This window comes from Coffea arabica, chromosome 1c (genome assembly GCF_036785885.1).
Source record: "Coffea arabica cultivar ET-39 chromosome 1c, Coffea Arabica ET-39 HiFi, whole genome shotgun sequence".
In the NCBI taxonomy this organism is placed as follows: Eukaryota; Viridiplantae; Streptophyta; class Magnoliopsida; order Gentianales; family Rubiaceae; genus Coffea; species Coffea arabica.
Window position 1 is genome coordinate 3214569 of NC_092310.1, and position 144179 is coordinate 3358747.

A 144179-nucleotide genomic window follows, 5' to 3' on the forward strand; every position below is an offset into this window, starting at 1 on the left:
TGATGCTGCTTACCCAAAAATCACTTTGTACTACAATTTATATTATGAATAAGATATGTGATGTTGCAAGTGAAGTAACATTTTATTACTATTACGTACTTAAATAGTGGCATCATCACTCATAGATACTCGAATCCACCTATATAAATATAGGAAAAATGCCTATTATATTGACTTGCCAAAATATTTGTTTGAATAATTACAACATTGAGGAGATAATTGCATTAAAAGATCCAGAGGTTCTAAACAATTAAACATAAATCAATCTTGAAATGCAGATTGTTATCCAGATCCGAACATAAATAGACATTTGCAAATTTGTTAGGTTCTTTCAATAACAAATTAAAGTAAACTCCTCCGACAAACAACCTTTTATTTTCTCCTTTGTACATTACAACAAACAGAAGAACAACCCCCATACTCAATAACCATCAAGGCAAACCAAACAATAGCACACCACATACTTTTGAGTTGATTTATTCAACATTTCTTGTATATGCTAACTCAAGTGTTCAAGATTCGTTTGAATCTTACTACTAAGAATTGATCGTGTATTATCATTGTGTTTTTTTTGGAAGACGTTTGTATAACTCTTCTGTTAGTACGCTTCCGTGTCACTAAGCAAGAATGTCTATGTCATTAGTAACGCACGCGTCTAAAACTCGTCTCTCTTCCTTCTCTCTATGACACTTCTAATCAAAATCTTCTTTATCTCTCCCATGGGAGAGAGATCAAATCTAGTCTTTTCCCTTGAGAGGAAGTACTCTTTATAGTTTTTAATTTGTCTTATTTAAATAAATTCTCTCCTAAGATTTCCTAATGGGAGATTCTTCTCTCCTAAGATCTCCTAGTGAGAGTTTCTTTTTTTTTTTTTTTTTTTTTAGATTGTTCTAGTGAGAGTTTTATTCTCTTGTGAGAGGTTTTTAGGTTTTATCTTTGTGAAATTTGAGATTTTGTAAATTTAGAATCTAGTTTCTTAGATCTAAAATTTCTCCATTATTGTCAGTAGGCATGCACTGATGTATTGGGTTAGAGTGATTCATTCGGATAGAAGATATATAAGAGCATTAATGTTATCTTTATTTCTGTTGTTTATTTAGATCTATTATATCTATTAATTTCATATCTATATGTATTGGTGTCATATTTGTTTGATGTATTTTTTGTTATTAGTGCAGATTTGTTTAAATAAAATGATCTTTTCTATAAAAAAAAAAAAAGCAAGAATGTCCACATACAGTCAAGCCCACATACAGTGAAGGAAGTCTTTTCTCTTCCTTCTTTCTATAACTTTTCTAATCAAAATCTTCTTTATCTCTCCCATGGAAGAGAGACCAAATCTAGTCTTTTTCCATGGGGGGAAGTACACTTTATAGTTTTTAATTTGTCTTATTTAAATAAATTCTCTCCTAAAATTTCCTAATGAGAGACTCTTCTTTTCTAAGATCTCTTAGTGGGAGTTTCTTTTTTTTTTTAGATTGTTCTAGTGAGAGTTTTATTCTCTTCTGGATTTTTTTCTTGTGAGAGTTTTTTAGGTTTTATCTTTGTGAAATTTGAGATTTTGTAAATCTAAAATCTAGTTTCTCAGATCTGCAATTTCTCCATTATTGTCAAATCTTAATTTCTTTTTGGATTTGAACTAGTTTTAATCAAATCTGATTGTCAGCAGGCATGCACTGATGTATTGGGTTAGAGTGATTCATTCGGATGGAAGATATATAGGAGCATTAATGTTATTTTTATTTCTATTATTTTTTTAGATATGTTATATCTATTAATTTCAGATTTATATGTATCAGTGTCATGTTTGTTTGATGTATTTTTTGTCATTAGTGTAGATTTATTTGAATGAAATGATCTTTTCTATATATATAAAAAAAAAAGCAAGAATGTCCATATACAGTCAAGCCCCATTCCAATGCTAAACCCCAATTTCACATATGTGTTTGGATTGAGAGATTTGACTAAGGATTTAAAATCCTCTCAAATCCCTCTAGTTGTTTATATTATTTAGGAGATACTTGAATTTATAATTTACAAATTGTTCTATTATTTAAAATATATTTTAATAGTTGGTGTATTAAAAATTCAAATGCCTATCAAGTAATCTAAATAATTAGAACGATTTAGATGAATTTCAAATCCTTTGTTAAAATTTTCAAACCAAATGAAACTTGTTGAATTCAAAACGTTATTTCTTGCACCTCCGGACACTCCTCCACGATTGAGAAGCATATCAACTTACAACTTTTACACATCAAATATCACAGGTCATTTCTCGCACGATTTATCAAATAAACGGAAATAGGAACGCCAATGCTGGAAGGATTAAGGAAGATCATACCTGAGATGTAATGCATTCTACCAATGAGAAAAATAGGACAGTCATTTGCAACATTTAGGATTTAAAGATAGAGTTAGCAATAAACCTAGCAGCAAAAGATCAAGAGGTACCATGCGTTGAACAAATTGATCATAAAGTACAGAATCCATATTCGGATTACAAACTTCTGAATAATTTTTATCCTATAAATCACTTTATATTTTCTCCATTGAACATTACAACCAATTCAACCCCGCACTAAATGCCATCAAGGCAAACCAGACAATATCACACTAATACGAACCTTTTCTCCTTCCTTATTCACTTTTTGGTCCTTGAAAGTCTGACACGATGTGGTTCATTAAGCCAACATTGCTATAGGCTCGTTAAAAGAAGAGACTTTGATCCTTTTCTGAGTCTCATCCTCCAGTGTTGTTAAAGATTGATACTCAACTTTTCCAGCTAACATTTTGTTTAATCCCAAATAAAGACACACACCAAAAACTATAACACCAATTAAGTACCAGCAAAACTGAATGTTCACTAATGATTTAGCCCTTTCAAGGGCTTCATCATCTTGGCAACTGACAATACTGTGCCCATCTACCGAGTTTATAAAGCAGCCTTTGGGAATATACTCTGGTGTGTAAAGCATGATTCCCATGACCATCATCCAAACTCCTTGAAACAAGATGCTCAGAGACCTTGCGAAGTTATTCAAGAAACTCTTTGGATAACCTATGCCTAAAAGGGTAGTGAAAAATGAGACAAGTATGACAATTTGGTGAAACCAGTGGTATTGGCCTTCCACACCCATGTGATCGGTAGAGTGGAAATGGAAGAGGAGAAATTGTTGGGCAAAAGCAATGGCTCCTAGCATTAGAGTTAGGCCATATTGAGCTGGGGGCTGAATTTTGTCAAGAATGAAGGAGAAAAGTGCATAGATAAAGAGAGACAGGGCTATGTTTGTGTGCTCAAAGTTGCGAAGATGGTGCGATGGGATGGTGCCATCAGGATCCAGTGGTTGGTGCCTGGCAGGACCAACGAAGAGTTCCATAAATATATAGGCAACGCAGCCTCCCATCAGGAAGAAAAGCTCTACGTACCTGATTTTTGAAGTTGGAAACCATGGCAAAGATATGTAGGATTTTGGATGGAGAAAGTGAAGCCTCATATGGTTAACCAAATGCCAAAGCCCGATCAGAAAGAAGCCAATTCCAGGGATCACATGCCCCACCAAACTGCCCATAGCTAGTGCCTTGTCTTGTGTTTTTCTTGCTTAATTGCTCCCTTGGTTTGTATGTTTTGTTTTAGGAAATGCGGTGGAAGGAGGTGAATGGAAACCAGATTTCAATGTATTCAAAGTGTGCTTATTGTACTACATTAGGAGCCTATATATAGGGTAAAATACAAAGAGTAAATCTTATATACACTGACAGTGTATACATTATCACCGTTGGATCAATAACATATGTGTAAAAGTTGAATTTCAAATTCAAATTTTGCACATTTATCATTCATCTAACGCTGACGGTATATACACTGTCAGTGTAGGAAAGATTAATTCAATTACAAAATGAAAATAAGAAAAATAAGCAATACAAGGAACCTCTTGCTAATTGAGACAATCAACTCAAATTTACAAAATCAAATCAAATCAAGTATTTATAATTTGTACGTAAGGTTTTTTTATTTTATTGTCCAACGGCACAAGATAAGTGGTCTAGTATCACTCCTTCCAGTAAAGAGCATTTCTTTTTCATGCTTATCTTGTGCCTACACACAATGAAAAAGGGAAAAAAAAGAAAAGAAAAGAAAAGAAAAGGTATATATAAGCAGATATTTTATGGTAAAAAATCTGATCATTTGTTGGTTTCTTGTTTTAATGTTGTCCAATTAGTTTAGCGTAGGGGTTGACAGAATAAAAGACAAGTTGAAACTATGAAACGGAACAAAACTATACACAAACATCAATGAATGAGGAAGAACAACAAATAGTTCAATTACTCTACTAGCTAATGGTAAGAAAGCTAGATATTTTAAATAGTTTTTTTAGCTAATTGGAGTATTATCAGTCTGAGAATTTAATTACGAAAGGGAATAATCTAGTTCAAGGAATAAGCAAATTCAGTGATCAAACGAAACGTTGTTGTTGGGCTCTTTGTTGATGTATTAAGTTCAAGACACGTTTGAAACCTTTTAGGATTTGCTAATTTTTCTCGAAATATTGTCTTAGCCAAAATGCCCAAGTGGATTTCTTAATAGTTACCGACTTTCCATTTTTTAAGTATATATAATTTGTTTTGGTTGGTATGAATGCAAAATCAAGTTATCCATCATACTCAAACAAATAACTATCACCCTTAAGTAGGATGACGTATGAGATGTCTTTCAATATTCGGAATTAGAAATTAGAAATGTTGTTTAAGAGTTTTGGCTCAGCCACTGTGAATGAAGTATCCTTGACAAAATTGAATATTGAGTAGCAAAGTAATTAAGACTACTAAGGATGGTTGAAGGGTGAATTCAAACTTTCATTGCAAAAGTTTATGCTAATTTTCAGTTTACATCTTGAAAATCTATTTGAAACTTTTTGCACCGTAAATTATTTCACTTTGGAACAAAAACTACACACAAAAGCTAATGAGATGACACGTTTGATTTGCTAACTCCATTTCTCATTGACCAATGTAAAAGTGAGTAAAAGTTTAGGATGAAAAGTCGAACAAATTAAAGTTCTTTGTGCGAAATGTTCAAAATTTAAATTTCAGGTACAAAATGAGAGTTAGTGACAGGGTCGAGTTTGTGCAATAATAAATACTTACTCAAATAAAATACAGATTTTTGTATATAATCGTGAGCAGGGTCGAATCTATAGGGATTGGAAAAAATTCGTTTCTTATAGAGTTTAGAGTATGGGGAATTTTTATAAAAATGGAAACAATTAAACAACTCAAATAAAATAAATAAATAAAAATTAAATGACAAGTTATTAAAATTAGAACAATAATGGATAGACTCTGGCCGAGAAATAACTTCGGAAATGATTCACTCAATTTATCATTAATGCAATAATAATTTCACTTATTAACTGATAAATAAGTTATAATTGCCAAACAATTGATAACAATCAACTTCTCCTTACTGTATTGATGGTTAACGTATGACCATTAATCACTTCCCTAATCAAAAAATAACCCTAAGTACAACGTTACAATTCAATTTCTTAATTACCTTAAGAATTAGAGAAGCCCTATTCTAACCAAATAACACGCTACAAGGGTTATCTTAAATTAGCATATATGTCTGCCTAACACAAACTCGATCATGCCAATTACCACCAATTTAAAGCAATTAAATAATTACGAATTTAATTATTCTAATTGATTTTAGATTATTAAATTGCATTAAATATCGAGCGCTCTTGATATTCAAATAAAACAATAACCATAAAAAATTAAATCAAAGAACATACGAATATCAGTAAAATAATAGAAATAAATATAATCAATTCGATTTCACAATTTTAGATAAACCAAATCCTCTATTGTTTTTAACTAGAATGAGAAGCTTAGTTCATCTTTATTGAAGAAATCGCGGGCAAAATAGTTGAATTGATCACCAAGGCCATTCTTCGATTATTAGATGACTGAAGAGTAGGAGGAAAAACGAAGGAAACGTTGTTCTCGTTTCTTCCTACCAGAAAAACCAATAGTCCCCCCGTTAATCTGGCTTTTCACCCAAGAAAAGAATGACTGTTGCTTCGTTTCCTATCTCTACTGAAACTACTACAACTTATCCAACCAAAGTTCAAATCCCAATAAGCCAACATGTCATTTTTCAAAAAGTCCTACAAAATAGCCTAGACCAGTATTCAACAAAAGTAGGAGGCTATCCATTCGGTGGAGTATCCGACTTTCACTTCTTCAATTTAAAACGAGAGATCACGCGCCAAATCCCAATTTTTCAGACGTGCAAAGTTTAAGTTTTGACATGCTTACGTCAAACAGCATAAAAGTCTAGTGAAAATCACGTCCTTTTTTGCTCCAAATCCCTGTGACCAATGCCAATTACGAAAAATAAGTAGAGTTTACCAATTAACATAATATTTGGTAAAATAAAAGAGGGAAACAATAATAAAATTAATAACAAAATGTAACCTATCAGTTAGTGCAAAATTTCTGGGTGCAAACTAGAATTAATGTTTAATAGCAACTTTCTTGTTTACAAATATGCATGTCAATTTTTTTTTTGGTAGTTAGCAGTTGAACATCAATAATTCTCCTTAGATTCATGAGTATATGCATATCACAACGAATAATTACATCCAATCCAACCCCTTTTATGGCAATTTTGTCTTCCGGGTTTTGCTCAGTTATTTGTTTAAAACGTTTGGGCAATCTATTTTTAGAACAACTATCATGTCTTGATATGTTATCTGAAAACAATACAGTGCACACTTTTTTTTGAGCATTTGTCTGTCTTAATTCCTTTTTAATTTTTTTTGGGGACAGATTGCCCATCTTATTTCATCACTAATTTTAGTTACACATGCACAACCCACTTCAGCCAAATGTTCGAATTTGTACGTTTGTCTTGGTTTTGTTTGTGGTTGAGTTGCTACAAAATTAAATCTTAACCAACCCAGAGCAGCTCATAAATAAATTTGACTAAGATGGCTTCGATAATTCACTCTCTTAATTAAGTAATCACAAGCGAGTGCTCCCGATTTTCATTTTGGTTTAGAAATCGTTTTTGTTAATAATTGATTTAGTGGGATATTCAGCTTAATTAGTGTTTAGGAGAAGTTTTTCCTCTTTTGCCAAGAAGAATGTGTATTGCTTTGAAATGTATTTTCCACTTTGTTTCTTTCTTAAAAGTAATATTTCCCACTTGTCTTAGCAAAATTAAGACCATAGATGTCCAATTCTTGTAAATCACATTTGACATCAGGAACTTACGTATCATGAATGTTAAGAAACATAAGTTTTTCAGGATCATCTTGTCAGAATCATGTTCTACAATTTTCCCTTCTAATATTCTCAACTACGCCCTCTTAAAATTATCCATTACATGATCAATTGTCCAACATTTTTTTTTAAAGTTTTTGAGGCTGTATCCCATGGTTATTTTTGAACCATACTAACACCAAAATATTACAGCATGCACATAACATGGGTTTTTGTTTTTCCGGATGTGAATTTACAACAGAAATTGTGATTGATACATACACCATATATAGAAAGAAACATAATACTCCAGTGTTCCCAATAAACTTAGGCTTTGCAAGTTTAGGATGTAGTCGAGCTTACTGTATTTCTTGGTTGTTGTTATCGAGTGCAAGTATTCACTAAGAAGTGGCAAGTTGATGTGGAATTTATTCTTGATTGCTAGTTTTAGAAAAGAGAGAATTGTAGTTTTGGTTTCAAATATTTGGGACGTGACTTCTTCTAGTTGTAAAAGTTTGGAAGAAAGCAAATGTAGCTCTAAATGTTACAATTTCTAAATACATTTAGTACTACTGACTGACAGAGTGAGGAGGGATGAGTTGGCTGATTTGAAAAAAAAAAAATGTAAGTCTCCCACTTACACTAAAAAAAAAAAGTCTTATTGACTAATTTTTATCAATTGCTATTGGACTTCAGTCACATACTATTATGTACCAACAATTAATTTTCTAAAAACTTGAAAAAATAATTGTGGTCATAATTTTTTAGTAAAAGAGGACTAGTTATTTGCACGATGATCACGTGACTAATTATTCTCATTTAGCCAAGAAATACAAAAAATTTTTGACAAAAAAAATTGAGATTAAAGATTAATTACTCATGTGACCAACATATGTTTAATTAGTCATCTTCTATTACAGTTTATGGCTAGCAATATTTTATTAAAATTTTAAATTCTTTTAACGATTATTTTCTGGTACGTGATCGGTAGTAATTGGTAAAAATCAGTCATTAGGACCCAATGTGCATAGAAAGTGAAATATTTGACACTATATTTGTATTCATCCAAACTTTAGACATTAAAAGCGCTCATATTCCAAATATTTGGAACCAAAACTACAATTCACTCTTTTAGATAATATACCAAGTCAATCTAGGACTAATCAAAGAGATGGCTGCCCTCTAGATCTCATAACTTTTCTGGATATCTTTACGTGGGTTTGATGGGGACACTTTGATGGTCTTAGACAAAATTTCCTGAATTTTCAGGTGATTTTTCAATTCTTGGTTGATTAAAGATATGCAATACCTAGCTGCTGATCACTAAATAGTATTGAGAATGGCATGGGACAGGTTGATTTCATAAATTATATTTTCACTATATAAATGTAGGCAAGATCTTCTCACCAACGTATATGTATTCGTATTATGTAGTGCTCAAAAGTGATTTTTTTTCATAACTACGTAATTTTCTCATTACCCTTTTAGAATTTAAAGTGCAATTGGTGAATTTTGTGGTCATTTACATGCTTTTTGAAGTATAAAATTTTAGTAGCAAATGATTTAAGAAGTAAATTTTCCTCGATATTGAGGTCTCATTGGGAGACTTATTAAATGGTTATTGTGCTATTAAGAAAAAAAAATCTCATGATTGCACGTGGTGTTAATTAAAATTTTTTATTTGACAGATATTTCTGAGTTTTTGTTTTGTGATGCCAATCTTTATCATTTGGTCTAACGAATTATAACAATTTCATAGTCCAACTTCTTTTTATTTTGGTAGAAATAAGAGGATTTTAAAAATATTTACACGTATTTGTTAACTGCAGTTTTTTTTTCCTTGGGCTGAACTCCTAATAATTCTACAAAACTCAAGGAACATAAAACAATAGATGATTAATTACACTCAAATTTCTGTGCTCAATCTAAATCTTTTCTGACCATCAATATTTACTTTGTTGAAAAGGCAAGAAAGGCCAAAACTGTTTCAATGATTAGGAAATTGCCATTTGGTCCTGTACTTCAATTAATATAGTTCCTCATCTCTTACAAATTTACAATTAACCAACTTGATCCCTTATCTCGACAAAATATCGCTAATGTAGGACTTTTAACGATGAACTAGAAAGTTATATTGATCAAGTCATGTGCACTACACGTGCACCATTAAAATACAAGGGAAAATCATGAAAATAGTGTGACAGCCTCACCTCCCCCTAAGGCGAACCAAAGGGTTCGGTGGACCGCCTGCCCAACTCTCATCGGAACTCAGTCGTTCACTTCAGTCTTTAATCAACACCAGAACAAACCCATAAGAATAAATATAACAATGATCCAAAACTTAAGACAAAACTTATATACATTGCTATCTCAAAAGGAAATACAAACGTCGAATCTACAAAGGTTCTCAATTCACCATACAACCAGCCCGTGCCAAGCACTAGGGCGAGAACCATTACAAAATCAAAGAACTAGACCAAGCTAGTCTATACAGAGCTCTCGTCCTTGCTCGCCTTCCCCTGTTAAGGAAAACAAAACTAAAGGGATGAGTTAAAAGCTCAGTGAGGTTCCGAACACATAGGCGAAGAATAAGTCTAATGCATTCACCATATATAACCAATAATTCAAGATACAAATACAAGATAAAGCGATAAACACATTCATTAAAAGAATACGGGCTCACAGGGAGCCATATATTCGTTCGTTCATTCATTCTCCTGTCATTCCCCCTTATTCCTCCGGTCATTAAAAAAAATGCATTTTTGTAAGTAAAACCCTCGTTCGTTCGTTCATTTCATTCACCCCCTCCTGGATATTGGCCAGGCTCCACCAGAATACAAGGTAATACTCGAGTATACCACATTTATACCCAGGGTCACCATATCGTCCGACCGAGTCTGCTTCTGGCTCGAGTCGATCGGTAACGAAGGGCAGGGTCCAATTCAGCCAAAAGGCTTACATCATGCACAACTAACGTTTCAATCATTAAATCATTGAAAATTTCACATTCATTTAGGTCGAGTGCGATAAAGTACACACTCGCCTAAAAACCTCATTTTGAAAATCATTGAGAGCACTTAACACGTTATCAAACAATAACACAAGTCATAAAGTCAAGGAAAATATAGCAAACAAGGAACACTCACCTAGTTATGCAAAACAACGTGCAAAATATCCTTCCGAATATTACACTCAGTCATCGAGAAAACCTATGATTAAACGAGAAAGAATATTACAGTTCATCTAACACAAACAATTAGGTGAAATCGAAGAAACCTGACAAATGATGAATAAAACGTATAAAAATGACTTTAAAGTGAAACGAAGGCATTTGGACCTGTGGACGGAAATGACTAGGGTTTCATAAACCAAACGCAAAACCAAACTAAAAGGGTTATAAAATTTCCAACGGAAACACTTGAACCAAAGGCAAGTCGGAATCCAACTAGATAGGCTAAGAAATGTTGTTTTCGGAATCGTTTATGTGGTTCAAAATCGTCTCATATTCAAGTAGATATTATAGACTAAATGTCTTGATGAAATTCACTTAAAACCTTACTTGGAAGTAGTTCACTTGTGGCCGAGAAAACCCTAATTCATACCTCTATATTTTGGTAAAGAGTAAGTAATCATTTGGAATTTGAAACTAAAGAGGTAGCATGTTTTAAAATGGTAGAACGGTCATGGTATTTGCCAAACATATATATATATATATATATATATATATATATATATATATATATATATATATATATATGTTCAAATAGAAACTTAGCCCTCGAACACCTCCCGAGCGAATCGATGGAATTGTTAATGAAATACGTTCAACTTGACACAAAACACATTTCCAAAACCATTTTAACTCATTCTCATGACAAGAAAAGAAACGGACAGCATTTCCCCTAATTTTCTTCACTTTCACCCTACAATTAAAAACCCATTCTCATACCATTAATTACAATCACACATATGGTCCAAAGGTAATAAAACATGTCCAATTACGGCACAAAACTCTTCAATCAAAGCCAATTAGAGACTCCAAAGCCAACTATAAGAAAACCCCCAAATCAAAACCCTAGAACCGGAAATTATCCCCACAAGCGGAAATTTTCCGCAATCAACCGCAATTAACGTACACAAGTTTCAATTAACACCATTTTAATCCATCAATCCAAGGCAAATCCATGACTATCATATAAAATCAGGAAAATTCCCAATAAATCAGAAAATAATCCAACTTGACCTAAAACCATGAAATCATTCGTAATATAGCATGATTAACCCTTACAAACTGCTAATTAACCAACTTTAGAACAAAAGGAGGTTTCTTAACAACTCACCTTATGAGTTCAAGAAAGGTAAAAACTTACAACTTCCCCTCCAAAAACAACTCCACTAGCACCTTTAACCCACCTTAGCTAGCACTTGTACAGAGTGGTTTCAAAATCCAACGGTGAAATCTCAAGATTTGAGTGAAAATAGAAGTTGGAAAATAAGAGTTTTCTTTCTTCTCTCAAAGGCACACGGCTGAGCTGAGGAACAAATGAAGATATTTTGGGCCAAAAGTAGGATAAGAAGAAAGGAAACAGCCGGTCAAAGCTTATGACCGACTGTGACACGTCACAATTCGGCCGGAATCTGGCCGGATTTTCGGCCGGATTCTTGGCCAGATTTAGGGTAGAGAGGAACCAAATTTTTTTTTTTAAAAACCCATAACAATCCGGCCAAGAACTGGCCGGATTTGCGGCCGAATTCGACCCTTCAATCTTTTCGCAAAATTTTTCCTCTTTTCCAAGTTCGATTGCCGCGCTCAACCGCACTTCCAACACGTACACATATATACATATCGCACACACAAATACACGAAATAACAAAACCTTTCTTTGTCGGAAACAAATGGTTAACAAATTTTCACTTAAGAGGGAAAGTGAGAATAAACAAAAGGCTAAAAAAATATAAAATTTTTTAGGGTTCTCACAAATAGTCCTTCATATGTTTGAAAAATCTTGTTTTAATCCATCACATTTAAAATGGTATAAATATGGTGATAGAGCAGTTATTGGGCATATTTTGCAGTGTTATTTTGGCCTAATTTTGGCTATTTACGGTGCTAAGTACTGAGATTTAACTCATATCTCATATTCGTATGAATTATAGGTGATCGGCATTAAAAATGATCTCGCGGGGTAGATTCCCAGAAGACTTGTCGTCCCAGGGCGTGACCACGCCTTGGAAGGTGGACGAAACCGAAAGACGGACCGTGGTCCATGTGGACCAGGCACATGGGATCAAAACTCCAAAAGGGAAATGGCTTTTGTAGAATCAATTGCACCAGACGTTTCCTTCTTTGACTCTTCTTGGACGGCGGTTATAAAAAGAAAAGGACAAAGCAAGATTGAGCATCATCTACTTTTTAGCCTTAGGTTCTCTTTTTCTACTTTTTTGGAGAAGATTGGTCAGACGGTTTTCTTTTGGTTTTTCTTTTGTTCCTTCTGCAGCTCTGGGTCAGACATTGGAGACTTTCTCCGTTGCTGTAGCTTTTGTTTTTGGCTTCTGTACAATTTTTCCTATTCGACTTTTGCTTCTACTTTCGCTCCAGGGGTACGAACACGAAACCCAACAAAGGGAAGCGAAGCTTTTTCAGCAGTTCCTACGTTAATTCATCTTTTTCAATTCTTCGGCAATTAATTGAATGAATTCAATTAAGTCACGCGGGATTGATACGATGAGGAGCGGCTAATTTCTCCCTCTACCCAAAGGTTGACGCGAGGGCGCGGTCCATAATATCTGTGAGATCTAATCGAATCTTCATTATTTCTTCCAATTTATTGCTATTCGTGTGTTTCCTGAATTAATTGTTCATGGGTATTTTATTAATTGAATATCAACGGCCGGGTATTTGATTTAATTTAATAGCCTACTGCCACGTTAATTAAATAGAATCCGTAATTGTTCATTTAGTTGACACCCCGTGGCAACCACCATAATTGGCTTTATGATGGGGAAATACAAGATCTAATTTAAATAAACCCTCTTAGCTTGTTTATTGGTTAGGGTTGGGTTCTTCTAGCTTTAATGCAATTGGGTAATTAAATTCCTATGGTCGTACCTAGGGTTGTTATCTGGTTAGGGAAGCAGTCAATGGTCGTACCTTGACTGTCGAAAAGGTAAGGAAGAATTGGTTGTCAGAGCTTATTGATAACTATAACCAACCTAGTGATGAATGGGTGAAATATCTTTGCATCGATGATCATTTAATTGGACCGTGCCTGAGCAGTTGATCCTTTGGGTGGAATTTTGTTAATTGCTATTTTTAGTGAATTGTGCTTTGTGAGTTAGTTTTGAATTTTGTTTGTTTTATTTTATTTTATTTTTATTTGCCTCCCATTGAAAATCCCTCAATTTCGTTCTACTAATTTGGAAAGAAATAATTTCCTACCTGCTCCCTGTGGAATCGACCTTACTTGCCATTGTACGCAAAATTAGTATTTTTATAGACAAATCCGGTATATCGGATCAAGCAAACTCTTCGGGAACAGGGTGAATCAAGTAACCCATTGCACACCTAGGGTCCCTGCTCCAGTACTTGGATTTGTTCTATAATTATTTAATTAAGGTGGTAATTAGGACTTTTTAGTAATTATTATTGCACAGGTTCGGCACCTGTCAATTTTTGGCGCCGTTGCCGGGGAGTTGGCGTTTGGATTATTTGTTTCCTTTCAAATTCAGTTTTTATTTTATTTTTATTTTATTCTATTCTTGTTGGTATTTTTGCTAGTTTATGCCCCGTTCTTCTCGCACAGGTGAATTGGTATACGATCCTGAGGTTGAGAAGGCAGCGCGTAGGCGGAGGCAAGAGACCAAAAGGCAAAAAGAAGGGCACTTATTTGCTGCAAACAAGTCAGCAGAAGACGAAGTAAGCATGGTCAACACCCAAACATTGAGGGAACTGGCTGCCCCGGAGCTGACTCACCAGCCCTTATGCATCACATTCCCCACTTTGGCTGAGAATACTGCTTTCGAACTGAAGTCGGGGTTGATTCACCTCCTACCTTCTTTCCATGGTCTCTCTGACGAAGAACCCCACAAGCACGTAAAGGAGTTCGAGGTGGTTTGCTCTAGTATGAAACCTCCTGGGGTCACTGAAGAACAAATTAGACTGAGAGCCTTTCCGTTCTCTCTCAAGAATGCAGCCAAAGATTGGTTGTACTACCTACCAGCAGGTAGTATTACCACATGGGCGCAGTTGAAAAAGAAATTCTTGGAAAAATTCTTCCCTGCATCCCGAGCTGCGAGTTTGAGGAAGGAGATCTGCGGCATTAAGCAATATCCCGGTGAGTCCTTGTATGAATACTGGGAAAGGTTTAACAACTTGTGCACTAGATGCCCGCAGCATCAAATTAGTGAGCAACTGTTAATCCAATACTTCTATGAAGGGCTCCAACCAACAGATAGGAGTATCATTGATGCTGCGAGTGGGGGAACACTTGCAAACAAGACACCGAGGGAAGCGTGGGAGCTCATCGAAACCATGGCAGAGAACTCCCAGCAATTTGGTTTACGTGAGAGCAACCCTCCCCGTAGAGTCAACGATGTGGAGACGTCATCCCTCCAGCAGCAGATATCGGAGCTAACATCCGTTGTTCAACAATTAGTGGTGGGAAATGTGCCCCAAGTAAAGGCCTGTGGAATCTGCACAAACATGGGCCACCATACTGACTCATGCCCTATATTGCAAGAGGATGGGGCTGAGCAAGTGAACATGGCTGGAGGCGTGCCCGCGCCTCGTAGGCAATACGATCCGTATTCCAACACGTACAATCCAGGTTGGAGAGATCACCCCAATCTCAGCTATGGTAGTAGGCCACAAAATGCATTCTCCAATCGGCCTCCAGGATTTCAGCAACCGTGGCAACATAAGTCTCAACCCTCGTCCTCAAGCTCAGGGAGTTCTTTGGAAGAAATTGTCAAGAGTTTGGCCAACATTACCACTCAACTTGTCACGACCACCACTCAGTTCCAACATGACACCAAAGCAGGCATGAAAGACATGGAGACTCGCATGAGGCAAATGGCAACTGCCATCAACCGCTTGGAGTCCCACGTTTATGGGAAACTGCCATCGCAACCCGAGGCAAATCCCAAGAATGTAAGTGCCATGACGCTGAGGAGTGGCAAGGAACTGGAAGGATCTAAGTTGACGAGTTCAAAAAGCAAAAGTGAGGAGCAGATAGAAAAGAGAATTGAAGAGGAAGGGCGTATTCGCAAGGAGTCTAAGGTAACATCTATTCCTTCGATCCCTATTAAATCTAATATAGCTCCTTTTCCTTGCAGGTTGGAAAAGACAAAGAGGGCAGAAAAGGAAAAAGAAATCCTGGATGTGTTCCGCAAAGTTCAAGTAAACATCCCCCTATTGGACGCGATCAAACAGGTACCCAAGTATGCAAAGTTCTTGAAAGACTTGTGCGTTAACAAAAGAAAGCTAAGGGGTGATGAAAGAGTGATGGTAGGAGAGAATGTATCAGCTGTACTTCAAAGGAAACTCCCACCTAAATGCGGAGATCCAGGTATGTTTGCCATCCCCTGTAAGATTGGTCATTCTAGTATCAAAAATGCCATGATAGATTTAGGGGCTTCTATTAATGTGATGCCTAAGTCAATCTATGATTCCCTAAATTTAGGACCTTTAAAAGAAACGGGGATAATAATTCAATTGGCTGATCGTACATGTGCTTATCCGGATGGGGATAGTTGAGGATGTTTTAGTGCAAGTAGATGGATTAATTTTTCCTGCTGATTTTTATGTGCTTTACATGGATGATAGAAGTGCCCCAAATCCATCACCCATTATATTAGGAAGACCATTTTTGAGTACTGCCCAAACTAAAATTGATGTTAGTAAGGGTACTCTCACGATGGAATTTGATGGAGAAATAGTCCACTTTAATATTTTTGATACAATGAAATATCCTGTTAACTCCCATTCTGCATTTGCTATGTATACCACTAATACCTTTGTGCAAGAATTTTCTAAGTTTGTTTATAGGGGTAAATCCAAGGTTGCTGCGAACAAGTCCTATAGGATGAAAGCAATTCATGAGGTAAAAATGGAGAGAAAATTTACGAAAAAAGTTGCACTCAATGGCCATGTGGATCCTGGAGGAGGGCCACCAATTACAAGGAAAATTCATTTACATCCAGACTAAAGAGTGGTGCTATGTCTAGCCAAAGACATTAAAGAAAGGCGCTTCTTGGGAGACAACCCAAGGCTTCTTTTGTTTTAGTTTTCTTATATTTTTGAAGTTTTTGTTAAGTGTTAGTGTCATTTAGTGGGTTGTTATTTTGTGACAGGAAGTTGGCAGTTAGACATACCCACGCTAGGTCATCATACCTAAGGAATGGAGTTTTGGAATTGACGGTCAGACGACTATAACTTCTAAGGCGTGCCCACGCCTTCCAACCCTTCCGAAAAAGAAACTTCAGTCTTCTTCTTCCTGTTGGTGTTACGTCCGCCGCCACCACACCACCTTGTGCACGCAGCCGTCTCACCTCCTCCGCCTTAGTGTCTCACTTTCTCTCCCCGGTGGTCAGGGAAGTTTCTTTTCTTTTCCCCTAATACTTCATTTGTCTTTTCTACATTGAGGGCAATGTAGGTTTTAGGTGTGGGGGGATTAATGGCTTCCATTATTTTATTTATTTTTTTTCTTTGTTACTCAAAAAAACAAAAAACAAAAAACAAAAACAAACAAAAACAAAAAAAAAACAAAAACAAAAAACAAAAACAAAAAAAACAAAAACAAAAACAAAATGAAAAAAAATAAAATATTGTAGTTAGGCGGTTTTTTGGCTATTTCTATGCTTGTTAGTATTAGGGCATGTTGCTATGATGAATGACACAATCAAAGTGAGTGGGTATGTGGTCGAATATACTAGTTGTGCATTTTGTTTCCCTTGGCAGTGTCGTTGAATGTTGAATATGCTGGAATTGACCCATTCTTGTAACTTTTGGGGGAGCTTTTGAGCCTTATATGAGCACATTATTCTTGTTTGCTCTATTTTTATTTGATTGAGTGGGTATCACATATGGTATTGGCATTCTAGAACTTGCTAGTTTATACATGTCAAAGCCACATTTTTGTTGAATTGGATGCATTTGAAATGATAAGGGCATTTAGGATTTAACCCTCTTTAACTATCTAAAAAAATCAAGCCCTCATCTTATCTCCCAATAGTGAACCAATTTGAGCTTTTGTCCTTCGTTTCTGGTTGTTATCCGTGTTTGTTAACCCAAGCTCTCTTTAAACTTTCTTGTTTACCCCTGTGTTGTCAAGGGATGCCTGAATTCCATCATTTGTGCAAAGCAAACAAAATTGGGGTTGCAAGTGCTGTTAGATTAGGAGCTATATGATGCTATCCTTGTATAAAGAAGGGAAAATTGGAAAAAGGCCACTGACCAGAGGACTTTGGCTTACAGGGCGTGCCCACGCCTTACAGGACTTTCTCCTTAAAAAAAAAAAAAATCCTGAAGAGACCTCGTGACCAGAGGACTATGGGGCACAAGGTGTGCCCACGCCTTGCGAGCAGTATTCAATCAAAAAAAAAAAGAGAGAGAGAAAGAGAAAAAATTAGGGACACTTGTACAAAGGGTACAGCAAATGAAAACTGCCTTGTTTGTGAAACTCCTCCGGTGAAGCACTGTGGTTATTGGTGGGTTTCGGACATTCTCTTGACACTTTACCCCCTATCTATACCTTCTTAACCCGCCTTTCACCTGAGCTCCATTACAACCTTATTAAAGTCCCTTTGATTTATGTGTTTAGTTCACTTTTAAGTGGTGGAGATGTGATGAATGTGCAAGCCTATGGTAATGGCATTCCGTGATGTTGATTTGAGCGTTCCTAGTATTCATATATATTCTTTGAATTACAACAGGTCCGGTGTGCTCTACTTTTGGTGATATTGTCAGGGACACTAGATGCTTGTGTTAGTATAGACTACTGCATGACCTCCGCTCTCTTGGTTGTACTTCTGAGCTTTGAAATGCTTGAGGGCAAGCATTGTCTAGGTGTGGGGGGATTTGATAGAGCAGTTATTGGGCATATTTTGCAGTGTTATTTTGGCCTAATTTTGGCTATTTACGGTGCTAAGTACTGAGATTTAACTCATATCTCATATTCGTATGAATTATAGGTGATCGGCATTAAAAATGATCTCGCGGGGTAGATTTCCAGAAGACTTGTCGTCCCAGGGCGTGACCACGCCTTGGAAGGTGGACGAAACCGAAAGACGGACCGTGGTCCATGTGGACCAGGCACATGGGATCAAAACTCCAAAAGGGAAATGGCTTTTGTAGAATCAATTGCACCAGACGTTTCCTTCTTTGACTCTTCTTGGACGGCCGCTATAAAAAGAAAAGAACAAAGCAAGATTGAGCATCATCTACTTTTTAGCCTTAGGTTCTCTTTTTCTACTTTTTTGGAGAAGATTGGTCAGACGGTTTTCTTTTGGTTTTTCTTTTGTTCCTTCTGCGGCTCTGGGTCAGACATTGGAGACTTTCTCCGTTGCTGTAGCTTTTGTTTTTGGCTTCTGTACAATTTTTCCTATTCGACTTTTGCTTCTACTTTCGCTCCAGGGGTACGAACACGAAACCCAACAAAGGGAAGCGAAGCTTTTTCAGCAGTTCCTACGTTAATTCATCTTTTTCAATTCTTCGGCAATTAATTGAATGAATTCAATTAAGTCACGCGGGATTGATACGATGAGGAGCGGCTAATTTCCCCCTCTACCCAAAGGTTGACGCGAGGGCGCGGTCCATAATATCTGTGAGATCTAATCGAATCTTCATTATTTCTTCCAATTTATTGCTATTCGTGTGTTTCCTGAATTAATTGTTCATGGGTATTTTATTAATTGAATATCAACGGCCGGGTATTTGATTTAATTTAATAGCCTACTGCCACGTTAATTAAATAGAATCCGTAATTGTTCATTTAGTTGACACCCCGTGGCAACCACCATAATTGGCTTTATGATGGGGAAATGCAAGATCTAATTTAAATAAACCCTCTTAGCTTGTTTATTGGTTAGGGTTGGGTTCTTCTAACTTTAATGCAATTGGGTAATTAAATTCCTATGGTCGTACCTAGGGTTGTTATCTGGTTAGGGAAGCAGTCAATGGTCGTACCTTGACTGTCGAAAAGTTAAGGAAGAATTGGTTGTCAGAGCTTATTGATAACTATAACCAACCTAGTGATGAATGGGTGAAATATCTTTGCATCGATGATCATTTAATTGGACCGTGCCTGAGCAGTTGATCCTTTGGGTGGAATTTTGTTAATTGCTATTTTTAGTGAATTGTGCTTTGTGAGTTAGTTTTGAATTTTGTTTGTTTTATTTTATTTTATTTTTATTTGCCTCCCATTGAAAATCCCTCAATTTCGTTCTACTAATTTGGAAAGAAATAATTTCCTACCTGCTCCCTGTGGAATCGACCTTACTTGCCATTGTACGCAAAATTAGTATTTTTATAGACAAATCCGGTATATCGGATCAAGCAAACTCTTCGGGAACAGGGTGAATCAAGTAACCCATTGCACACCTAGGGTCCCTGCTCCAGTACTTAGATTTGTTCTATAATTATTTAATTAAGGTGGTAATTAGGAATTTTTAGTAATTATTATTGCACAGGTTCGGCACCTGTCATATGGTCCCTCACTTCTATAAAACATACCGCTATGGTCTAAAATCTCATTTTGGGCCAATTTTCTAATCAAAACTTAAACAAAATTATCAATTTGTGAACTGAATCACTAAAATCACCAACCACATTACTGTTTTCCAGGTCCAAAACTCCAACCAAAAATTTAATGAATCGTGATAATAGCATGATTTTTTCTTTTAAAAAAATATTTGTATAAAACTATTGAATAAAAGAAAAGGCAGAAAAAAGTGGAAACAAATCCTGTTGAAATCAAAGGTATTATGTTGCTAAGCTCAATTGTTAGATTTTGGCTAGTTTTAGACTTTTGATTTCTTAAGCCTAAATTATGGCTTTAATGGGCAAAAATGTCATGCGTTGGGCATGTGACCTTTTTTTTCCCTTTTGGGTCAGAAATGTTGATTTTGGTTTCATATTTCTTTTGAAAATATGGACACTTGAATAGTGCATGCATTTTTTGTTTGTCAAAAATTGGCGGCAAATGGGTTTAGAGACCAAATTGATACATTTTGTGTTTGTGAGTACCATTTTGCAATGGGGAAGGGTTGGGTAACTTGGGTTGGATGCTAAGGTAGAAAGGATTATCAGAAAGAGATCCTTAGTTCAAGACCTTTCGCTAATCAAAAAAAAAAAAAAAAAGTACCATTTTGGTCAGTTCTGATATCAATCATTTCTTTGTGTGGGTAAGTCTGATTTCAATTTTCTCATCAAAGAAAACCACATTAATGTCGCTCGATGAAGAGGATGATTTCCTCTTGTCAACCATGGCTGGAAGACCATGTCATGTGTTCATCTTTTTTTTTTTTTTTAAACTTTTTCATTATGGTTTCATTTTATGAGATATTTCAGGTATTTAAATTTTCCTTTATGAGATTTTTTTTTAGTTTTTCTTTTTTTAAATTTAGGTCTGTCATGGATTGAAATTTCACTTTGGTCTAGTATAAATCATACATTGCACATGGAAAATATCTTAGAAAAGAAATCAACTTAATGCATACTGCTAAAGCAGAGGAGATTTGGATTTTTTTCAAAGAAATTAAACCGAATAGGTGCAGAAATTATAATAAAACAAAAATGATGATGGCAGACTTTTTCTTTTTCTTTTTTTTGTTGTTATTTAAAGTGGTGACAGACTTAGTATTAAGCAACTTTAAGGCTTTATTATGGTGAATGAGACTGGCAACTTGTTAAGCCAGTAAAGTCTAGTAGGAAATGATCCACTTATCATGGTATTCAATTTTTTATCCAATAGAAACTGTTGACTTATAGACAATCTGTCAAAAAAAAGTTTTTGTTTTTGGTATATTATTGTTGACCTGTAGGCAATGTATTCAATGCTAGCATATGGTGATTTTTTTTCCTTCTTTATTTTTTTCCCTTCTTTATATTATTGTTGGCAAGTAGACAATCATTCAATGTTAGTATATGGTGATATTCGTTTTTTTTTTTCAACTGTGAGTAAGGTTATCAATATGGTTTAAGTAAATTTGGTAGGAATCTATTTCTGAAATAGCAATCTGATTACCATTTTTTTGTATTTGTCTTTTATCAAAGCAAACATAGCCACTTTGTGTATTGCACAATATTAAAATTCCAAATATCAAAACACAGAGTTTACATATTTGTAAACAATCATTAATTTCGTGACTAATGTATTAAATTCGTTACATATTTTGTCTCTATTGGCATCGTTTCACTAGACAGGGTATGATCATCATATACGTTGTCTTCAAATCTCTTCAGAAAGTTGCCCTATTCGAAAATTTTCAGAATTATGTTTATTTTTAATTCCCTGGATTTTATGTATAATGGATGGTTTTTATTTTATTTTAGTTTAATTTTAATTTAGGAAAAATTACATTTTACCCCCTATGATTTAGTATTTTTTTACATAACCCCCCTATGGTTTCAAAAACTATAGATAACCTCTTCATGGTTTGGATTAAAGTGTCAAAATAACAGAATTTGCATTCCATAACGGAATCAACTAAAATGTCAAAAATACCCCTATGTAAAGTTGAAAATTATTTATTAACCACAGGGGGGTTATGTATATATTTTGAAAATCATAAAAGGATTATATGGTAAGGTACTAAATCATAAGAGAGTTATATGGTAAAATATAAAATCATACATTTATCATGCATATTATGCTTATATATTTTGATTACTTCAATAATTTTACCTTTAAAACAAGGGTAATTTTGACATTTTTATAGAATTCGTTACGAATGATCATTTTCGTTATTTTGATATTTTAATTCAAATTATGAGTGGATTATATAAGTTTTAAAACTATAGGGAATTATGTGAAAAATAGCTATACCACATGGGGTAAAGTGTATTTTGACCTTTAATTTAAGTAGTTGCAATTTTAACACCAAGTCTATTCTCAAGTGGATATGCAAGATAAATGCAATGTTTTGAAAATCGGACCGGACCGGCCGGTTTGACAGGTCGGACCGCAAACCGGTTATGTCTCCGGTCCGGTTCACTACTAAAGTTGACTTGTTATAAGAACCGGTCAAAACCATAAAAACCGTTAGAACTGTTCAACCCGGATTGACCCATTGAACCACGGTTTTTTATTTTTTCCTAATTTTTTAAATCGAATTTAAAAGTCTTGAAAGGTGAAAATGCATCTTCCCAACTTTTCTTTCTAACCCTAATTTCTAATGACGGCTGCCGCATACTCTCTCTCATTCTTAATCTTTTCTCCAGTTCTCTTTATTCTTGTTTCAAATTAAGAATCCAAATTCTCAAAGGTATCGGGCTTCTTAAATATGGGGTTTCTTAACTGCAATTCTCTATTTTTTCTTGCAAAAGATTGGATTAATCTCACAAATCTTAACTCTCAAGACATCGTCCAGGTTAGTTTCATTTTTTTTTCATTTATTTGTTTATTACTTGGCGTTTGATAGATTGTATGATTCTTGAGGTCTGCAATTTTTGGTAGTTTTATTTTTATTGTTCGATTTTTCTTTGAAGAGCAATTTGTCTATTTCAGTTTTTTTTTTCTTTTTCTTTTGTGGGTAAGAATTTGAATGCCATGAGAGAAAACCAGTGCAGAAAGCTAATTTACTTGATCAACTATTATGTCACAAAACTCAGGATTCAATTCCTATTTTTGGTATTGTATGTGTACTTCACTTTTGTTGATTATGTACTGGAAAATTCTTGAAGTACTTTGCACTAAAATATATAATTTATTTTGGCTGCTCTTATCCATTAGGAATACTCAAGAACATAATCTTTATACTAGGCCGACAAACGATGTTAGGGACACTATTTAGTGGATTTTCCAAAATATTGCAACAGGCTACACTTGCAATTTTTGTGCCTATTCCAGAGCATGATGATCAAATTGCGTGGCTTGAAAATTCTTCAGGGATGTTTACCGTAAAGGATGCTATGAAAACATTCCGGCCCGAGGTACCGCTGTACATTGAAGTAGTTTAGTATGGTATGAAAATCACATTCCTAGACATGTTTTTATATTGTGTTTGGTATGTAACAAAGACTTAGTACGCTGGATTAGAGGAAATGCGGTGTTCTCAGTTGGGGAAAAATTCCTAGAACTCGTGCAATATTCAGATTAATTGTTCTTATTCACTGGTTGTAGCAAGAAAAGGGGAGCCTGCATGTTTGTGAGTTCTCAGATTGTAAAAAGCCTCCAAAGGATCCTACATACAGTTTGCTATGATATTTATATTACCTACTACTGTTAGCCTGTTACTTGACATAGTTGGATCTTTAAGTGCTTTTATGTACTCTTTTTCCAGGCAGAATGTTCTGCGATACACTTGTTGTATTCTTCTTCTTCTTCTTCTTCTTTTTTTTTTGTTTTTGTCAAAACATGTTTATAGGCTGAGAGGTTAGATCACTTTCTATAACACACAATAAAGAAGTAACTACTAATTTTGTTGCAATACATCGACTACCAAGTTTATCAAAAAAACAGAAAGTTATTTGTCAGTGACAAACGGAGATGATGCAAACAAATGTATGCGTCCGGGATATCGTTGTTGCAAAACAGAGGTGCATGATAAAAACTACTAAAGAAGCATGATATTAGTCTAAAGAAAATAATCGAACTCCTAAACTAGTTAAGAATTTTGTGACTTCTATCATAATGGAGACACAAAAGTACGTGAATCTATTAGATTTTTCAATTCCTTTCCGGTTAAATAGAAAGTTCTGAGTATTTTGACTTCCGGAATAAGTTTATTCTAATTGTTCTCATATTATAACATATTCATTTGGTAAGCTAGTCTCTATCTGTTTGTTTCAGATTTTGACTATGAATTAAGGTTGGATAGGGAGCAAAACCAGTTTGATTGGTTTTTCTTTTAAAGAGTCTGATCTCCCTTCCAAGGTAGATGGAGCAAAGGCAGAGGTCCAAGACCAAGAGAAAGATGACAAGAGAGAAAAGATTGATAGGAACTTAACTCATCTTCTATTAAGTGGATTAAGCTATTAATTTTCTAATAGATTAGTTGTACTAATCAATTACTATAGCACATTTGTTGATTTTTTTGGGCATACACTAAGAAGCAACACCTTAGTATTACCAAAAAAAAAAAAAGAAGCTTATAAGAGACTTGTATTGAAACTGAAAATGAGCTTATGCTATTAATTCATCAACTCATTATTTATAGTAATTACATGAAATAAACTAACAAAATATCTAACTAACAATTATCCTAAAAAATTTCAACAAAACACTTGATAACATAGTCTCCTACTCAACAAATCTTCTCTAAAATATTTGTTAACAAAGCACATGATTTTTAGTTAACAAATATCCTAACAACAAGATTTATTTAACTACTAACTAAATTATTCTAATATCAAACATAATATAATAAAATCTATAAAAAAAGTTGGCATATTTCAACACTTCTTCTTGCCACTTTTGCTGCAGATTTTGAATTGCCTTCTCAAAATTTTGGATCTTGTCTTGGAGAAAACTTTTATAAGAATCTCTGCAACTGATGATTAGCCTTGCAATGAACTTCTTCTTTTGGACTTTCATACAAGCTAAAGATTAGTCTTGCAACAAACTCACTTCTTTTGTCTTCTCATGCCAAAGTCCAAATAAAAGATGTTTTTTTAATTATTTTTTTATGTTTCCAAATAATCTTCTCATAGGATTAAAGTGAAACACCATTCGACAATATTTAAACTTATAAAAAAAAATATTAAATTCTACATGGTTCTTCATTTTATCATCACCATCAAAACTTGTAGACTAAAAAACAACAATATTATAATCATGATAAATATTAGTAATCAATTTGATACCTCATAACTTATCAATGATCTCCTGTTGAATTTTTTCAGGATCTAAATTCTTGATTTCATCACGTTTTACTTCAAAATTATCAAAACCCGACCAATTCATAGTGAAACTTTGTCTTTTCATTTTAATTGAGAATAATTAGTTCTCAATCAAATTATAAGCCATTATCCTTGTGAAAACGGCATCAAATGATATGTGAATGCTGATTTTGGATCTCTATCTAACTTCAACTCTACGGTCTTTAATCTGTATATCCATCGGTTTTTCAAATATTGACGATACAAAATTTGTGTCCACCATATCCCATAGATTGCTGACTACCAAATAAGTCCAAAATTTAATGGCCTAAATTTGGTAAGTTTCACCACTAAAAGTTGAAGCATTTGACAAAAAGTTCTTTCCTATCATGGTTTTGAACTTATAAAGGATCCTCATCAAATGTTCTCACTCTCAAAAAACAACACAGGCATTAAGACATAGGCTCTGATACCACTTTGTTGTTTTTCTTGGGGCATAAATTAAGAAATAACACCTTAGTGTTACAAAAAAAAATTATAAAAGACTTGTATTGAAACTGAAAATAATCTTATATTATTCATTTATCAACTTACTATTTATAGTGATTATATGAAACAAGCTGACAAAATATCTAACTAACAATTATCTTAAAAAATCTCAACAAAACACTTGATAACATAATCTCCCACTCAACAAATTTTTGCTAAAATATTTGTTAACAAACCATATGATTTTTAGTTAACAAATATCCTAACAACAAGATTTTATTTAACTACTAACTAAATTATTCTAATATTAAACATGGTCTAATAAAATCTGTTGAAAAGGTTGGCATATGTCAACAACATTGATTTGATTTTGCTTGAGATTACAGGCATCATTAGTTCCATACTACCATGTGACACTTGTTTGTACATTTTTTTTTTTTTGTATCGAAATGGGACTTCTGCTAACTACTTCTATTAAAAAGTGAAGCAGGTTTAAAGACCAGAATTGGTGTGAAATAATGTGGGAATGCAAATAAACTAATTCACGGTTATGATAGAGAACATAAAAGCTAATAGGCAGTATATATGCTAAACTGAATTGCAGGAAAGGTAAAAGCGAATACCAAAGAGTCGAGCGGCCAAAAAAAAAAAAAAAAAAGGACTCCTGCTGCTTTTGGTCAAAATTTGCTTAACGATCAAGGAGGTATGGGACGGTAAAGAAGAAAACAAAATCATGTCCTAATTTATTAGGACATGAACTTTCGTCTATTATTCTTAACTGCAAGGAGCTGTTGACTACATTCTAGCGAATATGTTTCTACCATAACTACAGCGAAGCAAACAAATGTGCAGACATCCTAGCAAACTGGGGAAGAAGCAGCACTCAAGACTTCACTTCTTTTGAATTATGTCCTAATTTTGTCCTTCCCTTACTTTTGCAAGACTTAAAGGGTGTTACCACCCCACGGATGACTGTACTTTAACTTCCACTCTGTAGACTTGGCTTTTACTTTAATGCATCTTTATTTACCAAAAAAAAAAAAAAATAAAACAAAATAGCTTTGGATTGAAAATTCTAGCGTTTAATACTAACAGTGGCACTGGCTTGTATCTACTTTTATGCTTACCCAAAAGACTTCTAGTTTCATGGCCGGATTTCATAACTTGTGTCTAGTTACTCCATAAATGTACTATGCAAGTGATTAATATGATACAACATATATGTAAAATTTAAAAATTACATTACTAACCATGAAATTAAAACTAAACTAAGGAATATTATAAGTGGCTTTTAGGATGGAACATATACGCTCATGAATTTTAAGTTACTACTCGGACATACCTGTGGTATCCTTCAATAGGATTTTATAATCACTTCAAAAATTATAATTGTCTAACTTATTTGCTAAGTTTTCCATAGCTTACAATTTTTCTTCGTTGTGTTGGATATGGTGGGAATTGAGAGTCCGACATTGATTCTGTTGATGCAGTATTTTCTTGTTGGTCGACGAAATCAAAATCCTTCCTTATCTCTGACGGAGTTTTTGAGCATCCACAACTCATACCAAGGTTATAATACCCCGATGTGTAGTGATTTCCCATATTTGGATTAAAATAAGTAGGTGGAGGATACATGGGAATTGGGCATGAAAAATTTGGTAGATTGTGGAAATTTGATGGATAGTTGGAATTGGATAAATTTAGGGGATATACATAATTTTGCACATTTGTAGGAATACCAGAAAATGGGTATTTTAGGTAATTTGAAAAATTTTGGTGGTTTTGATTTTGCGAGGAGGATGAATTTTCTATATTTGGAGCATTTACATATTTGTAAAACTACTAAAATTCTCATCCATAAACAAACTATTGAATTTTTGTTAAAAAATTGTGCAAAGAGGTTGAGGAAAATGAGTGAGAGAGTAAAAGGAATAATAGAGTAGGATAGTAAGATATGAAAGAAAAAAGGAATGTGTTGTGTTTATATAGAGAATTAAAACATAACCATTGGAAAAAAAAAAAGAACGTTGCTAACTTTTCCTTGCCAATATAAATTTTGTCCGTTGTGACTTCAAAAAAATTAGATTTTTAAAAAAATTGGTCTAAAGGCACTAGTCTACCTGTTACACTATCATCAGAATGATACGTGTAATGGGTATTACACGGGCATAATGAATGACCGTGTAATGGACCAATGTCATGACAGGTAGTACATGCATCATTACACTCCATTGTGGATGCCCATATACTAACAAAACTGGACCCTCAAAGGCAGCTTTTTGATGACAAGCACATGAGAAGTAGATTTCCTCGAGCAGCCTCTGGATAGTGCTTGTGGCGGTGCTGGTGCTTTTGACATTCTGGGCTACAATGGTGATGGACTAGGCAATGTGGAAGAATATATTATACTGGAAAGAAATTCACAAAATATGGGTGCAGAACTCCTCAAGGGTGTAAATATTATATTTATATCACCCCTGCTTTTACAATATAATTTCTTCTTCCCTATGCTTTAATACATTGACTACTTAACAAATGTAGATATATTTGCTTATAAAACTTCTATCAGTAAGTTTACTTCTTCACGCACATTCATCAATGTCTTATGATCACCAGCCTCAAATGATTATATGGGTTAAACTTTTTAAAATATTTAACACCGGCACAACTATGCATTGAAATGATAAAATATTCAAGAGTCTTGGAAGGTGCAACCTAGCCCAATTATTACTACTGATCAGCAAGCTCAACAGTCAAGACTTCTTCCATTCTTTTGTTCCTAATTTTTACCTACTTTCCTTCAATGACCTCTCACACCAATCATTCCTCTGTTCATCATCTCACCATTAATCTCTCAAATTCCTCCAATAAAGTTCAGTTTTGTGCCTTAAACCATATGCGCAGAGTTTTGTGCCTTAAACCATATGTGCAGGTTTGATTTCTTAATCTACAATAGCTTTTGTTTTTATTATTTCTACAATTTACTAATGTTCTAGTTTGAGATTTAAATCTAATACTGTATTTGCTTTGATTTTGCAGTTCTTATACTTTCAAAGGCAAGTACTTATCTTTCTTCATCTTTTTCTTTTGTTTGATTTTTCTTTTTCTCCAACCTTATTCTTAGCATTTTTAGCCGTTGCCTGAGTCTAAGTTTGCCATCTTTTCTTCATCTCTCTCTCTCTCTCTCTCTCTCTCTCTATTTTTTCCTTTTTCAGTCTTATCAGCATTGTTTACATAGCATTTGGTTAAACAATTAGTAGCAATTTTTTTTTCCTTGAAGAAGTTTGTTTTCCAATTTCGTGGACAATATTCAATGAGATTGATACATAGTGTCAGAACTATTGTACAAGTTATCTCTGTACCAATTTTGGCTTTCTTTCTGCGTTATATCTACTGGTGGATGCTGCACTTTTTGTTATCTAGAAGGATTTTTTCCTTATATTTTGTTTTGTGATTGTATGTATTATATTTGCATTAGGGCAGTGGGGATGTACTCTACTAGATTTCTATTTTTTTGCTTTGTATATGGAATATTAGGGCAAATTTCACTTTACCCCCCTGTGGTTTAGCGTTTTTCACATAACCCCCTATGGTTTCAAAAGCTATACATAACCCCCTTATGCTTTGGATTAAAGTGTCAAAGTAACGGAAATAGTCACTCGTAATGGCGTCACCTAAAATGTCAAAAATACCCTTATGTAAAGTTGAAATTTATGTATTAACCAAGGGGGGTTATGTGTATATTTTGAAAATCATAAGGGGGTTATATGGTAAAGTATTAAACCATAGGGGGGTTATATGGTAAAATATAAAAATCATACGGGGTTGATGTGTCATGTATTTATAAGGGTAATTTTGACATTTTTAGAAGTTCCGTTACGAGTGACTATTTCCGTTACTTTGACACTTTAATCCAAACCATGAGGGGGTTATGTATAGCTTTTGAAACCATAGGAGGGTTATGTAAAAAAAGGGTAAACCACAGGGGGGTAAAATGTAATTTACCCGGAATATTATGATGTTAAAGTTGGAGATGAAAGCTGTCTTTAGAGTGTTTGACTTCATGGAGAAAGTTCCGCTGTTCATACTTTCCATTTAGCCAGTAATTCTACTTACTGTTTGGCAACTTTCTCGATTTCATATTACTAGAAAACGAATTTCTTGTTTCTTGGTCTCAGGCTTGTCACATTCATATACTTTGTTCAAGAAGTCAAAATTTGTTAATTGGCTAAAAGGCTAGATCACTTCTCTGAACACTGAATGAAGAAATATCTATTGAATTTTGTTGCTGATGCAAACGATTAATATGTACAGTTTTTGTAGAAACACCCAATCAACAACTAACCAAACAGAGCATATATGTGTGCCTCTTAGGATGTCATTGCTGCAAAACAGGGGTAACATGAACAAAACTAGTAAGGAATTTTAGATTAGGCCGAAGGAAATCATCGAACTCCTAAGTTGGTCAAGAATATGGTGTCTTCTATCATAATAAAGAGACAGAAGTAAGCCAATCTAGTGGTATTTTCAATTTCTTTCCGGTAAAATAGCGACTGCTGATTAATATGACTTCTGAATAGGTTTGTTCCAATTATTCTCATCTTACGAGATTTTCATTTGGTAAAGTTATCTTGATATATTAGTTTTTAGAGTTTGCCATCAATTAAGGTTGGTAGAAGGAGCAAAACTAGTTAAGTTGGAGCATCATGCATGCTCCCACACATTTTGATGGGTTGACGAAACTAGCACGCTTGGGAAGAACATGAGCAACATATATACCTAATCATATGTTGAATGATAATGATGCTTGGCAAATGCTTATTTCAGAGAGTAAAGCAGGTTAAAACAGAAGATATATGACATCCCGCAAGTATTTCTAGTGACTTTCATATGTAGTTCAGCCCAAAATCATTTCATTGGTCAAGCATGGTACTAATGTAGCTTAATATCTTATTTCCACATTGAGTTTGATTGTATTTTAAGCCTTTCAATATTCCCTTAACTACTGATGAATATTGTTTCTGATCAATTCTCATTTTATTTCCTGCCAACTGCCAAGTACCCTTGTCCTTGACATGTATAGCAATAGCTAGATTGTTACTACTGCTACCCTTACCCTCCTCACCTTTAACATAACTCCAAATTGCAGAATAGCAGCAAGGTACTGGAAATGGAACAAATTCTTCACACGAAAGGAGGGGAAGATGAGGAAAGCTATGCCAAAAATTCAACATTTCAAGTAAGTGATAAATATCAGATAAAGTCTGAATGATTTCTCTCCGGCCCTCTATATATAATTGTGTGACTGATCTCTAAATCAGTTTCTACCCTTTGGAGATCAGTGTTTATGAATGTCAACCATGCACTCAATCGGAGCATTCAGGGGTTTTGTCAAGCCAGCCTAGCAGAGGCAGAGTGCATAAGAGTAGCAGATCTGGGATGTGCATCGGGACCGAGTAGGGCAAATTACATTTTACTCCCCTGTGGTTTAGCATTTTTTACATAACCCCCATATGGTTTCAAAAGTTATACATAACTCCCTCATGGTTTGGATTAAAGTGTCAAACTCCCTCATGGTTTGGATTAAAGAATCAAACTGACAGAAATAGTCACTCGTAACGAAACTTCTAAAAATGTCGAAATTACCCTAATAAATACATGACACATTAACCCCGTATGATTTTTAAATTTTACTATATAACCCCCTTATGGTTTTCAAAATATACACATAACCCCCTTGATTAATAAATAATTTTTAACTTTATATAAGGGTATTTTTGACATTTTAGGTGGCTCCATTACGAATGGTCATTCCTGTCACTTTGACACTTTAATCCAAACCATATGGGGTTATGTATAGCTTTTGAAACAATGGGAGGGTTATGTAAAAAAACGTTAAACCACAGGGGAGTAAAATGGAATTTGCCCGACCGAATACGTTGTTAACAGTTGAAAGCATTATAGATAGCATTAATAGAGAATGCCATAACCTGAATATTCTTAAGCTACCTAATATTCAAGTTTTCTTAATGATCTCATGTCCAATGATTTCAACTCCATTTTCAAATTATTGCCTAGTTTTTATCAAAAACTTGAGGAATCATATGGACGTGGTTCAAGGTCATGCTTCATTGCAGCTATGCCCGGCTCTTTTTATGGAAGACTTTTTCCTGACAACTCCATGCATTTTATACACTCTTCTTACAGCCTTCATTGGCTTTCTCAGGTTCGCCAATCTCCTGCTTTGTTGTTATTAACACGCATTGCTATGTTGGTATTTACGGACCCTCACTATCTTAATTTTCATTACTATCTATCTAAACCCCTGACTGCCTGATATAATTTTTACATTATTACTATCTGTAATAGTTTTTGCAATAGTTTTGCTGTTTTTTTTTCCTGTTCGATTAAACATTTGTGTCCTTATACTTGTCTGTATCTTACTTTCAGAGTACTTGTGATGCTACTTGAATCCTAATATGTAACCTTTGTGGTAAATTATCTTTGAACTCTTTGAAAAGGTTTGGATTTAGTTTCCAAACTAGCCATCACATATTTTATTACGTCCTTTAATGTTGTTCAGCAAATCAAACTGATTCCTTGGTGTCAATTAGAAAATTAATATTCAAGTCTTAGCCTCAAACATAATGAATTCTACAAGTATACCAAAATAGAATATGAAAAACAATGCCAAGCCCCAAAACATGATACTTATCATGTATTTCTCTACCTCTCTGCTGCAGGTCCCGAGTGGGTTGGTGACTTAGGAAGGGTTGCCACTGAACAAAGGCAATATTTACATAGGTAAAACAAGTCCTAAGAGTGTGCATGATGCATATTTGGATCAATTTGACAGAGATTTTACAAACTTCTTAAGTGTCCGTGCTGATGAATAGGTGTCTGGGGAACACTTATTTGTGACCTTGGCGACTAAAATCGATGGTCCCGTAGCATATAACGTTCAGGACTTACTTGGGATGACAATGAATGACATGGTTTCAGAGGTAATGATTCATACACACTCAATCTCGATACAATGTGTGGTGAAATATGATCCCATCTGGGTAAACTGTACAGGGACTGATTGAGGAAAAGGCACTCGATACTTTCAACCTTCCACATTACCGGCCTTCTTTGGAGGGAGTAAAAACCATCATTGAGAAAAATCGTGCTCTTAAGATAAGGTATCTGGACACCATTCAACTGCGAGTGATTGGTGCGGAGGCGACAGATTGCGGGAAGGGCTACGTTTTCAATACAAACACCAATGCCAAGTACAGGGCTAGGAGCTTGAGTGCTATTTGTGAACCCATCTTTCAAGCTCACTTTGGAGATGGTATAATGAACGATTTCTTTATAAAGTTGGCTGCCAATATCTCACAACATCAGGGAATGATGAAGAGCCCTATCAACAGTCTGGTTCCTTCCCTCTCCAGAACATGAAAGCGGAAGATGTATACTTTGGCTGGATTAGGTTCATGAGCAGGCTTAAGTGTGTCGTATTGGTTTGAAAGGGGTAGAAATAGTGTCTTAACATATAGATCTAAATAGTGCATGATGCATAAATCTGTGGACCTTTTAGATTAAGATTGGCTTTGAATTTATATCCGAGCCTCCTTGGTGGGGTTTTTTTCCTTAATAGTCAGAAATAAAATGATGCGACTTTCCTTGGTGGGGATTTTTGTGATTTTAAATTAAAAAAATTCAAATTTTGCCTTTCTTTCCCTTCATAGCAAACATAGAATGGAGGAAAAAGAAAGGCAAATTTTGAAAATTTTTCTATTTAAAATCACAAAAATCATAGCAAACATCATTCTAAAAGAGATGACTAGTTTGTTTTGTTGAATCTTGTGATCATTAGTATAATTTTGTTGCTTATTTATATTGTTAGTTCATTTAATGTGAACTTTTTGATTGGTAAAATATGTATATTAATTGTTTCTAATTTTTAATTATTTTTATTCTTTTACTATTACAACTTATATACATGCATAAGGAGTATTTATAAAATCAAAGTTTCATCTCTCTCCTTAAAGTACTTTTTTAATGTTACTTTTTCTAAATTGATTAATTTTGTTATTAAAACTTTAATCTCAAGAGAGGTTTGTGTAATTTTAAAAACTTTAGAAGAGGCTAGTAAAATTGTTAGAAACCTCCGGGGAGGTTTATGAAATCATCCCTAAAGAAAAACCAAATGCCTTGGACAGCCGGAAGAGGACCGGTCAGGATTTGGTTTGACGAACTGAGGAAGGAGAAATTTTCAGCGAGCTTTTGAAGTCATTTGAGGCAAGTCTTGTAAAATTCAAACTTATTTAGCCCTATTTTTATGAACTCGTGGTTGGTTGAAACCTAAATCAAACTCCCCAAAGCATGGTCAATTAAGTAGTTCAAAAGCTGAAAGCTCTAGATCACATTAAAACCTCAAATCTTATCTCTCTGCAGGCCAAGCTAGAGTAATATATATATGCATTCTAGCCAGCTATCTGGGTGACAATTTTAGTATAGTAAAGACTTTTTACATGCCTACAATCCAACAGCTAGCTACCGGTATTCTTGCCGTCTCATCTTCATACTTTCAATGCTTCCATTGATATGAGATCCATATTCATGAGATTGACAAAGAGCAATCCAGACAGCTTAAACTGGAACCAAGATCAACCAAATTGGCTACAGGTCTCAGCCATGCCAGCTAAATGGTTCCTTCATATGTATTCCCCTGTCTCAAGCAAATCAGATCAGAAGAAACCTGCAAAATACATGAAAGGTCGAGCACTTCCATATGTCTGTGAAAGACATGCCAACAAAGCCTATTAACTCGAAAGCTGCTGCTTCCTACATGTTCCAACAAAGCCTATTAGACACTGACTGTCTTCAATATTGATACAGATATTGGATAAAGAGTTGACAATGAACAAAGAACACTGTTAACAATTGGTAATGGAAAGATGATCATTCCAAATAATTACTAGATGAACCAAAAATGGAATTCAAAAATTAGCGAGGGCAATAAAATTTGCATATTGTCAATGTTAATAGAACATGAGAATGAAAGCTATATGTCTATGTAAAACTCGGAAGAATAGTGAGATGATAATCCTTCCTATGCTTACAAAGTGAGGTTCTAATCTTAGCTAGTTTGGCATAATAACCCAAGGAAAAAAGTCATGATTGATATTCATGTATTATAATTCAAAACAAATAATCAACGGATTTAGCCTCTAAGTGCTTTCTTTTGAGCAAACTGATTTCTCCTAGTACACTAAGATATTTAGGACAAAAATGGACTAGTAAAAGATAACCTTTTTCAGAAAGAAGCAGCAAAAGAATGCCGCAATTCTATAAATGTCGGCAAGTAGTTTCCTTCTTCCTTGAATTTGTTAAGAGTTAATTGCCAACTTCATTTCAATGGCTACGCTGAAAAAATGCTCATCTAACCTTAGCAGAATAGACTTGTGGCACAATATCTCTATCAAGTGGAATGAAGGACCTTGAAAAACTTCCTTGAGTAACATTTACTATTGGTCTTCACAGATGTCAGATATTTTAAAAGAGTTTCTTGGTAAAAATTCTTAGGTCTACTTATCTTTCTTAGCTAAAGCACAAAAAAAAATGCTACTTGAAAAGCACCTATTTATTGCTTATTTAAGTTAAAATTTTCTAATTTTCTACTATTCAAATAAAAAAAAAAGTTAAAACCCAACAAGGTATTATGGTAAATATATGTTAGTTTACCTTGACAAATTCAACACCTAGCTAGGTTGGACACCCGGAATAATCAACTGTTAGCACAAGTGCATCATGAATCTCTCTTATTTTTGGGTGGAAAGGTATAGTCCATTGTCCAATTCAGAAAGGCATTGCATGATCTAGCGGCAGTGCTTCATTGAACCTTTGAACGAGGACTTAGAAACCCTTGCATGTGAATACATATTCTTGCAGCACATAATCTTTGAATTTCTTCCATCCCACTACATGCTTTGCTTTTGCTTTTGCTTTTGCTTTCCAGATGACTGTTACTGCTATCTTCAACATCTAGCTTCCATCACCAAATCTTCTCTTCTTCTAAACCAAATTACATTTCCAGTAGATAGATAAAGAAAAAAAAATCGAACCAGGCTAACAAAAAGTTTAGTCAAATCATTACCTTCATTTCTGCATTCCGAGCACTACAGAACATAACACTTTCAGTTTTTCTACGTGGTGTTTGAGAAGCCTCCATCAATGCTAGTGCAAATTAATGAGCAAAATAACTATAATTGATGACCATCTTCATCTGCGAAACTTGCCTGCCGAGTGACAGTAATTTCTTCCTTTTGACATTCTCACAAAAACGACAGGGAACCATGTTCTTCTTTTTCCAACAAGATGATGTCTGCTTCCTAAATAGATTCAGGAAAAAAAACATCACCATGTTACATTACAGTAATATTAAGTGCAAAATTAGCCACGTTGAACCATCAAAACTTATGAAGAATGTATTACAAAAATTTCTAAAGAGCAAAAATTAAGTAGAATTACATCGATTAAGCCATCAAAAACGCACATTACATTCAGAGCATAGCTATTGTATGTGATTGATTTGAAGTTATGGCAACAGCAACAGAAACATAGTAGGCCGTTAAATTTAATCCACTGAGACTACATACCTCTTCATTTACTCTGTCACATATTGCTTTCTAGAAGACTGATCTTCACTCCTTAAGAGAACAATTGTCTACCACATCAACATCCATACATTTTTGCTTGGAAACCACTGCTTTGTACATGTTCCAACATTGCCCATGAGACAATTGTCTAAAATGCTAAAATAGATATTTCTATAAATATTTTATCATGAGCAAGTAAGTCCTTATGCAAGTGATGGAAAAAATCACCAATCTACTAGATAACCAAAAATGAAAGGCTAAAAAACAGAGCATTAACAAACCAAAAGGAAGTAATGGTAGCAAAAGTCAATTGAATTTGCATAAATTGTCCTTGTGATTCTTTCTGAAAAGAAAGTGATGATCAAAGCTAAATGTTTAACTAAATGTTAAAGGAAGAGTAAGATGATAATCTTTCCTCTCTTTCTAAAACGACGTCTTAAACTAGAGTTTGGCAAACTAATCTGAAGAAAAAAATGAAAAATTTATATTCGTGTACTAGCATTCATAAATTCTCTTATTAACTTCTTTTAGCCGACTGATTTCTCCTGACCAACTAAAATCTTTGGGCCAAACAAAATCAGAAAAGAATAACCGTTTTAAAAAAGAAATAGGTAATGGATGTCAATATCTTTTCAGTGTTGGCAAGTTGTTTCCTTCTTCCTTCAGTTCTTAAGAGTAATTTATCAACTTCCATTGAATGAGCATGCTGAAACATGCTCATTTAACCTAACAAGCAGATACTTTGTGATAGAGTACCTGTAATTAGGTGAAACCATGTTGGAGAACTTCATGTGAAACATTTAACATTGATTTCCCACCTTCATTAGCCTTCTGAAATGTTACATATTCCAAGTGGCTCCTTAATAATTTTAAATTATTTTTAGATTTGATAGTCTTTCTTAGCTAAAACATAACAAATAGAATGCTACAATAACAAAACCTGTTTATTGATCATTCAAACTGCAATTTTTTTGATTGTGACTATATATCTTGAAGTAGACATGTCAAAATAATTTAGTTAAGAACCAAGAAGGTATTTAGGGTACGTTATTTTACTAAAACAAATTCAACACTGAGCATGGTACCTGGAATGACTAACTGTTAGCACAGTTGTATAATGAGTCTCTCTTGTTCTTGAGCAGAAAGGTATAACCTATTGTCCAATTTACAAAGGCCTTGCAAGATCTGGCGGGAACCTTTGAACGAGAATGTAGAAATTTTTGCCGCTGCAATTGCAGCACCAAAACTTTGAACTGATTCCATCCAAATGAACGACTGACACTGCAATCGCATGCTTCGTTTATGTCATCCAAACGATCACCAATGCTGTCTACAATGTCTAACTTCTTTCCATCAAATCTTGTCACCTATGGAACTAAAGTATTAACACGTCCAGTTTTCTTCAAGCAAGTCTTGTACCTTGATAGCTCTCCAGTACCAACTACCATGCTCTTCTCTAATTCTTCTCAATCCATACTACTTTCTACAAGCCTGGCACAAGCCACTCTGTTTTCAGCATGCTACAAGGAGAAAAGGTTCAATATTTGATTTATTTTGTTAAATACTTCCAGAAAATAGACAAAAAAAACAAAAAAGAAAAGCCATTGAAACAGGCCAATAGACATGCAGTCAACATTTTTTACCTTCATTTCCACATTCTGAGCAATATATGGCATTCTGGTGGGAAAAATCACAGATAACTACCTTCCATCTTCAAAAACTGACTGATAAGTGAAAATAACTCCTCCCTCTTGACATTCTCATAAGAACAACACGAGAACCTTGGTGTTCTTTGTCCAAAAAGCATGATCTCTACTTCCTAAACAAATTCTGGAAAAAAAAAATCATAATATTATGTCACAATGCTGCTTCAATTATGACATTAAATTGAAACATGAGCCACGGAAAGGTTTGGTCTGGTAACAATTTATCACTCAAAATCCTAAACAGTCAACAAATTAAGCTAAATTCCATTGATTAACCCATAAAGAAAATACACTAGTGCAGATACCACCCGACATTTAGGCACAATTACATGAATCAAACATACTTGCAAAATTGGACCAATTCCCTTGTACTTCTAGTAAGTTGGGTGGAGAAATTTCCAAACCACATACCTCCTCATCTTTCTTCAAAAATGATTGGAAACCACAGCTTAATGTTGCAGTTGGAGAATGTGAAAAGTGCAATAAGATGCTTTAGAGGTTCCAGGCTGACTTTGCCTCGAGCACACTTTTGAGCCTTTCGCAATGTTTTCGGCACTATCACTGCTTGCTGCTTCACTGACACTTGTGGCCTACAATGCCATAATGTTATGGCATCTGAATTTTAAAAATTTTAAAAGATGATAAGAATTTATAGTTTTAGCAGCAGCCTAGTTCCTCTGCAAACAATTTCAACTTGATCGACATTGAGCTAATTTTATGGCAATCATAATGCAGAGTCTTACAGAGAGATAACAGTGAATATTAAGAACATATCCATCTATTAAATGCCAGCGGTAAAAATAAAAATTGTAGTGTTCTCCCCAAATTGCTATTTCATTGGTTTTAATGTTGTTTGGAAATATCAGTGACAAAAAAAATAAGAACATACCCATTGAAGCTGAATGTTTACGCTTGCAATGTTAGTAAATTTCGTGGACAAATAGTCAGTACCAAGTTCACATTTAGTAGTGAATTTTACCATGCTTATTAATCCTTTTGATGGTTTAGAAAAGTAGATGAAATCCACAATTTCATTGTCTTTCAATTTGCTCGTAACTCTACTTTGTTAATGACAAGAATTAGTTTATAAATTGAAAGAGAGAGTAATCTTCACCAGAAGAAGTAGAGGAATACGGATAGAATAAGATGGTGAAGAACAGCAATATCCAATAATGAAAAGCAATTAATCAAAAATTTGCAGTGAAATCTTACCCGATGGCTCAGAAAGATGACTTTTAATCAAATTTCAAGTTTTGGAATATTAGAGATCTTTGGACACTCGGAGCCGCTTTGAGGAGTGCATCTTCGTTTTAATAGTGGACAATAACTAATTTCCAGACGTCTTAATTTGAGGCGTTCCATGGCATCTAAGGAGGGTAAATATTCAAGCTTTGGGCAACCCAACAGAATTAGCTCATCAAGAGACGCAAAATTCCCAAGCCAATCTGGTAAGGCCTCGATTGCTCCGAAGTAACGTAGAGATAGTGATGTGATGGTAGTCAAGCATTGAAGCTGGTGTGGCAGAGATTTCGTGTCACGCATCCCATACAAATACACGTGCCGGAGTGTTGATGAAGATGCTAATCCAGCCCAATCAAATTCGATTACTGAGTAATCTGAGAAGGGACCAATCGACACTTCCCTTAAGCTGGTAAGATAGCCAAATCCACTAGGCATCTCAGCAATCCAGTTGGGACACCCACATAACGAGAAGCTCACGAGAGAAGGGGTTCGTCGCAAATCAAGGGGAAAGGAGACCAGACTGCGGCACTTGAACAATGTCAGCTTTCGGAGAGACGTACAGGACTCGAACATCTCCGCTGGTAATCTTGTTAATTCATCGCACTCATCGATAGTAAATCGCTTAAGAGACTTAAGGAGGCCTCTCTGTCCAAATGAATTTTTAGGATTTGGATGTCCAAATGATTTAATTCTCGAGCAACCCTGTATCTCCAAGTCCTCTAAAGTTTGAAATTGATAAAGATCTTCTGGCAACTCCCGTAAATTCTCACAAAAAGTGACTGTCAATCTCTTAAGACAAGCGGCGCAACTCATTCTTCTTAGTGTTGTTATATTATGGGCAGACATCAATTCTACATGCTGAAGAGTTGGAAAAAGACAGAGTCGTTCAAGCATGGCAGTGGGTAGACTGTGACAGCCATCAATACTCAAGCTGCTCTCTGGTCGTTTCACTAATTTTAGAGACTTGATGCATTGACCACCACGATCCCATAAGTCACCCCTTAAGTCAAGGGACGAGAGATTGGTTATATTGCTCAAAACCTTTTCTGCCACCAAAACATGGCAATTCCTTTTTATTTCCAACACATCAAGACTTGGGAAACGACTTGGAGTTGGAATGGTGGTCAGCTGGGGGCAACCCCAAATATACAACTTTTCCAGCACGGGAAACACATCCATCACATGTACTTCACCTGCGGTTGACATCATTTCGTGTGCGTCCTTCCACTCTTCCAAATTTTTCATGCCTTTAAGCCAGAGAATTTTAAGGGCTGGAAAGAATGTTTGTCTGCTAATAGTGCTTGAACCTCCTGATCCGCCGTCCTCCTCAGCACTTGTACTGTAGAATGAAAGCCCAATGCATGTTGTGTTTTTCAATCTAGTCAGATAGAGGCGCTTGAGGAATGGCAGCTGTCCTAGCGCAGGGAGCTTTCTGCATCTTGTGCACTCCTCCACCCGCAACTCCACCAGTGATGTCAATGTCAAATTCATGAACCATTGTGGAAACTGATCACCCATGAACTTCAAAATTTGTAACTCTTTTAAATTTGGGTGAGGTTGGAGGCCTTCCAACACATCTTCATCACAATTATCACTTTCTCGATCCCTATTGCCCCACTCAAATACCAACCGATACATATTTGGCTTTTTAGATAGGTTCGCTAGTTCAGCATCATCTTTGCCATTTACTAATTCAAGATTTCTGATCTCCAAGGAGCCTCTAAGATCTTGCAAGGTTCCAAGTTCTTGGATACCACGACCTTCCTCTTGACGACCTATGTTAAAGAACTCTAACGTTTGAAGACAAGTCCATCGTCCAATCCCGGATGGCATTTGGATTTCACGTCCTGTATCATCATCATCATCATCATCATCATCATCATCATCATCATCATCATCGCATCCTGTATCATCATCATAGTGAAGATGTCTCATGCTAATCAAATTGCTCATCTCCTTTGGAAAACCGTCTACAAGCATGCCAATTCTCAGTGTTTGCAAACTATAAAGTTTGCAAAGAGATTCTGGCAAAGTTCTAATCCTAGAACCTGAAATGTCAAGTAAGTGTAAATGTATTAGTTTGCCAATGGAGGTCGGCAACGCTTTGACATCTGCTCCAAACAATTTTAGGACATGTAAGTGTTTGAACTTTGATAACATATCATCAGCTATGCCACCCTTCAGAAATAATGTGCGAAGTGATGCTGATGCTTTTTCATTGATTCTTTCGGGTGAGTATACCGCAAGGTAACGGTCCTGATTGCTACCGTTACGATTCAAAATTGATTTTGCAAAATCATGCACAAGGTCATGCATTTTATACCATGTTCCCCACTCATTTTTTACTTCTTCCAATAAGGAAGTTTGCAGCAAAATTCTCAAATACTCATATCCTATTTTCTCCATCATTCTTTCATTTTGGGAATCCGGTTGAAGAAAGCCTTCAGCCATCCAAAGCTCAACTAGTCGATCTTGTTCCAATCTAGTATCTTGGTGGAAAATTGAGCAATATGCAAAACATTTCTTAACCGGTACAGGTGACAGATGATCAAAACTCACCTTAATTATTTGCTCGATCCCACCCTGATCTCCATTCAAGAGACTCTCCTCCAAAATAGATGGCCACTCCTCTTTTCTCTTTTTAGATAACAAACCTCCGATTAACTTTGCTGCCAGAGGTAGACCGTCACATCTTCTTAAAACTTGGTGCCTCATGTCTTCCAATTCTTTTGGTACTTCTTCCCCTAAAGTTGCCCATTTTTTAATGATAGACCAGCAATCATCATTGCAGAGCTTTCCTAGCTCATGGCGAGTAAAATTGATCTGCGGATGTCTAGACAGAATAATTGCCACTTCTTGCAGACGAGTGGTAACAAGACACCAGCTCCCTTTCTTCGCATTGAGTCCCGCCAAAGTGCTGAAAAAGTCATTCAACAATACTTCTTGATCATTCCACAAATCATCAAGAACAAGGAAATATCTTTTTGCCTTGAGTTCATCTTGAATTTTTTGAACTATAACCTCCCTACGATCCCCTTCAACCTTTCCTCCTGTTAACGATTCAAGAATCATTTTGAAGACCTTCTCGATTTTATCTACTTCTTCAGCCACACAAACCCAAATTTTTTTGTCAAAATGTCCAACAATTTGTTCATTTTTGTAAACGGCTTTAGCTAGAGTTGTTTTGCCTAATCCACCCATGCCAGTTATGGGAATAACTGAAATAACACTTTCAGATTCGGTCAACAACTTCTTAACTATTTCTGATTCATCCTCGTCTCTTCCTAGGACATCTCCTCGAACGATAGTAGAGTCGGTCTGTCGGCTTGTTGTGGCTCCAGAAGCAATAGTAGGGAATGCATCTTCAACTTGGTGCTTGTAGGCCAGTCCCAAACCTTCTGCATCCCGATGGATCCTTTGAAGGTTCGTGTTGATCTCCCTGATCATTGAACCCAACCTCCAACGAAAACCAATTTTATTAAAGAATGAAAAGCAGAAGAATACCTTCTTTTTCGTGAGTTGATTTCGATACTTCACCTTCCGACGAAGATTTTCACAGTTGAGCTCGTCCAGCACATTGTCAGCTTTGAAAACCTCTTCTTCCAGCTGCTTGAGCCAAATTTTCACGTCTGAGCTATGCATTTGCTCGTCGGCACCAGCCAAGAAGCCTCGAATCATTTCAGCAGATTTGTTGAGTCTCTCCAGCTCCGTTGGGAATTCACGAACCAGATTAACATGATCAGCGGCAAGGGAAACAACCGACTGCAATGCAACCTGAATAGTAGCACTAACAGCAGTATCAGCCATTTTTTCTCGCTTGGGATTGGAATTAGGATGAAAGTGTTCTGCAATGGTGATGGGGGGATGCTTTCTGCGATGAGACAAGGAAGGATATGGTTCAACTTTGGCAACTAAGGGCAGCAAGGAGGCTAAAACTTGCGGGAATGAAATTTTTCCACACAACTTTTTGCGCTTCCAAATTTTTCCACTTTTTGCAAAGCTACACTCTAAAGAGGAGACTTCCTGGAAGTTGCCAACAATTCGTAGCCACACCTTGTTGCCGACAAGTTGTCACATCTGCAGCATATAGCCAACCTTCAATTTGCAGCTGAGTCAACAAAGGCCTCATTCGGTAAATTCACACCCCACGCAAGGAAGGGTCCATTTATTTGTAGCATACTTCAACGATACTGCACAATCCATCGCCCAAGTTTCAACAGGAAAACAACCTCTCTTATCTACTTTCCTGTTGATAGTAGAAGCGCTCTTTTGGATTTTCAGATAAAACGATAGAATCATCAATGGAGGGTACTGTCAAATGCTCAGCAAATTATGTACCTCTGACGCCCATAAGTTTCTTGGAGCGTTCGGCAATTGTATACAGAGACAGGATTTCAGTAGTGTATGGCGATTTAAAGTTCACTTGGGCAGAAACTCGTGGCAGGTGCGCCAGACTCGCTTCTGCTCTTCACTCCCTCGGAATCTCCCGTCATGATGTTGTAAGTTCCCATTTAATCCTTGAATTTTCTGGGCTTTCTTTGTTATTCACAATTTACCTGCATTTTCTTCTTGTCCAGTTCGTTTTGTTTTCTTTAATTTCTATGCTTCAATTTGTTCTGTAATTAAAAGTCCTTCAATTTGTTCTGTTGTTGGTTAATTATCACGATTGAATTTTTTTTTTTTTGGATTGTAATTTTCTTCTGATTACTTGGTTGTTGGGAGCTAGTTGGAATGTTAAAAATGATTTCTGCCTTTGTTTGGAATGATATCATCTGGGTATTTTTTGTCTCTATCAATCATTGCACGGGTTGTTGAATAGACATGCATTGACATCATTACTATAGATTGATTCCATTTCAATGAGCCCACAAGGGACCAACTGCCCCTTATATATATTTTTTTGGTGGGTCATTTTCATGCCTCAATTCAGTGACTTTGTAGTAGTCGGAGGTTTAATTATGCAATTTATTGCTGTTACCCAACTCTAAATTCTTTCAACCTTTTTCTTTTTTATTTTGTTAAAAAAAAAAAAAGAAAGGTCGCATGGATATGGTGGGGGAAGGGGAATTTGGCACCTAATGGAACCAGATTACTTGAAACCTGTAAAAGACATGCTAACCTATCAAGAAGCTTTTGAGTGTCTGGAGCATTATAGTAAAGATATCACTATGAAATTGCTAACTTATGGAATTGTGCATTTGAGGGTCAATTTTGGTTTCTCAGCAGCCATTTACGACAGAGTTTGTCGAACACTACTTTCCTAGCAAGTACGCTACAAAAATGTTGACCTTTTGTATTTGAATAGGTCTAATCTTGATATCTGAATTTCAGGTGCTTTTTCAAGTTTGAATGTAGCTTCAAGCATCTCTGGTGCTAATATCTGTGTGCTTTAACCATTGGAATGTTTTGGCAAAGTTCTTTGAATCCTGCAGTCTAGCTATGTCTTGCTGTTCAGTTATGGTACAATGATGAGGTTCCTTTCTTGATAAGTATACCAGAAATTCCATCTGCTGGTTAATGATAATTCTGATAGAGGACTTGATGAGCTGGAAGTAATACTTCTGCTGGCTGAAAATATTTCTGCTGGTTTGTGATGAGGCTAAAAGTAAACGTTTTGTTATAGAACATTGAGTGCCTAGAAGATCTTCTAAATCAAGTCTTGTCACATGCTTAAATTTGAAAGTAAGGTTGAGTTTCCTAAGATATAGGTACACTGAATTAGCTAGACCTGAGGGCTTGAGCTTTATGAAAAGTTTGAAACTTTGAATTCAACTTGTCCATGGCCTATTGAATGGACTCCTCCACATTTCTCCCTAAAATATTGTCAAGTTATACACAGAGCTGAAAACATGAACTACCTCAGAACCTTAAAACTTTTCTTTCCTTTCTTAGATTTCCCTGTATTTCATGGATTACAAGTCAAACAGTTTGCGTGCATATGCAACAGAAGACTGTGTTCTCTTGTCTAAACCACCTGATGTGGTGTGTCTAGGGATGGCAACGGGGCGGAGTTGGAGCGGGGGACCCCTCCCCCACCCCCTGCCCCGTTGCCTATTAATTCCCCCCGACCCCCGCCTCCCACTCGCCCCGCTTCGGCACCTGCGGGGTTAATAAAATTGTCGTCGCGGGGTTAATAAAATTTTATTATAGTTAAATTTTAATAAATTATCAAATACTAAAATATCAATACATCATCAAGTTATTATTCATTGTAATTTTACAATTGAAACTCATAAAAACAATCAAACAAAAGTTATTTGAATACAATCCAACATGATGAAATAAATACAACTAAAATAGTCAAGTTTTCACTTTTTGAACAAATACAATCACTGATTTATTATTGTGTTTGTGCTTTTTTTCGAGAAAAAAGTGTTATTCTATTAAGTGTAATTAGAAATTTAGTATAAATGTATTAGTAAATTTAGTATAACTAATTAATAAATTATATTAGTAGACATGTCTAATTATTCATATAATTGATAATATCAATTATATTGCATACATTAATATATATTGTATAATACATCTAACTAATAATATCATTATCATAAGTTTATAACTAATTAAATTACATATTATATATATTTATTTATATATATATACTTTTTTTTTTTGCAGGTGGCGGGGCAGGGGATGGGGCGGGGGCGGGGGGGGGAATTTTTTCCCCTCTCAATATACGTCATGATTCAGCAATGGTGTCGACATTGCTAAAACACTCAGGTGCAAAAGCCATTTTTGTTGATTATCAGTTACTTCATATTGCAGAAGGGGCATTAGGAATTCTACTAAAGACAAGCAGCAAGACGCCTAAATTAGTTGTGATTCCTGACCAAGCTAGCTCATCTTCCAGGGTTAGTGACATGTATTTCAATAATGACAATTTAGAGTACGAATCTTTCTTGGCATCAGGAAGACCAGACTTTGAGGTTATAAGGCCACATGATGAGTGGGATCCTATTGCTTTGAATTACACTTCAGGTACAACATCAAGCCCCAAAGGTGTTGTCTACAGTCACAGAGGAGCCTACCTCAATTCTCTGGCAGCTGCTCTTTTAAACGAAATGCCATCCATGCCTGTTTATTTGTGTACTGTTCTGATGTTCCATTGCAATGGCTGGTGCCTTACTTGGGCCGTTGCAGCACAGGGCGGCACAAATGTTTGTCTAAGAAATGTAACTGCAAAAGGGATTTTTGAGTGCATAGCTAAGCACCAAGTGAGCCACATGGGTGGTGCTGGTGCACCTACAGTATTAAATATGATAATTAATGCACCGTCTGTTGATCGGAGACTGCTTCTAGGAAAAGTGATAGTGATGACAGGCGCTGCCCCCCTCCTCCTCATGTACTTTTTAAGATGGAGGAGCTGGGATTCAATGTTACTCATTCCTATGGCTTGACCGAAACATAGGGTCCTGGAACAGTTTGCACTTGGAAACCTGAGTGGAATTCACTACCACCTGATGCAAAGGCCAAGGTCAAGGCTCGTCAAGGGTTGCACCACCTTGGCATGGAAGAACTCGATATCAAAGATCCAGAAACAATGCAAAGCGTACCACCGGACACAAAAACAAGGGGTGAGGTGATGTTCAGAGGCAACACCATCATGAATGGATACTTTAAGGATAGTAAAGCAACAGCTGATGCTTTTAAAGGTGGATGGTTTCGAAGTGGGGACGTGGGGGTGAGACACCCTGATGGATACATAGAATTAAAAGATCGATCCAAAGACATTATCATCTCAGGAGGGGAGAATATTAGCTCGATTGAGGTGGAATCAGTGATTTATAGCCATCCCGCAGTTCTGGAAGCTGCAGTTGTTGGAAGACCAGATGATTATTGGGGTGAAACACCTTGTGCATTTGTCAAATTGAAGGATGATTGTAATGCAAATGCAGATGAAATTATCAAGTATTGCCGTGATCATTTGCCACATTATATGGCTCCACGAACTGTTGTTTTTGGGGAATTGCCAAAAACTTCAACAGGAAAAATACAAAAATTTGTTCTCCGCCAGAAAGCCAAAGACATGGGAAGTCTTTCAAGGACCAGCAGATTATAGCATTTCCGTCATCTGCAAACTAACAATGTAAACTTCCACCACCTGGTTCTGTTTTTAAGACTGTTGTCACATCACAATTGATCCCTCACCAAGAACTTGATCCTGTTGGCTTTTTGGAGTGAAGGTGGAATATTGAGGATTTGATCCGGTACAAGGAAGTGAAAGGCATTTAATATCTTCTTAATCTATTCCAAGGCGAGATTATAATGAGTTAAATGTCAAGACTTGAGTTGTATTTGATCAACCATATAATGTGCTTTAGTTTAATATGAGATCAGCATTCCATCAGAGGAGAAATTTACGACTGTATTAAGGCAAACTTGTCTAACATAGTTTTGATGCAAGCTTGGGGCATATTAAAGGATTAAATTCGTCAATCAGTCTGAATGAACGAATCTTGTTTATTCTTTGACAACATCTACTACGAAGACTTCAACTAAAAAGTGTTAGTGTTAAAATGAAGTTGTCTCAGGTAATTTAAGATTGGAGACTTGCTGCAGCAGCTTTGCCAATGATTTGCTAGTCAGTAAATCAAGAATCGAGGAGACAATGGTCCAATCACGTCTCAAAGGACTTCAGCTTGTTTGAATTACAAATGACCTAAAACATATAGGAAATTCTTTCAGTTTTACAAGTAGTTATTGAACAAACGTGCAGCGCTCTTCACATTTTCCAGCTAGTTTAGTCGCATATCATGACACAGCAGACAAATATCTGTTTTCTAAATTGATTACCAGTTTTGACAGAAGTTCATAGATATAGGAACCGCTTAACTACAGAGATTGTTCAGCGACTGGAACATATCATATATCATTGTTGAACAACTCAAAAGAAGAAGGGTACAGTAATGTCAAGTTTCATCTATTAAACAACAAAACAAGGCTAACAATTTCATTAGGTTGCGAACTCTTTTAGCTTTTGATTTGAGTGGTTTATATTTCAACTGCTGGAATGCTATTCCTCTGTTGATTGTTGCTCTCTTTTTCTGCTTGCAGTTCCAAAATCTAGTATTGCATACGTTCAATGTGGGTTGGGTTGTTCTCATTTATCTTCAATGGTATGTTCAGATATGTACCATTTTATTCTGTAGTTCAAGTTTTTGCCTCTCTATTTCATTCTGAACCTCCCGTTTCTCCAATTCTTTCTTACGCTCAATCAGCTTTTGTTTCCATGCCTCTGGCTGCATGCTCTGAAGATACCTTTTCAGCTGATTAGCATGGTGTCCTGCATCTTTCGTATCTCTGATTCATGTGAACGGAAGAAAGTGAGGGAAAATCAATGCAGAGTCACTAGTGAAAAGGGTGAAAGCGAAATAACACTGCATCAAATCATTAACAACTAAAGATATCATTCTCTGGATGTGAGGAATGAGTACACACTTTCATTATGCAATCGACCCATCTCATCCTTTCGAGTCATCAAATCGAATGAGAGTATAATAGTTTCATTGTATTTACGCTCACAAACCCTGAGGGACCTGCTGTTATCTTGTATTTCCTTGGTAAAATTGTCAATAAGCCGTGAAGTTATTTGCTTCACTTCACTTCTGCTTCAATATCAGCAATAGTCGTCAAATCTGCCTTCTCTTGAAGATATTCTCCAATTAATTCTGATGAATGATAATCATCAGCACAGGCAACCCATCTATACCACTTATCACCCGGAAGCATGGTTCAAAGTCTCTGCCGAGACCGAGACAACTCGGCTAAGTTGTCACCGGAACGACCCCTCTGATATGATATCGAAATGAGATGACTCCGAGATACTTGATTCACCGAGAACTCGTCTGAAAAGTCTCCGATACGGATAGTCTCGGCCGAATTGGTCTGAGTCAACTCACAAATTTACATTTGACAAATTTTCTTTTGTTAATTTTGTTAATTATTTTTGTTCAGCATATTTTGAATATTATTTACAATTTTTAGAATATTAAATGATTCAAAATTTGCGTCTCACCTTGACCGATATGCCAAGACTGGCGTGGAACGGTCCAGGCCGTGACCGCGACTTTGAACCATGTTTATCACCCGTTATATGCTTCATAGTAATCCCTCCTACCAAGATTCTCTGCTTCAAAACTCTCTTCAAACGCCATTGCCTGAAGACAATCCTGTCTAGTTCTTGTTGAACTCAACTATTGCATACCCTGATAATGTTGCACAGTTCCAGAATGGTTGCACAGTCATTGGATTAAACCCTTTCATAGTCAGATCATTCTTAACCTCAGAGCCACAGCTTCCAACATCTTATCCATTTCTATTGTCATCAGGAACATTTGCAACAAATCCCATCCAAGGATATACAAATTCTGCATTTACATCTGGTGTAGCAATTGAATGCAAATTCATGGTGTAGCACCTACGATTGACCTTACGTGTACCAAAACATTGGCAAAATATAATGCATTTGCTATAGTTTCTGCTATCTAACATGAGAGGATGACAAAAAATTAGCAGCTCAGTCTGAAGAAAAAGGTACAGACCAATGAATACAACCAAAATCCAAAAAGAACAATGTTCTACTTGCTGGGGTTTTAAAAATCCCAATATGAGAAAATCAAGCACATACTTGCATATCACACCAAATAATTAATCGGGAAAAATTTGTACCCAAAATGTGGTTGGGACAAATCTAGGCCGTGGTGGATCATATATAGTAGTATTATTATGGTGGTGGGCTTTATCAATTCTTATTTAGCCTTGTATTTTTGAAAAAACAAAGTTAATCAATGCCAATAAAATTACAAAATAATCTAATACTTTAATCAAAAAAGAAAAGAGGAGAAAAAAAAAACCAAGACCATTGAAAGTTGATATGGAACCGCAAGCATGAGCTGACTCAACTTGCTAAACTCACTTTACCAGGCAAGTTGACTGTGATCCAAAAAAGATTGCCAAACTGATTTTTGTACATAAGTTTACGCAGGCAATGAAGGAGTAAATGATACTTTTCTAACTCCGCTTGAACAAAGTCCATGCCAAGACGCAATTCATTTCCAGTTTGAGTTGATTTATTCTGCACATGGCTTTCAATTGAAAATGATAGAAATCTCGTAAAATGTGGTAACTGGTTTAGGCCAAGAGACACTGGAAATGAAAATGATGCTGCCTTTTCATGTACTTTGATCTTATTCCTTGATCAATTTTAAGTTGGAGCAACTCCCAAGACTCCATGCAAAAACAATAGTATGTGGTGGGGTTGTGCATGCCCATCTGAGGTTGGTTCCCTAAACTTGGGACCAAAAGCTACTTCCATCTCTTCACTTTGTAAAACTTTGATTGGTTTTATTTTGGAAAACTATACCTGAAATTCAACTTCAAGAAATCTGCAGCTGAGTTCAATCGAAGATACTGCAGAAATCTATTCCAATTCCTGATATATTGACTGATATACTATATATACCGACGGAAAGTAAGATCGAAACCATAAATCATGTTCAGCATCTTGCTCAGACCATTTCCTTCTAAATCATGCATCTCTTTTCATGAGATAGTACCTGTTTGCATCTCAAGTTCCTGTCCCAAACTAGCTGATCATCCTAGTCGTAAAGATGTACCTATTGAGAGATTTACAGAATTTACTAGAACAAACACTTAAACATATCCCAAAAAAGGAGTATGGATTAATCAATGTTTGCATGTAGAGTTCAATCGATACACATAGCACCTGTATAATCTTATCTTTGGAACCAGGAAAGGTGAATGTCAGGTTTGACATAATACATGAATTGCAAGATCCTTCACTAAATAAACTTCTGATAGCTTTACTTTTGCCGGCATCGATCAAACAGCTGTGAGGGTCATGATATGAGGGTCGCATCTGTACCACTTGAATTGTGTCATGATTCATGAAACCCTGGTCAGGTTCACAAAGAGACCTTACCCTATCAAAATGTTTTGAATTATGAGAGAATTGCACCAGTCGCGTGAGCAGTCGATATTACGAGGCAGAATCTGTGAGGTTCATTCTCCAGCGGAAAATAATACCGTATGCAGTTCATACGACAGAAATCCAAAGCAGTGCGTATTCTAGTTAACTGACTAAAATTAACACTGTACCTCAGAAGAACCCATTCTTAGTAGTCCCTCTTCATCTCCAAGAAGTATGCCAAAGCAGTGTTTGACCTCCGCAATTCAATCAGATGCAGGTGCCCCTTTGAAGACCGAAAGTGCAGAATCAACCTTTTTTCACTTTCCCATATGTATTGGAGTTGCCGGCATCATTTGAACGCACTCTTTATCCGTATCAAAATGCAAAAAAGGCCCCAACTTGCTAATCCAATGCACAGAATTATTACAGAAAACACCTCTTTTAAGATAATGATCCTCATTGGTTATGTCCAAAGCATTACCAGCTTCTCTCCAGATTTTGGTTTCAGATGAGTAGATAGAGAAGCGATATTGCATTCCGACAATTGAAACACAAACAGCTTTATAGTACTGCGACACGTAAGGATCAAATGCTATAGTCATGGACAATATTCTTGATGCCAGAGGACTCTCAAGATCAGGCAGTTTGATAGATTTATTTGTGGTGGGGTTACAAATGTACTATTCACAACAACAGTACTTCCCACCAGTAAAAACGCATAAACACAGCAAGCCATTGCAAGACCATATTCTGTGTATGTCAGGATTTGCACCAATAAAATTCAACGAGCGCAATGGATATGCTTTTTTGTAACCTTCAAGGTAAATGAAGGCACTTCTGGGATTACGAGGCTCAGACAAATGATAGAAAAGGAAGCCAGCAACGAAATACATGCCAGGGTTGCCTCGGAAATGTAGATAGCCAAATGCCGGATGGGAGATGATAGAGAGCCATTGTTTGGATACACATTTGAAAGTGAGTAGAACATCGACTGGCAGCTTCAGTAATACTTCCTCCAAAACTTGGTCAATGTCGGGGATTGACATGGACTGTGCACTTGTCTTCAGCAAGTCAAAGAAAATCTTAGTGCTTTCAGCTGACAACATTGTCAAGATAGAAGTCCTGAGTTAAGGAAATCAAATCTGGATTGAATCCATGCAAAACAAAATTAATACGGGCAGAAGCTTTCTTGGCAAAATCAATGTATCAAAAGACGTTTTCTTTTTCCAATTCCTCTATGACTGGTTAGAAAAACTACTCATTGGATGACACATTACACAATGATTTACAGCAACAGCTAAAATGTCATTCTCACACAGAATATTCTGACATAGCAACGTCTAGATTCTCAGGGTAAGTATTTGAAACCATAAAGGAGCTTCAAACAAAATAGAAAGAGTTAAAATACTTAGCTTGCTTCGGCAAAATAAGATTCACATGCTAAGTCACGTAGATTGAAAAACAGACAAAAAAAAAAAAGGAATTGGATTCTGATAAAGGTATAGCTGGGAACAACCCCGGAGATAGAAAATTCTATGGAGAGAGAAAGGAACAAGCTCAGAAAGAGAGAATTCTGATGTTAGCACGCATGTCAACCATCTGTCCTTTATTTCTGCAAGCGTGAAATATTCACTGATACTAACTGAATAGAAAATTCTATAGAGATTATTACCTCTTTGTTTCCAATTACATGATTGGACTTGATAGGTTCATTCAAGATAATAGATGGTGAGTGTTTAAAAAAATTTTGCAGAAATAACATTACATTGCCCAAGTGCATCCTATTGTGTGGTTATGTTTCTGCATCTCTTCCATATTTCTGCATTTCTCTATGTTTTACCTTAATCTATTAAAAAGGAAAAAAACAAAAAGAGCGAGAGCCTAGATAGCATTTCTCTATATGATAGCAACTCTATGGCTGAACTACCCTTGATCTTTGATTTGTTGCCTGAACTGTTACTGATGCATGACCTATTACCTAATCTATCCACTAACGCATGGTATCACCACTCTGTCAGTTTCTCATCCCATCTTCATTAGGCCCAAACAATAAAAAGGTTAATAATGAGAGAACACAATAGTTCAGTTGAAGAATAGCTTCTATGATCAGGAAACCAAAGAGAGCTGAAATTTGATTTGACATAACATATTGAAAATTCTCTAGCAGCTAACAAAAGCCCAAACTCAACCATAACCCCTGATGCCTTTTCTGATTTTCAAGCAAAAACTCTAAAACAAATTAAAATACAATTTCAAGAGGCCAAATTCAGTATGCCAAATTTATAAACCTATCTTTCAATCAAGAAAACTGTGGATGGCCACCAGCAATCAACATGTTCCTATAGGAGGGAAAAGACAGAGCAAGAACAGGAGAGGCAGAAGGCGGAAAGGAAGGTGGGCGAGGAAAGCATCAAAAGGAACACATATCAGGCAATAAGAAAATGGAGTCCGGGATATGCCTTTGGTTTGGGCTGTATAAATAGAGATTACCCTAGTGGGGGAATCAAAATGTTAGTGCCCAAATTATGAATAAATCCCATAGATTGGACCAATGAAAGCCTTAGATCTATTTCCAGAAGCCTTGCAAACACCAGTCTATCACTCTTTTTGCCCATGCCTTAGTTCCAGACCCCCTGACAAGCAACTAGTATGCAAAAGAAACACAAAAAGAAGTCAAATAAATCAAGGGCTCCATCAAAAGAGAACAAATATAATCGAGAGCACCAATAGAAAACCTCGGTCAAACTAGTCTGGTTTCTGTCAGGGTCGGTGAATCAGATTTGGAAATTGGAGGGAAGGGGGAAAAGAGAGAGAATCAAGAATGAGAGAAAGAGAGAAATGTAACAGAAATTTGTTATTACAATCAGATATCCTGACCAATCATAGAGCTCCTTATTTATAACCTAATGCAACCGACTAACTAACATTTTATAGTAAAGCGACACCGTTTCTCTTGCAACTGCTTCATTTAACTAGACTCACTAAAACGACGACGTATGATCGTTGTTCTTGACATTGCCTCCTCCTTCAGTTTAGACTTGTCCGCAAGTCTTGAATTCAGGAAATTGTTGCTCCATGAAATCCTTATCTTCCCAGGATGCTTCCTCATACTCCAATTGTTGCCATTTGATCAGATATTGTACCACAGGCAGTCCCTTCCTCAGAATAGCTCGTCTCTTCAGAATCATTTCTGGCATCAAGGGGCATTGATCCTGCAAATCGAACTCTGGCAAGGTAGTGGAGACCTGCTGTGGTGGACCAATTCTCTTCTTCAATAGAGAAACATGGAACACTGGGTGTATTCTAGCTGCAGGGGGTAATTTGAGCTTATAAGCGACCTCTCCTATCTTCTCTTCCACTTCAAAAGGCCCATAGAATTTTACTGACAGCTTGAGGTTCTTTCGAATGGCCATGGTTTGCTGCCTATATGGTTGCAGCTTGAGAAACACTAAATCCCCAACTTCGAAACTCCTCTCGGTTCTATGCCTGTCTGTAAAATATTTCGTTCGTTGCTGAGCCTTGAGCAGATGCTCCTTGATACTGGCTGAGATCCTCATCCTGTCCTGGAGTGCTTGAGCTGCTGCAGGAATGGTAGAGTCACAGTAGGGACCCATTGGTAAGGGTAATGCCTTGTAGCCATAGAGGGCTTCAAAGGAAGTCACATTCAAGCTTGAGTGATAAGCAGAATTGTACCACTATTCAGCCAGGGGAAGCCACTTACTCCACTGACTGGGAAATTCTCCAGTCATACACCTCAAATAAGCTTCTACACACTGGTTAACTCTTTCAGTTTGACCATCTGTCTCTGGATGGTATGCAGAACTGTAACACAATTTCACCCCCACCAATCGAAATAACTCCCTCCAGAAGTGGCTAGTAAAGATTTTGTCTCTATCTGTAACTATAGTTTCAGGCAATCCATGAAGCTTATACACCTGATCAATGAAAACTTGTGCCACTTGCCTGGCTAAAAAGGGATGAACCAGCAACAAGAAGTGACTGTACTTGGTGAATCGATCCATAACCACCAGAATAGTATCAAAGTTTTGTGAGGGTGGTAGTTTCTCTATGAAGTCCATAGAGATGTGTGTCCACGCTTGACTGGGTATAGGAAGAGGTTGTAGAAGTCCCGGATGCTGAATGTGCTCAGCCTTATTCCTCTAACAGTTATCACATGCCTGCACAAATCTCCTAACATCCTGTTTCAATTCAGGCCAATAAAATATACTACTGATCCTGTGCCAACTCACTCTCTGCCTTGAATGGCCTCCAATGGAAGAAGAGTGCAAGGCTTCCATGATTTGCTCCCGGACTCCATTACTTGACCCCACATAGAGCTTCCCTCTGTACCTGATGATGCCATCACTTAGTTGATACTGGTCTGGAAATTCAGGTTCCAATATCATCTTGGCAATTAACTCCTGACAGTGAGAGTCATGCTCATAGCTTTTGACTATTTCTGTCATCCACACTGGTTTAACAGTAGTTAAAGCCAGGCAAGTGCCTGCCTCGTTCTTCTTCCTACCTTCCATTGCAGCTCTCCCAGAAAGTGCATCAGCTACCAAATTCTCACTGCCCCTTTTGTACTGAATTTCATAATCCAGTCCCAGAAGCTTGGTTAACCATTTGTGCTGTATCGCTGTTGTCAACTTCTGATCCAGTAAGTATTTTAGAGATTGATGGTCAGTCCTGATGATGAAGTGGTAGCCTACTAGGTAGTGTCTCCATTTTGTTACCGCCATTACTAATGCCAGCAATTCTTTTTCATAGGCAAACAGCCCTAAATTCTTTGGACTCAGTGATTTACTGAGAAATGCAATAGGATGTCCCTCCTGCATAAGCACAGCTCGAATTCCCCCTCCACCCGCATCAGTTTCTACCACAAATGGCTGCTTAAAGTCAGGCAACCTGAGTACTGGAGCTGTGGTCATGACTCTTTTGAGCAAGTCAAAGGCCTCCTGAGTTGTGTCAGTCCAAAAAAATGCATCCTTCCTCAGTAGTTCAGTCAGTGGTCTACACAGGATCTCATAACCTTTAATAAATCGTCTGTAGTACCCTGTGAGTCCAAGAAATCCTCTTAACTCCTTCACTGATTTGGGTGTAGGCCAGGTCAGCATACTGCTCACCTTGGAAGAATCCATGCTAACTCTTTTCTCTGAGATGGTGTGTCCCAAATAATCCACTCTAGTCTGTGCAAATGAACACTTGGAGCTTTTAGCAAACAACTGATTCTCCCTTAGCACAGTCAACACAAGCCTTAGGTGCTGCAAGTGTAGTTCCCACGTCTTACTATAGATCAGGATGTCATCGAAGAAGACTAAAACAAATTTTCTCAAATAAGGTTGAAAAACTTGGTTCATTAAGGACTGAAAAGTTGCAGGAGCATTAGTCAGCCCAAAAGGCGTGACTAAAAACTCATAATGGCCACAATGAGTTTGAAATGCTGTCTTGTACACATCTTGAGGTTTGACCCTGATCTGATGGTAACCTGCAGTCAAGTCCAGCTTAGACTTATACTTGGATCCAGCCAGCTCATTCAGCAGCTCGTCCACATTTGGAATGGGATAGCAATCTTTGATGGTGATTTCATTCAGCTTCCTGTAGTCCACATAGAATCGCCAAGAGCCTTCCTTCTTCTTAACCAGTAAAACTGGTGATGCAAATGGACTGTTGCTGTGCCTTGCAATTCCCTGTTGTAACATCACTGTAACCTGCTTCTCAATTTCATCCTTCTGAGAATGGGGGTATCTATAGGGCTTAAGCTTGAATGGTTGAGCCCCTGACTTCAAGGGAATTGCATGGTCACATGTCCTGATAGGTGGTAAGGACACGAGCTGCTGAAAAACTTCTGAAAATTCTTCTAGCAAATCTTTGATTTCCTGAGGCTGCTGCTCCTCTCTTGTCCCTTCTGAGGCTCCTGCTGGGGCCATTTCTGCTTCCATGTTTCTGATAGCAAAGCATCTCTTCTTATATTCTATGAAATGCCTAAGGTCCTTACCCCTGATTAAATCTAATTCACAATCCTCTGAACTCCCTTGTAGGTGAACTGTTTCCCCTTGATACTCCATAGAGATCCTGAGGTTATGAAAATCAAACGTGATGGGGCTAAAATGAGTCATCCAATCCACTCCTAGCACAATATGCCAGCCACTCAGTTGCATCACCTTCAAATCAAAACCAAATTGATGTTGATTGATTTCCCATCTGACCCTTGGGCAGATGGCCTTGCTGGTTACACATGTTCCATTCCCCACAATAACAGAGAAGGGGGAAACCATTCTGTAAGAAATGTCTAGAGCAATGACCAACTCACTGTCAATGTAGCTGTCAGAACTCCATGTATCCACTAGGATTAGCACCTCCTCTCCATCTAGATGTCCTGTGATTGTGATAGTGTTTCTTTTGAGGGATTCTGACAGTGTGTGTAAGGACATTTCCATAACAGTTCCTGGATTACCAGTGTGCTCATCTTGTTCCCCCATTGCATCCTCAAATTCCGTGTCCTCTTCTTCATCCCCAAGGAAGAAGTTTAGATGTCCCATTTTACACTGATGTCCTGCCCCATACTTCTCTCCACACTTAAAACACAGTCCATTGTTCCTTCTGTATTGAATTTCCTGTGGTGAAATTTTCCTAGTGGAATTATTATCTGGAACTATCCTTCTTGCATTGGAAAACTTGTGCTGGTTAACAGGGGGAATCCTATATAGATTGCCTGAGTTGGTACTTGGAGGCTGACTTTTATGCAAGCCGAACTTATTTTCTACTAGATTTTTCTGCACTTCCCTTCCTTGTCTGTTCTGCAACTGCAAGGAGTACTCCTGTACTTGAGCCATTTCATAGGCAGCAGACAGCTCTGTAGGCTTAACCATTCTGATGATTGGTTTAATTTCTTCTTTAAGTCCACTAATAAAACTAGACACAAATTATCCTTCGTCTAATTGGGGATTTTCATCAACATTAATGGCTTGAGCTCCTCAAACTTTTCTTGATACTCCTCCACACTCCCAACCTGCTGGATCTTGTTAAATTCTTCCACTATATCCTTACAAATTTTGTTACCAAACCTCTTGCACAAAAATTCCTCAAATTCTGCCCAACCTAGGCTTGTCCATTCCATCTTAAGGCCTTGAAACCATCTATCTGCCCTCCCTTCTAAAAAACATCTCAATTACCCCTACCTTCTGATTCTCAGGAATATGATAGTTCAGAAAATACTTATTACATTTTCTTAGCCATTCCTGTGGATTTTCTCCATGAAAAAGAGGCAACTCAAGTTTAGGAGGAAGAGGTGCATAGATCCTACCTTCATCTCTTCGGTTGAAGTCACCATTGCTTTCGCCTCCCTTGTTGATCCTATGTTGAAGCGGTGGAGTAGGTAGCAGTGGTCCTTCTCTCACTTCCTCCGCAGTGCTCTTTTCTCTGTTCATCATCATCTGTAGGAAGGAGTTGAATTTCAGCTCTAATCCGCTCATCGCCGCCTCCAATTTCTCCAACTTCATGTTGGAATTCTCCAATTCTGCTCTGACCTCACTACCAAATTCAGCTCGAAATTGCTGCTGAGAAGAGTGAAATGCCTCCATAGCCTCTTACAATCTTGCTTCCTGCTTCTTCACGTGTTCCTCCAAGGATTTTAGGCCAGTTCCTTCCGCCATAGGAGCTACCAAGGATCGGTAGCTCTGATACCACTTTGTCAGGGTCGGTGAATCAGATTTGGAAATTGGAGGGAAAGGGGAAAAGAGAGAGAATCAAGAATGAGAGAAAGAGAGAAATGTAACAGAAATTTGTTATTACAATCAGATATCCTGACCAATCACAGAGCTCCTTATTTATAACCTGATGCAACCGACTAACTAACATTTTATAGTAAAGCGACACCGTTTCTCTTGCAACTGCTTCATTTAACTAGACTCACTAAAACGACGACGTATGATCGTTGTTCCTGACAGTTTCTAGTCAATTTCTTCGCTGGCTTTCACCAAGTTTCATAGACTTTTAGTCTCCTCTGAGTTTGCATTCGACCAGATCGAACAGCTGAAAATTCCTGGATGAACCAATTGAACCATGCCAAATTTGTCTTCTTTTTCTGCTGCATTAGGGAAGCTAAAGAACAAGTTTTACTTTAAAAATATGTCTGGTAACCTTAAAATCTTATTAAGGTTCAATTACTTACTGAAGGGATTATGATGACGAACCAGGCTCTAAATATAAATGTTCATAATAAAAAATATAGACACTGCAAGAGAAAGAGAGACTGAGATATTGTCCATGCAGGTCTGTGGTAAATTTATAGCTCTGTCTTTTAGAAAAATCAAAAGACGTCAAAAAGTTGAAAATATGAAGAAAAAGAAAAGGCAGCAAAAGGAAAAGATCTTAGAATTGTCAAATGAACAGCATCACCTACTCAAGTACAAAATAGTTGAAGAGGCAATTTTGGCATGTTTTAGGAATCACTCAACAGCTGCTCACAAATAGGCCTACTGAATAGTGCTTCAGAGACAATTTCAAATATATGGCTTTATTGGGTATTGTTTGGAACCCAAGTTTTTTATCAAGTTTGTCTGCTATAAGTTTTTTAAAAACATTAACTACAGTAACCTTAAAAAATTTCTCAAAATATTCAAAAATTTACACATTTCAAAAAATTTAAAAAAAAAAACTTTTACAGTAAGTTACAGTAAAGTTTTAGACAGACTTCTAAAAAACTCACCTTTCAAATAGGGATGAAAATGTACTTCTAAAGAAAGGTGCTTAGTCATCCGCATAGATCACCTCTTTGGAGACAACATTGGAACATCTTATGTTTCACTTCTCATGGCTATACACTCTCATTCACAGAAAGAAAACAAGATTGACCAAGAAAGTAGCATGTCGAATTCTCTCCAGAGGTGGATTTGCATATTTACCTTATATATGAAGCTTCATATTAAGATACGAATGATGTTGAAAACTCAAAATCAGTGAATAGTATGTTATGCTCTTTCTTGATAAATATCTAGAAAAAAAAACTATTTTCCAAATTGTTTTGTCAAATAAAATCAAATTTCTCGACACAAGGGGCTAATTACTCAGATTATGGTCGAGAAAAAAAAAGTTCGGACATGTACCGATCTGACAAGGTCGTGGTATAAATCTATGGGTACCGGGCCATGTCAGCCCGGCACCCAAACTTCATCCAATTTTTTTTTTGACTTCTGACACCGCTGTCGAGCTCACAGCCCGGCAGCAAAAAAAAAATTTTTTCAAAAAGGCTGTCGGCTACCGGGCTGACAATGCCCGGTAGCCGACAAGGTCTGATGGAGCCCGGCAGCCAGTCAAATTGTTTTAACAAAAAAAAGAGAAAATGACCTGTTTCATCCCTCACATTTCGTAAAAATATTCTTTTTGTCCTCACATTTAAAACGAAGCAAATTGGTCCTTCATATTTAAAAACCGAAACTTTTACATCCTAGAAATAAACTCTCGGTTGTGAATCAAACCATCTAGCAACCCGGTTACAAATTCTAGAGGTAGAATTGGTAGATCACTCGCAAAACATATTTCCAACAAATAAATTAAAATAATTAAAAAATCTTAATTAAAACACATTTGCTTTTTCAAAAGAACGAAATAGTGCTAAAGCTCTCAAGCACTAAACCCTTAGACAAATTCCTCAGTTTTGTTGCACTAAGGGTTTAGTGCTTGAGAGCTTTAGCACAATTTCGTTCTTTTGAAGAAACAAATGAGTTTTAATTAAGATTTTTTAATTACTTTAATTTATTTGTTAGAAATATGTTTTTGCGAGTAATCTACCAATTCTACCCCCAAAATTTGTAACCGGGTTGTTAGATAGTTTGATTCACAACTGAGAGTTTATTTCTAGGATGTAAAAGCTTCAGTTTTTAAATGTGAAAGACCAATTTGCTTCGTTTTAAATGTGAGGGACAAAAAGAATATTTTTACGAAATGTGAGGGATGAAACAGGTCATTTTCCCTTAAAAAAAATGCAAAGTGGTCAGCAGGCTTGTGGACCAAAACAAAAAAATATTGGCTGGCAGCTCCCGTGAAGCAAAAAAACTGAACGAAAAGAAAAAGTTAGTACGTAGCAGATCATTTCCAGTGCATGTTTTACAATTTCAAATATTTGAATATGGGGATTTAGCGCTATTTTCATCTTTTATTATTATAATGCTTATCGCTATTGGGTGTATTCACAATTTGACAATGTCATGTTATGCATTTTTTCTTCTTTTCATTTTTTTGCCTATTTTGTTTTTATATTGCACAACAAATTTATATTTATAAAATTATGTAGTCTATTAAAAATTATATAACAATTTTAACAAATAATTTCTCAACAATTTGATACATGCATCTTATTGTAAAATGAATGAGATTTTTTTGTTTAAAACAGCCTTTGTTTAGTTTAACATCATATAGAAGTAATTATTGATTTAACAAATCTATTTTCATCTAGTTCTATTGTTCGAATTTTGAAATATAATTTAATTAACTCCAAAAATAGTCGGATTTAGTACGTTAGGCGGCGTAAATTTTGGATAAAAAATAAGGGCGAAATTGTTGTATTGGAAAATGGATGAAATTTTCAAAATTATTTAGTGAATTTTGTATATGTCAAAACAAATATTGTGGTACATTTTATTTTTTAATTGAATTTCATATTTGAAATAATTGAGGCGTAAATATAAAAGAAAATTTAGTGCAAAAAAGAAAATTTTAATTTGAGTATACAGTAACTTTAGTTGTAAATAGTATTAGGATATGAGTTTCAATCGGTTATGATCAGGTATTATAATTATAATAATAAATAAAGGTGATTACTAATATAAAGTACTTATATGAATTTTTAAAAAATTTCTTGCCATTTCATCTTGTCTTTCCTTCATATTAAATTAAATATTTCAATAATACAATTTAATGTATTTATATTTATGTTCATCTTAAATTGATAATTTTATTGAATAATTTAAATATTTATAAAATCTTTATTTCAATTGAAACTTAATAGACAACTAGTTAAAATGCCAAAAAAAGAAAAAATATTATTCATTCGACTCAATGTCATATAGTTACTTATATTATAATAGAATATTTAATTAACTATTTTAATTTATCAAATATAAGTATTGGACATTAGATGATGAATAAATTTTTAAGAGAACTTTTATTGTGATTTTAAAATATATAATATTTTGACCCATGCATAATTCGCTTTCTTCGGTATCCGAATATACTTCTTCGTCCGTCTCCACATAGTAGAGTTGGCCTTCTTGCATTGCTTCTGCTTCTTATGCGCAAAAAAGTGAACTTTCCACCGTAGACGTAACCTATTGTTCAATTTAGATAGTGAAGCGTTAGCAAATTTTAATTTTTTAAAAAAATTTGTTGTGCAATATAAAAACAAAATAGGCAAAAAAAGAAAAAAATGCATAACTAATTATATACAACTAATTGATGGACCGCTTTGCATAAGTCGATTATTTCAATGCATCCCCAATATAGATGTCAAAATAGACATCTTGTTAATAAGTTGCCTTTGTTAAACCGCTTTGCATTTTTTTTAAAAAACAATTTGACAACTTTTTAAACAATTTGACAGCTTTGTTCAACCGCTCTGCCTGGCAGCCATCAGACCTTGTCGACAGCTTTTTTTAAAAAAAAATTTGACATAGCCCGGCAGCGGTGTCAGAAGTCAAAAAAAAAAAAAAATTGGATGAAGTTTGGGTGCCAGGCTGACACGGCCCGGTACCCATAGATTTGTACTACAACCTTGTCAGATCGGTACATGTCCGAATTTTTTTTTCCTCGACCATAATCTGAGTAATTCGCCGGCACAAGGGGACATTGATTCCATATTTGGAAAAATATATGCATTAGGACCCTATCCCATGCTATGCTATCAATGCAATGTTTTGAAAACCGGACTGGACCGGCCGGTTCGATCGATCGAATCACGAACCGGTCATGTCTCCGGTCCGATTCACTACTAAAGTTGACTTGTTATAAGAACCGGTCAAAACCGTTAGAACCGTTCAATCCGGATTGACCCATTGAACCACAGTTTTTTATTTTTTCCTAATTTTTTAAATCGAATTTAAAAGTCTTGAAAGGTGAAAACACATCTTCCCAACTTTTCTTTCTAACCCTAATTTCTAATGACGGCTGCCGCACACTCTCTCTCATTCTTAATCTCTTCTCCAGTTCTCTTTCTTCTTGTTTCAAATTAAGAATCCAAATTCTCAATGGTATCGGGCTTCTTAAATATGGGGTTTCTCAACTTCAATTCTCTATTTTTTCTGGCAAAAGATTGGATTAATCTCACAAATCTTAACTCTCAAGACATCGTCCAGGTTAGTTTCATTTTTTTTTTCATTTATTTGTTTATTACTTGGCGTTTGACAGATTGTATGATTCTTGAGGTCTGCAATTTTTGGTAGTTTTATTTTTATTGTTCGATTTTTCTTTGAAGAGCAATTTGTCTATTTCAGTTTTTTTTTCTTTTTCTTTTGTGGGTAAGAATTTGAATGCCATAAGAGAAAACCAGTGCAGAAAGCTAATTTACTTGATCAACTATTATGTCACAAAACTCAGGATTCAATTCCTATTTTTGGTATTGTATATGTACTTCACTTTTGTTGATTATGTACTGGAAAATTCCTGAAGTACTTTGCACTAAAATATATAATTTATTTTGGCTACTCTTATCCATTAGGAATACTCAAGAACATAATCTTTATACCAGGCAGACAAACGATGTTAGGGACACTATTTAGTGGATTTTCCAAAATATTGCAACAGGCTACACTTGCAATTTTTGTGCCTATTCCAGAGCATGATGATCAAATTGCGTGGCTTGAAAATTCTTCAGGGATGTTTACCGTAAAGGATGCTAGGAAAACATTCCGGCCCGAGGTACCGCTGTACATTGAAGTAGTTTAGTATGGTATGAAAATCACATCCCTAGACATGTTTTTATATTGTGTTTGGTATGTAACAAAAACTTAGTACGCTGGATTTGAGGAAATGCAGTGTTTTCAGTTGGGGAAAAATTCCTAGAACTCATGAAAATTGGATTCTACTTGTAGAGTGGGGCTTAGATTTTAAGCAATTTTGTTGGTTTGCGATGCTTAGCGTTATTTTGCTGATGTAGTTTGAGGATTTCCTCGTGTATGTGCTACATTGCAAATCATTAATGAAATTCTTTCTGTTTTGCTAAAAAAAAATTATTTTTTTGATAGGTATAACTGAGATGAATTATTTGCTTGATTTTACAATTTAAAAAATTAATCTATGAAAGTCAAGTGGTTTGAAATATTTAACTTTTTAGCAAGTGATGTCTTGAATTAGTCTATGAGATTTCTTATTCTGTGCACATGTATGTGTGTAATACATATATATATTTATATATATATAAATCATTGAATCAGGATTGAATCGGTTCGATCGGTTGAATCTCGATCCTCTCACCTTACCGGTTCAATTAACGGTTCGAGTTTCAAAACATTGGATAAATGAGGTGGTCTACCACAGACCGGTGATTGTGTCATGTCCTTCCGCTTTTGTTTCAATCAATATTGTCTGGTTGTCTTCTAGGCCCCCAAGAAACGATCATGATAGGCATGAAGGCTGTGCTATTTCTGATTTATCCACAGAATTCTGAGCCTCACAAGTTGAAAAGTATACGTGTACGTTTTATTTAGCCTTATCACCATCTTTTGAGTGTTTCTTGAGCCAAACAACACATTATTATGTGTGTACTGACTAGGGGTGTACATCGAAATCGAATTCGGCAATTTAGAATTTTGAATTCAAAATTTTTGGAATTTTGGACATTAGAAAATTCGGCTGATTTCAAATTCGATTTCACAAATTTTGAATTCGAATTCGTCAATTCAGAATTCGATAGTAATCGATTTCATCGAATTCTAATTTTTATATTATAATTATATATAAGTTTTGCTAAACTAAATGCTAACTTTTGTATAATATATGTTTAAATTTATAACATAGTGTACAGCTAACTTAATAAGACTTATTATTGTATTGTTATATAATATAATTATTAGTTAGATGTATTATTATATATTATAAATTTTATATTACATATAATATATATATATATATATATATATATATATAACATACGAATTTGAAATCGAATTAGGTATTCGATTTTTTATTTCGAATTGTGAATTCGAAATCAAAAATTCTATTTTGAAAAAATACATTCCCGAATTCGAACCAAATTCGTATATTTCAAAAACGGAAAACTTCCGCTTTACCGATTTCAAAAATTTCGAATTCAATTTGAATTCAATTGGTAAATCAGTTTTTTTTTTCGAATTTGCATATTCCCAGTACTGACTTCAAAAATTAACGAGTTTGAGAGTCAAGACCAAGACAATTGAGCTAATTTACTTTTTGTATTTAGACATTTTTTATAATTAATTATAATTTTAAAAAAATTAATATCTAAAATTTATCTTAACGAGCACTCACTAGTCAAATCATTAACGTTACTGAAGTATGACTTTTTTTATTTATTTAAAGTCAATGAATGCAAGAAAATGTCATCATTCCATGAAGCAGTGGACAGCATTGCTACACTTGTAATAGAGAATCTATGCAAGATTTTAACGTGTTACCATGCTCAAGAACATGTTTGTTAGTATGTTAGTTTTGAAGTGCATGGTTGTACCTTTACTGTTCAATAGAATATGTCCAAGTCAACCCGATTGTATAATTCTTATAATATCTCGTATAAATTAGTATAACTTTAGTGTAAAAATTGAGTTTGTAACTTATACAATTAAAGTTGTGAAGCATTCCTGATTATATCAAAATTGTATGAATTTATACCTGATATTGTTCGATTCACACAACTGGTTGGAATTGGAACTTATGAGGACCCAAATCCTGTATCCATTCCATACCGCTTAGCATGTTCGGCTAGTTTGTGTCTATGTTTTCAGAATCGGACCGGATAGCGACTCGGCCAAGGTCAGGGGTCAATGGGTTCGACCGGGAGTCGATAGGGGTCGAACCGGATGACGTCATAAATAAAAATTATTTAAAAATTAAAATATTATATATATCATATCTAATAATATATTGATATTAATAAAGGTATATTCATATATATTTGATGTTTCAAATATATTTAACAAGAAAATACAAAGAAATTAGAACAATCAAGTAGCAATTTATATTATTTAATAAATATTAACAAGTTTAGAATTAAAATTATGAATTTAATTGAAAAATAACATCAAATTGTAGGACAATATTTATAAAGTATCAAATATTTGAGGTATACGAATAAGTTTTAACAATTTAGGGGGTCAAAACATAATATTATAAAGTTTGAATTTTTTTTAAAAAAATTACTGTTGAACCGGAAAAATCGATTTTTTCCCGGTCAAACCCGGGTTTTGACCGGCTTTGACCGAATTTTAAAATTTCTGGTTTTCTAATATGACTCGGACCGGCTACCTGGCCGATTCCCGGTTCGACCGGCCGGTCCGGTCCGAGTTTTAAAACAGAGGTTTGTGTATGGAGATACTTTTATAAACCTCTCCTGATGTTTCAAATAATTGCATTGGCCTCCTCCCAAAATTTCCAAAATATTAGTGACCTCCCCTAAAACTAATTATTGTGTAACAAATTAGCCCAATTCAAAAAAATTAACAATAAAAATATGTTTTTAGGAAAGAAAAAATAAAATAATTCCACAAGTGTGCCTCATATATTGCATTAGTTAGTTAATCTATAGTATGTAAAGTAAATATTTATGTTAACAAAGTCAAACGCCAGGAGATGTAAGTGCAATTGATGGGGATTGCAACTTGCAAGCATCGGTTGAAAGTATATGACTTACTTTTTATCAGTTGTGGATTATGCAGATCCAATACCCCAAACTTTGTTCTTGTATGAGTTGCAAAATAAACAAAAGTACAAAAACCATGCCTACAATTGGAAGGATTGAGGAGCATCATAGCTGAGACGTAATTTACTCTATCAATGAAGAAAATAGGACCATTATTTTCAAGATTCAAGATTCAAAATTCAACTCAGATTGATCTTAAAATGCAACTATGATCCAGAAATACTGAATAAATATTAATATGTGAAGAATTTTTAACAAAAGATTAAAGTACATTCCTCTTTTAAACAACCTTTTTCTTCTTCATACATTACAACAAAAGGAAGAACTGGAATCCAAATGCCATCAAAACAAGCAAACAATATCCCAACGCAAATTTCAAATTTTTGCCCCTGACACCTTTGGTTTTTACTGAGCTAGAATCATTGTAGGCTTAACTAGAAAAGCGTCTTTGTTTATTTTCTGAACCTAAAATCATCATCATCCTCCTCCAATTTTGTTAAAGATTGATACTCGGCTTTTCCAGGGAACACTTTGTAGAGTCCCAAGTAAAGACACATACAAAAAACTGTAACTCCAACTAAATACCAGCTAAATTGAATGTTCACCAATGATTTAGCTCTGGCAAGGGCTTCAAGATCATGGCATCTAACAACATAATGACCATCTTCCAAGTTCATAAAACAGCCTTTGGGAATGTACTCTGGTGTCCAAAGCATGATTCCCATGACCATCAGCCAAACTCCTTGGAACAAGATGCTAAGAGACCTTATAAAATTATTCAAGAAATTCTGGGGGTAACCTATGCATAATAGGGTAGTGAAAAATGAGACAAGTATGACAATTTGTAGAAGCCAGTGGTATTGGCCTTCCACACCCGTGTGATCAGTAGAATGGAGATGGAAGAGGAGATATTCCTGGCCGAAGGCAATGGCTCCGAGCATTTGGGTCAGGCCATGTTGAGCTGGGGGCTGGATTTTGTCTAGGATGATGGAGAAAAGTGCATAAATGAAGATAGTCAAGGATATGTTCGAGTGCTCAAAGTTGTGAAGATGGTTTGATGGGATGGTGCCATCAGGGTCCAGTGGTTGGTGCCTGGCTGGACTAATGAAGAGTTCCATGGATATTGAGGCAATGCAGCCTCCCATGATCAAGAGAAGTTCGAAGTACCTGCTTTTTGAAGTGGGAAACCATGGCAAAGATGTGTAGGATTTTGGACGGAGAAAGTGAAGCCTGATATGGTTAACTAAATGCCAGAGTCCAATCAGAAAGAAACCAAATCCAGGTGTCACATGTCCTACCAAACTGCCCATTGCCTTGCCTCTCGTTCTGCTTTCTTGCTTGCTTGTTTGTTTTGTGGGTTTTGCATGTTTACTACACAAGGAGGCTATATATATATATAACGAAAAAATATCTTGCTTATGAAGACAATCAACTCAAATTAAATTGATAAAATACTACAAAATCAAATCAAATTAAATATTTATAAACTGCATGTAGTTTCTTCTATTTTGTGCTCTAAATGTTCGTATAAAAAGTGGTTCCGAAAGAGCTACAATTCAGGGTAAATGATAATTTTAGAATTTTCATAATTTGTTAACCCTTTCTTTTCTGCCCCATCTCCTCTGTGCTTTTTTTTTTAAATCTTTATTTTAATATAAGTGAAAAATCTCGAATACGGAACCTTTCACTTACATTCCCTTCTTCTGTACCATCCAATTCATCCCTCTCTCACTCGACTTGTGCCTATCTTCAACTTGAAAAGAAAATATTAAAAACCTCTACATAAGCTAATCGCTTTCCTTGGAGACAACCTAATTGAAGAGAGTGATGGGTCATAATTGGCCATTTGAATGTCACCACCTTGAGAGTTTATGCACTGCTAGTGACCCGGACATGCACTCAACAAGTTAAATAAAGATATTTCGACTAACTAACTCTTTAGCTTAATCGCTCAATAGATGCTAAGGGTTAGGAAGAAGGGACAACAAGGTTGTTCAATATTAACAAAGTATGCTAGATTATATGAATTTGCATTATCGGAGATTCTCCCTCCTTGGTTTATACGTATATATGATGGATTTCTATATTGATCAATAAATCAGTTTCTTAAAGAAAAAAAGTCTCTTATGTGTCATCATGCTTTTCTAATTTCTAATTTATAATGGTATATTCATCTTTTTTTTTCTTTACTTTTTTGTTAGTTGTTTTCATGACGAACTTGCAAGTGTATAATGTCCCATCCCAGTCTTAATTAGACTCAAGCGATGAAAACAATCAATTAGAAGTGATAAAAATGTAACATATTTTTTGAATATGACCAACATTTTTCTTATTGGTTGTCATATTCCCACTAACCAGTCTTCATCTTATCATTTCATGGTTCTTATGTCAATGTATAAGAGAAGTCAAGTCGAAATCAATGAAAGGAATTAAAACATTTTTTTCCCAACTGGATTTCTTAATACTGAGTAACAAATTAAGGTTAAATGCATTAAATCCCCTAAACTTTGTCTCTAATTGTACTTTTCCTCTCTAAACTTATTAAACAGGCACTTAACCCCTTTTTGATGTTTTTGGATAAAGATGCCCCTACTACATTATTTTCTTTCTCCTTGTTTTTTCATTCCTTTGTTTTTCTTTTCTACTATTTTCTTTTCCTTATCATTTTTTCCCTTTTTTTTTCACTTCTCTCATCTCACTATTTTCATTGCTCCTGAGATAGATAAATGTGAAGTAGCAGAGTAATTAAGAGTACTAAGTACTCTTTGGGATGTGAGAAGGGTAAATTCCATTTTGTAGACTCAAATCTACACCTATTCCCACTTTGCATCTCAAACATTAATATGGGAACATTTTGCATCATAACCTTTCTAACACATCCCACTTTTGTCCAAATATTAATGAACTACACAAAACTAACCAAATCACATATTTGTCTTGTGAAATCCATGGTAATTTTTTTAAAAACAATGCTTCGTTTGGATTAGTTATTTTTTGGGGTGTTTTTGAAAAATTTTACAGTAACAATGTATATGAAAAATTTTTACTGTAAAAGTTTTTTAAAGTATTTGATATATTGTATGGATGAGATGTTTTTTGAGTTATTAACGTGACATTGTGTTTGAACGTGGGCCGCTGTACTTTGGTGCCACGTGGCCGGTTCGGCCACTGGCCGCTCTTGCTCTTTGAGGAAGTGACATTGCAGCTTGAAGAAATTATAATTGATTCCTTCACCATAGAACCATCACTTTGCGGTTAAGCATCAATGACCAAACTTGACACACAAACTGCTGGGGTCTGTCATGATTACTAACTAATATTAACATATGATAAAGACACTCTCAAGTTTCTAGTATCTTTTCCACTTTAACCAATTGGGTTGTATGGATCTTATCTCATTGTAAATAGTCATGACATCCAATTTTTTGTTTCTGGCCTTTTTGTGACTTGTGAGTACATTTCTAGGTCAGAATCTTATATATTTCTAGGACTAGCTTTTTAGTATTCTTTTCTTGATCAAAGGACTCACCAGTAGAACCACATTCCTTCCAACATTCTTGAGTTGAAGAAATGTCCTTCATAAACAGATTGAATCGTTTGTACAGTTTTACAATAGTGTATCAGGACGATTATTTTGAATTTAAAATTTAAATTTCGTATATGTGCCATCTATCTGACTTTGATAATATATATGTACTGACAGTACCTATAAGATTAACTCATGAATAATATCAAGAAAATTAAGGGAGGAATTTGTTTGCCGTGTGAGACTGGACAAGACTATTGGGCTTGTAAATTTAACCTCCTTGTTCTTTGTTTATTTACATACCTCTCCCGATGTCTAATTGGATTAATTTTCCCCTAAACTTCTCAAGTTTCCCACTGTGGTACAATCATCCCAATGAATTCAAACTTGTCAACCTAATTGAATTTGATTTCATTTCATACTCTGTATTTTTATCAAAAGTAACCTATTGCATGTACATCATTTTTTTTTAAAGGCTAACATGACTTGTCAACTAAACCACGCGGAATAGTTTCGTAAGGCAGAAGAAATTATTTTTACTTTGGAGGTCCGAAAAAAATATTGGAAGTCCAAATTAGTATGCTGGTAGACTAATGCAGCTACATATTTCCATAAGAGAATTAATTAAGAGTAAAATTAAAAGAAAAAAGGGAGAGGAAGAGACTTTATTTTTTATCATTAAAATTGGCTTATGCAGTTATGCCTCTATTTATCAGAAAGTTTTTTTTTTTTTTTTTTGTTATGGATTAGGCGCATGAGTGCACCAAGACAGTAACATATAAGCCCCATATGTGGCACATGTTACTATCGATTCCTCAATAGTCAGTTAAAGTTTAAGCAAAGGAAGACCCCAAAAAAAAAAAAAATCCAACTACCGGCTGATTTGATTCTCGTTTAAATTAGACAATAGAAAATAAAATCAATGTTGTAAACATGAGATAAAACAATAAAGTCTTCTACAAATAAAACAATAAACACTTCTAAAAATACATTCATGTTTATAAAAAAAATACATTCATGTTTATAGTCAATTCCACCATCTTTTCCCACTCCAAAAAGACTAACAATTTGTTTGTAGTCAATAGTTATAGTGAAAAAAGTATATGGTTTCATTGGTTTTCTAAATGCCCGAATAGAAATCCTAATTTTTGTTTGGGGATACATTAAAAAAAATGAGACAAAATAATTTAGCATCTCCATATAAAGTAAAATAACAATACCGTGCAAATGCACTCGAATTTTGATTTTTAAAAAAATTGAAAAAAGGAGATAAAAGGAGAGTGGAATTCTTAATTTACTTGAAACAATAAGAAGTTGGAAGAAGGAAACTAATTTGAAAGGCAATATTTTAATTTGTTTAAGGAGTCAAAAAAGTTTGGAAAGGAAGAGAACAGAGGATTTGACCAAATCGATACTTAGATGGTCAAACAGAATGTATTGGAAAAGAAAAACAGGGAGAATTTTTCAGAACCAAATTACTAACTGGACAACCTAAATGGATTAGCATGAGTAATATGCTAATGATATAAAAATAAAAGTTGTCAAAATTTTATAAGTAACAATGAATAATCAAGACAAATAATAGGGGTACAAAATTAAAAAGATTTGAGGACTTGTAGAATTATCCTAATTACAGATTAAAAAGGGAATCATGCCATTGAAGAGAATGTGAAAATAAATAAATAAAAATTATGGATTGATTGATTTAAAAAAATCAAGAAAGGCATAATCAGAGAAGACTATCTGAGAAGTTCTTAAAAGAATATCAATGACAACGAGTATCTCAAATTTTTTCTTTTTTTTTCTGTAAAATTTCAGAACCAAAATTCTTTAGACCCCAGCATTTATTTTCACAGGAACAATATATTTTACTATGCTACCATGAACCTTGAAGTCAATGCCCTCGATTCCAATGGATAATAGTTTCATTAATTTGTTTGTGCTTTTTTTTTTGCGGTAAATAGATGAAAACTTTGAGTTCCTTGAATTCTTTAAAGCGCCTAATATCATCAGTTACTGGAAACTCAAAAAATAGAGAAGCATTTTATTAGAATCGGACCAAAAAATTTATTTGAAATACCATAACAACATTTATGAACAACCAACTGTTATACTGCTCATCATGTTACAGTTACACTAATATAGTGCTCATGGGAATGCATTCCTATTGAAATTTTGCTTTTTCTTTATCTTCTGTGAAATTTTATTAGTTTAGACGTTATAAGGACTAGTGTTAAAGGCGCACCCAGTGTGTGCAATTTAGAAATAATTATTGATTTTTATGAATATATTAATATTATTTTTACAAAAATAAATTTTATATAAATTCTTCATGAAAAAAAAATTACAATTTATTAGTAATTTTTTCTTTAATACAGTTATAGTTAATTTGATAGTTGCTGTATCTAAGGGAGTTATAGGAGATTATATTAGCAAATATGATTAGGTGGTTGGGGTAAAAATTAATTTTTTTAAGAGCAAAATTGGAAGTTCAAAAAATGACACAAAATGTTTATCCCAACTACCACCTCTCTCCTTTTACTGTTTTATGGATATTTGGTGTGCTCATCCTTTTTTTTTCTTTTTGGTTGGTTGTAATTTGGGTCCTACATTCAAGTGTTTTCAATAATTGAAGCATATAAAGGGAAAAAATTGAGAAACCACAACAATTCATTTACAGGTTATATAAATCAGTAAACAGGAATAGTATAAAAAAGATGAACAAAATGGCTACAAGCACAGCCATGGTATTTAGAAACATTCAGCATTGAGAATTTCATAGCAATATTCTCATTCAACACTAATGAAAAGGGAATCGACATGAGGGTTTTCTACCTTGATATTCGTCAATTTTAAATAGGTATTACAATTAGCTATGAGGTGGCCGATTTAAGATTCAGTTGATAGAGGTTGACAAGAAACTATACAAACTGTGATAGAATACAGATGTATTTTGCAACATCTAGAAATAATTGAAAGTTGAAAATTTCCATTTTTTCCCCTCTAAATGTTGGTAATAACCCATTAAGAATAGTACCAGTAAGAACCGGCAATGCATGATTTCATAAATTAGATCCAAGCTCGACACAGATTGATCCGCATCATGTGAACCTTTTTCTTGGTCATAAGCCACTGACATCTAAAAACTAACGAGCATACATTACTTTACACCGACTGAGGCCATCAGGTCTTCGTACTCTGGATCACTCTCCTGTTTCTGAATCTTTGCTCTGTTACTGCTTAAATGAGTATTAAGAGAAACAGATGTTGGCGAGAAGGGATCATACACTTGCTGTACTCCAGAAGCTCTAGAAGATAGCCCAGCAGCAGGTTGAAAGGAAATATTACTGTTAATATGTTGATTTGGAGCAACAAAACTTGGCGGCCTAGTTGCCGATGGAGGGTAGTTTTGCTGAATTTGCATTGGGCCCCCTGCTCGAGGAATTCCATCTGCATTGACGAATGGGGGATCTAAATTGAAGTTTCTTGGTTGCAGTAGAGGAGCAGCATTCGAACCTGGAAATGGTGCATGCCTAGGTGGACCCAGAAGCGCTGTTGGACTACTGGGAAAGTTAACAGACGTTTGAGCTCTAGGCTGCATCATTTGATTGCCAACATTAGGCCTAGAAAACCCTGGATTTGCAGGTGGTAGTCTCAACATGTGCATTCCTGGCTGAACAGGTGAAATCTGAGATTCCTGATATGGCTGTGCTGATTGATTTGGATGTAAAAGTATAGGTTGAGTATTTGGTCTATGAGCAACTTCAAGGGCTGGATTGTGTGGCCGGTGAGGCTGAAAAGTAAAATCATTTGAGCTGGGTTGCTGTGGTCTGGGAGCAGTCATATTTGCAGGGTTAATGGCATTAAAACTGACAGCACCAGCAGGACCAGAATTAGGAATTCCTGAAGCTGGATGTAGTAGTGTTGATGAAGATGTCACTGGTGAAAGAAGAGGGGTGGATCCTGGTACCACATTGGGAGATGAATTAGGTATCACAGCTCGTGGCATAACAGACTGCATGGGACCAGGTACTTTTGCTGCTGAAGGTAGTGGAGAAAGTGAAAGCCCCTGTTGGAAGTGGGAACTAGAGTTGAAGTATGGGACATTTGCGGGATGATTAACTGCAGCACCAGCTGACTGCAAAGCAGATTGCTGGGTAATTGGAAAGATATTTGGCGGTGCAGCTCTGGACACAGCCAAAGGATGAGAAGCCATGGAGGGGTGGCCCTGCAGACCAGTTGTTGCAGGGGTCATTGACATCATATTTCCAGCTCCAATGGATGTTGGAGTGTTCACTGGTACTATAGATGATCCAGCATAAGGTGGCTGGTAAGAAATAGATATTGAACTCCCAAACTGGGTGGGCCCAGTTGGTGCTGACTGGTTAGTAGATAATTGTGGTGATGTGACATTTGATTGAATAGGTGCAGGTTGTGAAGCTGACAAAGGTGGCGGATGTGAAATGTATGGCCTCTGCAGAACTTGTGGTTGCTGTGGCCCGGAGGTAATAAGTGAAGGATTCTGGGGAACCGGAGTAAATCCCACTGTGACAACTGGCCGAGGACCAAATATTGGCAGCATACTTGAGGGATTGAACTGTGATGGAGACAAATGGACAGGAGCCGCAGCAAAACCTGATGATGGAAAGGCATGTGTCTGAGGTGCACCCACAGGAAACCAAGGCCCTGAGTACTGCTGAAAGTGATTAGGTGAAGGTGCTGGTCCAGATCCTACACTTGGCTGAGCCACTCCACTTGCCACACCAGCAGGCACATTAGTACCAGGTGTGCCTTGACTCGGAGCACCACTATTCACATTGTCACCAGATGTTGCAGTTGATGTTACAGTAATGGAAGCAGGATTCCCCTGAAAAGTCTAACAATTACTAAGTTATTTTCGTACAAAGAATGGCATGAAGAAGTAAATTACTCTAAATGACCTTAAGAAGATATTAGCAATCATAACTGACTAATATTCTACGATCTTAAAGTTCAGGAGACTCACCGAAACTGGGGTGACTAGCAGTTCAATAAGAGCCACCGCAGCATCAATCTTTTCATATGTGTCAGCTGATACATGAACGTGCAACTCATCATAACTACCACATGTTTCATTACCATCAGGAGTAGTAACTTCAACCTGGAGAGTGATAAGAATAATAGCAGAGAAAAACATAAAGAGAAGCCCATGCATATCATCATGCAGCCCATCGCATGTACCAGCGTAAACAAAAGAGAAATAAATACCCAAGCTGATGCTCTGGATAATTACTAAAAAAGGGGCGAGAATCATATGCATGCAGGACCTAGTGAAACAGGACAAGAAATATAGCAAGGCAACTTGGGGCAGCCACATTACCTTTTCTCCAGTAACTGCTCTTGTTCCATAAACTCGTACTTTAGCTCCAGTTTCCTGATCTCAAAGTAAACAACCAGTGAATTTTTCACACAGAATTATAATTGCATACTATAAATAATTGTGGCAGTAATATAATATTAGCACAGAGGGCATATGCCGATATAAACCTTTTCCAGTCGCTTTTGAGTGTCATTTGCTGGCCCAAAAATTAAACCAACCATATTATATGCAGCATTCTCTTTAATCTGCACATAGACAGAGCAAAAACCAATACGAGGAATGTCATCAGCAAATCCCAGAAGTGTCCAATATTAGTTCTGCATGCAAGAAATTAAAAACAACTGTGACATTAGAAAAAGTGTGGCCTCTTTCTTTCTCTAGTTTCTCAAGCAAGAGTGGGATGGAGGAGACCCAAGAGTACAGTGTGTCTCTTCTTGTATCAATAAAGATTTGAAATCCAAACCAATAGGTAGGCACATGACTACATGTGTATGATCCACAAGAATGTCCATGGTCATCCTACTGCAAAATAAGTGTAAGCTTTATTCCTATTAATTTGTGAAACGAATAGACCCAACAAAACTTCAAAGGAACTCAGTAGTCAGTGATGTACTAGTTTCAAACCATCTTCACCACTCAGCAAGGCTAGAAAGTAAACAATTTCGATATCCAACATATCCACCTTTCCATATGAATGAAATCCTTATCTCTCAGCACACATAATATTAACAAATCATCTTTCTTGGAAGTCTAACTTCTTAATGATCTCACTCTAGATCCTCCAAAAAATTAAGATGTCCGCATAGATAATGTATTTCACCTAAGAGGTAACATTCAGTGTCCTTGTTAAGGTCTTGTTAAATAAAATAATAACTCAAACAGGAATTTGACCAACGGTAAACAAAGTTCTCATTTGATTATACCTCTACCCAGTATAAGAAAAGCTTTGTCACTTAAGCCCTGCTTTGAGAACCAACCATATAACTGAAGAAAATAAGTTGAAAGACTACTGCCAGACAACATATGAACAAATAGGCAAACACCAAAAAAAATTATAGAAAATTTCTGTCGAAAATATTATCCCCCATGATTATGGGAGATATTATCGCCCATGATTATGGGATTTTATTGCTTATGATCAATCAAGTTTGAATAGATTAACTAAAATAAAAGATAGGATGTGAGTTGATTACGTAATCCCTAAAATCATGATTCTGTTACCTTAAGTTGTGGCAGAATTGTGAAAGGGTTGCCCTATAAATGTCTACCTTGTAAGCATATTCCGAGTGTGGGAAAATAAAAAAAGCAGAGTTTTGTTTATTTCCTTTTCGTTTTTAAAGTTTACATAGTATCAGAGCTCCGGCTCTGTACCAATTCCTGTCCATGAATTACTGAGCAGCCATGACTGGATCCAAGGAGTCTACTGCTCACACAAGAGAAGACTCATTCTCATCTTCAGTAATTACCCAAACTACGGATTACACTGCTTCAAATTCTCCTTCCCTGCAAATAACCGTTCATAAATTAAATGGTTCCAATTATCTGGAATGGGCTCAATCCGTAAAACTTGCTATTGATGGCAGAGGTAAACTCGGCCACATTACTGGAGAAATTCAACAACCAGCTGCTGAAGATCCCAATTTGAAGAGATGGTGGTATTCAGAGAACTCTCTAGTTATTGCTTGGTTGATAAACTCTATGGAATTAGCGATAGGAAAGCTACATTTATTTTTGCCCACAGCCAAAGATGTGTGGGACGCTGTCTGGGATATGTATTCCGATGTAAAGAATTCGTCTCAAATTTTCAATCTCAAAGACGAAATTGTGGAAATTAAGAAAAGAAGACAGAGATGTTACAACCTATTACAATCCGATGGTAACTTTATGGCAGGAATTGGATCTTTGTTATGAGGACGAATCGGACTGCCCTGCAGACAGTGTTTGATATAAGAAATGGGAGGAGAACGACAGAGTCTATGTCTTCCTGGCCGAACTAAATCAAGAACTTGATGAGGTGCGAGGTCGTATTTTGGGCAAGAAGTCTCTTCCCTCCATTCGTGAAGTATTTTTTGAGGTCAGGAGAGAAGAATCAAGGCATAAGGTGATGCTAAAGTCCAAGGTAGAGTGTGAAGTTGAGAGTTCAGCATTGGTTTCTAAGGGGACAGATTTGGACGGAGATAGAAGCCTTGGTGTGAACACTGTAAAAAGTCGTGGCACACAAAGGACACGTGCTAGGAATTACATGGGAAACCTTCGAATTTCAAGAAGAAAATGGAGGTGATAGCAAGGCGTTGCAGACTGTGAACGAGGATTCTCAAAAGCAACAAACCGACTCTGAGACACTGACCTTCACAAAGGAACAATTAAGCCAATTGTACAAACTCTTTAAGTCTCCACAATTTTCAACCACTGAGCAAAAAAGCTTCACTCCCTTCTGCTCTTTTGCTAAAAATGGTAATCATTTTATTGTTCCTCTTTCATGTAAAACATCAAATGCATCTTGTGCACGAGTTTTATGGGTTATTGATTTTGGGGCCACTGATCATATGACCAATTCGTCACAATTATTTTCAACTTACAGTCCATGTGCAGGCAATAAGAGGGTCAAGATTGCTAATGGATCATTATCCATTAGAGCTGGCATAGGTTCCGTTGTCATCTCTCCTACTCAAACACTTCATAGAGTTCTTCATGTTCCAAATTTATCTTGCAATTTGCTGTCCATAAGTAAATTAACTAGGGATCTCAAGTGTCGGATTAATTTTTTTCCCTTCTTTCTATGAGTTTCAGGAACAGACCACGGGAAGAATGATTGGATGCGCTAGAGAAAATGGGGGACTTTACTTCCTTGAAGATGGATCAAATGTGACAATACCAATCAAAAACACATGTTACAAGTCTGTGTCTATTACTAGTAATAAAGAGATTACGATATGGCACTTTAGACTAGAACATCCTAGTTTTTATTACTTGAAATATTTATTGTCAGCTTTGTTTAAGAATAAGGATTCATCTTCCTTTCAATGTGAAATCTACGAATTGGCTAAACATCATCGGTCTACATCTTCTATACAACCTTATCAACCCTCAAAACCATTTTTTCTATTACATACTGATGTTTGGGGTCCCTCTAGAATTTCAACTCAGTTTGGAAAAAAATGGTTTGTTACATTCATTGTTGATCACATGAGAGTTTGTTGGGTGTATTTATTAAGAGAGAAATCAGAGGTTGCAAGTGTGTTTCAAAATTTCTACTGCATGGTTCTGACCCAATTTCAAGAAAAAGTCAAAATTGCACAGATTGACAATGGAAAAGAATATTTCAATAAAATTTTCGGAAGTTTCTTTCTTGAAAAAGGGATTGTGCATTAAAGCTCCTGCAATGATGCTCCACAACAGAATGGGGTAATTGAAAGAAAAAATAAACATCTTTTAGAAGTGGCAAGGGCATTACTTTTTTCAAGAAATGTTCCTAAATATCTATGGGATGAAGCAATTTTAACTGCTACATATCTCATAAACAAAATGCCCTCAAGAACATTGAATTTACAAACTCCTTTGAATTTTTTCAAAACACTTTATCCCATTTCTTGATTAACATATGAAATCTCACAAAAGGTGTTTGGGTGCATAGCCTTTGTTCACAATCATGAACAGGGTCAAAGTAAGTTAGATATTCGAGCAAGAAAACGCATTTTTGTTGGATATGCACCCACGCAAAATGGGCATAAATGCTTTGATCCTATTTCACAAAAAAATGTTTGTAACCATAGATGTAACAATTTTTAAAGATAAACCCTTATTGCAGATCCTCTTCAGGCAGGGATTCGGCATATAGAAGAACTTAGAGAAGATGATGATGTTTTTTGTACTGAAAATCAAATTCCTAATCAAATTTTGTTGATAGGGGGAATTGATTTTACTAATTTTTTAGAAAAATCTACAGCACAATTTCCTCGACAAAAATCTTTTCAAGATAACAATCCTGAAAAATCAAATGACTCTTCAATTTACCTGTCAAAAGGATTTTGAAAAACTTGAAAAAATTGATCAAGGATTAAAAGAGGGTCCCTTGTCTTTAGTGCCAATAATAGAGTCAAATTCTTTTAGTGAAAGACATGGGAACGTAACTGGAAAAAACCTGAACCCTATGTCAGGAAAAATTATTGAGGAAAAGAAAAAGATCCCCCATCTCTTCACAACAAGGAATCCAAACCTAGGGTAGAATTTGATGTGTTTGAGTCCTCAGATAAAGTTTCCTCTGATTCAAAGATTGCTCATTTGGATCTTCCTATTGCACTCCAAAAGGGAGTGCGTTCTTGTACCAAACACCCCATAACTAACTATGTCTCTTATGAAAAGAGATCCCCTACTTTCTTGACATTTACTTCACAACTTTCTTCTGTGGAAATTCCAAAGAATGTACAGGAAGCATTACAAGTTCCAGAGTGGAGAAAGGCTATTGAAGAGGAGATGCATGCTCTTGAGAAGAATCAAACATGGGAAGTAACAAACCTGTCACAAGGTAAAAAAAAACAATAGGGTGTAAATGGGTCTCTACCATCAAGTATAATTTCGATGAGACATTGGAATGGTACAAAGCTCAATTCGTGGCTAAAGGGTTTACTCAAACCTACAGGATCAACTATCTTGAAACCTTTGCTCCAGTGGCAAAATTATACACTATCAGGGAGCTTCTCTCAATGGTAGTAAACCTTGATTGGCCACTACAATAACTTGATGTAAAGAATGCATTTTTAAATGGAGATCTGGAGGAAGAGGTGTACATGAATTCTCCCCCTGGATTTGAAGGGAAGTTTCAGTTTAGAATTTGCAAGCTAAAAAAATCGATATATGGTCTCAAACAATCTCCTAGGGCCTGGTTTGAATTTACTAGGTCAGTAAAGGATCATGGCTATACCCAAGTTCAGAGTAATCACACCATGTTTGTTAAACACTCCAAAGACAGGAAGATAGCAGTACTCATTGTGTACTTGGATGATATCATTTTCACAAGATATGACTTAACTGAGATGGAGCGGTTGAAGAAAAGTCTTGCTTCTAGTTTTGAAATCAAAAATTTGGGAACACTACGATATTTCTTAGGAATGGAGGTAACTCGGTCCAGAAAGGGCATGGTTGTGTCCCAAGGTAAGTATGTTTTGGATCTTTTAAGGAAACAGGGATAAGTGGATGTCGACTTGCAGACACTCCTATGGATCCGAATCACAAGTTAGTAGATCTAAAAGATGGAACACCAGTTGATACTGCTCGATACCAAAAGTTAGTGGGCAAGCTAATTTACTTGGCTCACACTCGTCCTGATATAGCCTTTTCAGTGAGTGTTGTGAGCCAGTTTATGCACTCTTTGTGTGAAGAGCACCTTGATGCAGTATATTGAATTCTGAGGTACTTAAAAAGCACTCCAGGAAAGGGATTGTTCTTTAAAAGGAGAGATCGAAGAACCATTGAAGCTTATACAGATACTGATTGGGCAGGATCAGTCATTGATAAAAGATCAACCTCGGGGTATTGTAAATTTGTATGGGGCAATTTGGTTACTTGGAGAAGTAAGAAACCAAGTGTTGTAGCTCGTACTAGTGCAGAGGTAGAGTACCGGCTATGGCTCATGGTGTGTCTCAGGTGTTACGGCTAAAGAGAGTTTTAGAGGAGCTGAAAAGACCTATTGAACTTCCAATGAGGCTCTATTGTGATAACTAGGCAGCAATTAGCATAGCTCATAATCCCATGCAACATGATAGAACCAAACATATTAAGATTGACCGCCACTTTATAAAAGAGAAACTTGAAGGAGGAATTATCTGCATGTCATTCATTCCATCAGCTCAGCAGATAGCTGACATTCTCACCAAAAGGGCTCTCTAGACCAAATTTTGAACTTCTTACAAGCAAGTTGGGCATGATAAATATATACGCACTAACTTGAGGGGGAGTGTCGAAGATATTATCTCCCATGATCATTAGAGATATTATCTCCCATGATTATGGGATTTTATTGCTTAAGATCAATCAAGTTTGAATAGATTAACTAAAATAAAAGATAGGCTATGAGTTGATTACGTAATCCCTAAAATCATGGTTCTATTACCTTAAGTTGTGGCAGAATTGTGATAGGGTTACCCTATAAATGTCTACCTTATAAGCATATTCTGAGTGTGGGAAAATAAAAAAAGCAGAGTTCTGTTTATTTCCTTTTTTTTTTTTTACAATTTCCAATCTTGCAATCATGCAAATATGGTAAGTTTGCTGTTATCTTCACCAACTATATGCCAAAATGTAGACAAGCCATACTCTTCTTAGAAATTCTGAACTCCATAAAGGCTAGCTCTCCACATTTTTTGTTCTTTCAGCATCCACTTACCATCAATTAGACCACAAGAAGAAATCAGTAGCAGTACATGACTCGATGAGACCAAGATATCGAAGCAAAAGGACAGTTACTGTGAAATGCATCCCATCTCCGAAAGATAAACTAAGTCTGTAGCCTAATGGAATGAGATGAGCAGATTAAGCATAATTATATTAATACAGCCCCAGCCAAAATGTCCCATCCACTCACAATTAGAGGGAACGAGGGGGCAGAAGGGGAAGCATCCACCTCAAAGAATAAACATAGATAGATAGATAGATAGAAAATTAAGCTAATAAACATATAACATATTACCATAATACAAAGCCATATTTCCAGGGTCCTATTGTCCTCAAATCACCTCCAGTTTGAATTGCTTCAATTATGTTTTCATCACACAATAAGACTTTGATGTGCACTACTTTAATGCTTCAGAATCACTTTTGTGATTCAGACTTCTATTCTCTATTTCATACCACAATGCCCAATCTGACAAAATTAAATTGTGATCAACCTGGCAATAGTTATAGATGATATGGAGGCCAACTATATTCTAGCATGACAACTACTAATTTTAACTCCTTGCCTGCTACCTCAAATGTTTCCAGTGAATAATTGAAACATTCAAATATAGCCGCAATTCAGAGAAAGGCTATTTTCAATCTTTATTTCTTATTTCTCTTTTTCTTTCCCTAGAAAGCCAGATTGTGTTCTAGTTATAATGCATAAACAAGCAACAAAGTGCTAAAACCATCACATCAGTAAACTCTACTGACTTACAGGGATCGGAACTTTTGCCTCTTTCAGCACAGGTTTATAATCAGCAGGAACCTTGTAGCTCGGATTTAACTTCAGTATTTCACCTAAAAACCATCAAGAATACAGTAAATATATATACACACACACACACATAATACAGATACAGGAAGAATTATCTAAAAGATTCATGTTGATGGTACCAGTAGCATCGCGCCTTTCAAGCTCCAATAGCTCCAATTCCTACAGAGAAATATAATGGTGTAAGTGCAACCCAAGCTACCCAGGTCAGATAGTGTACTTCAAAGTTTACCTGAGCTTCAAGCTGACGATCTGAAAATTTGTGCTCCTCAGTTTGAAATGGTGACGATAAATCTTGGTTTTCCTCAGTCTCCAACTTTCCAAGTCTCAGCTGTTGTGCTATTTGGTCCACCCGAGTCTGCCCAAAATTTGTGTCGCCACACAGGCAGCAATATCACTTAGTCAGACCGAGCATGAGAAGTGATTGCAAACCATTCGCAGAGAATAGAATGACAGTTTAGCACCACAAGGGATGCTGGTAGATTTTCAATTGCCTCCCAGCAATAATAAATTGCTTCCAAATTTGGTCTATAAATGCCTCCAACCTATTTCTAGAAAATTGGACTCTCAAGAGCTGAATGATCTTACAAAGAAAAATACCAGAATAAAGAATGTATAACCATACATGACTCTAGAAGCCAAAGAAAAGAAAGAGGAGGAAGTTTGCTAAGGGTAAGGGGAGAAAATGTCACTACAACATGAACTCAAAACTGGAGGAAAAGAATCCAGCTACCTGATATGCTAAGGCTCTTCCTTTTCTAACAGCAGTATCCTGAGTCAAATCAGGGCCCCATTTGGTTTTCCTTTGCCCCTCCTTATTGTTTTCTCCATTTGCTGCATCACCGCCTCCCTTTTTACCACCTCGGATGAAGGGAACCAATGAACCAGATATTTTGTTCTTTGGTATTAAGAACCCAGATTTGGTTGCAAACTTGGAGATTTTTGAGCCACTAGCAGGTACACTTGTTGCAGTGCTTTGACTATAGTTGGATGACTGCTCAAGTTTTGTGCTCATATTGCTCTCAGGAACACACTGCCAATTACACCGTGTAATTAAAGAATCACAAGGTGGATCTCAAAACATTCCCATATAGTTGTTGACAATATACTGAGGGCAAGAGATGCATATAAAGATCATACAGCAACCATAGCTTGCACCAACTTAAAATTGAGCACCATAGTAAAAGGTGCAGCAGCATTGAACATCACAAGTAAGGCTATTATCTTGCTTTACCTATGGTACATGCACATCCATCCTATATCCTCATACTCTATATCTAATTTAATCCATATAACTTCTAAACAAATATTACATAATCAAAAGTACCACCTTTTTTTGACAACAAAGTGCAGCTTAATTGGTAAGACACTTCACTTGTAAACTGATAGGTCACTAGTTCAAGTCATCAAGGGGATAATTGAAGAACCAATATTGATCCTCTTTTTAATATGATAATAATAAAAATAAAAAGTACCAGCTTTTGCATTTGATCAATATATTAAAACCTTTTAGCAACAGAAAGAGGAGTCTCTGAAGGTGGAAATGACCATTGCCCAGTTTAGGATGTCTAATATTTTTCTTCCCTTTAGCAGGTGAGGGCGCAGGTTGTGCCTTTTTGGTCTGCTCTACATAAGTTAGACCATCCTCTGTGTAATTGTTCCCAAAAATGCCTCAGACGAGACAATGTGACATTATCCTTGAGGAAGAGAAAAGGAAAAGCAAGATGATTCAATGCATAAAAGAAAAAAGAATGGCACTTCCAATTTTTCCAGGCAATGAGTAAAACCTCTACACACCTCCGCAAACTTCCCTTATGACAAAATCCGACAATATTTTCTTTTCCTCGTATCTTTTCATTTCACATTTTAGGCTCACTTTACGTGGTGGAGTGTGCTTTTACAAAAATGCTGTTCAGAAACTCCAAACACGTTATCTTACTTACATTCATTGAAAAAAGCTGCTAGACTGAACTTTTCCTAAAACTACCCAAAAAAATTAAAGAAAAACCCAAAGCGAACCTAATTCCTGAAGTGCAACATGTTTCCCTAATTTTATTAAAATAGAAAAATACAATCCTGACATTCCCAAAGAACAAGCATCCAAAGGGAGCCTAATTTCTGAAGTTTAACGTGGTTCCCTTATTTCATTAGCAAAGAAAAATACAATCTTGACATTCTCAGTTATACTGGAAGAATTTTGCAAATTATTTTAATTGCTCTTCTAGTCACCTTGGCTTTTAATTTGTTTTTTTTAATAGGGGGCAGGGCAATTTTTTTGCTCATTCCTTTCCCTTCCTATTAGCTTACTACAAGTCAAATAGTCCTATCTTTTCCAATTCGATATCTTCCACTCCTCCCTTTTCAAATTGAGTAACAGCCCACCAAAAACTGATTTTTTCGAGAAGAAAGAATTTCCACTTAATCACTCCAGCATTACATATAAGGATCCAGTTAATAGTAATTACAGATGCAATTCTTCTTTCAGAAAAAAAGCTTCATTTTTCAAAAAAAAATATTGAAAGAAAACCCGAAGAGCTCAGAACAAACATGAATCAATAAATTGCTTATATTTCCAGAACAGCAGGAAGAAGATATTTTCACCCAAAAAAAAAAGGCAAGCAGAGAAGTACCTCTAGAAATTGAGTTCGTTGTTCACAGAGGGTGATTCATCGGGTACGAAGACTAGGCGTTTGTGATATTGCCAATAAGAAATGAGGAGCAAAGAATTAAAAGGAAGGGACGGGCATGGAGGGCAGGGCGTTTTGTTAAAAATAATATATGTACAGTAATGTGGAGTGCGGGAGAGGAATAGTGGGTTTTGGCATTTGGGCCGGGAAGCGGATGAATTGTGGCGGGCGTACAGAGAAGAATTTAGGATGCAGACGCTTACGGGTAGGTATGAAAATAGGCCTAAGTCTTATTCAAAGTTATCAATTTATCATCACTAGTAAGGCTTGGCTGTGCGGCTGTGCCCATTCTAAAGTTTTTAACGATAACAAAATTAGAAATACTGTTTATGAGTTGAGTGATACATGTAAATGTATTATAAAGGGCATTTAAATGCATTGCTTTGGTAAATAAAGGGAAAAAATTAATTGTAAGAAAAAGCAAGTATTAACTCATAAATAAAATAAACATAAATAGGAAAAGTGTATATTATGTTTGGTGGCAATTCCAGTTGGTTTGTACAGGTTTAACTAGTACTAAATATTTTAAGATAATTTAAAATGTTATTAAATATTAATGTATTAATGAGTAAAAGTGAAAGAGAAGAATGTACAGTGCATTTTGGCAGCAATAATAATCTTTATCTTTGTAATAAGTCGAATTCAAATTTAAATATTTTTTTCTGCTTTTGAAAATACATCCCTTTTATTTATATGCAATAATACAAAGTTGAAATAATTTAATAGACTTTTCAAAATGTAAATTTTGAAGAGATATAATTCAATTGGAGTACCATCTAGATGATCATTTCAAGTTATATTTGACAAATTAACTTAAGTTTTAATCGGATAACAACGTTATTATCATTATTTTTATTTTTATTTATATTTATTCAACAGTTTCAATGTTCATAGTCAGAGTTTCCAATCATAAGTTGCACAGTGTATATAATTCAATACTAAGCATCTAGTAATAGTTTACTTATGAAACTTGTGAATATCAACGAAACTTAAGCAGCATTATATCACATTAGGCATGCTAATTATAAGTGAAGTAACTAACCTAGAGTAAAGTGAAAGAAAAAGCAAAAATCTTAAGTACTGAAAGTAATGCTGCAAAAGGAAACACAAAACATGCAAAAGAAAGTATATGTTACTTTAGCAAGATATAAATTCATAGATTTGCTGAAGTAAAAAGTAAAAAAAAATTGTATTACCAAATGTGAGGAAACAAGAAGGTGAAGGAAGCTTACTCTCTGCCATGTAAGAATGAGAAGGAAATAAAGCACAATAAAAGTTGATAGTGTACTGTACTATTCAAGGTTAGTTTGTTAATAATAATTTCATCTAAAAAGGTAGTTTATGAAAGTTAAACTAAGCTATTATTTTGTCTTTCAATCTAATGGTTTATAAACAGATGAAATAAAATTGATAATTCATCAAAAGGTAAACTTTCTTATGAAAGATAACCTAACTTTAAAGAAAAATATAAATATCTGATCTGGTTAAGTAATTGAGAATAAGTTAAGTAGTTGAAGAATGATTGCATTATTTGACTTATAACTTATTACAAGCAAAGCAGAGGAAAAATAGGAGAACCAAGTAATCTGTAAGTTGGCTTGTTAAATAATCTAATAATGCAATAAGTTTGGAAAAACGTTTTTCTCCAAATTAGAGCTTATAATAAATAAGAAAAAAATGCAAATCTAACTATTACCATGAAAACAACAACAAAGAGCATTTAATGAAATATAATAGAGATACACATATTTTTGTCATTTAGATGTTAATGCATTCCTTTGATTAAGAAAGGAAAAAATTAACTATAATAAAAAACATGGGTTAAAAACAAAAAAATCCGCTGTGGTAAACTTAATACACAGAAAAGTTTCCCGTGATTTCCAAACATACAAAACAACATCTCATGTTTTAAACTAAATTATAAACTAACAGAATTCGATAAATTTAATGAAAATGACGGTTTTGATTGTTAAACTTACCAGATTCCGTTAAGCTTACCGTTAAATTTACTGGATTCTCTTAAGTTTTTCGTTAAATTTACCGAATTCTTTTAAATTTATCGGATTCTGTTAGTTTATAATTTAGTTCAAAATATGAGGTATCGTTTTGTATGTTTTGAAATCACGGGAAATTTTTCTGTGTATTAGGTATACCACATGGGACTTTTTTGTTTTTAACCCTAAAAAACGCATATCAAGCTATAAATGAATTAAAATAGAATTGATAACAAAAATATATGAACATAAAGTCAAATGCTACTTGGGGGGGAGGGATGGGTTGGGTGATATGAGAGAGGGAGTGTAAGCAAGAGGTATCGGGATCGAGTCCTCCTGCTTACACTAAAAAAAAAATGCTACCAAATATTTTAATATGACAAATTAAAATAAATTTGAAAAAGAAAATTGCACACTACATTAAGCAGCAGTAATAATATTTTTCTTTATAATAAGATGGAATTAGTTTTAAATAATCTTTCCCATAACATTAACAAAATGTCAAACAATATAACAATTTGAAAAAATCCATGTGATTCTATGTTTTTTAACAAGTGCAACTTAATTTGTCAAATATAACTTTAAATGATAATTCATAATGAAATAAATATAAATATAAATTCAAATGACAATAATGATAATAACGTTGTAATCCAATTAAAACTTAAGTTAATTTATCAAATATAACTTGAAATGATCATGTAAATGATGCTTGAATTATATCTCTTCAAAATCTACAGTTTGAAAAGTCTATTAAAAGTATTTCAACCTTATAACTGTGAGCAGAGGACTTTACTCTGTTGGATCCTTAATCCAACATTGAACTTATATGTGAATAATTATGTGTTGCAAACTGTCAAATAAAATTGAATCCAATTAAAGTGATCAAATATGGTTTGGATTTAATGTATCTAATAGGGTGTGGGTTTTTAATGTGTAGAGACTTAAATGTATTTTCTATTTCTATGATGGGCTGAAATAAGAATCCAAAAGATAACAGGAATGTTATCTATAAATAGGGTTATGATCCTCAAGTCATACGTATTCTTATTGCTGTATTTTCTAGTACCACAAAATAACTCTTCCTTGATATCCCATCGTCATGAGAGATACGAGAGAAAAACTAAAGGGTTCTCTCAAGGATTGGCAAATACGTATTGACCTGGAAGACCATCCCAAAACCTCTAATAATTCAAGTACCAGTTTGTCAACATGAATCCAGGTACGCTTTCGCAATTTTTCTATTAATTTATTTCTTAATAATCGTCATATAGATTTTGGGTTTAATAAGTGATGGTTTTCATCAAAGGTTAAATGTAAACAATCACCCTAACAAGTGATATCATAGCTAAACATGGTTGATTATTAGGAAATAATTTGGATTCAGTAATTTGTATATATATATATATATATATATGTATATATGTATATACATATTTTTATGTCGTGCAAATTCGATTTTTTGGTTATATGGCTATCGGCTCTTAAACATAATGGCTGATTGTTCACTAGTTGTCATCATTGTTCAACTTTTCGTTCACAATATATGGCTTTGTATTTCGGCTTCGTGTTTTATGCTTCTTATCGTATTTGCCATTAAAAAATTTAGTCATGTATTCGGTTTGCATATTTCGGCAATTCAATTGTTTGCTATGGTGTCGGTTATATTGATTCGTTGTATTGGTTTTATAAAATGCATATGGGTCACACTTGAGTTGGCAGACGTAGGGTTTCTTTTGGTTTCCCTATTCTTAATGATTAAAATTGATAAAGTACGATGCAGTTCGGTAGTTGTTTCATGTGCAAAAAAAAAAAATTCAGGCTAAGTTTTTTTTTTTTGTTTTGGCTCAATGTTTTCAATAGTTTGGTTGCGTCTTCATGTTGAATGTCATGCAACAACTAAATTAAAAGACAATCTTTTACGTCTAGTTAGTTCTCTTCTATTTGGACTTTGACTACTATTTCTTGGCTTATTTTCTTGTTTAAGAGAATTTGCATATATTTATGAATCCAGGAAATTATGGTTTCTTTAATTTGAATGAACCCTAATAAAGTTAAATAAGATATTTAAACCTTATAAAGTTCATATGTTTGACCCACTAAATATATGATTTTTTATAAGGTATTTATGGATTTCAAGAAAATTTGGGCTTGAATGATAAATTTCGGTCAAATTATCGATATGGACTTTTGGTCCAATAAATCTTGATCCGATTTAATTGGTTTCACTAGATTTGACTGATTTGACCATGTTTGACCATATTTTGACCAGAGTTGATCAAAGTTGACTTTGATCAATATTTTTGTTTAATTTGTATAATTTTAATTTTGAATATTGGTATGATTATATATATTTTGAAATAAATTAATTAAAATAATATACCACCAAAATGACCTCTATTGTGAAAATTAATTTATTTTAAAATATAACTAGTTTGGTACTTGTGATTTTATGAATATTGATCGACCCAAAGGAAGGTCAATATTTAATAAGATTGCATGTACACTTGTAGTAATAAACACGTGATAATTATTCGGCTTTTCATGTGAATTATAAATTGGCCCAAAGAAAAATTTATTTTTTTGATATATTATTATTGTCAGTGTTTATTACTGCGCCAAGATATCATTTAAAAGTTAATATTTTGTCTAAAAATAAAATATTAATGGAACAAGAACAAAAACAAGAAAATCATTTCAGCTGGCTCGTCCGGGAAAATCTTTCTCTAGTCTTATTGAGCAAGAACTAACGAGAGCAATCTGGACAATGTCTGCAATCAGAGCAATTGGTAGGACGCTTTTTGCTACAGTCAAGGCTGACACTTCATCCGCATCTTCTGCAGCTGCAGCTACTGCTTCCACTGCTAGGACTAAACATAACCCTCTTGAGGATTTCTTCGAGGCTGACAGAAGTCCAGATGATGACAAGCCTGCTGTATATGGTAGGGGTTGGAAAGCTTCTAAATTGCGCCTTAAATCATGGGATGATCTTCAGAAGTTATGGTTTGTTCTATTAAAGGAGAAAAACATGTTGATGACCCAACGCCAGATGCTTCATGCTCAGAACCTACGTTTTGCAAATCCAGAACGTATTTCCAAGGTAAGGAAATCAATGTGCCGAATAAAGCATGTACTGACTGAGAGAGCAATTGAAGAACCAGATCCAAGTAGGTCAGCGGAGATAAAAAGAATGATAAATGCTCTATAATATCCTCAGTTTAGTACTACAGGCTTACTTGCTTTTACAGTTGGACTTGGGGATATCTCTGATCCATGCTTTTATTTTAGTAGTCTAAAGGTAGGGCTTCCGGATTTTGTGTTCTAATATTGTCCTCGGATAAAACGGATAAACGGATTTTCTATCACATTGTTAATGTATCTCAATAGAGCTGCAAGGATTTTTTTTAGGACCCCCAAAAAAAAGTGAGCTTGTTTTAATTATTTTATGTTTTTCTGTTAAGTTTCAAATGATCTTATGAATATTACTAGCAACATCAATAATATTCGTATGCTGAATGACACAAATTTCAAGCTCTAAAAAGAAAATTTCTTGATAGTACTTGGAGTAATAGATCTTGACCTTGTATTAAGGGATGATTTTCCCCCATCTCTTACAGATCCTCTATCTCTAATGAAAAGAGGGATAAGGAAAGGTGGGAGAGATCAAACCGCTTATGTCTGATAATCATTAAAAAGGCCGTTCAAAAGTATTCAGAGGAACAATGTCAAAAACGACAGTAACCACTAAAGTGTTCCTTTAGGACATTGAAAAAAGGTTTATCAAGAACGAAAGGACTGAAATTAGTACGCTCTTAATACGCTTAGTTTCAATGAAATATAGTGGTAAAAATAATATCAGAGAGTACATCATGGAGATGTCTCATCTTTATTCAAAATTAAAGGCACTTAAATTGGTACTCTCTGAAGAGTTACTAGTGCATTTGATTTTAATATTGATGATCTTGATCTCTGTCTTTTGATGTTTACAAAATAATTGGATAATACTAATATCTTTTTAATAAGAAAGCTTTTCAGCTCTGAAGTAATTTGATTCAAAGAACAATTGAAAGAAGATAAAGAAAGATAAAAACTGTCAGATGCTCACAAAGATAATATCGGACGTTTGATAGACAATGCAGATCATATCGGACATAGAACATGTTCACCGGACGTCCGATAGAATTGAGATGATCCTTCAAACTCTCTGCCTGCTATTGGATGCAAGCATCTGAAGTACCGGATATTCGATAGAATTGAGATGATCCTTTAAACTCTTTGTCTGCTATCGGACGCAAGCAACAGTAGTACCGGATGTCCAATACTCCCAACGACTAGTTGACTCTTCAACTACATTCTATCCGTTGGAAACATGAATGAAACATTTTTTTGATCTAATATAAATAGAGCATTGTCAGAAATTTCAAACAACTTTTGCACACTGAGAATACAAAAGATCAAGAGCAGTTTTAGTGAGAAAATACTCTCCAAGAATGATTTGTACTCTTTGTGGTGTAAGGTTCTTTGTAAGTTTTTCATTTATGAATAAATACTTCAATAGTGTAATTCGTTATCCTGAAGAACAGTAAAACTTCCTAAATTAATCGAGTGAAGTTTGGAACAAGGAGGAAGTGAGCTTTCCTTTGTACACAGATTTTGGTTGTATTTTATCAATTTGAAAAAATTTATTTTGTGAATTGATCTTTGAGCTCAAGAGGAGATTGGTAGTCAATTAGTTTACAATTCTTTTCTCCTTATTTACTTATTATTATCTTGTGATTTATAAATTGCATATCTCTTCTACTTCTCTCAAGTGATATTGTTCATTTATTAATTGATTCATTGTGTGATCATTTAGAAAAGAGGGTAAATTTCATATTGAGCAAAAAGTACCCATAATCTGATTAGCTTTTTAATCAACCTAATTCACCCCCTCTTAGGTTGTCTTTTCGGGACTAACAATTGGTATCAGAACTTGATCTCCTAAAAATTAATCTCACGTGGCTTAAGAGTAAAGATGACAATCAACAATATCATATTTTTTGAAGGACAATCTGTCACTAGACCACCTATGTTCAATGAGTCAAATTATGTGAGTTGGAAGAAAAGAATGATTATTTTCTTGCAATCGATTGATATTGAATTGTGATTTATTGTTAATGAAGGTCCATATGATGCCTCTATAATAGATGAAAATACTTATAGATTTAGACCAAAAATAAAAAATAAATTGACTGGTGATGATAGAGCACACCTCACCTTAAATGCAAAAGTTATGAATGTATTATATAATACTTTAGTCTCAAATGAATCTATTAGGGTCAAAATCTATAAGTCAACTAAGAAAATTTGGGATAAACTGAGAGAAATTTATGAAGGTAGTGAAAATGTTAGAAAATAAAAGAAGTCTATCTTGGTTACTAAATATGAATCATTTAATATGAAATCTCATGAAAATATTGACAAAATGTATTGTAAATTCAATGATTTTATTAAGAATTTAGAGATTCTAAAAAAGGAATACTCCTTAGGAGAGAAAAATAGAAAAATCTGGAATACTTTGTCTAAAAATTAGGAGAATAAGATAATTACTATTGAAGAGACTAAAGATTTGAATTCAATGTCTATTGAATATAAATCTCTAACTTCTTATGAATTGAACCTTAAGACCAAGGTACAAGAAGAAGAAGATGCAAAGGTAAAAAGAAACATTACTTTAAAAGTATCTCAAGATAAAAATGACAAAGTTTCACTGGATGGAGAAGATATGGACATTGATAACAATGATCTTGCTCTCATCACAAAAAATTTCAAAAAAATTATCAACAAAAGGAGATTTAGAAAAGGAGGACCTAGCAATTCGTTTTTCAATCAATTCAATAATGCAAGAAACAAAGGAAAGCAAGAGATTAACAAAAAATAAGATGACAAATGCTATGAATGTGGCCAATCTGGACACTATTTGAGTGAGTGCCCAATGAAGAAGAAGAAAGAAGGAAAATGTGAAAGAAAATCAAATTTCAATAACTTTCAAATCATATGGAATGAGTGCAATTCCGATGGTGACATTGAAGAGCAAGAAGAATCTGTTTAAATGGCTTTCATGACCATTAGTGATGATGAGGTAACTATTTCTAACCCTTAACTTACAAATGATGATGAAACTGAAAATGATCTTGAATCCTTCATTAAGAAACTGCATGATAGTTTGAAAAAATTTTATGTTAGAAACAAGGAATTAAAACAAAAAATTAGTTTTCTTCTTTATGACAATGTAAATCTTTTTCAACAAAATAAAAAATTGAAAACTGAGAATGACTACTTCAAAAAGGGTAAGACTAATCTACATATTGAGTTTAATAGAAAGACAAGACTTTGTGAAATGTTTAAAAAGGAATAAGGTGATTTGAAAAAAAAAATGGACAATCTAAATGTATTGTTTCAACAAAAAAAAATAAAACTATTTTCAAGGGAATGGATCAATGCATCATCTTGGCACTCATGAGAAGAAATTAAATTCTAGTACACATAAATTTACCATTTATAAGAGAACACAAGTAAGATTTATTAAACTTGTTCATACAAATAACTCGTTGGTTATGTATAGTTTTTATTGTCAAAAAAGTCACATAAAAAGTAATTGCTATGTGAGAAAGAATATTAGAAGAGGTATAAAATACTTGTGGATAGTTAAAAATGATGCTAACTCTCAAGGACTCAAAACTCTTGGTTGAGAATAGTTTTAAAAAGTGGATAGTTTTTTTGTTGAGAATGATTTTTAAAGGGGTATTATGAATACCACTCTTTTCACTAAACAAAACTCCAATGATCCTCTAATTGTGCAAATATATGTAGATGATATTATTTTTTGTACTACTAATGAGTGTTTATACAAGAATTTTTTTTTCACTATTATGCAAAATGAGTATAATGGGAGAGTTAAATATCTTTCTTGGATTTCGAGTGCTTCAAACTCAAGAGTGTACATTCATTAATTAAGAAAAGTATACAAAGAAATTTCTCAAAATATTTGGAATGGAGAATTCGAAACAAGTTGAAACGCCTATGTGTACATCCACCAAATTTGACGAAGTCGAAAAAGATATGAAGGTTGATGAGAAGAAATATAGAGGTATGATTGAAATTTTACTTTATTTAACCACAAGTAGACCCAATATTATGTTTGCCATTTTCTTGTGTGTTTGTTTCCAATTTTGCCCTAAGAAATCTCATTTAATTACTGATATTCTTACAAAAACTTTACCTTTGGATCAGTTTATATTTTTAAGGACAAAATTAGGCATTTTGAAAAAAACTATCTAAAATTTTTTTCGGTCAAACTTTATCGAACGTCCGATAATTGATGAACGGACATCCGACAGTACTCTAGGGTCATTTGCACTTCATATTAGGATGTATTTTCAGTTTTTTCTTTTGTAATATTTTTGATATTTTTTATGTTCAGTACTGTATTTCTTTTGATGTTTTTGAATGTTACCATTAATGAATTTTGGTTGAAATGAATGTTGGTCTCATTGATATTCATTGGTATCCTTTTGTATTATTTTTGGTATCTTTCGATATGAATGTTGGCTGATGATGGTTACCACTGTTGTTATTTTTTACGATAATTACTCTCTACTTTTATAATGACCAAAAGGGGGAGAAATTACTAAATGGATGCTGGTTTGGAATGCTATGTTTAAGGAGAAGTTCTTTCGATGATATTATATGTTGGTACCTAATGGTTTTGGATGCTATGAGTAAGGGAGAGCTTCTACTCATTTTTTCTTTATCATCCATTATTTTGTCATCATAAAAAATGGGGAGAATGATAATTTTGATCCCTGTCTTTTGATGTTTACAAAATAATTGGATAATACTAATATCTTTTTAATAAAAATGCTTTTCAGCTCTGAAATAATTTGATTCAAAGAATAATTGAAAGAAAATAAAGGAAGATGAAAGCTGTCGGACGCTCACAAAAATAATATCGGATGTCCGATAGACAGTGCAGATCATATCGGATGTAAAACATCTTCACCGGACGTCCGATAGAGTTGAGATGATCCTTCAAACTCTTTGTCTGCTGTTGGAGGTAAGCATCAGAAGTATCGGACGTTCGATAGAATTGAGATGATCATCAGAAGTATCGGACGTCTAATAGAATTAAGATAATCATTCAAACTCTCTATCTGCTATCAGACGTAAGCAACGGTAGTACCGGACGTCCGATACTCCTAACGGCTATTTGACTCTTCAGCTACCTTCTATTCGTTGGAAGCATTAATGAAGCACTTTTTTGGTATCATATAAATAGAGTATGATTAGAAACTTCAAACGACTTTTGCATACTAAGAATACAGAAGATCAAGAGTAGTTTTTGTAAGAAAATACTCTCCAAAGGAGATTTGTACTCTTTGTGGTGTAAGGATCTTTGTAAATTTTTCATTTATGAGTGAATACTTCAATAGTGTAGTTTTGAAATATTATCATGAGGGATAGTAAAATTTTCTAATTTGATCGAGTGAAACTTGGGATAAGGAGGAAGTGAGCCTTCTTTTGTACACAAGATTGGTGTATTTCATCAATTTGAGGAAACTTATTTTGTGAATTGATTTTCGAGCTCAAGAGGAATTTGGTAGTCAATTGGTTTGCAATTCTTCTCTTTTTATTTAATTATTATTATCTTGTGATTTATAAATTGCATATCTCTTCTACTTCTTTCAAGTGATATTGTTCATTCATGAATTGATTCATTGTGTGATCACTTAGAAAAAAGGATAAATTTCATATTGAGTAAAAAGTGCTCATAATCTGATTAATTTTTTAATCAATCTAATTCATCCCCCTCTTAAATTGTCTTTTCAAGGCTAACAATTGGTATCAAAATTAGGTTTCCTAGAGATTAAATGCAAATGATTTAGGAGTAAAGATGACAACCAACAATGTCATATTTTTTGAAAGACAATCTGTCACTTGACCACCTATGTTCAATTGGTCAAATTATGTGAGTTAAAAGGAAAGAATGATTATCTTCTTTCAATCGATTGATATTGAATTATAGTTTATTGTTAATGAATGAGTACTAGAAGAGTAAAGAGGAGTAAAAAAAATTAACTAATGAGAATTCAACTGCATTATGGCACAAGAGATTGGGATATATCTCCAAACGGGTTAATACCACTTTGTCTCCCCAAACTTTGAATGATTACCCACTTCAGTCCCTAAACTTCAAAACGGGACATTTAACTCCCTAAACTTATAAATACCTCCCACTTAAGGAAAATTGTTAACAAATCCTGAATACCGTTGGTGGTCGAAGTGTCCCATTTTATAAGGGTTTAGGGATTTAAATGTCTCATTTTATAAGTTTAGGGACTTAAGTGGGAGGTATTTATAAGTTTAGGGACTTAAGTGTCCCATTTTGAAGTTTAGGGACTGAAGTGGATAATTGTCCAAAGTTTGGGGGGACAAAATGGTATTAACCCATCTCCAAACGGAGATTGAAAAGACTTGTATTACATGAAATTCTCGACCCCTTGAATTTTACAGACTTTTATGACTGGGTTAACTGTATAAAGGAAAAACAAACCAATAAGAGCAGATTTGAAACCAATAGATCCTTAGACGTCTTAGAACTTATACATACAGATATTTGTGAATCATTTTCTACATCTGTTTGGAATGATCAACAATATTTTATAACGTTCATAGACGATTTTTCAAGATATAGCTACATATATCTCATTTCTGAAAAATCACAATTATTAGACGTGTTCAAAAATTTTAAAACTGAAGTTGAGAATCAACTCAACAAAAAAATTAAAAGAGTCAGATCTGACCGTGGTGGTGAGTATTATGATAGATATAACGATTCAGGTAAACAACGTTCAGAACCATTTTTTAAATATCTAGAGGAATGCGATATCGTTCCACAGTACACTATGTCAGGTTTACCTACTATGAATGATATAACTGAAAGACAAAACAAAACGTTTAAGGACATGGTAAGGAGTATGATATGTCATTCTATCTTACCAGAGTCACTTTGGGGAGAAACACTTAAGACTGCAGCATATATTCTTAACAAAGTTTCAACTAAAGCAACTATCAAAATTTCTTATGAATTTTGGACAGGAAAAAAATTTAATTTAAAGCATTTACATATTTGGTGATATCCAGCTGAGGCAAGACCTTATAAATCAAATGAAAAGAAACTTGACTCAAGAACGGTTAGTTGTTATTTTATTGGATACTCTAAAAGATCTAGGGATTACAAGTTTATGATCCTGTGACTAAATCGATTTTCGAGACAAGAAATACTCGATTTTTTGAGAATGTTGAGTTTGTAAGAGAAAATACAGTAAGGGACCTTATCTTTAAAGAGAAATATATCAATATTCTCACAGGTGTTATTGATCTTGTTCAGGATCATATTTCTGATCTTGATCAGGACATAATGAATCAAGACAATGTCGAAAAATAAACTGTTATACAAGAACAAACTTCTCCTCTCGAAAAATCTGTGCCATTAAGAAGATCCACTAGAGAAAGGAGCAGTGCAATACCAGATGATTATATTGTCTTTCTCCAAGAATATGAGGACGACACTAGATTGATAAAAGATAATCCAATCAACTTCCGTCAAACCATGAAAAGTTTAAATTCTCAAACGTTGATCGATACCATAAATGAGGAGATTAAATCCATGAAAGACAATGATATTCGGAATCTTGTCCTATTGTTAGAAAGTGCAAAACTCATTAGTTGTGAATAAATATTTAAAATCAAGAGAGATTCGAAAGACAATGTGAAAAGATACAAAGTTCGTCTTGTCGCTAAGAGATTTACACAAAAAGAAAAAATCAACTTTAAAGAAACCTTGTATCCGATATCTTCAAAGAACTCTTTTAAAATTATCATGATATTAGTGACACATTTCAATCTTGAACTATATCAAATTGATGTAAAAACAGCATTTCTCAATGGTGACATTGATGAGACAATTTATATGGTGCAATCAGAAAATTTTGTATCGACAGATCCAAAGGATATGATTTGCAAACTTAAAAAATTTATTTATGGATTCAAACAAGCATTTCAACAATGATATTTTAAATTTCATCAAGTGATCATCTCATATGTTTTTGAGATGAATTTAATAGATGATTGTATATACCATAAATTCTATGGGAGCAAGTATATTTTTCTGATATTATACGTTGATGACATTTTATTTGCCAGCAACGATATGGGGTTATTGCATGAAATCAAAATATTTCTAATTAAGAATTTTGAAGTGAAAGATCTTGATGATGCATCTTTTGTATTTGGCATACAGGTATACCGGAATCGCTCTAGAGGTATTTTGAAACTATTACAAAAGAATTATATAAAAAATTTTTTAAAAAATATGGCATGCAAAATTGTAAATCAAGTAACACCCCTGTGATTAAAGGAGATAAATTTAGTCTCGACCAGTGTCTTAAAAATGCTTTTGAGGAAAAAAATGTAAAAAATTTCTTATGCGTCAACAGAAGGGAGTTTGATCTATGTTTAAGTTTGTACGCGTTTGGATATTACGTATATTATTGGGATGTTGGGTAGATGTTTAAGCAATTTTGAATTAGATCATTGGAAGTAACCAAACGGGTCTTGCAGTATTTACAAAAAATAAAAGATTACATGCTCACGTATCGGAGGTCAGAGAAATTTGAGATCATTAGGTATACTGATTTCGATTTATTGGATGCCAAGATACTATGAAATCATCATTAGGTTATATCTATTTATTGGTTGAAGGTGTCATATCTTGTAAAAGTGCTAAACAGTCTCTTATAGTATCTTTAACTATGGCCGTAGAGTTTAAAACTTATTATAAGGCGTCCAACCTTGGAATTTGACTGTGAAATTTTGTCACTAAATTACATATAGTTGATAGTATAGAAAGATCACTCAAATTATTTTATAATAATAAATCAGCAATTCTATATTTTAATAATAACAGGAGTTTGACAAAATCTAAACATATAAATATCAAATTCCTGACTGTTAAAGAACGAGAGCAGAGTGGACAGTTATGGATAGAGCATATCGAGACAAATTTTATGGTTCCGGATCCGTTTATTAAGGGATTGCCACCCAAAATATTTTATGAGTATACCGCTCATATGGATACCATGTTATTAAATGATGTATAGTTTTAGTGGGAGTTTGTTATTTTAAATACTCTTATGATACTTTGCGGTTATTAATAATTTAAGAATATTTTATGCATAAATAAATTTTGGATTTATTTACACTCTAACTTTGATATGGTTTGATCTCTTAAAAATCTAAGGTGGATCAGTTAAAAATAGGCATGTTATGATCACATTATATGAAATTTCTATACTACACATCTACATCATGATTCATGTCATTCAATATATCAATATATGTGATCATTGATGGATCGAGTTACGAAATTGTAATAATGGCTGCTTTGATCCTATGTTGATGTAATTGATGGATCGAATTAACTTCAGATACATTTTGATAATAACAGTAAAATTGATCTCATACGGTTAATTACAAAATATAATTATAAGGTTACACATATGGTCCAAGTGGGGGATTGTTGGATTCTTAATCCAACGTTGGACTTTTAATCCAACGTTGGACTTATATGTAAATAATTATATGTTGTAAACTGTCAAATAAGGTTGAGTCTAATTAAAGTGATCAAATCTGATTTGGATTTAATGTATCTAATAGGGTGTGGGTCTTTAATGTGTAGAGATTTAAAGGTATTTTCAATTTTTATGATGGATTGAAATAAAAATCCAAAAAATAACAGAAATGTTATTTATAAATAGGGTTATGTTCCCCAAATCACACGTATTCTTATTGTCTTATTTTATAGTACCACAAACTAACTCTTTCCTGATATCCCATCGTCAGAAGAGATATCAGAAAGAAACTAAAGAACTCTCTCAAGAATTGGCAAATACGTGTTGACCTGAAAGATCACTCCAAAATTTCTAAGAATTTAAGTATCAGTTTGTCAACATGAATCCAGGTTCGCTTTCGCAATTGTTTTGTTAATTTATTTTTTAATAATCGCCATATAAATTTTGGATTTAATAGGTGATGATTTTCACCAAAAGTTAAATATAAACAATCACCCTAACATACTCCCTTAGTTAGCATTATAAAACAATGCCAAGTCCACAAGACAATATCAAGTCTGTAGAGAAAGCTCAAAATTCATCCATAGTGCCACGTGTCAGTAAGGAAAGTTGCTACAGTAACTTTGGTCATTTGCTTATCTTATAGTATATAAGATAAGATATTATACTTGCATTGGTAAGGTTTGATTATTTTTCTTTTGAAAAGCAGTTTAAATAATTTCGACTTGACTTCCATCACTAATATGATCACTATATACCTCCAAAGACTATAGTAAAACTATAATTGAGAGGTCTCAAACAACTTACACTAAAATAAAAAAAATTGAAAAAAAATTATCCAACTTCTAGAGCAGGTCATATGTCTCTCCTTATTGAATACATGCAACCTTGGATGCTTTGTATAGATGAAATTGAAGAAAAAAAATACAATCATTGAATACCTCCAAAAATCATAGTGAGAGGTTTCGAATTCAAGATCCCCCACTTAGACTAAAAAAATTTCAAAAAAATTATCCAACTACTATGGTAAGGCAAATATCTCTTCTTATTGAATATATGCAATCTTGCATGTTAGACACAGATGAAATTTTGAAAGAAGTGAAATCAGTTGATATCACTTTTTGCTTCCATGGTTAATTCTTCCATAAAATATTTTTCAATATCTTTTGTTATTTGAAAAAAAAAAGTAATTGGATTAGTTTTGTGTTTTACTCAATCTAGTGTAAATGCACAAATCTTAATTGCTTAGTGTTCACATACCTATAGAAACTTATTGTGAACCTAGACCTGATATAACTGGGATTTAGTTTTTTGTTTCCTCTTTCTTTATATACCCATTAGCGTCTAATCTAAGTTTTATTTCAGTTAAATCGAACAGTTGCAACAACATTTATTATTTGTAAAAACCAATTCATGAAATTAAGTAAATTAATAATAGAAACTAATTAATGAAAGTTAAATTCTCATTTTTTTAACAAAAGGTTATAAACTTTACAACTTACAATTAATAAATAAGTATTTTCCCACTAGAATGTAATAGTTGTTGTCGCAAAGTGAAACATCAACTGCATGATAAGCTAAATGAGATCTCTTTGGGGGTTGTGATGCTTTTGGTAAAAAAACATTTTAGATGCTAAAAGTACTTTTAAAGTATTTGGTAAATATCATCCCATAAAATTAGGAGTGGAGATTTTGGTATTAGTAACACTTTTAGCAAAAGTTCAAATTTGGTGCTTTTAGAGTAGTTTTTGCGATTTAAAAAGTAAAATATCAAATTTAATCATTTTATCCTATATTATGAGCCGAATAAAGAAATAAACACATATAAAAATTTTTAAATTACACAATATCAAATACAATAAATATTTATTGAACGATATCTCCAAACAATGTATTTAAAAGTACTTGAGTAGTTAATGAATACTTTTATTAAAATCTCTACTAGGAAAGTACTTTTCAATAAATTACCACAACCCCAAACGGGTCCTGAGTTTGGTTGGTATTTATCTCTATTTTGGATAATCTTATTTCAACACTTATTTTTACACAGTTAAAATTTACAAGAGTCAATAGATACCCATTAGTCACTCGTTAAAACGTACTTGAGATGTTAGATTTTTGGAAAGCTAAAATTAATTAGTAAAAGTATATAAATGCAAAGGAAGTAAAAGTATGTAAAAGCTAAAATTAATTAGTAAAAGTATGTAAATGCAAAGAAAGGTAATGATTATTAGTGTATGTACATCTATCTATTACTATTACTATATTAAAATTATACTATATTAAAAGTATAAAGTATATACTATATACTATGTTAAAATAATCTATTACTATATACTGTATTAAAAGTATGATGAGTCTTGGCCTCTTAGTTTTTGTTTGCCCATATTATCCCCATCTTTCAATTAGAGTTATTGTATTTTAACTGTGGTAGTAATTAAAACTATGAAACACTTCAAATGATTAAATTTCAATAATAATTATAATTAAAATAAAAATTCCTTATTAAAATGATATAGCAGTCTTTACATTCCATTTCCAATTCTTATGTGCGCCAAAGTTTTTTACTCAAAACAATTTCTTACTCAAAATAGTGTGACCAATTGAATTAGCCACAATTTTAAGATTGTGAAAATTATTAATATAAAAAATAGATGTTCTTAGAATAAAAGAGAAATATAAGAAGAAAAGAGTCCATATTCATTTAGAGAATTTTGATATGACTATCACTAGATAGATGTATAATTATGTGCTTTTTATCAATTTGAAGAAATACTAAAGGAAAAGCAAAAATAAAAGAATCCAACTATTTCTATCAATAGGATGTCAATTGACAACTAAATAGTCAATCTAAGATAATTAATCAGTATAAATCAATTACATTCTTTACAAACCTTCATAACACTTAGAAAAAATGTAAGTAATCCAAATTTAACAATGCACCTCACATTATTCAATTAAAATTCACCAAAAAAATTAAAAAGTTCAATTGGAAAGATATGAAGTGGAATAATAAATGTTCATACAAAGTTGGATATAATCACTGTTCATATATTGTATTCCTAAATAATTAATTCATTCCAATTGTCTAATTGAATTTCATTTATCTTAGTAAGGAAAAAATAACATTCAAAATGTTATGGCAAATAACATTCAAAATGTTGATACAATTTTTTTTAATTTATTGATTTCATCAGAAACTTAACTATGGGTTTTATTTTTAGGTTAAAAAAAAGGCACATCTAGACTCTGGTTGGTAAAAGAACTTTCGAAGGAATAAAAGGAAGGGTAAGTGTAGTAAAAATAATTAGAATGACAAAATCTAACAAGTAAATTTATAGCTAAAGGAGTGGAAACCCAACTCGATGGCCAGCTTAAGTTAAGAGGTAGAATCAAGAGTTCGTTTCATTCAACATGGGAAGCCCCTCATGAGGATTGAATCATGAAGATTTGAGCTGCATCCCCGGCACACTTGCTATATCCACTAAGGCTTCATCTCACTTCCCAACTATACCTGATATAAAACCGTTCTATAACAATCAAGACAATAAGAAACAAGAAAAGGATAGTAATCACTTTGGGACCATCATGGGGGAGGAAGATAGAAAGGTAACCTATGACAGTAGGGAGTTACTTCATAGGGCCTTCTCATCAGTTGTAGGGTTTGGTGGCCCGAAATTGATTTGGCTTCACCAAAAGGCCTCATCTCTAAAGGCCTAGTACCCTTCCAGAAATTGATTTTATGGTTTAAGTACTTACTTTGCTAATAATTATGAATTCTATTTAATAGGTGCACACTTGACATGTATACACGTATTTTGTGTTTAAGAACATCTTTTGTACAATATTAAAAAAATAATATTATGATTTAATGGTAAAAATATTATGAGTATACAACAACTTCGGTGAAACACAACCTTATAAAGAATTGTTTATCAAAACTGAATCCATAATTTATCAAAAAGCTCAAAATAAATTCAAAAAAAAAAAAAGAATGCTCAAAATGAATTAAAAAATCAATAGATCAAAGAGGTCCTATTTAGATAGTCTTTGTAACAACAATTAGCTAAAAACATTAAAAACATAAACTACTCTATTATCAGTTAAACAATCCAATTTCACAAAAAAAAATATTATATATAAGAGAGATTATATTTTGGTTAATATAATCACGTGCAAAATATGTGAATTATTTCTAATACTTCATAAATTCGCTGAAATTTAGATGTGTTAATGAGTATATCAGGCATATCCGTTAAAAAAAAATCCAATTTATAATCATTATTGGCTATTTCCACTTCCTTGAAGCTACTATTATGGAGTGTAGCTTTGTTATCTAAACTGTGATCAAGATTGAGAGATCTATTAGCTTATATAGAGACATAAAAAAATAAACAACACACACACACACACACTCTCTCTCTCTCTCTCTTCCTCCCTCCCTCCCACCCTCTTTCTTCCCCTTCCATGTAGCAATCTTTAAGTTGATTTCTAGATATGGAGTTCTAATTTGAAGATATTTTACAGGCATGTTATTTTGAAGGACAAAAACTACATACTAAAAGTAAGGCCCTTTTAAATGTTTTTTGGAAGTTAAAATTCAGATTCCAATATATGTTGCTATGTTGATGTCTTGATGATAGTCTGTCTTTTTCCAAACAATCAGAGTTGATATTTCTGTTGACATGCAGATAGGAGATACAACGAGCAGAGGTATCTCTAGAGGTCAAAAAAGACAATGGTACTTTTATTGTCAATGGACAAATGTTCCATGTGTAGTAGCATTTTAGCACATAATAAATTGAGATAAATACAATACTAGCGCCATTCCAACTATAGCTACTCAATCAATTACACAAGTCGTATGAATAAAATTGTGAAATATACATTTTATAAAACTAAATTATATTGATTTATGGAGCTATGTAGAGGAATTTTTTTTTTTAAACAAAAGAATCATTTTACTTCTGATATGGAACTGAAGTTTACAGACAAGAGGCCTACCCGAGTACATACCAAAGCTATTATTCTATACATTTTCTTACATAAAGAATGAAGGAAGAGAACAAGGCCAGCAGAACTTATCCAAAGGAATCCTTTATTCTAATGCAAGCTTATAATTCACTTTACTCCTAGAAATCTCACTCCATGACCACATCACATGCTGCACAACATCAACAATAGTGCTCATAACTACCACCGAATTTAAGAATTTCAATTGAAATAAACCAATATTCTTAGCTTTTCACTGCTCATAGACAGTCACAAAAAAGACTAGTGTTTGAACTGATGCTCAAACGAATCTGTTTTCGAATGAAGATCAAGCCATCTAATCTTCTCTTCCCAAATATATTTACCTCTAAAAATTGCACACATCTTCTAAGCCTTTTGCCCAACTACTTGAGACAAATTATAATAAAAGAAAAGATGATCAAAAGATTCATCAGCATCCTAACAGTATATACATTTTGCACTTGCCACCTACATTCACCGTTTAACCAGCCTATCCAAAGTGTTGAGGAAATGAATATTGTTGGTCCTGCAAGAGCTCTATTTATGGACAAAATGTCAAAATGGACTAGATAGTTCAGCTACATATTAGATTGTTGGTTGCCTTCAACAAATAGCATAGGTCACAAATACTACCATATTCGTTCAACTTCTTCAACCTACTCCAGAGACATTTGATCCCTTTGATGACATCATCTTGATGAGTGAAGGCAATGTTAGTGGTTGTTTATATTAACCTTTGATGAAAATCATCACCTATTAAACCCAAAATTTTTATGGTGATGACAGAGAAATAAATCAACAACAAAATTATGGAAGCGTACCTAGATTCATACTGAGAACTGGTACTTAAATCCTTAGAGTTTTGGGGTGGCCTTCCAAATCAATACTTATTTGCTGATCCTTGGAGAAAGTGCTTTGGCTTCTCTTTGTATTTTCCTTGACAATGGCATATCAAGAAAAAAACTATTTTGTAGTACCAAAATACGACAATAAGAATACGTGTAATCCAGGGATCATAATCCTATTTATAGATAACTTTCTTGTTATCATTTGGACTTTTATTTTAGCCCATCATAGAAATAGAAATTATCTTTAAGTTTCTACACATTAAAAGCCCACATCCTATTAGATATATTAAAAACCAAATTATAATTGATCACTTTAATTTGATTTAACCTTATTTGACAGTCTGCAATGCATAGTTATTCACATATGAGTCCAACATTATCCAACAGGCAAGATTCTAGATCATGGACCTCGAAGCTACATTCTTGAAGTTTTTGAGAGTTGGGGATTTATGTTTCTCAAAAGAAAAGGAGTAGTCCTACAGGAGGTGGATAAGGAATGTCTTGCATTGGTTTCACTACTTTGCATTTTCTTTCTGAAACTAACTTTTCGAGTTTTTTATAAGTTATTTCAGAAAAGGGGTAGGTATTGGTATGATAGTGAAGAAAGTTATAATTATGTTTTTGCTGATACATTTTCAAGAAAATTTGAAGAATCTTTGTATAGGAAGAAGCTAAGTGAACAACTCTCCACACCATTAGTGAAGTACTAGAGCCGCAAGGATGCCATGACTTTTGGTGCATATTAACTTCCCAAATGGCAATGTTTTAGAACTTGTATATCAAGAGAATTCTTGCTAATGAAAAATGAGCTCTTTCATCTACAATTTTAAATCGGTTCAGGTTAGCAAAAACATGCTTAGTTTTCATTCTTTACCATGGCGTAGTTTGCCTATGAAGCTGCATTACTTTTCAACGGCCCTTAAACAAATTTGTTTTCCACTATTTTAACCTCTCAACTATATATTATCTCAAACAAGTCCATAAATATAAAAAAGTCAAGTTTAAGCATTTCTATCAATTTTAGCCATCAATGGAATAAAGGATAAAATTGATTGAACACAAGAGGGCAACCCAAAAGAGTATTTGCTTAGCCTTAAAAATATTCTCCTTGCACTTTTCTGGCCCCTCAACAATATATTGTCACAAACAAGTCTCTCAATTAAAAAAGTGTCACATTTCAGGACTTACATCCAATTTGTCCATTAGTATCGACGGAACGAGGGGTAAAATTAATCAAACACAAGAAGGTATTAAGAGAAAAACCCTAAAAGGTCTTGCAAAGGAAATTGCCTCCTAATTTTAGCGAAGGTCAATGAAGGTTAGGGCTAGAGAAGCCAAAAGGAGAATGTGCAAGAAGAGAGAAAAATGTAAAAAAGAAAGATGTTAATAAATTCTTGTATTCAATCAAATTTACCCCTCGTTCCATTAGCATTATTGCTAAGTTTGACATAAGTTCTTAAATGTGACATTTTTTAGTTGAGGGACTTGTTTGTGGTAATGTATTGTTGAGAAATCAAAAAAGTGCAATTGGAACAGTTTAGGGGTTGGGTGGATATTGTTTTGAATTGCCTTCTTGTGTTCAGTCAATTTTACTCCTCATTCCGTCGGTATTAACTACCAAAAATGACGGAAGTCCTTAAACTTGACTTTTTTTTTTGTTCAGGGGTTTGTTTAAGATCATATATAGTTGAAAGACCAAAGCAATGCAAAGCAAATAGTTTAGGGATCAGGTGGATAGTTTCCTCCTATTTTATATTTAGGAGAATATAATGATTCAAAATCAAAATACTGGAGATCGAAAAGTGCAAATTCAACGTTATTGACTAATGCCAATTTGACGTTGGCCATCGATGATCTTTGAATTTCCATTAATTATCATAATGTGCCTAAAATCATAAATTTTAGGGACCAAATTTGCTTTAGACAAAACAATGGGGACCAGTTTAGCATAGAGGCTAAACATTGAGAATCAAAATTGCAATTCTACCTTTGTATCAAAGTTGAAAAGAGTCGATTAACAATCTGAAACGAGATGATTAACATGAGATTCTAGGTTCCTAGCCTGTTACATATTGTAACTACATGGAAGAAGAGCAAATTACCTGAATAACCACTAAATTTTTTGAATAGTCGAGTTTTGTCCACTCAACTATTAATAGTATGTTTTGAACCACCAAACTATCAAAAGTGTAAATTTTGACCCATTCCATCTATTTTCACCGTTTAACTTTGCTAGGTCTAACTATTAATAGTATGTCTCGTGAAACATACAGACCCCTAAATTTGGTAGAGTTAATGGTGGGATTAGATGGAATGACCCAAAATTTACACGTTTGATAGTTTAGTGGGTAAAAACATATTATTAATAATTCAGTGATCAAATCTTAAGCTTCGTTTGGATTGATCATTTTTCAAAAATAAGTTTTTCAAATATAATATTACAATAATATACAATAACTTAAAAAACATCTGATCCATACAATATATCAAAATTTTCAAAAAATTTTTTACTCAGATACACTACTACAGTAAAATTTTTTAAAAACACTTCAAAAAATAGCTAATCCAAACGAAACTTTAACTATTTAAAAAGCTCAGTAACTACCTAGGTAATTTGCTCCATGAAAGAAACGAATCAGTGGCGGATTTAAGGTGGGGGCATTGGGGGCACAGGCCCCCACTGCTCCCCTTTAAATTCCTACAGTATCCATAAAATTTTGATATAATCTTAAATGTACCCCCAGAGTTTTCTTATGAAGGAAGTGAAAGAATTACGTAGTCTTTTAGGTTGGTTCATAAATTAATATTCTAAAAGGATATATGGGTCACAAAGTTCCATTTGCAGTAAGTTAAAAAAAAAACCTTTTCATTTTAACTTGTTTATGAATATTTTTTTGCTTAAAAACTAGAAAAAGAGTAGGTAATTTAGTGTTACTTTTGCCTCCACTGAGAATTTTTTCTGGCTTTGCCACTGAATTGAATGCAGTAAAAGTGGTCTGATCTTCTCTCCAGCTTATGGCAATAAGCTTAATATCATTAACCGCCCTTTTTTGAATTATAATTGATTGACCATCATATTTTCTAGAATAGGAGTTTTTACAAACTACTTTTGGACATAATTTCTTTTTGTGGGAGAAGAAATAACATTTTCATTTGCATCAATTAAGAAGATCTAGTTACATTTGCCAAAGTATGGGCTTTGGCCACTGCAGTTCTATTAACCTTAACTATTTGAATTGTAGAGAAAAAAAATACAAGCAAAAAGGATATCATCTATTATAGAGCGTACTTTTTGAGGCAATTTCTCTGGATTAGTTAGACAATGAAGCATTGAAAAGGAATCAGTTCTTATTTGACCCGAATAGTAGGAAATAGTGTGAAGCTGCCTAATGGACCAAACATGTTAATGCCTCAATCTGCAACATTGTAAGGGCTAAAATTTTCCTGGAATGCTAAAATATCAAATTTCCGCTAGAGTCTTCAATAACACATGCTATTGCTGCATTATGTATATGATGTCCTGTACCAAGATCCTAAGAGAAAGATCCATCGATAATGGATCCAGTTGACAAAACTGGTACTCTGTCCCTTGTTTATCAAAAAATAGCTTGAGATTTCCCTTGTCCACTAGCTTCTTACATGTACTTAGATTTGAAGAGCACAGGTGTTGAGTCTCTTCTTGCTATGGCAATTTCAATCGATACATCACCTGTGTTGTTACCAAAATATTGTCTAGACTAAATTGTATACCTTCCTACACAAATATATTCCATGCTAGCCAAATATTCCATAATATATAGATCAACAGCACTAAATCCTCATCCTCAGGAGACTTTGTAAACCACTCCTGCAACCATATAGTTAAAGGAACTAGTTCACCAGTTTCAAAATTAAACCCTAGCCATGAAGCTCTCCAAATTCTAATGATGTTTGACATTTCAACAATAAGTGGGAAATGGATTCTTCCTGTGTACCACATCGAAGACATATCAGGGAAGGACGGGAATTCTTTTTAAACAGAGCCAAATTGGTAGGACAAACATCATGTAACAAGCACCAAACAAAAAACTGGATACACGATGGAATTTGTAACCACCATAAACATTTCCAAACATTTTGTGGGATTATTGACCCCTTAGAAAATGAGGATGACGATGGAATTTGGCTCCGTCGAATAGTTGAAGCCAAGTGACGATTTAACATAATAGACCCTGTTCCTTTCTAGTTTCCATATCATGTGATCCTCTCCCCCAAATTGTGGAATATAAATGGTGAGAATTTTATGTACTTCCATGGCAGGGAAAAACAACTTGGTCAGCGACTCGCTCTATTACCTAGTGGTATCAATCCAATCCACAACTCACATGTTCAGTGATTGAGGTAAAACAGAGATGCCACGAAGGGGATTTTGACAATCAGGAATCCAGGTATCCTCTAATTTTATTTTTGTTTCGTTCACTACATGCCACTTCAGTCCTAGCTTCAATAAGTCCCTTCCCCACAAGATGCTTCGCCATTCCCAAGTGGCATTAGTTGCACAATGCACACTAAGAAACTAGTTTTGCTGCAATACTTGGATAGAAAAAAATCAACTGAATAGGGTTCCAGGTTGAGATATTATTCTCCAAGCCGCTCTAGCCAATAATGCTCTATTCATTTCCTTTGTAGATCTCATTCCCAAACCCCTTTTAAACTTGGACATAGTTTAGGTAGACCAAGCTTTCCAATGGATTTTGCATCCTTCAACATCCCCAGTCCAAATAAACCAAGCTATATATTGGTTCAGTGCTACAACAGTGCTTCGTGGAATGTGAAACATTGAAATAGTATACCAAGATGGGGCACTTAGAACATGCTTTGCTAACACAACTCGTCCTATAACTAAGAGATTAGATGACCTCCATTCTCTAATACGCCTGAAAATTCTTGATTTGAGCTTGACAAACAGTCGAGATTTATTTTGAGAAAAGTCAAGATTGAGCCCTAAGTATCTTCCCACCCCTACAATAGATTGAATATTTAGTAAACTTGAGATGGACATTCTTAGCTTTATAGGGCTATTTGAGCTAACAACTAAGCTTGACTTTGTAAAGTTGATTTCCTGACCCGATATTTTTTATATTTATCAAGTTTTTCCTTTAACCTTTCCGCTGCCTCACTGGTAAATTTGAAAAATACCATAGTATTATTTGCGAACATTAAATGAGATAGCAGGGGTCCATCACGACATACCTTTATAAGAGGACATGAATTCCTTTCTGTTAATGCTGTTAAGAGAGAGGACAGAGCCTGTTGACATAGTATAAATAAATAGGGGAATAATAGACAACCTTGTTGAAGGCTACGACTAGGATAAAAGACTGACAAATAATCCTGATCCAAGAATCTAGAAATCCCATTTTACAAAGCACAACCATTAAAAATTGCCAGGAAACCCTATCATAAGCTTTATTGATATCCAGCTTTAAGGCAGCCATATATGTTTTCCCTTTCTTTCTCTTTCTTAAAAACTCTAGCACCTCATGGGCTATAAGCACATTGTCAGAGATTAACCTACCTAGGACAAATGCATTTTGATATGGAGAAACTAGCTTGGAAATCTTCTTTTGAAGTCGATTGACCAACATTTTCCCAATGATTTTGTAAAAAATATTACAAAGGCTCATTGGACAAAAATTAGAGATTTTCCTTGGACTAGAACTTTTAGGAATTAGGACAATATTTGTATGATTTCAACCCTCTGAAATCAAACCAGATTGGCAAAACTATAACACTACTCCTGTGACTTCCAGACCAACTAAATCCCAAAAGTGTTGGAAAAATTCCGCCAAAATTCTATCTAGTCCTGACATCTTCCATTTATCCATCTAAAAGACTGCCACTTTGACTTCTCTGTGGTAAACTCCTATTGTAAATAACTTTTTTTCTCATCATCTATACAAGTATTTATACAATCCAAAATGTCTTCAAATGGGGCCAAGCCTTCCAAAATTTGAGAAGAGTCTACATTCACTATGGATCTTTGCCCTTTGTATAGGTCTAAGAAATACTATAGGAAAAGATTATTGATTTCGTTAGACTTAGTAATCTTGGTACTGTCTTAATTTTGCAAATGAGAATCTGACTTTTAGCTTTTTTTTTATTTGCCCATTGATGATAATACTTTATGTTACAGTCCCTTTGTGACGCCTAACGATTGTTGGACCTTTGAGCCCAATAACCCTGTTTGCACTCCTATAAATGACCCAAATAAAATCTCAAATATTGATCACATTCAATTGCCTTTGGATTGTTGATTTGACCTTGAAGCCACTCTAAGTGCAGTTTTGCTTGGCAGATCTTGTTATCAAGGTTACCATAAGACAATCGATGCCAATGAGTGAGTTGCGTTACGGTAATATGAAGCCTTTCACTTACCCTATGAATTGTACTGCCAATATTTGTGAGCTTTGGATTTCTCCATATCTTGCTAATAATGGCTCTACATACTGAATCTCTGACCCAAAAAGATTCAAATTTTAAGAATCTATCCCCAGCTACTTAGATGTGTATTTTATGTCCAAAATTAGAGGACCACGATCCGAACGCATAATTGGAAGGTTTCAAAGCATGGTGTTAGGGAACGATTGCAGTCATGAATGAGTGGCAAATGTCTTATCTAAGCATTCAAAAGTGACATAAGAGCCTATCCTTGAATTTGTCCAAGTGAACCAAATGTCCAAACATTGCAACTCTAAAAGTCCCAAATCAGACAGAAAGGAATGAAATTGATTAACCCCTCTTGTACATCTTTAAAAAAGGTTTAGCTTATCATGATTATTTAGAATATGATTAAATTCCCTCACAATAGCAAACAGTCAATCACAGGTAAATAATTTGAACTGTACTACTTGCTAAATAGTTTGCTTGTGCTGCAAATTAGGATGGCCATAAATAAGGAATAGGACTCATTGTAGATTAGAAACCCCTATAACCTATACAACATCCTTGGATATAACTTGAACCATAACTGAGTCATAACATGTTAAACACAGATCACCTCCACCACTAGAAGTTGGAGGTACCAAGTCCCAAAATGAAAAATAAGACACATCCAACCAACTAACTAGCTGTGTAGTAGAACATTTGTTTCCATAAGAAATAATACATTTAGAGCATAAGGACGGGTCAAATTAGACAAAAATTGAACCGTAAGGGGTTGACCCATTCCTCTATAGTTCTAGCTTAGAATCCTTATGGCTTTTGAGGTAGTTGTTTTGGGATAACCACCTCCAAACCTTAGCTAAGCAATCAAAACAATCCAACAAAAACTTTCCAATGTATAGTCAAGATCCCCAAATGTAGTTGCATTTTCTAGCGGAAATTGATAGATTGTTAAGGATCACCGACTGGATTCGTTCTTGTCCTTAGACAAGATGCCAATATATCAGAAATCCAAACAACATCATTGATGACAAGAGCTAGGTTCTACTTCTACTTGTGCCTTTCTCTTCCTATCAAGAAAAATTATATCTTGAATTTGTGAAGTTTCGGAATTCTAGATACTATGCATTTGGAATTTAGTTGCAACCAGAGAGCTAAGACCCTTAAGGAAGTAATTTTAGGGTCCAGTTGGTGATATTTTCTTTTATGAATTCCAGAGACTGATAGGTTAATGAAAGCTTCCTCATTAGTTCCAATTGTAGCACTCAGTTGCTTGTCTTGTTCTATATGTGGACTTTTAAAGACTTGATACTAATGAAAAATACTTTTGTAAGGAAGCTTACCTTGTGGATCTCTAAGAAAAAGGGAACCGTACTTGAGTCTTTGCACAGAAAACTTCCAATGAAACCCATTGAAATCCCTTAGTGATACAACTGTACTTATCTTACTCTTCTTTGCAGGTGCAATAAATGGTGAGGGGATAATTTCCTTCCCCTTTGTCTCATAGGTAGAAAGATAAGATGTTGGTTGAATGCACGGCCTTTGGTCATTGAAAGGATGTGAGATAACTTCATCCTCTTCCCACTGACGTGGCCTCTAAATTTCCACTTCTTGTAACATGGCTTCTCCTTCATGATTCACTATGTCTAATTCCAAGGAAAAAGGAAACTCCACAGATGGTAGCTAGCTGGAGTTACTACTCTTTTCTTCAAGAATTAACCAAGCATTAGTGACAAATTCATTATTATTCGAAGAACAATAGTCAACAAATTTGTTGTGTCAACACGCGCTTGCCAGTGGTTGCCAATCCTAATTTGCTGCTCTCTCTTTTGCATCCCAGCGTTGTTCAGGAAGGTTGAAGAAGTGAAAAAATGATTATCACTATAGGAAGGAAATGACTATGGAGCATGTTCAGGAGAAGTTTGTTGAGGAGAACCCACTTGTGGAGAACTTGCTTGCAGAGGCAAATGACTGTCTGGACTTAACACTAGAGTAGCTTATTCTTCCGATAAATGAATTTTAGATATTCCAATAACTAAAATAAGTCTAAAACCATTAGGATAATTGATTGGTGATAGAATTGGGTTACCTGCATATAGGTGGTTGAAAAGAGCTCATGGAACAGTAGGAGAAACAGTATGATGTTGATGAGCCCAAAGCGTAGGCGGAAAAAGCTCTTCCTGATCGTCAACCCAAAACTTGTATCCAAGTCCTTGAGATATCCCTTGGACCCAAGGAGCAAGAAAACGATGAAGCTCCCTTTGATTATTAATAGAATAATTATTAAAAAAATGCCCAATCACTCCGCATTTGTGACATATTTTGAAAACATTTTTATAACTATATTTAACCCAAATGATATGATCAGACCTAAGTTTTAAGAAGAAACTACTGAGAAGAGGATCGTTCATATGGAGCCAAACTCGAGCTCTTAGATAACGAGAGTTGTATGAAAGACCTTCATGATGGTCAATCTCTTCCATATGGTTAATATACTCAACCGAAGCCCATGAAGTTGAACCTAAACTAAAATTTGAGTGACAATAATAGATGTGAGTGGAGTATTAGGAACCAATCTATGTAAAATGAGAAGTGCCCTATGAACTAAATAAGGACTATTGTCAAGAATAAGTAACATGTCTTGCATAGAAGAGAAATGAAAAAAGAAAAAATTTGCTTCACGTAGTAATACTTGAACTTGTGGATGCTAGTTGTGCTCAACATAATCGCACAGAATATCAACACTTAAATGCAGTAGTCTACTAAACAACCAATAAGACAGAGGTCAAACCTTGCAGCATGCTACAGGATATTAGGAAACTGGTGAACACAAGAGGTCCCCTTTTTGCTACTTGGAGATTATTTGGCACAAAAGAAGTACCAAATGGAACCTCACGGCATTCATCCGAGCTGTTACTACCATATCCAGAGTCACTATTTTCATTCTACCTTGAAAGACGAAAATGATTTGACTGATCCATGTAGATAGGAAGGCCCCTAGGAATAAAGTATCAGGAGTGAAATATGGAGTGAAAGTTTGCTAAAGAAACCCAACAAAAGGTCTAGTAGATTTTAGTAAGAATATAGCCTAACACTCTCAATAAGAGTGCAGAAAGGAAACCTCCTAACAACAAGTAAAGGACGGGAAAGCCAAAAATAAGGTACGAAACTTCAAGAGAAGGAGAAAACTCCCAAAGGAGAAAGCTTTGGTCAGGGTTTTTTTCTCGTTCATCGACCTAATTTCTCAGTCTCGTGGTTCATATAAAGTTTGAACACTATTTAAAAAAAAGGCAAGAAAAGAGTCAACCGTCACACCATGTCACTATCAACTCACACTAAGATTGTTCATCGAGTCGAGTATTCAATCCAATGAGTTGAACCAATGATACCAATTTGATAAACAATTCAATCATAACTGGTCCATATTCATCACACACTCAAACCTGCATTTGTATTTTGTTTTAAGGGAAAAAATAAAGAAAAACGAACATTTGCATTTCGGTATTGATAACTAGTTAAAAATATAAACTTGAGTTGTGAAATACAGTCAGTCATCACTAGAGAATGATGGCATCAATAGTGGATGAAAATTTGAGTTGGGATGTAAAAGGAATTTTAGTTGAATAACTAGTTCCAAAATGTTTTAACCAAACAAAAACCCCTAATTTCTAAAATCTCCAACTTCCAATTTGGTTTTCTCTCTCATTTCACCTTAAGTTAATCACAACATAATTTTTTCACTTCAAGAATAATGGATAAAATCTCAAAACTACCTACTCATTGGTATTTTGAAATATGAATCGATACCTAAACTAGCAATTCATTTAGCCAAATCATTGACGTGACTCCAGAATAAAACCTAACACAATTGTTTTTCCTGGTTCAGAAAAAGCCGATTTTGTGGGGTTTTTTTTATTAAAAATAAAACAACCTCAACTCTTGGCCTTTTCTCAAAACTAAAAATGCAAAGAAAAGCCATTTTTTGATAATTAACCACATGCTAAATTTTTTTTTTAAAAAGGTTAATTGCAGTTGCACCCCTTAACTATTTCAGCATTGGACAGTACAATTGCTTTTTCTTGTTCAGAAAAAGCTGATTTTGTGGGTTTTTTTAATTAAAAATAAAACAACCCCAAAAACTCTTGGGCTTTTCTCAAAACTAAAAATGCAAAGAAAAGCCATTTTTTGATAATTAACCACTTGCTAAAATTTTTTTAAAAAAAGGTTAATTGCAGTTGCACCCCCTAACTATTTCAGCATTAGACTTTGTATCTCAAACTTTTAATTTTACTAACCACCTATTATCAACTTTTGATTTTCAATAATGCATTACAAATAACCCAAATTCTGGCCATTCTTTCGGCAACTAATTAGTAAAAGACCACTTTGACCCTTCTTCTTCTTTAAACAAAAAATGATTATTTTAAAAATCAGCATAGGGGCCGAATCTCACGTAATTAAGGCACCATGAAACAACCAAGCAAGAACCAAAGAAAAGACAAAAGAGAAAAATCACCAACTACTTATGAAAGAATATTTATATTAAAAATACAAATCAAACCAAGGAATTAGCAGTGAAAAAGAAAAGGATCTCATTGACAAACAAAATTAGAAAGAAAAGGAAGAACATTACTTCTTGCCTAATAAAAACAAATCCTCAAGAGCCTTTACAAAAAGAAAATTCAAACAACAAAGAGAAAAAAAAATCCTCAAGAGCTTTTACACCAAAAATAAAAATTCAAAAGAGCTAATTGTGAACGAGAAAACTTACTAGATACAATTGCTCCAGAAAAAAAAAACTTACTGGGTACAAGATTGGATAGGAATAGAAGATCATTAGTCCTTACTCAAGAATTTTTTTTAAAAAAATAAATCTTATATACACTGACAGGTATACACTATTACATTTGGATGCATGACACATAAGCAAAATTTGAATTTTAAATTTATATTCATATGAGTTGTCATTCATCTAATAGTGATAGTATATATATACTGTCAGTATATAAAAGATTAATCCAAAAAAAAAGAAAGTAAAAACCAGATTCTTAATTAAAAAATTAAAAAGAGAAAGAAACACCAGATTCTTATAAAAACCTACCATTCGCCGGCTTCTATGGATCTCCATGATTCCTACTTTCTTTCAATCAACTTCACTCAAGTCTATCAAGAAGCTTCCTCTCAAGTTCAATCTAAAATCCTGATGGTTGCTTTATTATCACAAAATTTGAATCAAAGTTTGTTACTAAAAGAATTGTATAAGGACTTTAAAGTTCCAAAAAATTTGTATACCAAATACAATGAATGCAAATCAAGTTAATCAAATAAAGACAGGCATTTCTAAACCAATCACATTACTTTTTCTTTCCATCATAATTTGCTCAATTCTTAATCATGTGAAAAGTAGATCCCGGTGCTTTCTATCATTTTTTTTTTCAAATTCTTACCTGCCACCACTAAACATATGGGATAGTCCATACACCAAGGGTGAAGAAGTAATAGTAGTAGTATTGGCACGGTTTACAATTATCCTTTTGTGAAACAATAGTTTATTCTCATGTGTCGCGCCCCATTTTTTGAAAATAAAATAAAATGGAAATGGTGTTTTAAAAATGAGTTTTTGATTTTAGAAAATAAAGAGAAAAGGGTCTAAAATGGGACATTAAATAATGCAATGGTTTGGAACCAAAATATTAGTCTAAAAAGGATTTTTAGAAAGAGAGTCGTTACTTAGTATTGAATTTAGGTGTATCAAATCACCGAAAATATATTTTGAATGAAAACAAATAATACCCTTTTAAATAACTCCAAATCTTTGAAAACGAGAGAAAAGAGTTTGGGAGTTACTATTGAAGAAAGGGAGGGCAAAAATTTGATCTAAGACACCCTTTCAACTTAACCAAAACTAGTTGCGAGATTTAGTCAAAAAATTTCTTAATCTAACCTGTAAAACTTATCACATTTTGATGCTTATATATGAATACAAACCTAGACCTAGAGGGTATTGAGAGGAACGAAATGTTTCTTCAAAATTTAATTGGTACAAATCACATTAATTGTGAAATCCAAAAAGATCCCTTGAAAATGTCACGAAAATGCGAGAGATGAGATCAAAAAAAGGAAATTGTGATATATAGATAAATATACATAACCTACAAGAGGAGAATGCAACATAACAGGTATGGAAGATTAAGATTCGTGATACAATTTTTCTTTTTATAGAGGGATAATAGCGTGTTAAGGTTAAAAAAGTCATACTTGCCCATTTCTCATATTTGAAGGATGACTTTTCGAATCTAGTCAAACAAATGAATTAGTTTACTTCTAATTTCCTAAAATAAGATGGTTCAAACATATAGAGGGTAAGGGAACAATAATAGGAAAAATATCATGCAAATGATAAAAAATTCTAAAATAGAAAAATATGCGTGAAATGCAATAAATGTCAAACAAATGTATGAACCTAGCGCATAAATAGTCTAAAGAGTCTAACATTAGACTAACCCATTTCTACAAGTCCTCACTAGCGTTAAACTAGTGAGAAATTGGAGAGAAAAGCCACAACTAGCGTTAGACTAGTGTGGCAACGTGAAACACTCAATATAAATAAATAAATAAAACATGTAGAATATTAGTGAAACAAATAAATACACAAAGTATAAATAAAACAAATAAACACAAAAATCATATACAACACACAACATGTAAGTATAATATCTAGATGTAAAACCTAAAAAAGCAAAAAAAAAAAATACATAAGCACACAAGTATGCAAGCAAATATAACCTAATTATTACATTTGGGATCCTAACTATGATCTAAGACGGGAATCTTTGGAAATAATAAACCTATTTATTACATTTGTTTATCCATATATATTTTCTTGGTAAAAGGGAAAAACTTATCTATTACAATTTGGCATTTAAAATACCCTCCAAAATAATCAAAAGACTTAAATCAAATATAAAATGAATAAAAAGCTAAAATAAGCAAATAAAAGAAAAATACATAAAACATATAATCACACTTAAAAACACATAGGAGCACATAAAAGAGTTTAAAAAATAATAGAGGGTACATCCCTTGAAATAATGGTTAAATGAGGTAGAGTTTGCCCTATTTATACTCCAAAACCAACAAAAATTGTCAAGACACCAATTTAATTAACAATTTAAAAGAAAATGTAAACATATAACAAATTCACTTTATTATTTTAAAGAAATATAAATAAATATAAAATCTCTAAAAATTTACAAATTAGATGCATTTGAATGAAACATGATTAACAATTAAAGAAGATAAAAAATTGTAATTAACAAAAAATCAAAACCATTAGGGACTCAATTGCAAAATTTGCAGAAATTAAAAGTTTTTTAGGTCAAATTTTAATTTTTAAAAAATTAGGGATCAAAATTGAATAAAAATAAAATTTAGGGATCAAAATACAATTAAATTAAGGAATTAATTGAAAGAAATCCAAAATTTTAGGGTCATAGAGAAATTATTCAAAAGAGTAGGGACTGAAGAGCAAAATATTCTTTTCTGCTTGTACAAAGACAACAAACATTAGGCCATTTCTATGTATTTTGGGCCACAACACTTTGGCCCAAGGAAAATAAATGGGTTATATTATTAAAAAAAAATCCGCCCAACTTATTTTTACTTGTTAAACCTAAGAAAGGAAGTGGGGTTAAGTTTCAAAATCCAATGAAATTAAACACAAATCCAACAGGAAAAAATGAATTCTAACCCATGTCTTAGCCCATAAACATGACCCAACAGTAGCCAACTCATCTGGAAAGATCAAACAAGAGAAGGCAAACGAAATTTGCAAAGAAAGAACAAAGCACTAGTTTCCAGAGAAAAATGTTTTCGAGGGTTTCTAAGGTCAACTTTTGGTATAAACATGATCCTTGCAATTTTGTGAACTTGTTCAAATCATCAAACAAGATTTTCAAACATCATAAGTCATGCAAAAGTGAGATCTAAGGTTCATAAATTTAGAACTTTCCATGATTCGTCTAGATCTCATTTAAACGTTAAATCAACGAAGAGAAGCGAGTAATAGTTACCTCTGATACTTGCTTGAATCGAAACAGGAGTGAAAAGCTCCAGGAATACGTGCAAATCTTCGCGAAGAAAGCCAAACCTTGTTGCTGCAGTTGCACCAAGAACTGTGAAGCAGGAAAATTTGAGGTCGAATTCAAGGTATTTATGAACATTTTTTTAGGAAAGTTTCAAGACAAAAGTTTATCCCCTACAACTAGAGATGGTGCAGAAAAAATAATCTCCTCAAAAGGAGGTTGGAGTTGGTCGGAATAAGGTGACGAGTAGATCTGTTCGGTCAGCCCTTACTCAAATTTTGTTTGCAGAAAATTTTTTCTTTTCTTCCTTTTTTTTCTTCTCTAATGCTTAGTCGACTTTTCTCCTTTTCTCCCCTAACCCTAAGACTCTCTCTTATCCCTTTAAATGAAACAAATATTGATTAATCTCTCAGAATAATGGTCCAGATGGAAACAAGGTTTTATGGCAATATTTGGTCAATTTGATCTTGTTTGCTAGTTGTTGCTTGAGAGATTTTTGAATGGTGAGGTGTTCATGGTACGAATTAATCTTTGGGGGCAAAGAAAATAGGAAACAAAAATGAATTTTGGTTGCCAAAAAATCAAGTTCTTTTTTGTACTGCTGTTGCCGCAATTCTCTAAAGAGAAAACGCACGGGTGCGTTGCACGCACGCATGAGGCAACTTCTTTTTTTTAAAGTCCAACGGGCCTCTTGGGCCTTTTTCTTCCTTTCCTTTTCTTTCCATACTTTTTGTTGGATTTGCCTTGGGCTTTTGGGGGTTTTGATTTGGACTTTGTTTGGGTTTTGACTTGGGTTTTTGTGAAACTTTGCCTTTTTTTTTTAAAAATTTTTGGACCAAAAAATAAGAACATTTTGAAATTCCATTTCTTCTTCCTTTTTCTTACAAAATAACACAAAATATAAATGATTCTTTAAACGATAATATACAGAAAAATTAATAAAAATTTTGGAAGAAATTTGGTGTCTACATCATGATGGAGGCAACCATATTGAATAGGGAGGAAAAAAGTGAGGAGGGGGCTTTAAAAAGTTCAATAAAAGATTAAGGATAAATTAGTCACGTTACTTTTTCTTTCTACCATAATTTGCTTGATTTTGAATCATGCGAAAATTTAAATGTAAAATGTAGTTAATTGCGAAAAATAGAAGCTTACAGTGAAAAGTTCAATTTATGAATAGTTGAGGGGTGCAAAGTGCATTAAACCCCAAAAAAAAAAAACAAAAAAGCCGCCTCTTCCCTTTTTTTCCTTTCCATATTAACCGCGACACTTTGGATATCCATCAAATTCAAAATATTTAAACTTTTCCAAGTGACGTCGTTTTGACGCTTTAGCACTCCCACCCCAATACAAACTTTTCAAGCTAATCCCAAAACGCCGCCGTTTCCTTTCCTCAAAACAGCGACGAATTTAAAAAGTTTGAAAGGAGAACCAAAAAAAAAAAAAAGACCGGCTTCATATGATAGTATATAAATAATTAAATCCAGAAGAGATGTAAATACAAAGAGTTTCGCGGTTATACACCAAAAATAAAATTCATTCTTTCTCTCTCCTTCCTTTCTTCTTCTCATTCTTCATCTTCCCCGCCCCAATTCTTCTAATCCTCTAAAGCCGACACCATCTTCGATTCCCTCCAGTCACCCCTCCTTCTTGTTCCAATGCGTTGAATTTCACTCCAATTTCAAATCAAGCAGCCTGCATCGTTGGTAATTAGTGAAACACTACTCCCTCTGGCGTCCAAATTCATGTATTTATTTTTCAAAAAATTTAAATTTTTAAATTTTTTCTGACTTCAAAATCTCGGATTTTGCCGTTTCAGCTGCCAATTTCTCGGATTTTTGGCTCTATTTCGCGAGGTTTGCCCGATCGCTGTGCGTATTTTAGTTTGGATGATAACTTTCTTTTGGTACTGTTTTGTCTGTCACTTTTTTTTTTTTTTTTGAAAATTTGGCTGATTTTGTGAACTTTTTTGGGTTTCTTTTGATGTTTTTGCGCTCTGGGTTCAGTTAAGTGTTCGCATGAGCTGATTTTTCTCTGGTCGGCTTAATTACGAGATTTTGCATTCATTTGAAAGATTCGGCAAATTTGAATTTTTTTAAAATGTGGTTTTGCTATGTGTGCTTGGTTATGCTGTAAATTACTGATCTTGATAGTCAAGTTCGAAATTTCGCGCAATTGAAAACTCGATTCTTCAAATTTTTTTTTTTTTGTGTATTGAGAATGATTGGATTGTGGGGTTTAAGTTTGAATTTGGATTTGTAGTCCACTTGGGTGGGGAGATAGGGGAAAAGGTTTCTTTTTTTTGGGTCAAAATTTTCGTCCCACTGTTTTAGATTTGTAGGAGTTGGTTGTAGAAATGACGAAGAGATTGTTTAAACTGCTGAGCCTGTCCAAAATTAAACATATGGATTTGGTTGTTCTTAGCTGATGTCATGGAACTAATTATAGTTTATATGCACAATATTAAGAATGCTATTTCGATAGGTTTACTGTTTGAAATCAAATGCATTTGCTAACTCATTTTTTGCTTTTCAATTTAGGTGACTCAAGAATTTTCTTATGGCTCCGGCAAGAAAGTCTAGAAGTGTCAATAAACGTCATTTGTCGATCAATGAGGTTTCTCCTATTAAAGGTTCCAGTAATGGTAGAAGAAATAGTAAGCGGGTGAGTAATTGATTCTCTGTCTGCTAAGCAACATTATTTGAATTCTGCAGGGCTTTTGGAAGCTTTTTTAGGTTTTGTAGAGGCAAGTTCGTATTTAGGATTGATTGCGGTTGTAGTAGGATTCTTAATGATAATTGTTATGATTCTAAAAGTTCGTCTTGGGATTTTCGTTCTGAAGACTTTGATGTTTGTCACTCGCACCTTTAGTGGTGTGATTGCATCAACCACTCTTTTGCTCTATTAAAGTTTTTCTAGGACTGAGTCCACTGGTTTAACCTTTTTCCATTTTATCTATGCTGATCATCTGCTCAGCCCATGGCATTGCGTTGCCTTTGAAGGAATAATTTAGTTTCTAATTGGCTGGTGTCTGTGACATATCAGAACTGTTTTAAGCTGTGCTTGTAAAGATTGAAACCACTCTACAGTTGACAATTGAATGTCGATATCCATTTTTACCATGTTTTAAGTCGGTGCTTGCTTTGTTTCTGAACATGTAGGTTACAATGGTGTGTGACAGAGGAAATGCCTCATACTGGACGAAATGATTTTTGTATCTCTTTATGTGCTTTATTGTTACAGCTTATGTCGAATAGGGGTTTTCCTGCTTAAATTTCCTTCGTTGTAATAGAGTGTGAATGTCTTTGTACCTGTAACCTACAAGGATGAGAGAAAGAAAAAGAATGCAATCGATTGTAAATTGGTTTTTGCAACTGTATTCGTGTGGATTTTCTTTTAACACCTAAATTGTTCAAGAAATGTGGAGTATACTATACTGAAGATGATCATTTGTTTGAACTTGTTTGCAGAAGCGAAAACCGACTAACAAGCTTGGGCCTCAATGGAGCAAGGAAGAGATAACTCGTTTTTATGAAGCATATCGGAAGTATGGTCAAGACTTTAAAAAGGTGTGTCAAGAAATGCTTGTTGGAAATGCTGGTTGAGTTTGTTTGACTAAGAAAATCATACATTGGCCCAATTTTTTGTTACTAGTAATTGAGGAACCTTACACTATTTTAGCTGCTATTTGGATGCCCAATGTGGCTGTGTTATGGAGTTATTTAATTTGCTTGATATGCTCTCGATATTCGATCAATCTTGTGCAGATAGCACCTATTACATTTATCTTTTTGGCTCATGTATAACATTAAGCATAAGCCTCCTGTTGCTGTTGATATACCATGGTTTTTAGCAACTATTGTGTTTAACATTTTCCCTACTGCTAACAAATTGTTGCTTCATTTGGATTTTAGGTGGCTGCTGCTGTGAGAAATCGCTCTGGTGACATGGTGGAGGCCCTGTTCTCAATGAATAGGGTGGGTAGACTTGTGTTGAATGTCAATATTATAATTCAAGCAGATATTGTCTTACTTGGCTCCTCCTTAGAATGTGACTCTAATCTTCTTAATTTTATCATTGGAATATTTTTAGTTTGTGTGGTTTTTGTGCAATTTTTCATTGTAGCATGCTTTTATTGTCTTAAACTATTTAGTACTTTTAAAATATTATGCATGAGTATTAAGAATTGCAGTTTATAATTAAAAATCTGCTCTCTCTTTCTGATACAAAATTGATAGCTTTTAGGCAAGGCAGATATCTGATAATTTAGGATGTGTGATAGATAGGTGATTGAATTGGTCTATCTGGATAACCAGATACCTGACAGTTTTAGCCTTATATGTTCTTAGTTAACATAAAGGGTGCATATATTCAGCTACAGTACTTTATAATGTTCTACTTGATTTAATGGAGCATAGGATGTGATACTTGAAGCTGGATGGATTAACCGGTCAGGTGTTGGTTTGCAAAGTTGTTTATTGAATATGTTGACTTCATGATTTAGAGTAATTTGCTGGTCCCAGCCTTTCAGCTATTTAAGAAGATAACTCATTGGCATTCCTGTACTTCAGGCTTACTTAGCTCTTCCAGAAGGGACTGCTTCAGTAATTGGGCTGGTTGCAATGATGACAGACTACTACAGCAATTTGGTAAGGTCCTTTTACTATCCATATGGAAGCATCTCCTCCATATGGTTTGCTAATATATATAATAATCGTGGAACAGATTGTTATGTCGTTCTAAGGAGTTTGAGAAACATATTGTTAGAGTCTTTTTTAATTTTTTTAGATCTCCCTTTGCACTGATCATTTTGGATTCTTGCCTACTGAATCCATTTTTTTCCTCAATAAGAGTTGAGTTTCTGACCTCAAATGGTTTTGTAGCACATTTCCAAGGAATGTGGTGGCATTTTTCTTTTTGTTGAAGCTAAAGGGTAGTGAACTGAGAAGCCTGATGCTAGCTCAATAGTACTTGATTAAGATTTGAGCTCCAGCAGCTCTAGTAGTAAGTTGAACCAAAAAAGCAGAGCTTAAGTTATACGGAGCTGAAATCACCCTGGATTATGTTGAATTTAAACTGGTATTTGTTTGCTAGATCATTTATATAATCTTTATGGTAACCAATACAGCCCTCTAGAAGAAAGAGTAAACTAACTTGAAACACTTCAATAACGCTGAAAATCTTTCTCATATTGTCCAACAAGCAATGCTTCCTCTCCAATGCATCCTCTGATGCTGCTTCATACGGTGCCTCTCTTGTGCTGTTTCTCTCCTTTATGTCTCTCTGTCTCCATGATCTGGTTGGTTTATTGATGGCTTTAAAGGATGTTAACTCTGCACACATTCTCACAGACCAAGATTTAAAAATAAATCTGTACTAAGTTACATCAATACTAAAAGATAAATATGTACTAATGTTTGTTTGATTCATGTGGTTGAGGTTTTTAATCATTTCATTCTAGAAATTGAATTTCGAGGAGATGCAGTTTTGAAATTTGATTGAAAGTGTTCATTGATGCTTGACCTCAAGACTCACATTTGAGCTAGAGCATCAATATCAAAAATATTGAAAACTTAAAGCCCCAGCTCATCTGTAGATTTTTCGAGTTTCTTAGCCTCTAGCATTTTGATATGCAGCTCTACTCAACTGGATGGGGGCCATTTTCGAGAAAAAATGAAAAAAAGGATGGGGGTTGCTTGCCGTATACTCCCTCTATCTGACGAACATGATCAGCCTTGTCGAATTTTAGGCGATTTTCTGTTTTCAGTTTTCGGAGCTTTGCTTTAGCACCTTTTTTGTCGACTTTCTTAAAATCTTAATTTTCTGTATCGTAATTTTGATGTAAACATGGATATTTTGCACTCAAAGTTTTGATAATTTAAATAAACCAGTTGAAGTTATTATTAGTTACAAAATAATCCAGTTCTGACCAAAAGCTAAAATGGACAAGAATGTAGGTGGGACTTAGAGTATCTTTTGAAAACAAACTTTTAACCTTGGAATTAAGTTCAGTTACTCTTCATTAGATTCTCCAAGAGTGAATGATTTGTAAGACAAAGTTGTGTGCTTCATGGATTGAGGATTATGGTGGATAATTGTTAATCATCTTTGAGACTTTACAAGACAATGTAATTGACTTGCTCTTCTGTTTTATGCATATTGCATTGATTACTTTGTGGCATTGCAGGCAATAACTGACAGCGAACAAGAAAGCAATGATGGTGCTGGACCATCTCGAAAAGCTCAAAGGCACACTGAGGGAAAAGGTCAGCCTAGTACCACCAAAGCATCTGATGGACATTTTTCTCGTTCCCCAACTGTAACAGCAGGCTATGGTTTCCAATCATTGCTGAAGAAGAAGCGGTCAGGAGGTATGTGGTGTGGAAAAGTGGTGTACTTTTAAGAATTCATCACTTCTCTGTCCTAAAACTCTTTTCTTACTTCACCAAGCTTACTAGAAGGACAATTGAATTGGTGGTACTTTGGGTTTTAGCTTGTCTGTGTCATGCAAGCAGCCTGAAATAGGGGGTGTCCTTGCATGTGGTTTTGATGTCTTACTCTGGGTATTCAGCTAACTTTTTGCTCTTTAGGATTTTGTTATTACATTGGTGCTTAACATGTAGCTTTTCTATGAATCAAGCAGGACCTTTTCCATCTTTAGCTTACTAGTGACCGAACATGACTTTATTGTGGCTGATGGGTCACCTTTTGTGGAGTTTGTTTAGGAAGCAGAGCTCGTGCTGTGGGGAAAAGGACACCACGGGTCCCTGTTGCGTACTCTTATGAAAACAACAAGGGGGAGAAGTTCTTTTCAACTACCAGGCGGGGTGATGATGATGTTGCTCATGAGATAGCGTTGGCTTTGACAGAGGCTTCACAAAGAGGTGGTTCTCCCCAGGTTTCTCAAACACCAAGCAGAAGAACAGAAAGTGTTATGTCATCTCCTGCTCGGAATGCAGAAACCAGGGTAATAGTTTTCCTATATGTCTGTTGGCCTGTTCTCGTGCCTTTTTTTATCTGTCTTTTCAAAATGTATTAGGCGATCAACTTCTGAACCATTTCTGTGTGCAGCGTGCTGAACTCAAAATGGCTAATTACAAGCATGTAGAAAGTGATGTGGATGAAGAAGAATTAGAGGGTAGTATGGAAGCTGACACTGGAGAACTATCAAGGTACAAAACTTATTTAAAGCAAACTGGACGTGTTGGTAGTTTGGTCCCGAAAGGAAGAAGATTCGATGGAAAGAGGCTAGATGTTGATGATAGCAGTGACAATCATTTGGAAGACACAAGGGAAGCATGTAGTGGGACGGAAGAAGGTCAACGATTTGGTGCAGCGAGATATGCAGATGCTAGAAATTCCAAGTCGTCTTACCAAGGTCCAAGGAAGAGGAGTAAAAAGGTTCTTTTCAGAAGAGGTATGAATATTTTCTATGAAATACTTTCAAAAGATGGTTCTTCTTCATTTTAATTCATCATAATGTGATAAGCACCATCCTGATAGGTTGTTTTCTTCATCTTTTGAGGAGTTGAAAATCATGTAGTGACCAAATGAACAAGTTCTTCTTCCCAATTTTTAAATTTAATTGCTAGTGAATGCTAAAAGCTCTAGTTGTACTTCGAGACAATCATGTTTTATCTCTGTTGTTTTATCAGTTTGTCTGATGTTAGGGAATTAATTAATTTGGATGGTTGTTTTCCCTGCCAATGCTCTGGGCTTGTTGAACCTTTGTCTGGAAATCTCAATGTCCCTGGTGTGACTTGATATTGAGAGTAAATTAATCTGACACCGGTATGAGTGTTTGTGTGACCTGCAATGCTTATGAAATATAAGTTGGCCTCAGACTGATGTTTGTAAAGTATCACATAATAAGAGATGATGTTGACTGGATTTCTTGAGCATGCAGCATAGAGCATGTAGTATACTTTTGAGACAATAATGTCATCATCTGTTGGTTTATCAGTTTGTCTGATTTTAGGAAATTAATTAATTTGGATGGTTATTTTTCCTGCCCATGCTCTGGGCTTGTTGATTCTTTGTCTAGAAATCTCAATGTCTCTGGTGCGACTTGGTATCGAGAGTAAATTAATCTAACACTGGTATGAGTGATTGTGTGACCTGCAATGCTTATAAAATATATGTTGGCCTCGGATTGTAAAGTATAGCATAATGAGATGATGATGATTGAATTTCTTGAGCATGTAGAGGGTGCAAAGTTTTAAGATTTCAGTGAAGTTAGAATTTAGGAAATTTAGGAGATTATGTCATTAAGGGGATGCATTTTAATATTGCTGCTGCTTGTTTCAGATGTCTTACATTTATATCTACTTGGTTAAAAGTAATTGCTCGAAGATTATCTTGGACTTTGTAAATCTAGTGCTATGTCTTAATTTCATCTTATCCTTTATTTTGTCGTATTTTCACTTTTAACATGATGGAATTGCATAATTTCTGCTAAACTTTGAAAGCAATTGCTCGAAGGTTATCTTGCATTTTGTAAAGCTAGTGCTATGGCTTAATTTGGTATTATACTTTATTTGGTTATATTCTCACTTTAGACATGATGGAATTGCATAATTTACTTTTAGTTGGCTGCCAAGTGTTTATGAAACCAAACTTGAATTTTTTTCCTTTTGTAGATGAAGATTCTGCATTTGATGCCTTGCAAACTTTGGCTGATTTATCCTTGATGTTGCCAGCAGAAGCAAATGAAGATGGTAAGAAATACATACGTCCTATTTTCCTTTTACTTTTGGAGGTAGAGCATATCATGAATGAGTTCGAAGCAGACAATTTTTATTTGTTTCTTGTTTTAACATATGTTGAACGAAAGTCTCTGACCCTCAACAGCGGGTACACAGACTATTAAGCAGCTGATCTTAACAGCATTATTTGGCTGTAGAAATTTACAGACACACACGGAGGAGACATGTAGTTGAATTCATCCTTTATATTTGAAATTTTTATTACTTGTTTCCTTGTTAGTCTTTATGAGCAGTCTTTCTATCTGCTTTCAAAAATTCATTGGACCACAGCTTTGGTGACATTGTCTTGCCTACCACTTTTACTTGGGCAGACTTTGTTTTCCTCCAGTTCTTTTCAATGTACACGCACAAAATGTTACATTATACTCAATGTTGAGCTCTTGGATTGATAATTATCCTCTAGGCTTTTGATTCTAGACTGATTATTGATTGTTGTCTACCTGTGAATAACTGGTCCAAAAATTCACGAGTTTTGTTCTTGCTTCATTATGTTTGTTTTTCCTCTCAGAGTTGATGGTGGAAATTAAAGATGAACATGTTGATCATGTGGATGAATCTGGTTCATTAGAGGCAATACCTGCACCACATCAGAGGGACAAGCGTAGATCTTCAGGGCAGAAAATAAAAGGAGATCAATCAACGATGGCTAGACTGGAAATGGCTTCTACCAAAATTCCAAAATCGGGAAAGATGTCTCTTTATGATGTTAGTGTTGTTCCTGAAGTGAAAGACGAAGTTTACCCCTCTAAATCTATTCGCAAGAAACCAAAGATACTGACATCTAAGGTGAGGCTTAACATGAATGCTTTTTTGTCATCACTGTCACTTAAGTGTTTTGAGGCATCATAAGTTTAAAAGTTAAATTTTTTTTGTGCAGATCCGGAAGTCCGAATCTCATGTGAATAGTCAACTGAGTGAGCCTCAGGAGGCTGAGGTATGATTTGTTTCCTCTTCCCCTTTAGATTTTATTGTGTTTTCTAAAGATTTTATTGTATTCTTCTTTACACAATAGCTTTTTTTCCATGTGAAGCGAGGAGTTTCACATGATTTGTGCTCACATGAATGTGAGATGCATGTCCATACATGAAGTCTTAAATTTGTTAGGTTTGTCAGGATGCATTACATTATCTGAAAGTAGGACTTACCGAGGTAATTGCTATGTTCTTGATTTTATTGTATATGTAATTCATTTCTTCTACCTTATAGTTTACTATATATGAAATACAGTCATAATTTTTTGCTTTCTTTGTATTGACCGGTTCAGTGATCTTGTTGTCTCTGCTTCCTAGCCTATTAGCAGGTTTGGCAAAATCCACCTGTGGCAGCAAATAGGCTACATTTGTTGTCAATGTCTTGTTGGTTGCTTGCGTCAGTTGTATCCAATTGATGCAATATAAACTTTTACAGCACTCCATGTCTCTTAATGCAATTCTCAACATTCGATAGCATTTGACCAGGGTTTTTTTTCCTCCCATCCTCTTTTCTTCATCTTCTGAGCATTTGGTGTTGCATTATGTCTGATGTAGTATAGTTATTCGGGTTTTTCCACTTCATACACCTTTGATGGCCAAATTTGAGTCAACAAATATTTTGGTTATGATTTGCAGTTTTTTGTGTCCTTAACTAGTCATTAAAATAATCAAGTGGTGTTTAAATATTGCTGCTTAATTGGATTATCTTTCGACCCATTGTATTGACCACTTTGATCATGGTGCATATATATTTGAAGCATCTTTTGCAGTTATTAATTATCTTAGCCTGTTGGCCCTTTTTTTTACTACCTCTTTTAGAGCTTAAATGCTTTAATTCCTACCATGGCTTCTATTGCACCAAGTGTGCTCTTTTCATACGAGCATCTGGTATTCATGGATAGCATAGTTAACCCAAATGGGAATTTGCTGATATATTTTTTTATCAATAGTTGACCTCCAATGGGTAGATATCTGGTCAATCAATATCCTTTTTCTGTGGATTAGATATATCAAATAACCGATCTGCTCAATCCCTAGTAGATTCCATTTGTTCTTCCTCCTCCCACCTTTTGCCTTAGCAAGAGCAATTGTTGTTACTACAGTTCATATTCTTTGAAGTTTCCATTTCATAAAGAAGCCACTACCTTGTCAAATTTAAAGTAAAAAGTGAGTCAATTCATGAAGTCTTCATCAGCAAAGTAGCTATTTTGGCTTACAATTCTGCTGGTCGTGGAAATTTTTGCTGCCGCCTTCCAAATAGCTATCTGAATCTTATTCCAGTGGCCCTTACTTGAGATATTGCTTAATGGATTCGATATTGATAAGATATAGCGGATTCTCAGATTTCATATTCTATTACACTTGTTTTACGCCTTCAGATGGCTCAACTTATAAGTCAAGGCAGGATGTCAGGTTATGTTGCTCTTTTATGTATCCAAAAATGGAGCCTTGGTCGTTGAGGTTGTGAAGTCCTTAAGATGGAGGAGCTAAGTAAAAAAGTAAACAAAATTCAACAGAAAATGGAGAAGCAGAGCGATTAATTTCAGCAGTGATCAAGTGTAATCTACTGTAAATATTTAAGGAAAAGTGAGGAGCCAAGTCATTTAATGCCTTTGGAGACTGTTGTTTAACTGATGCAAAAGTTGGAAGCATTGGTATGCTGGAATACTGAATGTAGAACTTGCAAAACTTTTATTTTTCATCCCTTATTCAGGTTTGTTAGTTCTGAGAAATGTCAGTTAACTTACTAAAGCCTTTGAGATTCTAATGTGCAAGGTCACAATGCAAGTTTATGTAGTATGCCAGTCCAACCAGTGACTAATAAATATGCCAGGACTAATAATTGCATGAGTGTGGGTCTTATAGCATAGCACTGCACGGTCCATTTTTAAATGAAGTGGCTGTTGCATTTAGTATATTTCATGTATGTATGTCCTCGATATTCTTTTTTGGCTTGAATTCTTTTTTAGCTTCATGGATGAAATCAAGTTTTTTGTGGTTCCGTTTTTGCAGACTAGAGATTTGGGGAAGATGATTAAGAACAAGAAATCTTCTCACAGTTCTTCACCAAAATTGGTAAAAAATGTTGATCATTCTTCTAGTGCTGATCCAAGAATAGAGGGAAGTGATTCCGCTCAATCAACCATACAGGCCCCTCCTGCAAACCAAGTTAACTTGCTAACCAGAGTAAGGAGCAGGCGCAAGAGGGACCTGAACAAACCGCAAATTCAGAAAGATTTGAAGCTTTCAGAGAAAATTTCAAATGACAGGTCTAATGTACCTTTACCCTCAGTTAATGATACAGCATTTAGTGTTAAGGTAAAATATCTTGAACCTTTTAGAAATCCTGGTTGAGTTTTGTAGTTAGTTAGAATATCTTGGTTCATATTGCATGGTGCATCTGGCAGGGAAAACTCACCAATTGCTTATCTAATCACCGACTAAGGAGATGGTGTGCATATGAATGGTTTTACAATGCTATTGATTACCCTTGGTTTGCTAAAAGAGAGTTTGTGGAGTATCTGTATCATGTTGGATTGGGCCATGTTCCAAGGCTAACTCGTGTAGAGTGGGGTGTGATAAGGAGGTAATTTTCTTCACTTGTCACGTCATAACAGGTTTTTATGTTCTTTTTAGGCTGCTATTGAACCAGAATATTCATGACATGTTTGTTGAACAATGTGCTTCCACCATGTTGCAGTTCACTGGGAAAACCTCGGCGTTTTTCTCAACAGTTTTTGAAGGAAGAAAAGGAGAAACTTAATAAATATAGGGATTCTGTAAGGACCCATTACACTGAATTGCGCAAAGGTATCAGAGAAGGACTCCCGACAGATCTTGCTAGACCTTTGACAGTTGGCCAACGTGTTATAGCTATCCACCCAAAAACAAGAGAAATTCATGATGGTAGTGTGCTAACAGTTGATCACTCCAGGTGCCGGGTTCAATTTGACCGTCCCGAGCTGGGTGTTGAATTTGTCATGGTAATGTCAGTTTTTAGCTAAATTCTTTTAGTATGTCAACCTCAAGATGAGTGGCCAAAATTTGAAAATTTGCAATTTAGTTTAACAATATACAGATGTTTATCTTCCTGCATGTTTCTTTCTCTTTTGTCCTTTAGCTAAGGAAGATGAGCAAACATAATAAATTTTACCGAGTAACTCCTCCCTTTGTACATATGTGACATCCGTTAAGATGTATCAATAGTACAAGCAATACATTGGAGCTTTGTTAAAGACTTATTAATGGTATATTGAATGCCTTGGAGTTTTTTAATGTGGTTTTAAGTTGATATAGTTCACAAGTGTCTTCTTGAAAGGTTGGGTCTGCATGTTGAGCATGCCAATTGAAATGTAGCTGGTGGTAAACTAAGGAATTTGTAGTTGTTTGCAGGGGTAATCGCATATTGACATTCTTTTACTGCTGTTTCTAAAAAAGGTTGTCCTCTTCCACTTTGTTTATCTCAGTGATTTTAGTCCACGATGAGAAATCAGCCAACTAGAGGGAAGTTACTTAAAAGCTAAGCTGATTGGTTTATGGATTGTGAATGCAAGTACATGACTTTATTTTTACCCTTTTGTTTTAATTGCTAGACTGGCTTGATCATTGTTTCGGAGGCAGTAGAAATTTTTTTAATACCAATCTTTATTGTTAACCGCTCAATGTAAAAAATTTTGAAAAATAAATATGAATGAATGTCTAAATCTGGTTCATATATTCAATGGATGATTGGTGATAGACAATGTGGAAGATAGTTTTGATGAACATGACTCACTCAGGTGCAGTTTTGTGGTTGATCTTAATGGAGTTTCTGTTCTCTATTCAGCTTGTTTCTCTCTCTTATATATATATATATATATATATATATATATTTTTGGGTTGCCTGTTACATTGAACTGGCGCTTGTGGCAGGATGTTGATTGCATGCCCTTAGATCCTATGGAAAATATCCCCACAATGCTTGCAAGGCACATTGCCGTTGATAAGTTTTTTGAGAACTACAATGAGCTGAGGATGAATGAACAAGCAAAAGAGTACATAAAAATTTCATCTGGTGACAACGTGGAGAACATCAATGGGCTTTCTAATTTGTCTTCATCAACTTACCCTGTAACTAATCTATTAAAGCAGACAAAGGTTTGTGATTTCCTCTTTCATTTTCATTATTTACATTCATAACAACAGTTAATCATTTTTTTTTAAATTTTTGGGCCCTATACTGGTGTAGATTGCCAGTCAAAATGCTTAACTCATGTCTGTTATCTCTTCAAAAAGTTCCTTTTTCCCCTCCTGGACATGATATAGAGCTTTTTTCTTTGTAGTCTTCTAGGAACTTTTTGATTTATAATATCATGTCATAAGAATTCTGTACTGTGAATATTTTGCCAATGTCATCTGCCATCCAACTTCACCATTTTTTAATAATTACTTTGTATGTCTCACATTTTAATGTGTCCTAGGGTCTGTATTGGTTAGGTATTTTTAGGGGTGTTTTTAAAAAACCTTTGCTGTAGTTTTGTATATTGAAAACTTTCACTATAGATGTAATTTGGGGGTGTTTTTAAAATTTAAAACTTTATTGAGGTATTTTTAAAATTTTTTTATCTTCCTACTATGACCACCTACCATCACTTCCTCTCCAACCTCCTTCCCCCAGCCGTCACCCGCCCACGTCCACTCCACCCTTTCCTCCCTCTTCCTCTTTCCCCCTTCTTCCTCTACCCTCTCCTCCTTTTTCCCCACTTCCTCCTTCTCCACTCCGCTTCCTGTTTTCCTTCCTCCTTTACCCCTCCCTTCCTTTCCCTTCATAACCCCCCCCCCCCCCCCCCCAAAAAAAAACACAAAAAAAAAGAGCACAATGACCAGACTTGGTCGGGGGAGGGAGCGCAGTGGGGGTAAGGGAGGGAGGGGGAGAGGATGAAGGAAGAGGGGAGGGTGAGAGGAGGGAAGGGGAAGAAGAGAAAGCAGGCCTTGGGGATGGTAGTGAGGGTGTTGGAGGGAGAGGGCTGCAGTAGGTGGGGGTGGGAGTGGAGCAAGAAGGGTGGTCGGGGTTTTTTCTTTTTTTGAAGTTGTTTTTTGGGTGTTTTTGTTAGGTGTATTTGGTGTGTTTTTGGGGTGTATTTGGAATGTGTCACTCTAGACTTGTATTTGGAAAACTAATTTTTCCAAATACTTGCAATCCTTTCAGACCCCTAATTTTTAACTAGATGTGATTGGGAAACTGCTTGATGCATATTATGTGGTATCCTGAAAGCATGCAATGGGGCCCGAGTAATATGTGCTTCCTGTCTGATCCTTTTTAGGGTAAATTTCAAGGTTTTTTGGAGTGTAGAGGACATGTTAAAATAACTGAAATGAGTTACATCTCAATGTGTGTGACGGGTATTTGTAGGATACTTTCTGTCTGTTGGTATTCTACTGAGGAATGATGAAAGTATTACATTCAATTAACTGAGTAAATCATGTATGAATTGGATTCATTAGGTGGCACCAGAAGATGCCAATTTGCAGATTAGGGCTGTACAGATGGAAACACCCACCAACACATATTCTCAGGCTTGTATACCTGCTCAAGTTCAGGCGAAGGAAGCTGATGTTCAGGCTCTTGCTCAGCTTACCCGTGCTCTGGATAAAAAGGTCTTGGCTTTTGCATGTTTTTCTGCTAAGTTTGTTGCTTTTGATGTTTGATTAGTGGGTTGGAATGTTTTAAACTTACTTTTTACTCTTATGATTAGCATAGATAGCTCTTTCTAGCATTGTTGCTAACCTTTTTCCCCCATACACATGTATCTGTTACATAGGCAAGGCAAAACATTTTTCATTTTCTGGTATGGAGTAAGATTCAGTTTTATTGTTAGAGAGTTTTTTCTTTTTTTTTTTTTTTTTTTAAAGTACTTTTGGAACTGAACTTGGTTTCATTGTATTCACCTATATTAGGAAAACCACACTGCAAAAGGTTTCATTTGAAAAGCATTTTTTTTTCAACTTGTGGTAGATTACTTCATGTAGTTACATATTAGAATGTTATTTCTATTCTTTGAACACAGAATATACGTCACTAGCTGCTGGACAGTGATGCAGTCTCAAGCTTATATGTTATATTTTCTTGTCATTTTTAATTTTGGTTGTTTTGTTTTGGGTGAAAGCAGGAAGTCTCCAATTGTGTTTTCTATTAAAATCTTGATCCATCACGTTTGGAAATGGACGTCTCTCTTAGTTTGGGTGGAAGGGCCATTTGAGAAATGATTATCGTCTCATTTTTCTTTCAGTTTTGGCCTTTCACTTGGGTTCATTCAGTAATTATTTACTATGCTAATCTTTCCATTACTAGTTGCATAGGGAGTTCTAGGCTCATATCTAGATGTAAGATGAGGAGTCTCATATAGCCTTGTTGGAACATGTAGGAAGCGGTAGTTTCAGAGTTGAAGCGTATGAATGATGATGTAGTGGAAAATTGCTCACTTAAGGAGTCAGAGTCTTTTAAAAAGCAATATGCGGCAGTTCTTGTACAGTTACACGAAGTAAATGAACAGGCATGTATTCTCTCTGAAATAAAGTTTGAAGTTCTTTCTCTTGGGTTGGCATAACTTTGAATCAACCAGGTGTGCAAGTGCCCAACATTTAATGTATTTGGCAGGTTTCTTCTGCTTTGATTTGCTTGCGACAGAGGAATACATATCAAGGAAACATTTCACTTGGATGGCCAAGACCAGTAGCCAATTTGGGTGATCCTGGTTCCATGTTGAGCTCTTTGGATCGCTCTACCAGCCAGTCGCAGGATTCTGGATCTCATATCAGTGAAATCATTGAAAGTTCAAGGAAAAAAGCAAGATCCATGGTAGATGTAGCATTGCAGGTATAAAAAGTCCTGTTTTTATATTTCTTTTTTTTTTTTGGCTTGAACAAAGTGCTGTTTTGCACAGTGATGCATGTCAAATATTGATCTTAACTCGTGTACAGTCTGTGTTGAAGTATTTTCCAGCTAAAAGTATGGTACATATATCCAGCTAAAAGTGCTTCCGGTTGATTTAATGGAGTTTAAAGACAATGAAAAAGATTTTAAGATTTGAGGTTGAAATTTGATTTAGAGCTCTCAACTTTTCAAGTGCTTGACCTTGTTGTCAGGATTTGATTGAGCTTTTCTTAGCTTTCTTGAAAGGCCAGGGTAACATGGATATTTTAGGATTTTGGACGTCATTTCATTATCGAGCACTTCAGTACTGAAATTAATGCACAAGATGCTTATTCTTATTCTCCTGCTTTTCTTCATTGTTTTGGCCACTGATCGGTCTGCATGACCTATGTAATTGTAGTCTTGGATTGATACAACTATTGCCACACGATATTGCATAATAGGAGAAACCTCTTGAGTTCTGGTAGGCTTTGATTGGTTTAAGTGGGATGAAGTTTCTTTTATCTTGGTACTAACCCCCTTGTTTAGTATACATAGATCTAATTGGGCTGGTGCTTCTGATATGACCCCAAAAGTACATACCTTTGGATTTTTAAACTGTAGGATTGGTTTTTCTCAATGCACTGCCATCGCTAGTTTGGTGCATTGGTTTCTGGTTGGCAGATGAATATTTATTGAGTTGAAGTTTCATTTCTTAGCATTTATTAATTCTAATTTGAATTTGCTTTTAATCATTTAGGCCATGTCCTCGCTTAAAGGTAGGGAGAATACATTTGAGAAGATTGAGGAGGCTATTGATTATGTAAATGAGCAGCTTCCTTCTGATGATTCCTCTGTTCCAGCTGTAAGATTGCTTATTGCCATAAATTCAACTCTCTAGTTCTGGCTTTTCTGAATCAATTGAACTCTAGCATATTGATTGTTTTGCAGGCTCCCGATCCTAACCTGAAAAATGCGACAGACAGGAATGAGGCACAAATCCCTTCGGAGCTTATCACTCAATGTGTAGCTACTCTGCTTATGATTCAGGTGCTTTTTGGGTGTATATCTCTAAGATTCTTTATTTCTCTCTCTCTCTCTGTTTCTTTCTTTTACTTCATTGACTGCCCGCTTATGATGATATTTACATCAGAAGGTTGATCTCTTGGATGGTCTCCTTTCCCCTCTTCCTGTGAAAACTACAAGCTGTGCATATTTTGGTTTATATTTTCCTTATGGCTTATTATCAATCCAAAGAGCTGAATCTCAGTTTCAATGAAGTTGACATTTATGGCTATCAAATCATAGCTACAATGACATTACTGGCTCAATCTAGCAACTAATCGTATAATGGGATTAATCTGCATTCTCTTTTCAATGAATTAAGGAGTTGAAAATAATCTCAAACTCTGATTAACTGATAAGGAAGCTCACCCTTCACTTGCTTGCTGCTGTTGGGTTTTGCATCATATTTGAAATATTTTCTTTGCATCATATTGGTAAGCAAGTTCTTTCTGCAGTTGTAGCAATGACATGACTAGAATATCAGTTCTCTATTCGAGAATTGGACAGCTGTGCCAAGGTTCGTGTGTCATGTCATATCAATGGTAAATTACTAGGTTATAAACGGAAATATGCCTTAGATCAGTGCGTACAATGTTTTAAATGCTGTTCATTCTACAATTTGTTGTTTTTGTCTTGTTGTGATGTACGGTGTTTGACCTTTTTGAGAATGTATACTTGTTGGCTTAACATTGCAGTCATCTATTGCAGAAATGTACAGAGAGGCAGTTTCCACCAGCCGATGTGGCTCAAATATTGGATTCTGCAGTTACAAGCTTGAAGCCTTGCTGCCCACAAAACCTTCCAGTTTATACAGAAATACAGAAGTGCATGGGAATTGTCAGGAACCAAATATTGGCGCTTATACCTACTTAGCCAATAAAACTTGGAAGTATATTTTTTTTTCTTGTCTGCAATGTAGATAATTGATTTGATTGCCATCTTAGCTTCTAAGGCTGCCATGACAAGTGCTCTTTGTATCCAACTAACATCAATGGAATGAGTTATCACTTCCATTATAGGTCATCTATCTTCAAATTCATGATAGACTTGCCTCTTATTTACTGTTGTTAAGTTGATTATGTACCCGTTCGCTCTCCCTTGTTGATAGACACGTACAAGTTTTGGGTCCTTTGCAGCTATTGAATGGATTGCGCAGGATCCTATGGGAATACAGTTTTGGAGAAGTCAAAGAGGGTTTTTGCCTCAGCTGTAGCATAACCAGAGGTTTTAAATTTTTGAATGCATGAACTGGGTATTAATGAAGTAGTCGATTTGTTTAATCAGCCAGACTTTGCACGCTTTGCAAGCAGCAGCTGATGTTCAATCAATATTCAAGAGCCTTAGTGTATTGATCTAACAGCTTTAGTTGTTTTCTCTCTTTTAAACAGGATACTAGGGCTTTGTTTGGCATCGACGTGTTTTGAGTGCTTTTAGGAAGACAGATTGTAGAATACCATCAGCTGTCTACAATCTGTCAGGTTGTACAATCTGTCTACAATCTGTCTACAGATAGGTGGTAAGGTTGTACAATCGACGTGTACAATCGACGTGTTTTGGGAAGCAGGAAAGGAGCGGAGGACGGTGGCAGGTTGAGGGGAGAGAGGGACGGGGATATACTCAACAAAGCCCAAGTTACAAAATTTTCCTTGTCTTTACAGATAGGTGGTAAGCAACAATTACAAAAACTAATACTTCAAATACAATGTTACAGTAATATATAAACAAAAATAATTTTATTCATATAATATATTAAAAATAAATCATAAATATACAAATAACAAATAAATTTTACAACATTTTTCATCAATTACCATCACCCATCACTGCCCTTACCCATACCCACAACTGTTATCACTCCCTTTCTCCTTCCCTCTTCCTCCCTTCACTTTCTTCTCCCTCTTCCTCCTCCCTTCCCCGCCACCCCCACCTCCTCTCCTTCTGCCCCGTCGATCTGGTTTTGACAAGATCACGACTAAAAGGAAGACGGAAGGAGAGGGAGAAGAAAGAGAGGGGAGGACGAGAAGAAAGAGGGCCGGGATGAGAAAGAAGGAAGGAGGGGGTGATGGTAGTGGTGGGTGGTAGACTGGTAGTGTTAATTTTTAAAATGTACTCTAGATATTTTTTTTACTTTAAAAAAATACCTTAAAATAGATTCCAAAAACTCCTTCCTAAATACCACAAAAAACATTTACAATAAAAAATTTTTCATCTACACTGTTACAGTAAAATATTTCAAAAACACCCAAAAAAATGGTTAATCCAAACTACAATAAAATATAATTATTGTGCAACCCGGGATTGAACAATTTAACCTGCAAATTGAACCGATAATTTGATGATCTAGTCATCTCTCCGGGTCGCAATATGAAATATCTCCCTGATTATGGTGATTTTATACCTTTAATGCAATGAATTTACAATGTGAACATGAGTTTGCATTGTCCTAAATATGTAAGTACGATCCACATCATGGTTAATCTTTGCTATACTTATCTCAAGCAATTAATCTCTAGGCTTTTCTTATTTCATTGTGACATATTTATCTTTCAAGTTATTTTTTGTCTATTATATCTATGTTAATTTATGTCATTAATGTAGATTTAATAAAAGTATGATATTTTAAGGAGAAATAGTTGTATTAGACTATTCGAACAAGTTTACATAAATGTTAAAGATTGAAGTTGTTCAATGTGGTTCGACCTAAATAGAGGTATTGTCCCACAAGTATTTTCTACATAGGTTAGATGAGCATGTTTCAGCATGCCCATTGAGATGAAATTGATGATCAAGTCTTAGGAACTCAAAGGAAGAAGGAACCAACTTGCCAAAATTTATAGGATATTGAAACTTATTTGCTGCTTCATTTTGGAAAAGGTTTCTTTGATCTTTGTTAGTCCAAAAGATCCGTTCGACTAAAACAAGCTACCTAGAAGTTAAATTCGTTGGTTATTGATTTTGAATGCTAGTATACTAACATAAACTTCGATCTTCTTTGTCGGAATTATTCTGGATTCGGTTATTATTGCAGAAGCAGAGGAAACGTTACTGGCTCACTCTTGTTTCCACTTTTGCAAGAGCATATAGCTTTGATTGTTTCGTTCTTTTGACATGGACAATTGCTGCAAATTCCATTGCCTTTTACTGGCTCACTCTTGTTTCCACTTTTGCAAGAGCATATAGCTTTGATTGTTTCGTTCTTTTGACATGGACAATTGCTGCAAATTCCATTGCCTTTTGCTGCCATTGTTTCCTTCTTGTATTGTTTATGCTCTGTACTTCTTCCCTTTGTCTTTGGTTCATCTAGTAATTTTTTAAAACACTCTTCTTTCCATCACTAATTGCGTGCAGAGTTTTTTGCTCATTGTCAAAATCTTAGTGAAATGTCAATATCAACATTGTAGACAGAGTAACTCATACGCTATGTTGAAACATGCAAGTAGTAGTAGTTTTTGAACTGAATCCTATGAATTATGGTGTGGTGAAAAATTGCTATCTTAAGGAGTGAAGAGTCTAAACAAGAATCAACAAGATTCTAAAATTGATATGTTGTATTTTGGGAAAATCGTCCAAAACGTCCCTCACATTTTGTAAAATGACTTTTTTCGTCCCTCACTTTTAAAAGTGTAATTTTATGTCCCTTACATATTCACATAGGTCAAATTTAGTCCCTAACTAGGTTTCCGATCATTTTTTGGCCGGAATCCATCACGTGCAAGGCACGTGATCATTTTTGAAGGGTAAATTTGTCAAATTATATTTTACATAATCTAATCTATAGTCCTCCACATTTTATAAAACAAATCTTTTCGTCCCTCACATTTTATAAAATAATTTTTTCATCCCTCACATTTCACAAAATGAATTTCTCCATCCCTAACATTTCAAAAAATGAATATTTCCATCCCTCACTGATTATGTGTGTGAGGGAAACCCTAAAAATAAATAAATATATAGTGAATACATTTTGTTTAAACACATGTATATGTTTATTTGATTTTGCTTAATAATACGAATAGCATAAATATATGTATGTCTATTTGATTTCATTTAACAATATGAATACCATATATTATACGTGATCATTTGATTTCATCTGGTATTAGCTAGTAAAAAATCTTGCATTCATTGTCAAGTTGGCCAATAAAGCTATTTTCGGTCAAAATACAATAAGAATATGCAAATTAAAGTTCTATTGGTAAATATTAGTCATAATCATACAAAAACAGAGGATAGCCCACAAGTTGGGCCCAATTACATACATGTATTTATACTATTATTATTAAGTAAAAACAAATAAACATATACATGTGTTTAAAAAAAATGTATTCACACATAATTAGTGAGAAATGAAAAATTCATTTTTTAAAATGTGAGGGATGGAGAAATTCATTTTGTGAAATGTGAGGGATGAAAAAAATCATTTTATAAAATGTGAGGGACGAAAAAATTTATTTTATAAAATGTGGAGGACTATAGATCAGATTATGTAAAATATAATTTGACAAATTTATCCTTCAAAAATGATCACGTGCCTTGCACATGATGGATTCCGGCAAAAAAAATGATCGGAAACCTAGTTAGGGACTAAATTTGACCGATGTGAATATGTAAGGGATATAAAATTACACTTTTAAAAGTGAAGGACGAAAAAAGTTATTTTACAAAATGTGAGGGACGTTTTGGACGATTTTCCCTTGTATTTTTGTCATTAATTTTATGGTTATTTCCCTCTTTTATTTTACCAAATATTACGTTATTTGATGGATTCTACTTATATTTGGTTAATGGTGCTAAATTATAGGGAAATAACCAAAACATGATTAAAAGGGGCAGTTTCCAGCTAATTTGGTGGTGATACGTTCAGGACCTACATTCAAGTCCAGAAGACTTGGGAATTTGTCACGCATGGAGATTTCGTAGTTCGAGTCAAATATGGACATCTTTGGTGAATTTGGAAGACTTTAATCATCTTTGTTAGTTGTAGAGTTGAATTAGGAAACAATTAAGTATTATCTCTTTAGAATGTTTCCTTTTTCAATTGGGAGTTTGTTTCCCTTAAAAAAAAAATGAGAAAATAGGAAGAGCAAGCCGGATCCCGGGTGATTAAGAGTTCGGACATCAACAAATTCGGGAGAAGTTTTGTTTTTCTTAAGAAGCTACAAAATAGGAATTGAGAGGAGGGCCGTGACTTGTCTCTTTCTTTGTCTTCTTTCGTTAGTTTTTGGAGAAGGAACCAATGGTTATCAAGGAAGTCCTGCGGATTTTCCTTGAGGATGTATGTAGCTAAATCTCCGTTTTCTAGTCAAGGGGACAACTGAAGATTTGGTTCGGCAATTACTATGAGATCTAAATTATTTTAACTGTGTCCTTCATTTATTGGTATATATTTTCTGCTTTTAATTGTTATAGCTATTGTGTATGATTGAATAGTGTGCAATATTTAATCGTCCACGTGGGCTATTTT

General features: G+C 34.8%; 11 protein-coding genes, 3 long non-coding RNA genes, 1 other non-coding gene and 1 pseudogene across 22 annotated transcripts; 8 read left to right on the top strand and 8 right to left on the bottom strand.

Moving 5' to 3' along the window:
- Nucleotides 1–2456: 2456 nt before the first annotated feature.
- Nucleotides 2457–3672, bottom strand: LOC113736296 (uncharacterized). The gene has a single exon (XM_072047997.1). It carries the CDS (start codon nucleotides 3570–3572, stop codon nucleotides 2685–2687), a length of 888 nt encoding a protein of 295 aa, XP_071904098.1. The 5' UTR covers nucleotides 3573–3672; the 3' UTR covers nucleotides 2457–2684.
- A 10381-nt stretch (nucleotides 3673–14053) lies between these two features.
- LOC140038325 (uncharacterized) lies at nucleotides 14054–16027 on the top strand. The gene is made up of 2 exons (XM_072083615.1): nucleotides 14054–15550; nucleotides 15704–16027. Exons 1-2 carry the CDS (start codon nucleotides 14054–14056, stop codon nucleotides 16025–16027), a joined length of 1821 nt encoding a protein of 606 aa, XP_071939716.1.
- On the bottom strand, nucleotides 14567–14673 carry LOC140006762 (small nucleolar RNA R71). Its single transcript, XR_011814596.1, has one exon. It is a non-coding gene; the product is annotated as a small nucleolar RNA R71 (small nucleolar RNA).
- Nucleotides 16028–22574: 6547 nt separating the features above from the next.
- LOC140004845 (uncharacterized) lies at nucleotides 22575–23725 on the top strand. Its single transcript, XR_011812695.1, has 2 exons — nucleotides 22575–22860; nucleotides 23223–23725. It is a non-coding gene; the product is annotated as an uncharacterized lncRNA (long non-coding RNA).
- Nucleotides 23726–28555: 4830 nt separating this feature from the next.
- On the top strand, nucleotides 28556–33619 carry LOC140004863 (uncharacterized). Its single transcript, XM_072045029.1, has 7 exons — nucleotides 28556–28730; nucleotides 28838–28854; nucleotides 30948–31037; nucleotides 31141–32024; nucleotides 32542–32602; nucleotides 32695–32802; nucleotides 32876–33619. The coding sequence occupies exons 1-4, from the start codon at nucleotides 28602–28604 to the stop codon at nucleotides 31256–31258; spliced, it is 354 nt and encodes a 117-aa protein (XP_071901130.1). The 5' UTR covers nucleotides 28556–28601; the 3' UTR covers nucleotides 31259–32024; nucleotides 32542–32602; nucleotides 32695–32802; nucleotides 32876–33619.
- On the top strand, nucleotides 31903–33241 carry LOC140038327 (7-methylxanthine methyltransferase 1-like). The gene is made up of 4 exons (XM_072083623.1): nucleotides 31903–32024; nucleotides 32542–32548; nucleotides 32695–32802; nucleotides 32876–33241. Exons 1-4 carry the CDS (start codon nucleotides 31903–31905, stop codon nucleotides 33239–33241), a joined length of 603 nt encoding a protein of 200 aa, XP_071939724.1.
- Nucleotides 33620–34181: 562 nt separating the features above from the next.
- LOC113698946 (putative disease resistance protein RGA4) lies at nucleotides 34182–43449 on the bottom strand. 7 transcript variants are annotated; one of them, XM_072045071.1, is made up of 8 exons: nucleotides 39363–43448; nucleotides 38562–38740; nucleotides 38088–38274; nucleotides 37530–37964; nucleotides 36445–36551; nucleotides 35943–36177; nucleotides 35531–35860; nucleotides 34182–34630 (listed from the first exon to the last, which is right to left on the bottom strand). In XM_072045071.1, the coding sequence occupies exon 1, from the start codon at nucleotides 43197–43199 to the stop codon at nucleotides 39390–39392; it is 3810 nt and encodes a 1269-aa protein (XP_071901172.1). In that variant the 5' UTR covers nucleotides 43200–43448; the 3' UTR covers nucleotides 34182–34630; nucleotides 35531–35860; nucleotides 35943–36177; nucleotides 36445–36551; nucleotides 37530–37964; nucleotides 38088–38274; nucleotides 38562–38740; nucleotides 39363–39389. The 7 variants fall into 7 exon arrangements, with proteins under 7 accessions (XP_071901172.1, XP_071901206.1, XP_071901307.1 ...); XM_072045105.1 differs by having other exon boundaries at nucleotides 35531–35857; nucleotides 38562–38765; XM_072045206.1 differs by having other exon boundaries at nucleotides 34182–34544; nucleotides 38562–38765.
- A 153-nt stretch (nucleotides 43450–43602) lies between these two features.
- On the top strand, nucleotides 43603–47751 carry LOC113698872 (butanoate--CoA ligase AAE1-like; annotated as a pseudogene).
- A 1949-nt stretch (nucleotides 47752–49700) lies between these two features.
- LOC140038328 (F-box protein At5g07610-like) lies at nucleotides 49701–52430 on the bottom strand. Its single transcript, XM_072083633.1, has 2 exons — nucleotides 52024–52430; nucleotides 49701–49812 (listed from the first exon to the last, which is right to left on the bottom strand). Exons 1-2 carry the CDS (start codon nucleotides 52428–52430, stop codon nucleotides 49701–49703), a joined length of 519 nt encoding a protein of 172 aa, XP_071939734.1.
- Nucleotides 52431–54356: 1926 nt separating this feature from the next.
- LOC140038329 (uncharacterized) lies at nucleotides 54357–54938 on the bottom strand. The gene has a single exon (XM_072083640.1). It carries the CDS (start codon nucleotides 54936–54938, stop codon nucleotides 54357–54359), a length of 582 nt encoding a protein of 193 aa, XP_071939741.1.
- Nucleotides 54939–63168: 8230 nt separating this feature from the next.
- Nucleotides 63169–64446, top strand: LOC140006141 (uncharacterized). The gene is made up of 2 exons (XR_011813775.1): nucleotides 63169–63674; nucleotides 64037–64446. It is a non-coding gene; the product is annotated as an uncharacterized lncRNA (long non-coding RNA).
- Nucleotides 64447–67419: 2973 nt separating this feature from the next.
- On the bottom strand, nucleotides 67420–68536 carry LOC113730007 (uncharacterized). The gene has a single exon (XM_027254820.2). It carries the CDS (start codon nucleotides 68518–68520, stop codon nucleotides 67663–67665), a length of 858 nt encoding a protein of 285 aa, XP_027110621.1. The 5' UTR covers nucleotides 68521–68536; the 3' UTR covers nucleotides 67420–67662.
- Nucleotides 68537–73503: 4967 nt separating this feature from the next.
- Nucleotides 73504–86202, bottom strand: LOC113698990 (uncharacterized). Of its 2 annotated transcripts, none has more exons than XM_027219114.2 (9): nucleotides 85933–86202; nucleotides 84036–84335; nucleotides 83535–83660; nucleotides 83425–83464; nucleotides 83246–83328; nucleotides 76263–76340; nucleotides 76096–76149; nucleotides 75742–75876; nucleotides 73504–75603 (listed from the first exon to the last, which is right to left on the bottom strand). In XM_027219114.2, the coding sequence occupies exons 2-9, from the start codon at nucleotides 84315–84317 to the stop codon at nucleotides 73897–73899; spliced, it is 2505 nt and encodes an 834-aa protein (XP_027074915.1). In that variant the 5' UTR covers nucleotides 84318–84335; nucleotides 85933–86202; the 3' UTR covers nucleotides 73504–73896. The 2 variants fall into 2 exon arrangements, with proteins under 2 accessions (XP_027074915.1, XP_027074842.1); XM_027219041.2 differs by having other exon boundaries at nucleotides 73504–75612.
- A 4548-nt stretch (nucleotides 86203–90750) lies between these two features.
- On the top strand, nucleotides 90751–91191 carry LOC140038337 (uncharacterized). Its single transcript, XM_072083658.1, has one exon. The coding sequence runs from the start codon at nucleotides 90751–90753 to the stop codon at nucleotides 91189–91191; it is 441 nt and encodes a 146-aa protein (XP_071939759.1).
- An 18578-nt stretch (nucleotides 91192–109769) lies between these two features.
- Nucleotides 109770–121646, bottom strand: LOC140005126 (uncharacterized). The gene is made up of 2 exons (XR_011812894.1): nucleotides 121011–121646; nucleotides 109770–118148 (listed from the first exon to the last, which is right to left on the bottom strand). It is a non-coding gene; the product is annotated as an uncharacterized lncRNA (long non-coding RNA).
- Nucleotides 121647–122512: 866 nt separating this feature from the next.
- On the top strand, nucleotides 122513–139759 carry LOC113699102 (protein ALWAYS EARLY 3). Its single transcript, XM_072045465.1, has 22 exons — nucleotides 122513–122728; nucleotides 122842–122928; nucleotides 123563–123686; nucleotides 124493–124591; nucleotides 124937–124999; nucleotides 125594–125671; nucleotides 127210–127393; nucleotides 127748–127989; nucleotides 128094–128439; nucleotides 129662–129739; nucleotides 130296–130573; nucleotides 130665–130721; nucleotides 132772–133077; nucleotides 133167–133345; nucleotides 133460–133742; nucleotides 134671–134895; nucleotides 136243–136395; nucleotides 137163–137291; nucleotides 137396–137614; nucleotides 138411–138515; nucleotides 138602–138700; nucleotides 139424–139759. The coding sequence occupies exons 3-22, from the start codon at nucleotides 123582–123584 to the stop codon at nucleotides 139586–139588; spliced, it is 3393 nt and encodes a 1130-aa protein (XP_071901566.1). The 5' UTR covers nucleotides 122513–122728; nucleotides 122842–122928; nucleotides 123563–123581; the 3' UTR covers nucleotides 139589–139759.
- Nucleotides 139760–144179: the final 4420 nt, after the last annotated feature.

What these genes read in the sequence shown, in the direction of transcription:
- LOC140038337 (XM_072083658.1), top strand. Translation starts at nt 90,751, where the DNA reads ATGTCTGCAATCAGAGCAATTGGTAGGACGCTTTTTGCTACAGTCAAG.
- LOC113730007 (XM_027254820.2), bottom strand. Translation starts at nt 68,520, where the DNA reads ATGGGCAGTTTGGTAGGACATGTGACACCTGGATTTGGTTTCTTTCTG.
- LOC140038325 (XM_072083615.1), top strand. Translation starts at nt 14,054, where the DNA reads ATGCCCCGTTCTTCTCGCACAGGTGAATTGGTATACGATCCTGAGGTT. An exon ending in GTATTCGCAAGGAGTCTAAG is followed by an intron (nt 15,551 to 15,703) that starts GTAACATCTATT and finishes GCGATCAAACAG; the next exon opens with GTACCCAAGTATGCAAAGTT.
- LOC113698946 (XM_072045175.1), bottom strand. Translation starts at nt 43,199, where the DNA reads ATGGCTGATACTGCTGTTAGTGCTACTATTCAGGTTGCATTGCAGTCG.
- LOC140004863 (XM_072045029.1), top strand. Translation starts at nt 28,602, where the DNA reads ATGACCTCTCACACCAATCATTCCTCTGTTCATCATCTCACCATTAAT. An exon ending in CCAAAAATTCAACATTTCAA is followed by an intron (nt 31,038 to 31,140) that starts GTAAGTGATAAA and finishes TTTGGAGATCAG; the next exon opens with TGTTTATGAATGTCAACCAT.
- LOC140038329 (XM_072083640.1), bottom strand. Translation starts at nt 54,938, where the DNA reads ATGGGTCCCTACTGTGACTCTACCATTCCTGCAGCAGCTCAAGCACTC.
- LOC113736296 (XM_072047997.1), bottom strand. Translation starts at nt 3,572, where the DNA reads ATGGGCAGTTTGGTGGGGCATGTGATCCCTGGAATTGGCTTCTTTCTG.
- LOC113699102 (XM_072045465.1), top strand. Translation starts at nt 123,582, where the DNA reads ATGGCTCCGGCAAGAAAGTCTAGAAGTGTCAATAAACGTCATTTGTCG. An exon ending in ATACAGCATTTAGTGTTAAG is followed by an intron (nt 133,078 to 133,166) that starts GTAAAATATCTT and finishes TGCATCTGGCAG; the next exon opens with GGAAAACTCACCAATTGCTT. An exon ending in ATGATTCCTCTGTTCCAGCT is followed by an intron (nt 138,516 to 138,601) that starts GTAAGATTGCTT and finishes ATTGTTTTGCAG; the next exon opens with GCTCCCGATCCTAACCTGAA.
- LOC113698990 (XM_027219041.2), bottom strand. Translation starts at nt 84,317, where the DNA reads ATGAGCACAAAACTTGAGCAGTCATCCAACTATAGTCAAAGCACTGCA. An exon ending in AGGCAAAAGTTCCGATCCCT is followed by an intron (nt 76,341 to 83,245) that starts GTAAGTCAGTAG and finishes GTCTATGTGCAG; the next exon opens with ATTAAAGAGAATGCTGCATA. An exon ending in TGCTAGTCACCCCAGTTTCG is followed by an intron (nt 75,613 to 75,741) that starts GTGAGTCTCCTG and finishes AGTAATTGTTAG; the next exon opens with ACTTTTCAGGGGAATCCTGC.
- LOC140038327 (XM_072083623.1), top strand. Translation starts at nt 31,903, where the DNA reads ATGGACGTGGTTCAAGGTCATGCTTCATTGCAGCTATGCCCGGCTCTT. An exon ending in TGAATGACATGGTTTCAGAG is followed by an intron (nt 32,803 to 32,875) that starts GTAATGATTCAT and finishes TAAACTGTACAG; the next exon opens with GGACTGATTGAGGAAAAGGC.
- LOC140038328 (XM_072083633.1), bottom strand. Translation starts at nt 52,430, where the DNA reads ATGTTGTCAGCTGAAAGCACTAAGATTTTCTTTGACTTGCTGAAGACA. An exon ending in TGCGTTTTTACTGGTGGGAA is followed by an intron (nt 49,813 to 52,023) that starts GTACTGTTGTTG and finishes GGTCAATCGTAG; the next exon opens with GTGCTACACCATGAATTTGC.